Source organism: Trichomycterus rosablanca, chromosome 19, assembly GCF_030014385.1.
Source record: "Trichomycterus rosablanca isolate fTriRos1 chromosome 19, fTriRos1.hap1, whole genome shotgun sequence".
In the NCBI taxonomy this organism is placed as follows: Eukaryota; Metazoa; Chordata; class Actinopteri; order Siluriformes; family Trichomycteridae; genus Trichomycterus; species Trichomycterus rosablanca.
In genome coordinates, this window is record NC_086006.1 from 18,236,451 (window position 1) to 18,380,629 (window position 144,179).

A 144,179-nucleotide genomic window follows, 5' to 3' on the forward strand; every position below is an offset into this window, starting at 1 on the left:
CCCCTTCCCTCATTATGCACCATACAATTCCAAAATAAGCATCTCTCCAAAATCCCATATATGCCTCAATATTAAAATGACTCTCAGACATGTGCAAGTCACCAATGTCATGGTCACTAATGCTCCCTCAAAACATGACATGACTTGCTGATAACACTCTGGATGGTCATTTTTATCTTCAACACCTAGAACTCACCACCCAAAACAAGCTGAAGTGTGGACTCATCTGACCACAGAGCACGTTCCCACTGTCTGTTGCTCCGCATGAGATAAGCTTGGGTTCGGAAAATTGATTTATAGTTTTCCAGACTGCATTTCTTCATGCAGCAGCTGACTGTGGTAAATGACATTTTTTCCAAAGCATTTCTAAGCCCATGTGGCTGTGATTTCTCATGTGATGCTTAAGGACTTAGTGGTTTCCAGCCATGCCCTAAACAGATTGAGATTCTTTGAATCTTTTTACAATATTATGTACAGTACATGGTGAAAGACTATCTCTAAGAAAGATTGGAAGGGATTTGTATATTTCTCCCTCTACGGTGCATAATATCATTAAACGATTCAAGGAATCTGGAGAAATTTCAGTGCATAAAGGCCAAGGGTACAAGCTTAAGCTGAACGCCCTGTAATCTTTGATCCCTCAGATGGCACTGCATCAAGAACCGCCACTCAACATTAGCTGATATAACCACATGGGTGAGGGATTACTTTGGCAAACCTTTGTCAAGCACTACAATACAGAGTTACATGCACAAATGCCACTTAAAACTTTACTGTGCTAAAAAGAAGCCTTATGTTAACCATGTCCAGAGGTGGTGTTGACTTCTCTGGGCTCTGAGGAATGTAGGATGGACCATCACACAGTGAAAACTATTGTATTGTGGTCAGATGAATCAGCATTCCAGGTCTTTTTTGGAAGAAATTGACGCCATGTGCTTGGCAAAGGTCATTTACACTTCTGTGATGCACCATTAATGCAGAAAAATACATTGAGATCTTAGAGCAACATATGCTGCCTTCAAGACGTCATCTTTTCCAGGGACGTCCATGCATTTTTCAGCAAGACAATGCAAAACCACATGCTGCACACATTACAAAGGCATGGCTGCGGAAGAAGAGGGTATGGGTACTGCATGTGTGGAGAATTTTGAAACCAAAAATGTGAAGACCCCATACTGTTGCACACCTTAAGACATGTTTGCAGAAAGAATGGAACAAAATTGCTGAAACTCTTTATCACTTGGTAAGTGTTGTAGGAAGGAGTAGCAACATTACAAAGTGGTAAATGCTTTACTGTCCCAACTTTTTTGGAATGTGTTGCAGGCCTGAAATGCAGGAATGGATGTTTATTAACAAATGGAATAAAGTTGACCAGACAAAGCATGAAATATTTTGGGTTCATCCTGTCTGCAATTAAATAAAAGTCAAAGTAAACGTAAGAAATGCTGTCCCAACTTTTTTACTCAATGTTGTATGTTCAACTAAGTGCTGAAAATGACAGACAGAGCAACAGAAGCGACAGGTTGTTAAAGGACAAAGTAATTATAAAGTAAGCGTTCTGAGAAACAATGTTCCTGCTAGAACGGAAGGCAGTCGATTTTTTGACAAGCGATTATTCTGAAACATGCAGCGCCTGGATGTAAATGCAGTCATTAGGATGATGGAATGTAAAAACGAATCATTTATACATTGTTTTAACACTGATTTATCCTGGTCAGGGTTACAGTGGGTCTGATTCATTGGGCGAAAGACCCAGGAAACACCCAGAATAGGTTGCCAAATCATCACAGGGCAAACACACACACTTTCTCCCAATCTAGTCTAGTATCCAACTGCCTAATTGTGCCACCTCTGCCGTATATCTCCATTCCTGACCAAAAAAGGCCGTAACTAACACACGCCTTTTCCGACATGTGCAGTAGCCAACCACTTCTTATCACCTGCACTAGGTGGGTTTGTAGGGAGAGCCGTATCATGCACGGAGAGCCGCCAGCCAGCAGAGGTCATAATTGCAGCAATTATGAAGAAACCACCTCCTTGTTTCTACACTCACTGTCTATTTTATCAGCTCCACTTACCATATAGAAGCACTTTGTAGTTCTACAATTACTGACTGTAGTCCATCTGTTTCTCTACATACTTTTTAGCCTCCTTTCACCCTGTTCTTCAATGGTCAGGACCCCCACAAGGCCACCACAGAGCAGGTATTATTTAGGTGGTGGATGATTCTCAGCACTGCAGTGACACTGACATGGTGGTGGTGTGTTAGTGTGTGTTGTGCTGGTATGAGTGGATCAGACACAGCAGTGCTGCTGGAGTTTTTAAATACCGTGTCCACTTACTGTCCACTCTATTAGACACTCCTACCTAGTTGGTCCACCTTGTAGATGTAAAGTCAGAGACGATCGCTCATCTATTGCTGCTGTTTGAGTTGGTCATCTTCTAGACCTTCACCAGTGGTCACAGGACGCTGCCCACAGGGAGTTGTTGGCTGGATATTTTTGGTTGGTGGACTATTCTCAGTCCAGCAGTGACAGTGAGGTGTTTAAAAACTCCATCAGCATTGCTGTGTCTTATCCACTCATACCAGCACAACACACACTAACACACCACCACCATGTCATTGTCACTGCAGTGCTGAGAATGACACACCACCTAAATAATACCTGCTCTGTGGTGGTCCTGGGAGAGTCCTGACCAACATGAGGGTGGCAGGAGGCATCCTGCGAGCGCCAGGATAGTAGCAAGCTTGCCCTAGCAAGCTACCATAATTTTTCCTGCAAAGCAGATTAAGAAACTCACTTTAAAATGCTACAAACATCAGCAGTAATTATAATTACTATTTATTTTAAAGCAGCCTAGCAGGATATTATCCGTATTTTTAAACCTTACTTGTAGCTTGTAGGTAGTAAATATAGCTAAAAATGGCAAGAAGAGAAGGAAAACAGTATTTTATTTCATCACCCCAGCAACAGCAGTTAGTTCAAAATAGATATAACAATAGCTGAAAACAGGAAAGTAATCAGTCTTTCCTACATAGTCCTAAAGCTTGGGTGGAAAGGTGGTGACCAAACAATAATGCATCATTTCCACTATTTAATTTAAACCTGAAAATACATCAGGCTGGCGCTGCTGCCCTATTCGCCCACTCTTAAATGCTTTTCTCTCCTTCTAATATCCTGAGCAATCACGAGTGTGTCTGCTCCAGCCTCAATAACAACATTGTCGAACTGCAGCGTTTACAGATTAGACAAAGATAAAGATATACACCGATCAGGCTTAACATTATGACCAACCTCCTAATATTGTGTTGGTCCCCCTTTTGCTGCCAAAACAGCCCTGACCCGTCAAGGCATGGACTCCTCTAGACCCCTAAAGGTGTGCTGTGGTATCTGGCACCAAGATGTCAGCAGCAGATCCTTTAACTCCTGTAAGTTGTGAGGTGGGGCCTCAACGAATCAGACTTGTTTGTCCCGCGCATCCCACAGATGCTCGATTGGATTGATATCTGGGGAATTTGGAGGCCAAGTCCACTCCTCAAACTGGTTGTTGTGCTCCTCAAACCATTCCTGAAGCATCTTTGCTTTGTGGCAGGGAGCATTATCCTACTGAAAGAGTCCACAGCCATCAGGGAATACCGTTTCCATGAAAGGGTGTACATGGTCTGCAACAATGCTTAGGTAGGTGGTACATGTCAAAGTAACATCCACATGGATAGCAGGATCCAAGGTTTCCCAGCAGAACACTGCCCAAAGCATCACACTGCCTTTGCCAGCTTGCCTTCTTCCCATAGTGCATCCCGGTGCCATGTGTTCCCCAGGTAAGCGATGCACACGCACCCGGCCATCCACGTAATGTAAAAGAAAACGTGATTCATCAGACCAGGCCACCTTCTTCCATTGCTCTGTGGTCCAGTTCCGATGCTCACGTGCCTATTGTTTCGGTGGTGGTCAGGGGTCAGCATGGGGAACCCTGACTGACCTAGTCATCTAGCCATCACAATTTGGCCCTTGTCAAACTCGCTCAAATCCTTACACTTGCTCATTTTTCCTGCTTCTAACACATCAACTTTGAGGATAAAATGTTCACTTGCTGCCTAATATATCCCACCCACTAGGAGGTGCCGTGATGAAGAGATAATCAGTGTTATTCACTTCACCTGTCAGTCGTCATAATGTTATGCGTCGTTGGTGTATGTTGGGTATAATAATAATAATTAATAATATTAGACAAAGATAACCCAAGAAACACCGTGCTTTTGAAGTAATATTATTGGTCTATTATTGCTCATCCAGTTGGATTTTTTCTTCTTCTTTTCATGTTTTTCTCAGATTTTTCTTTAATAATCTATTAAAATTACTACTAATAATAGCTATTCTGGTGCTCTGCCAATTTTGTATAGCATTTATGTTTATTCCTAGCTCCTTTAGAGCCTGTAAGTTTGTGATCTGCTCCAAAATCAGCTCCGGTCCATTTCTTTGCTATTAAAATTAAGCTCCTTCATCTTGGTTCAAAGAAAATAGTCAATTTGATTGTGATGTACTTTATAAGATGATATCCATTTGTAAAATGCCTTGTTACTGATAAAAAGGTAAATATATTCAAAAAGGTTAATTAGCTGTTGACCTGTAATGGACCGGAGACCTGTTTTCTACCTTACAACTGGTGAACTTGAACCTGAATAGAATAAAGTGATGGTAAAACACACAATGAATGAATGAATGTATAAATAATTAATTTTTTTCCTGTATTTCCTACTTTTGATTTCAGACTTCCAGTTTTTTGTTCATCATCTGAGCTCTTCTAATTCTGTCAATACCAAGGATGTTGACGTGTAGACTATTCACGTCTATATTCATGACTTCCAACTTCCAGAATATATACTTTGCCCATTCCTGTTTTGAAATCTCTTTTCTTGGTTATCAATCAGGCATCCAAAAGGTCATGCATGCAAGATGTACTCAAAGGAATCCTCTCAGCTCTTCCTCAGCAACAATTTAAGAGCCTTCTAACCTAAGGGTCTCTTGTTAGTCTTATCGATTTTTTTTCTTGGTAATGCACAGAAGTGGTTTATTATTGTGTTCTTCCATGCTGTTAGTTGACGTTTTTCCATTGTCACCTATGGAATCATCCTCTGACATCATCGTAGGTGGTAGGTTTAGTCTGACACCTTTGTGAAGACTCTTCTGCAGTGAGAGATCCTGTCAGGAGATAAAAATCCAGACGATTGGAACACTAAACCTACTGTCAAATACTGTTTTGGTAGTAGTATGCTTTGGTAGTAGTATGCAAAATTCTTTAGCACACCCTCAAAACAAGAGACCGAATGTTGGAAACAACTTTGGGTTACAATGGAAAATGACCCAAAATAACCGACCAGGTGTTACAACTGATTTTGAAATAGCCAAATCAGGTAGTGAATATATAAGAATATATGGACTGTACTAGCACTTTAGTTAATTTTTCTTATTCTATTTGTTTGTATAAACATTTCTAAGACTGTGCTCTCTCTGCAGGTAGAAGGAGGTTGCTGAAAGAGTTAAGAGGATGTTCTTCCAGTCCTCAAGGGGGTGCTGATACCAGCTTATACAGTATTTGACAATATGGTGCACCTGAGCAGTGGTAGTGAAGCAAACCAAGGAATTTTATAGAACAATTTATGAATATTGAACCAACACTTGCCTGGACATGGACTTATTGCAGTGCATGTGTCAAACAACTACTACCAGTTACTCCCACACTGGTTTTTTGGTTGATTAAAGAGTAACCACCATTCTTTGTTTGGGTAAAAGACTTGCTGTGGATTGTATCAGACAACAAAACAAGCAAAAGGAATGCTTCAGTGAAGGCTTCAAGCTTCAAGAGCTTCACCAGTAAGTTTATTTTGTGAATTTTAGAGTGGATTTCTAATGTTGAATGGATGTCAATGGATCTTGGAATACTTCTGTGGATTGTGCACATATGGAAAAGGAACACAAGCTCTGTTTTGGCTTTATGAACCACAAATAACCAAATCACTGTAAACAGTGCTGAGTACCAGACAAAATTGTTTCTACTGGGAAGGACTTGGTGAAGCAGAACGGCTGCCTCTGCCTCTATCTACAGGGTCTACTGGTAAGGGTTTGAATGAAGCAGCAAGGTTAAAAGCGTCCAGAGCTGACAAAATGTCACACATCACAGCACTGATGGTTGACAATGAGTTTGTGGATGAAGTACTTAAGCCAAAGCTTTTTGGTCGGCTGATATGGTCACAGTACAGTGCCAACTGGGCGCTGTTGGCTGGATATTTTTGGTTGGTGGACCATTCTCAGTCCGGCAGTGACAGTGAGGTGTTTATAAACTCTTTCAGCATTGCTGTGTCTTATCCACTCATACCAGCACAACACACAACCATGCTGAGAATGATCCACCACCCAAATAATACCTGCTCTGTGGTGGTCCTGGGAGAGTCCTGACCATTGAAGAACAGCATGAAAGGGGGTTAACAAAGCATGCAGAGAAACAGATGGGCTACCGTATATTGTATGTGGTGTGTAGAAGGGGACTGTGACATGTTTTTGCTGTAAAAAATTTTACAGATTCAGATGAAAGAATGACAGGAAATAATAATAATAATAATTGGACAGAAAAGCAGAGCCATCTTTGGGCATTTTGGGGGATTTATTGTAGTTTTCTTGGCTAAATTATATACAGTATTTAAAATCTAATCCACAACACAATATTGTGTGCAAATGTTAAGAAGTCTGAATCTTTTCTGAATCCATTGTATATTTATTTATTATATTATTCTTATTCTCCATGATGTTACAAATACTGATTCTCTGGACTGACATCACTAACACCAAAGCATAAAGCTTTGCTAAATATGAACCACGTCCATATTCTGTTCATGTTAATTAAATTTTGATTCTTTCTTTAGCATCTGTCATTTATTTTTCAGCAATAACATGTCACAGTCCCGTCCTACAATGTCACACCACATGCATTATATGGCCAACTGTATCGAGCCTGTTTATGTGCCACGCCCCTCTCTCCAGGAGCGCATAGAGAGTGCTGGAGTGTTTTTAGTGTTTGAACCAAACGCCCCTCTCTTTGATTAAGCCCATGCTAATTATCCACAGCTGCACCTCGTTTAAGAGGTAATGCTTAGGGCATTTAAGAGGGAGCTGTGGACCCTGCATTGGGGACTATTTTAGTTTGCCTTGGTCATGTCGGCTCGTTCCTAGCTCATGGCGGTTCCTGCCTGGCTCGTGGCGGTTCGTCGGTTCGTTCCTAGCTCATGGTGGTTCGTTCCTAGCTCATGGTGGTTCGTTCCTAGCTCATGGTGGTTCGTTCCTAGCTCATGGTGGTTCGTTCCTAGCTCATGTTGGTTCGTTCCTAGCTCATGTTGGTTTGGTTCCAAGCTCATACATTGGTTTGCTCAGTTTTGTCAGGATTGTCTTTAGCTCTTTTTGTCCATGTTTAGAAGTCTTGTTTAGTCTTGTTCATGTTTTGTGTTCGTCAATGTTCTTTATTAGCTTAGCTTAGGGATTAGTTGATTAGATATATTTAGCAATTAGTGTGAGTTTAGCTTTAGCTTCATTCATGTGTGTTTAGATTAGCTTTAGCATTTAGATTAGCATTTAGCATAGTTCGTGAGTTTGTGTCTGGTCTTGTGTACCCCTTTGTTTCATCAAGGACATGCCTGTCCCCTCTTGTCTCATCTAGCCATAATACGTTACACCAAAGCACATACACAGCTTATCAAATACAATTAATTATATACAAAATAAAATCTGCTTCCAATTTTGACGCACTCAAATCCGGTGGAAAGCCGTTTTAGAAAAGTAAAGGCTATGTTAAGTGTTATGGACTGTCAGACAAGCTTATAGTCAGTTGTCCTGATACTTTTGGAAATGTAGAATATCATCATATGAGTATACCGTCACACCCCAACCAATATCAGGTGTCCAAACTGTGCCTATATTTAAACCACTCATTTATCTTTGTAATGCTATTTGTTTGTATGAGAACATGATTGTACATGTTTTAGATAAAGACGAGGTCATACATACATAGCTTGTTTATTCCTCCAGAGATACAATTTACCAGTCAAAGCATGTCTCATTTACAAAGCTGCACATCACTAGTGAGTTATTTCAGCGTCCCAAAGGGAACACGGTCAGTAGCTGCAAACCATGTTGTCATTTAGTGTAAAACGTGCTGCTAATTGTCAGTATTAATTTATTTTTTTGCTTAGTCTCTTGCTTAGTCTTTTGCAATGTTCACTAAGCACAAACCCTCCTTCCAGAACGATTGGTACGTTTTGCAAAATGCAATAAAAATAAGAACACACTTCAAAAATTGGATGTTAAAAATTTACCTTTTTGGCCATCGTGTCTGCTAGGGCGGGATGACCGGACTATGTGGGTGGGGTCTTCAAACGCTGTGCAAGGACCCTGGTTAGCAGATAGAGGCACCTGTGCAGAGTGCATGGGCAAAAAGAAGGGATCTGATAGGACTGCGCATGTGTCGGAGGAGGCGTGAGCAGCAATATACCCTCTTCCAATGCAATCAGGGATCCCCCAGCAGCGGAAGACAAATTCACTACGCTAAATTGGGAGAAAATGTATAAATAAATAAATAAATATTACCTTTAGCAGCATCATTGGTATGGACAGTCACCTACATATTTTAGACAATTTTGTACTATTTTATATATTCAACTACTAATTTTAAGTATTTAAAACAAATACAATAGATAATCACTACTGGAGCCACAATCTACTGTACAATCATCTCCTCGTCTTCTTTCAAACATATGTAGACCCTGATGGCAGCCATCCTTTGATCACAGACTAAGAAAAATGAAAGGACCTGTAAACCTCTTGTTGTCTTACCATCTTTCTTTGATCTGAAATTCTTTTATTTGCATCTTCATTCAGGTCAGTGATGTGCAGACATCAGGGGCAGAATCTTAACAGCTTATTATAACTTCCCAGACTTCTTTCTTCAGTGCATGTTACATCAGATGCAAAGCTTTTAAAGAAAACACCTTTTAACTTATTACATGTGTTTTAAGTGTTGGGAGAATGTGTCTCTGTGTGTCTCTGAGTGTTTACTTGTCAATGTATGACTCATGAAATTTCAATGATTTTCAATAATAGAAACACAGTTCAGAAAGACTCAATACATGTCACTGCTGTTTTTGAATTAAATCTAATCATCAGTTTCCTCTCGCATTTATCCCCCCTCATCTAGTTTGTTTATCTGCACAGAAAAGTCTTTTGATACTGACCACTGCAGACTGGGAACACACCACAAGAGCTGCAGTTTTGGAGATGCTCTGACCCAGTCATCTAGCAAACACAATTTGGCCCTTGTCAAACTCGCTCAAATCCTTACACTCGCCCAATTTTCCTGCTTCTAACACATCAACTTTGAGGATAAAATTTTCACATGCTGCCTAATATATCCCACCTACTAACAGGTGCCGTGATGAAGAGATAATCAGCGCTATTCACTTCACCTGTCAGTGGTCATAATGTTATCGGTGTATAGTCAGTGTATACTTTAACTATATACTGTATGAGAACCACCCGCTTGCAAAAAGACACTGGCTAATTTAGAACATTTTAGATTTATTAACACAAGGGTTAGATCACAAGATGTTTCATTTAATAGAATTTTGGTTCCAGTCAGCTCTTTAAACTTCTAACCACACACATGCACATAAAAATTTAAAACACCTATAAGACAATAAGACAACTACCCTATTCACATATCATTCCACATTTGCTTATAAAACAAGTGCTCGATTTATATAATATTGGAAATGCAGCTTTAGGTTTGTTACCCCTTTTCAAGTAGATAATATTTTATTTTTTAATAAACTGGACGAAGAGCCGCTTATGTGGCGCAGCGGTAAAACACGCTAGCACATCAGAGCTGGGATTTCGAATACATCGTATCGAATCTCAGCTCTGCCATCCAGCTGGGCTGGGTGGCTATATAAACATCGATTGGCAGTTGTTTAGAGGGTGGGACAAGCTGGACCGAGGTTCGCCATAACTGGTGCAATTACAACTTGGCTGGCTGATTGATGCCGGGGAATAATGCTGAATAATGCTGATCAGGGTGTGGCTCTCCGTACACAAGGCTGAGCCGCATATGAACTTGCCTCGAGCAGGTGAAAAGAGGCAGTCGGTACTGATCATGTGTCGGAGGGGGCTGCTCCTCAGTCAGCAGTGGAGGATTGTATTGGTAGAGGTGAAGCGTAACGCAATCGGTAATTGGATACGACAAGATTAGGGGGAAAATCTGAGAAAAAGAGGAAATAAATAAATAAACTGGACAAAATTACTGGCAACCTCAACATAATATTTGGTAGATCACCTTTTGGAAATGCTTTATTTTGTCCTGACAATACAATGCACTGTATTCTTGGTCACATCACTACAAGAACTACTGGCACTAGTGTTATATTAAGAAGCCTGTGAAGTACTGGAGATTATGTTAAAAGATGTAAGATAGATAGATATTGGATGGATGGATACTTTATTGACCCCAAAGGAATTAAAGTGAAGAAATGATTAATATGCTGAAAGGATTAAATCTTAAAGAAATTACGGTTGGAACAAGTATATTTGGGGAAGTAAAGTATCAAATACTGCAAAATGTGCTGGTTATGTAAAGACAACAATGGCAATGGGCATGTCGGTCAATTAGCACCATCACCAAGCTATAACTGTTCAGCCAGTAGCCAGTAGAAAGAAAAACACATGGATGAAGATGATGACCACTGAACAAGTTTACAAGATGGCCAGAACAAAAAATGAGCTACTCAATTACATTAAGTTCCCCAAGTTACTTTATTTTGAGCATGTGATGATGCACCCACATGACAGCATTGAAGGTCTTGTATGTAGAAGGTCTTAAGGAAGTCAAGGAAGACCAAGAATAAGCTGGATTGCTGATATCACAATGTGAATTGCATTATCATGGGCTAGTCTGCTTCAAGCAACCATCTGTGCAGCCGACCATGACGTGATGTGTTAGATCCAGGTATATGTCCACATATCCGTTGTAGCAGTATTTATTCCTAAGTATCCTAGTCACATATTTATTGGTCACATGTTTACTAGAAAAACAATGACCTCTGATATACCAGCAGCAGATAGCACTGCGTTTCCTGAAAGCTGCTGAAAAATCCATGAGAACAGAGACTGTAAGCATTTTTGTTGGCCGCATTACTGTAGGTATCAGCAGTTTCACAGAAAAGAACAAACAGTTATTTAAAAGAGTGGTAAAAACAGCAACAATAAACCAACTACACACCAGAGATGTTCACAAGTCACAAAATACGAGTCCGTCTTTAGGCTAGAGTCAGTCAAGTCACAAGTCAATATAATATACACAAAACATATATTGGAAATGTAGCGTAGAAATAAACTAATAATCTGTAAATTCAAATAAAAAACAACAGATTAGTGACTGTATTTTGCCGTTTTACTTAGTGCTTTTACTTTCCTAGTCATAGTGCAAATGAATGTAATTTCCATAACAAGAAGGTTTTAAAAGCTTAAACTGATACGTTTTGTTTTCATTGCAAAACAAAAGCGCGCGATAAATCATGGCACAGCGGCCAAAATCCAAAAAATCATAACCACTGCTTACCTTAGCTTGTGTTCTTCCAGATGCTATTAAATTTATAACCGTGTGTTGTCCCATTAGGAATATAATCCGTTATTTTGTAAATGTGCTTATAATTAAAAACCTCCAAACTTTTCCCGGTTGTGAAGTAAAACACGAACTCGTTAGAAAGCCAATCAAGCGTTTCATTGACACATCATCTGTGTGATGCAAACTGAATAAATGCAAATAACAGCATTTCTTACTAAAAACTTAAATCAGAAGGTCTGATTGGTTCAGAAAGCGCTCTTTCAACCATTAGCGCCAATTCTGTAGGAGCGTTCCATTCAACCCAGTTGTTTCTGTGAAGTGCACTACGTAGGGTATTCCACCATTATAAGTGAGATTCCAAACCAAAGGTAACAAAAATGTTCAAATGAAGTAAACTTCAAACTGTGTAGGGAGTAGGGAGTAGGGAGCGACGCTTCAACACTCCGCCAGAAGCTGGCTGTAACATGTATTCATTGCGTGTGTTGCGGGTTAAGACGACCAGAGCGCTATTAGAGAGCAGAATATTTATAATAATAATAATTATATATGATAACACATGCTGACGCTAGCGACTCTTGTTGTTCACGAGTCATTTTTTGCGAGTCATGAGTCGAGTCTGAGTCATTTGAAGACTCGAGTCCCCATCTCTGCTACACACAGAGCCCAATGTATCCTTAGCAACTCATCTCATCCAGAAAGTAATCTATTTATTTGGCATGACACACAAGAGTGCATCATAACCTAAAATAATAGGCTCATAAGCAGCTTTTCCCACCAGACAATACGTGTAATTACTGCTGATACTCCATAGTGAGACACGCTGTCAGTCAAGCTTTCTACTCCAACACCTCAATCTGCACTGGATTCAGATATATTCAGACCTCTTGACTTTATTCTGCAGTATATTTGATTTAAATTATTTAAATGGAAATAATTGCCAGTTTACACATCAGTCTATGGTAGACTTAATCACCTATAATGTGTCATGCTACCTGCTGATCGTGCTTATCCACTCGACACAGCTTTCTTGCGTATGACCTTGCTTCTGTATCCTGCGACTTCTGATCCTGGATTCCTCTTGTTATGATTCTTTGTGTTATCTCTTATTAAGGTATTGACTCTTTGCCTGGTGTTTCGACTCTTTTGAATCATCTAACTGAAAAAATTACTTCTAAACACATGTTGTAAAATGTAATGAACAAAAATGGAAATTTATTGTGAGGAAAAATGTCCTATGTCCTAATTGCTGGTATTTCCCCCTTTGGCTGACATCGACTGGGAGAAAGTTTTTCCCACATGACCAAAGTAGTGGGCACCCTGACTGGTCTGCGGCTATGCAGCCCCATACGCAACAAACTGTGATGCACTGTGTATTCTGACACCTTCATATCAGAACCAGCATTAACTTCTTCAGCAATTTGTGCTACAGTAGATCGTCTGTTGGATCGGACCACACGGGCCAGCCTTCGCTCCCCACGTGCATCAATGAGCCTTGGCCGCCCATGACCCTGTCGCCGGTTTACCACTGTTCCTTCCTTGGACCACTTTTGATAGATACTGACCACTGCAGACCGGGAACACCCCACAAGAGCTGCAGTTTTGGAGATGCTCTGACCTAGTCGTCTAGCCATCACAATTTGGCCCTTGTCAAACTTGCTCAAATCCTCACATCAACTTTGAGGATCAAATGTTCACCTGCTGCCTAATATATCCCACCCACTAACAGGTGCCGTGATGAGATAATCAGTGTTATTCACTTCACCTGTCATAATGTTATTTCTGGTCAGTGTATTTGGCCCGCAAGGCTATATTTAGTGTATTTGACCCCTAAAGCATGGTGCTGCCACCACTATGTTTCACCAGGGGATGATAGGTGATGTGCAGTGCCTAAACCTAGCCCAAAGAGTTACATGCTTTACATACTGTCATATATCTTTTACTCAACAGTGACTTCTGTCCTGTCACTCTGCTATACAGACCTGATTTATCACTCTACTCATAGTCCAGCTCTCAGCTGTGCATTGTCCACATGGCCAAATTACCAACACCTGCAGCTTATTCCCCATTTAATTGCAGCACTATATATAGCCCTTTGTTTTCCAGGCTCGTGGTGCAGCATTGCACTTTACTGTGTTATTGCGCTGTCTTCTCTTGTTCTGTTCCAACCTAGATTGCTAAATTATCCCTCATTCCGGATCCTTGTATGTAATTATACCAGCATTCTCTCTTGTAGTTTGGTGTTGGGTTCATGTTTGTATTAACCCAGAGGTGTTGGGTTTATGTTTATTTTAAAATAGAGCTGGACCCCATTTGAGTTGTAGACACATTTCATGGACGATTAAACCAAACAGGACAGCAAAAGCTCTGAGTATTTTAATAAATTACAGCATTTTCTGTGCTTAAGCCCAACATTAATTATCTTTTATTATCATTATTAAATGTCATTCCAATAAGTTTTGCTCTAATTAAGTGAACAAGGTTCTTTATTTTTAATTATCTGACCTTGGTTTAAATCATTATATCTTGAGAAAACCACCCCAGTTCTTAAACATCCAGTAATATTTCTTCTCCCAGTTACTCTGCTGACCTTGGTATATACACCGATCAACCATAACATTAAAACCACCTCCTTGTTTCTACATTTAATGTCCATTTTATCAGCTCCACTTACCACATAGGAGCACTTTAAGGTTCTACAATTACTGACTGTAGTCCATCTATTTCTCTACATACTTTTTTAGCCTGCTTTCACCCTGTTCTATTATTTAGGTGGATCATACTCAGCACTGCTGGTGGTGCTGTGTTAGTGTGTGTTGTGCTGGTATGAGTGGATCAGACACAGCAGCGCTGCTGGAGTTCTTAAATACCGTGTCCACTCACTGTCCACTCTATTAGACACTCCTGCCTAGTTGGGCCACCTTGTAGATGTAAAGTCAGAGATCTATTGCTGTTTGAGTTGGTCATCTTCTAGACCTTCATCAGCGGTCACAGGACGCTGCCCACGGGGCGCTGTTGATTGGATATATTTTTGGTTGGTGGACTATTCTCAGTCCGGCAGTGATAGTGAGGTGTTTAAAAACTCCAGCAGCATTGCTGTGTCTTATCCACTCATACGAGCACAACACACACTAACACACCACCACCTTGTCAGTGTCACTGCAGTGCTGAGAATGATCCACCACCTAAATAATACCTGCTCTGTAGTGGTCCTGTGGGGGTCCTGACCATTGAAGAACAGCATGAAAGGGGGCTAACAAAGTATGTAGAGGAACAGATGGACTACAGTCAATAGAGCATGTGTAAGGTCAGGCAGTGACATTGGCCTGAGAAGAAGAGGCTTGCAATAGATGTTCCAATTCATCTTAAATTTGTTCTGTGTTAAGGACAAGAGCAATCTCTATTTTTTTGTTCATCTTCATGTAATGGCAGGAAATGTCTTATTTCTTATGAACTTTTCCATATACTTTACTGCTAGCTTTTTGAGGAATTTATACTGTAAGTGCCTTGCAAGTTTCAAGCAGCTGATTCTTACTTTTGATCCATATATATCTATTTTCTGTTTAATATCCTGAAGCCATCTATAACAATCCAACAATGTCTCTGCAACAGTCAATATTTGTGCACTGGATGGATGAGACACATATTGATTAATTGTTTCAGACAGTTTTTTCCAGGATGTCTGAGATGATTTTTGTTTTATTTTTGTGGACCACTGGTGTGGACTACAAACTGAAGTTAATGATTGACGTCTACAAACTGTTACCAAAGGCTGTTTCAAGGATTTTTATTTTTATTCTATGCCGAACCCTGCCCTGACCGAGGAGATCGAAGCCAACCCATATCCCCTCCGAAACATGAGCAGCAGCCGGATGCATTTTTGCCACCCACACATTGATGAGTTTGGCACCACCTAGCGTTGCATGCGGAGAGACACACCCCAAGGGCACTCTTCCTCATCTCTTGTGCAGGCGCCTCTAATCAGCCGGCAGAGGTCATAATCGCATTCTGACAGAGAGAGACCCACATCCGGTTCTTTGTCCCACCCCCAACTGAGCAACCGGCCAATCGTTGCCCATACAGCCACTCAGCTTTGAACCGGTGAAGCAGAGCTGTATTCGATACTACTGTTAAGGAAAATGTTAATTAATACACATAACAAAAGGTGCATGGTTTGCTCCTACTCCCAGATCCTGTGATGACGTCCAGATCCTATCTTTCAACAATTGCCATACATAACAAAAGACTGTTGCCTGCAATCAAGAGACTTACGAATCCTGTTTCCGCTAGGTTCAAACAGTTCCTCCTCCCCACCTAAGAAACATCTGCTAATGTGTGAACTTTCCCACACAGCAATAAGGGCATTGCCACCATGTATATAAGAAAGACTGTTCCTTTGTTCAGGATTGCACTGCTGAGGTTTCTACATGAAGGCTTGTCAGTGTGATCCTTGTCTGCAGATAAGATTAAAACTCTTTTTCTACTTATAATCCAGTCTTCCAGGTATTGATTAAAAGGGTTCTTTTTCCACCACACTACGTACTCAGAATCCAGCCCTGGGTGCAGCGTGTCTTTTTACCGCTGCACCACCTGAGCGGCTACAACTCTGTATGTTTGTTGGAAATAGAAGGAAACTGAACAACTCATCTGCACATCTATTGCTGCTGTTTGAGTTGGTCATCTTCTAGACCTTCATCAGTGGTCACAGGACGCTGCCCACGGGGCGCTTTTGGATGGATATTTTTGGTTGGTGGACTATTCTCAGTCCAGCAGTGACAGTGAGGTGTTTAAAAACTCCATCAGCATTGCTGTGTCTTATCCAATCATACCAGCACAACACACACTAACACACCACCACCATGTCGGTGTCACTGCAGTGCTGAGAATGACCCACCACCCAAATAATACCTGCTCTGTAGTGGTCCTGGGAGAGTCCTGACCATTGAAGAACAGCATAAAAGTGGGCTACTATCAGTTCTACTATTGTAGAACTACAAAGTGCTTCTACAGTGCCTTGCAAAAGTATTCAGCCCCCTTGAACTTTTCAACCTTTTGGCACATTTCAGGCTTCAAACATAACGATATGAAATTGTAATTTTTTGTGAAGAATCAACAACAAGCGGGACACAATCGTGAAGTGGAACGAAATTTATTGGATATTTTAAACTTTTTTTAGAAATAAAAAACTGAAAAGTGGGGCGTGCAATATTATTCAGCCCCCTTGCGTTAATACTTTGTAGCGCCACCTTTTGCTGCGATTACAGCTGCAAGTCGCTTGGGGTATGTCTCTATTAGTTTTGCACATTGAGATACTGAAATTTTTGCCCATTCTTCCTTGCAAAACAGCTCGAGCTCAGTGAGGTTGGATGGAGAGCGTTTGTGAACAGCAGTTTTCAGCTCTTTCCACAGATTCTCGATGGGATTCAGGTCTGGACTTTGACTTGGCCATTCTAACACCTGGATACGTTTATTTGTGAACCATTCCATTGTAGATTTTGCTTTATGTTTTGGATCATTGTCTTGTTGGAAGATAAATCTCCGTCCCAGTCTCAGGTCTTTTGCAGACTGCAACAGGTTTTCTTCCAGAATGGTCCTGTATTTGGCTCCATCCATCTTCCCATCAATTTTAACCATCTTCCCTGTCCCTGCTGAAGAAAAGCAGGCCCAAACCATGATGCTGCCACCACCATGTTTGACAGTGGGGATGGTGTGTTCAGGGTGATGAGCTGTGTTGCTTTTATGCCAAACATAACGTTTTGCGTTGTGGCCAAAAAGTTCGATTTTGGTTTCATCTGACCAGAGCACCTTCTTCCACATGCTTGGTGTGTCTCCCAGGTGACTTTTTATAGATATCTTTGAGAAATGGCTTTCTTCTTGCCACTCTTCCATAAAGGCCAGATTTGTGCAGTGTACGACTGATTGTTGTCCTATGGACAGATTCTCCCACCTCAGCTGTAGATCTCTGCAGTTCATTCAGAGTGATCATGGGCCTCTTGGCTGCATCTCTGATCAGTCTTCTCCTTGTTTGAGCTGAAAGTTTAGAGGGACGGCCGGGTCTTGGTAGATTTGCAGTGGTCTGATACTCCCTTCATTTCAATATGATCGCTTGCACAGTGCTCCTTGAGATGTTTAAAGCTTGGGAAATCTTTTTGTATCCAAATCCGGCTTTAAACTTCTCCACAACAGTATCTCGGACCTGCCTGGTGTGTTTCTTGGTCTTCATGATGCTCTCTGCGCTTTAAACAGAACTCTGAGACTATCACAGAGCAGGTGCATTTATACGGAGACTTGATTACACACAGGTGGATTCTATTTATCACCATCAGTCATTTAGGTCAACATTGGATCATTCAGAGATCCTCACTGAACTTCTGGAGTGAGTTTGCTGCACTGAAAGTAAAGGGGCTGAATAATATTGCACGCCCCACTTTTCAGGTTTTTTATTTCTAAAAAAAAGTTTAAAATATCCAATAAATTTCGTTCCACTTCACGATTGTGTCCCACTTGTTATTGATTCTTCACAAAAAATTACAATTTCATATCTTTATGTTTAAAGCCTGAAATGTGGCAAAAGGTTGAAAAGTTCAAGGGGGCTGAATACTTTTGCAAGGCACTGTATATGGTAAGTAGACAGACGCTACCTTCGAGGTCTAATAAAACCCCGCTCTGTACCATGCAACCTCCGAGCCTCTAGTCTTGCTTGTCTTGATCCTCCACCCAGGACTCGAGGAAAAAACAGCATCAAGGCTCTTTTCTGTACTTGCACCCAAGTGGTGGAACGAGCTTCCCTTGTCTGTGAGAGATTTAGATGTTTGGTCAGTCTTCAAAAGATGATTAAAAACCCACCTATTTAGTAAGCACCTAAGCTGACATGTATTTGTATTCTTGGACTGTTGTTTACTTAAACTAGAGTAGGGTAATGTTCACTATGGAAGCACTTCTGTAAGTCACTCTGGATAAGAGCGTCTGCTAAATGCCGAAAATGTAAATGTCTCTGGGACCCTAAAGAACGAACCAGTAAAGTCAGTGCCAAAAGAACACAAGGGGTTAAATTTCTCTTACTAGCAGTCGGGACCGACACATAACAGTGTGTTATTCTTTAAAGTTCACCAAGTTGTTCAAAGTAATCCTCTGAGTTTGTTAGATTATACTGAAGGTTACTTTATTTTCTGAAAGACTTGAAAAGAAGACAAGTACGGAATAACTGTTGAAAACGGCATAACAAGACCAATAACTTGTCCTTCTGGACTTTAAACCGCACGCTGGACCTTAAAAACTTTCAAGGTTTACCATGATTACATAAAACACAGAGCAAATGGACTGTCATGATCAAGTCATTTTTGACCTTTACTTTACTTATTTTTTAGCTCTTTATTGGGTTTTATAGGTGAGTTTTATAGCTGCTGTTTTTTACAGTGTATGACCAAAAGTATGTGGACATACTTCTATGTAATGAGTTCAGATGTTGGAGCCAGACCTATTACTAACAGGTATACAATCAGCCATTGTATCAGCCAGTTTACTTCAATGTAATGAGTTCAGGTGTTTAAGCCAGACCTATTACTAACAGGTATACATTTACATTTACTGTTAGAACCAAAGATTTTTTTTTCAAGAAATGAATAAGAGTGTTAGTAAGTAAGCAAGCACAAGTCAGCTTAAGTGCTTAGTAAAGAGGTGGGTTTTTAATCGTCTTTTAAAGACAGCAAGAGACTTAGATGTTCGCACAGACAGAGGAAGTTCGTTCCCCCACTTGGGTGCCAGTACAGAGAAGAGCCTTGATGCTTGTCTTCCCTGAGTCCTGGGTGGAGGATCGAGTCGAGCGAGACTGGTGGCTCGGAGGTTGCGTGGTACAGAGCGGGGTCTGATAAGACTGCGAAGGTAGCTTGGACCTGGTCCATTTTTGGCTTTGTACGTGAGCATCAGTGTTTTAAACTGACTGTGTGCAGCTACAGGAAGCCAGTGAAGAGAACACAGCAGTGGGGTGATGTGGCAGTGTTTATTTAGATTGGTTAAAAACCAGGCGAGCAGCTGCATTTTGAATGAGCTGCAAGGGTTTAATAGTGGACATAGGAGCACCTGCCAGGAGGGAGTTGCAGTAGTCCAACCGTGAGATTACAAGTGGCTGGACAAGAATCTGAGTGGCTTCCATGGAGAGAAATGGCCGAATCTTCTTGATGTTGTAGAGGAGGATATTACATGAACAGAGAAGGTCAGCTGGTTAACCAGGACGACACCAAGGCTTCCTACATTATCAGATGGTCTGATCTGGGAGTCATCACATCAAGAGAGTTGACTAGGTCCTGGGTTGGGGATTGATCTCCAGGAATAAGTAACAGCTCTGTCTTGCCTGGATTGAGTTTTAGATGGGCTGACATCCATTGTGAGTTATCGCGCAGACATGCTGAGATGCGAGCTGAGACTTGTGTGTCTGAAGGAGGTATACAATCAGCCATTGTATCAGCCAGTGTCCCCTACTGTCCCAGCGTTTTCTGATTTGGGGTTGTACAAGAAAAATGACACTATTGACTTAGTTTTCACACATTGTATTCAATTTTCATTCAGTAGCTGCCAATTGGCCATCATTTAAACTGAGGATTAAGTAAAGCCGTTACGATTAAAAGGATTTGATGGTGAGCCACCAGCATGATTAACTCAAAATGCAGGTTTAATCCATCATCAAAAAGCTGGCTCGATAAGATGTAATTTAAGAACTGTACACTTAAGGCAGAACCACACATGGAAAGCTGTATTTTAGTTCCATTAAAGTGATGTCTATGTTTCCCATTTGAGATATGGTAAGATGCATCCAAAATCAATACAAACAATACCAGGTAAGAATGCAGAGCATCAGTTTCCTGGCTGTACGTCTTCCAGTGATAAAGGAAACAGCACTGAATGTTAAATTGCATGGAAGGCTTATTTTATTATATATAAAAAAAACACCAGCCATTTTTATATAATAACATACAGTACTAGGATTATATTGTGGCATATTGTGAATTTTATCAATATATTTTTCTGTCAATAAACCTTCGCAGTCTTACCAGTCTCGCTCGACTCGATCCTCCACCCAGGACTCAAGGAAGACTCCATGTGTGATTTGAACCTTGTTCTTGGAGTTTGGGGTTTAATTGTGGAAGGGTTTGTCTGTACTGAATCACTAAATTGCTTGGATGGTCCTGTGGAACTGCATATATTTTAGGCCAATGTAAAATAATGGGGTTGTTTTTGACACTAATACATTGAAAATAACACAAATATAATATTAAAAACACTGAAATACAATACAATTAAGTTAAATGCAATAAAACCTGCACTTTATCTTTACTTCTTTATTTTTTCCTTATACTTCTTAATCGTGGAGATGCTTGATCTTATAATACCGTATTCTGTTTAGTAAAGGCGCACAGCTTTTTTTATTGCCTATGGCAATAATGGCAGTGCACGAAACTTGATTTATTGTACTAAAACAACAAGCAAGGAATTTTAAACACAAGTTTAAAAGTAAAACAGGAGAAAAATTCAGCTAAACACAGATGCATGCGAATGTTTTCAGAGTGGATTTGACTGTTGTTCCACACAAATGCAGATTTGTCTCATATGTGCACTTTGATGATGTGTTATCGCACCGCTCAAGCCAAGCACTGAACAAAGCACCTGTGCATGGTTACTTTGAAATGAAATGAATAATAAACCAAAAAATATATATATATCTATGTGTGCGTGTGTTTATGTATGTATATATTGTGGTGTTGGCAAGGCGTAAGGAAACGTATCGCCCCTGCTCGTGGGAAAATAGCTCGTGGGAATTACAAGGGTGGGAAAAAAAGGCCAGATATATATATTTAGTCAGCCACTGATTGTGCAAGTTCTCCTACTTAGAAAGATGAGAGAGGTCTGTAATTTTCATCATAGGTACACTTCAACTATGAGAGACAAAATGAGGGAAAAAAATCCAGGAAATCACATTGTAGGATTTTTAAAGAATTTATTTGTAAATTATGGTGGAAAATAAGTATTTGGTCAATAACAAACAAGCAAGATTTCTGGCTCTCACAGACCTGTAACTTCTTCTTTAAGAAGCTCTTCTGTCCTCCACTCGTTACCTGTATTAATGGCACCTGTTTGACCTCGTTATCTGTATAAAAGACACCTGTCCACAGTCTCAAACAGTCAACCATGGCCAAGACCAAAGAGCTGTCGAAGGACACCAGGAGGAAAATTGTAGACCTGCACCAGGCTGGGAAGAGTGAATCTACAATAGGCAAGCAGGTTGGTGTGAATAAATCAACTGTGGGAGCAATTGTAAGAAAATGAAAGACATACAAGACCATTGATAATCTTCCTTGGGGTCAAGATCTCATCCCGTGGGGTCAAAATGATTATGAGAACGGTGAGCAAAAATCCCAGAACTACACAGAGGGACCTGATGAATGACCTGCAGAGAGCTGGGACCAAAGTACAAAGGCTACCATCAGTAACACACTACGCCAAGAGGGACTCAAATCCTGCAGTGCCAGGCGTGTCCCCCTGCTTAAGCCAGTACATGTCCAGGCCCGTCTGAAGTTTGCCAGAGAGCATATGGATGATCCAGAAGAGGATTGGGAGAATATCATGTGGTCAGATGAAACCAAAATGGAACTTTTTGGTAAAAACTCAACTCGTCGTGTTTGGAGGAAGAAGAAAAACCCAAGAACACCATACCTACTGTGAAGCAGGGGGTTGGAAACATCATGCTTTGGGGCTGTTTTTCTGCAAAGGGGACAGGACGACTGATCCGTGTTAAGGGAAGAATGAACGGGGCCATGTATCGTGAGATTTTAAGCCAAAACCTCCTTCCATCAGTGAGAGCATTGAAGATGGAACGTGGCTGGGTCTTCCAGCATGACAATGATCCCAAACACACCGCTCGGGCAACGAAGGAGTGGCTCCGTAAAAAGCATTTCAGGTCCTGGAGTGGCCTAGCCAGTCTCCAGACCTCAACCCCATAGAAAATTTGTGCAGTCCGTGTTGCCCAGCGACAGCGCCAAAACATCACTGCTCTAGAGGAGATCTGCATGGAGGAATGGGCCAAAATACCAGTTACAGTGTGTGCAAACCTGGTGAAGACTTACAGGAAACATTTGGCCTCTGTCATTGCCAACAAAGGTTATGTTACAAAGTATTGAGTTGAACTTCTGTTATTGACCAAATACTTATTTTCCACCATAATTTACAAATAAATTCTTTAAAAATCCTACAATGTGATTTCCTGGATTTTTTTTTCTCATTTTGTCTCTCATAGTTGAAATGTACCTATGATGAAAATTACAGACCTCTCTCATCTTTCTAAGTAGGAGAACTTGCACAATCAGTGGCTGACTAAATACTTTTTGACCCCACTGTATATATACAGTATATATGTATTCTTTTCACAATATCATGAACAGCATAAGGTAAAGTACTAAATTATTTGCAGTCTTGCATTGGAGTGTGTTGCAGAAATCAAATTCTAAATGTGTTTATATTTAAAAAAAAATACAATGAAGGTGATCAGTGGAAACAGTGAAAATCTTATGTTTGTACATTTATCAGTTACAAAAAGGTTCAAGAAAATTGACAAATCACAGATTCTTTTTTTTATTGCATTTTATAAAACGTCCAATTTTAATTTCTAAATGCTTGTGTGTTATATTTCATTTTTTATTAACATAACACATGGCATTTAAAAAAAGTAAAAAAAATCTTCCATTCAAAAAAATAATAAAAAACATTTTATTTCGCCACGTGGGAAAATGCCGTAAAACTTCCCATATTGAATTTACGTTTTTTATGTTCCGAAAATCCTAACAATATATATATATATATATATATATATATATATATACAGTGTATCACAAAAGTGAGTACACCCCTCACATTTCTGCAAATATTTCATTATATCTTTTCATGGGACAACACTATAGACATGAAACTTGGATATAACTTAGAGTAGTCAGTGTACAACTTGTATAGCAGTGTAGATTTACTGTCTTCTGAAAATAACTCAAAACACAGCCATTAATGTCTAAATGGCTGGCAACATAAGTAAGTACACCCCACAGTGAACATGTCCAAATTGTGCCCAAAGTGTCAATATTTTGTGTGACCACCATTATTATCCAGCACTGCCTTAACCCTCCTGGGCATGGAATTCACCACAGCTGCACAGGTTGCTACTGGAATCCTCTTCCACTCCTCCATGATGACATCACAGAGCTGGTGGATGTTAGACACCTTGAACTCCTCCACCTTCCACTTGAGGATGCGCCACAGGTGCTCAATTGGGTTTAGTCCATCACCTTTACCTTCAGCTTCCTCAGCAAGGCAGTTGTCATCTTGGAGGTTGTGTTTGGGGTCGTTATCCTGTTGGAAAACTGCCATGAGGCCCAGTTTTCGAAGGGAGGGGATCATGCTCTGTTTCAGAATGTCACAGTACATGTTGGAATTCATGTTTCCCTCAATGAACTGCAGCTCCCCAGTGCCAGCAACACTCATGCAGCCCAAGACCATGATGCTACCACCACCATGCTTGACTGTAGGCAAGATACAGTTGTCTTGGTACTTCTCACCAGGGCACCGCCACACATGCTGGACACCATCTGAGCCAAACAAGTTTATCTTGGTCTCGTCAGACCACAGGGCATTCCAGTAATCCATGTTCTTGGACTGCTTGTCTTCAGCAAACTGTTTGCGGACTTTCTTGTGCGTCAGCTTCCTTCTGGGATGACGACCATGCAGACCAAGTTGATGCAGTGTGCGGCGTATGGTCTGAGCACTGACAGGCTGACCTCCCACGTCTTCAACCTCTGCAGCAATGCTGGCAGCACTCATGTGGCTATTTTTTAAAGCCAACCTCTGGATATGATGCCGAACACGTGGACTCAACTTCTTTGGTCGACCCTGGCGAAGCCTGTTCCGAGTGGAACCTGTCCTGGAAAACTGCTGTATGACCGTGGCCACCATGCTGTAGCTCAGTTTCAGGGTGTTAGCAATCTTCTTATAGCCCAGGCCATCTTTGTGGAGAGCAACAATTCTATTTCTCACATCCTCAGAGAGTTCTTTGCCATGAGGTGCCATGTTGAATATCCAGTGGCCAGTATGAGAGAATTGTACCCAAAACACCAAATTTAACAGCCCTGCTCCCCATTTACACCTGGGACCTTGACACATGACACCAGGGAGGGACAACGACACATTTGGGCACAATTTGGACATATTCACTGTGGGGTGTACTCACTTATGTTGCCAGCTATTTAGACATTAATGGCTGTGTGTTGAGTTATTTTCAGAAGACAGTAAATCTACACTGCTATACAAGTTGTACACTGACTACTCTAAGTTATATCCAAGTTTCATGTCTATAGTGTTGTCCCATGAAAAGATATAATGAAATATTTGCAGAAATGTAAGGGGTGTACTCACTTTTGTGATACACTGTATATACTGTATATATATATATTGTAGCGTCAGTGGGAGGAGCCGTGGTATCCAGGCTTACCGTCAGCGTGTATCCCAGTGTGGGAGACTGGGTGGCTGCGGTGAGAGCTGGATAGGTAGCTTATATGTTTGTCTGTTGTATGGATGTATGTGTGCATGAATGAGTGTACGTCCTAAACCACTGAGAGATCTGCCAAGGGCAGCTCACTCGAGGTCCCGACGCTCGCCTTCCTGCTCGCCGGCGCCACATTGGTGTCAGAAGTGGGATTGTGATGTCTGGGTGGCTTTGGTGGTTCGGTGGGCCAATATGCCCGATCTGTCTGAGTGCGCTGGCCCCGGGGTTGTTGCGAGGGCATGGAAAGCCAGGTGCAGCAGGGGTGTTGAAACAGCGGCTCGGCAGTGTAATGGGGTGAGGTCCGGACATGGAGCCACCCAGTGGTCGCTGGTGAGTAGGTCACCGGGACGGTTGACCTTTAGGGAGGGGGCTATGTAGCGTCAGTGGGAGGAGCCGTGGTATCCAGGCTTACCGTCAGCGTGTATCCCAGTGTGGGAGACTGGGTGGCTGCGGTGAGAGCTGGATAGGTAGCTTATATGTTTGTCTGTTGTATGGATGTATGTGTGCATGAATGAGTGTACGTCCTAAACCACTGAGAGATCTGCCAAGGGCAGCTCACTCGAGGTCCCGACGCTCGCCTTCCTGCTCGCCGGCGCCACAATATATATATACAGTATGTTCGTGTTTGTTTTAACGTAGAAACATACCTACATAATTAAACTATTTCATTTCAGTTTAGAGCAGCCAGACTTTTTACACCAAATAAAACATACAGACATGTGGAGAACATGCACAACTCAGACAATGTGACAATGTGCTAAGATCAGGATCAAACCCTAGTCTCCAGGAACCATGTTGCTGTGCAGCACCCATGTACCCCAACGTAATACATAAATATCACTTTTAACGGTCCAGTTGCAAACCAACCCCGTTCTCCCTTAAGTTATGGATTGGCATCACGTCTTGTAACTTGCTTTAAGTAATAGTACTTCTTTTGGAAAAAGGTGTACATTTTTATTAATAAGATACATTAATAGGAGAAAAGGTAGTAAATGTAAAGCACAGTGGATGGACATAATATTGCAGTAGATATACTGTGTGTTAGTAAGACGCTAAGGTGATTATTTTCGCTTCATTATGTTGCTATAGCAACACGAGTAAATAAAACAGGTGTGAGGAGCAACTACCTGCACTGTAACTGACTGAATATCACACCGGTAAGATACATAATAATACAGCACAGTGTTAAATATCATATTAAATATCATATTCGCTTTAAACTGTGCAGGGATAACATGCATTATTATGTAGAAGGTGGGGGGCAACAATAATCGACATAATGGTAATGCGTTTCATAGCCAGTGCGCTGTCATGAATATATTACACACACACACACACACACACACACACACACACACACACACACACACAGTGTATTCATTTGTTTTACTAGGATTTTAACGTCGTGTTTTACACACTTTGGTTACATTCATGACAACAGGTAGTTCAAGTTTTAATGTCAAACACAGTCATGAACAATTCTGTATCTCCAATTCACCTCACTGTGGTCACTTAGACACTGGGAGAACATGCAAACTCCACACAGAAAGGACTCATGAGGACTAACTGTATAACTTTTTAGTTATACATTATATAATAATAATAATAAAAATAATAATAATTAAATTAATTCATTTCCATGTGTTTCAGCCACAACAATTGCCAACAGGTCTATTAATTAATTATATAAATACATTTATACTGTATAATCCTATATACAGTAGACCCTTGACTTACGAATTTAATTGATAAATTAATTGGCCAGTGATAGCTTAATGGTTAAGGTACTGGACTAGTAAACAGAAGGTTGCCGGTTCAAGCCCCGACACCACCAAGTTGCCACTGTTGGGTCCCTGAGCAAGGCCCTTAACCCTCAATTGCTCATTGTGTAAGTCGCTTTGGATAAAAGTGTCTGCTAAATGCTGAAAATGTAAAATGTAAATGTAATTGGTTCCGGGGGTGTTTAAGATAAGATAAGATACACATATATTAAAAAGTAGAAAAGTCTTTTTAAGGAAAGTTAACCAAATAATTGCACATTTGTTAAGAACTATTGCACAAGGTACAGTAGGTATTGCACATATTTTAAGAAGTTATTGCACAGAGAATATTATAAACAATGTGAAATTATTGTGATGGTGATTATCTGCGTTTGGGGCAGTGCTGGTTATATAGCCTGACAGCAGTTGTTCTTAAGTCAGAATGTTTATTAGTTAAACCTGCTTTTTCCCATAAGAAATAATGTAAATAGAAATAATCTGTGCCAGACCTCCCAAACCCCCCCTCCTTACCTAACCTTCCTAATGTCTTAAATGGTCTTTTTTGTTATAAATACTAGTATATTTTCTCTTAAATCTTAAATAATAGAATAGACATTCCTGTAATAAACAATAATAAACAACACACAGTAGTACTGTACTGTACATAAAAAACACACACATCACATTTCAGTACAGTACATGTGCTTTACTACACACCATAATACATTTCCTTCTTTTTTTTATAAAATGTATCTAGCAGAAACAACAATTACACTCATATTTCTCTATTATTTTCTTCTTTATTTCAATAGTGTTGTTTTTTGTAGGTGTAATTGCACAAAAGAAAGAATACTTTACTGAGCCGAATTCCTTCTTCTCTCTCACTCACTGTCCCCGCTGTCTGATACACAGTGACATCTGCTGGCAGGAGTAATTATACAACAACGAATGTAATAGACCACTGAAGTCGTGTCGTCATTTTGTAGGCCACGCCATGTTGTTATGCCCATATTTGGTAACCCGGGTCTAAGAGAAATTTTGAATGGGAAATATGAATGGAGATTTACAAAATTGCCTCTCTCGCATCCTGTAGTCATAAAAAATTTTCCAAAGCTGTTACGTTTTGTTTTATGGAGATTCTTCTGTCTATTATCACTGGATCCTCTGAATTATGAAGTCGTTAAAGAGTCAAAATATGAATATTGCTACATGTAAGCTAATGCTACTGCGCACTGAATTGACATCACTAAACTGGAAGCCTCTTAATGTTTTCTTTTTTTTTTCTTTTATAAGCCTCTTAAATAACCGCACGAAGCAGCGCGATTCACCAGTGTAACTGTGGTGTGATATTCACAAGTTTTGGTTGATATTTTTAGTAGCTAGCTACATTAAAGTAGAAAGCGAGGATGGTTGGGTGTTATGCTTTTGGTTGTACTCAACAAACGCGGGCCGCTCTTTCAGTCAATTCGATTGGTGTAGTTCAGTGACGTCTAATTAATGCGCAGTAGCATTAGCTTACGTGTAGCATTATTAGTATTACGACCCTTTAACAACCTCGTAATTCAGAGGATCCAGTGATGTACAGAAGAAAAATGTACACAGGACAAAACGTATAGGGTTCTGAACATGTTTATTTAGCACAGGATGCGTTAGAGTCGATTTTTTGAAAACCCCGTTCAAATTTCCCATAGGAGATCTGAGTTAGACCCGGGTCTCCAAATATGGGCATAACGGGGACTACAGAATGACGCACGACTTCAGTGGTCTATAGATTTTTTTCATTTTCTCAGCTCTGCGCTCTCTCTGCACCTTATTTGGGGACAAAAGAAAAAATGCAAAAATGGCACAAACTGTCTACTGGTGAATGAAAACTTTCTAGATTAGCGGTGCTTAAGGCGGGCTGAGGTGTAGCTATGGCAACAAACAGCAAATTAAAGAAACAGTGGCCACATTTCATGTCAATCATGTTGAACTGTTTGAATGAGGCCCGATCGACTGGTTGATCGCGATCGACGTATTGGGCACCCCTGCATTATGTCATTAATGTAGCCTAGTGTTACTTTAATACTAGAAACATACTAACTGCATAACTCAAGCTACTAGGTTTGATTTTTGTTGGTAATAGATAGAGCCAAACAGAATGTCTGTAATATGACAGTGTGGCACACAATAACATAGTAACATAGTAGCCTAAAACATGCCGATTTACTTTAGAAAAGAGTCCCATTTTATCTAATACATGAGTTAACCACTGAAAATTCTTTCCTATAAAAAGGTGTTTTATGGTGTTATACACTCATTTCTATAAGTAGAAGTACTCTTATTACCATTAAGAACAAATCAACATGTCCTGGGACCTGTGATTTTTTTTTAAATCTTTGATCTGCCTTTGAAATGTGATATCATGTAATAACATGTTGGTGATTGGCTGCTAATATTTATAGAGCCAATGATGCAAAACCTTACTTGTCCCATTGGCTTTACCCTATATATACTCTTCTAAGTATATAAACTGATTACAAGGCGTAAGTACACTTTGGACAGAACGGCAGTACATCGTAGGCATCATACACCCATTTATTTGCTCATAGAATCATGTACTAAGGCAGGTATTGGAAGGTAGGAGGTACCTGCAGTGTCAAAGAGAATTTCAAGCAATTTGCTTTGAAATAGATTAAATGTGATGCACAACATACTCAACAATTAACTGACTCACTTAATTCAAGGAGCAAATTCATTCTTCTGGAAGGTGAGGGAAACTTGCTGGGACCTTCTTGCTGGAAGGTGACAGTGTCACTCAGGTTAGCATGTGGGACTGAAGAACTAATTTAATTTAGAAAGATTACACTGAATATAAGATCAGTGGAAATATTCACAGCTGCCAGCTTTTATCCATTGTTGCAGAGTAAATCAATATTCCTGGTGCATTCCATCAATCTGAGACCAAAGGAACATGCAGTAAGTGGTTATATAATACAACTTAGACCTAGTTCTTTTACAAAATCAGAGGCTTACAAGCATCTCTGGCTGCCGTCCAGCCGGCACTCTATTGTACTAAATAAACTGAGCATAAGAAACTAAAATGAGGTGATGTGTGCAGAAATAGTGTAAACAATTAAAGACATTAAAAAATGCCACTATTAGCAAAAGTATTGGGACACCCCTTATATTTTTTTAATTATACATTATATAATAATAATTATTATTAAATTAATTCATTTCCATGTGTTTCAGCCACAACAATTGCCAACAGGTGTATTATTAGAATTAATTATATAAAGAAAATGATATGCACTAACCTTGCAGCAACAGTTTAGGGAACCTCCTTTCCTGTTCCAGCATGACTGTTTACTTTGGCAAACCTTTGTCAAGCACTACAATACAGAGTTACATGCACAAACGCCACTTACAACCTTACTGTACAAAATAGAAGCCTTGTGTTAACCATGTCCAGAAGCGGCATTGACTTCTCTGGGCTTGGAGGCATCTAGAATGGACCATCACACAGTGGAAACGTGTATTGTGGTCAGATGAATCAGAATAGCTCTTTGTCACAAAAATGCGTGAGAAAATGATTGAAATGTTTAAAAACAATGTACCTCAAAAGAAATTTGGAAGGGATTTGCATATTTCTCCATCTACAGTGCATAATATCATTAAACAATCCAAGGAATCAGAAGGAATTTCAGTGCGTAAAGGCCAAGAGCGCAAGCTTACGCTGAACGCTTGTGATCTTCGATCCCTCAGACGGCACTGCATCAAGAACCGCCACTCAACAATAGCTGATATAACCACATGGGCGAGGGATTACTTGCACTACAATACAGAGTTACAAAAAAGAAGCCTTGCGTTAACCATGTTCAGAAGCGGCGTCGACTTCTCTGGTCTTGGAGGCATCCAGGATGGACCATCACACAGTGGAAACATGTATTGTGGTCAGATGAATCAGAATAGCTCTTTGTCACAAAAATGCGTGAGAAAATGATTGAAGTGTTTAAAAACAATGTACCTCAAAGAAAGATTGGAAGGGATGTGCATATTTCTCCCTACACAGTGCATAATATCATTAAACCAAAAAAGAAGCCTTGTGTTAACCATGTCCAGAAGCAACATCGACTTCTCTGGGCTCTGTGGCATCTAGGATGGACCATCACACAGTGGAAATGTGGTCAAATGAATCAGGATTTCATAATAGCTCTTTTTCACAAAAATGCTTGAAGTAAAAGTTGCCAAAAAATATTTTCACACATGTGGGGTGCCATATACTTAATTATTCACTGACCCGCCTACACCTTGTGGGAATTTATAGCAGTAAATGCATGTATCTGGAAGCACTGTTTGCTTGAATTTATTGTTTTACATGAAATTTTGCATATAAAAATCTTGTTTGGAATTCTGAATAACCTAAGCTTTATTTTTTTCCTTTACAAAGGACAACCTAGAAGTGTTTGGATGGCAGAACATCCAGAAACACAAAAGAAGCCTGAACTGAAGAGGATGTGCCCTCAGCAAAAAGCTCGACACCTGGCTTATGCTGAGCCCTCAAAGGAGGTACAAGCTGGTATAGCGGCGGCCCACCAACGCGCTGTCACTCGTCAGGCTCAGGAGAAAAAGCGGAAACCTATAAAAGCACTGGATTCAAAATTACGACACGAGCTTATAGGCCAATTACAAGCTGCTGAGGCGAGGAATAGGATCCAGCAAAGAAGACAGCAGTATGAAAACCTAAAGGTACAGGTATTTTATCACAAAAAAGTAATGTAGTATAAAAGGTCATAGATGCTTAATGGTTGTGGGCATTCCAGTATAACATCTATACACAGGCAGCAAATTCAGTGGAACCTCCATTTAACAAATTTCGGATTTAACAGACAAAATCTGGAAAACCAAAAGTCCAGTCCGATTGTTTACAATTCCCATTAGAAGCGAACCAAGACCAGTAGTTCAGTAAAGGTCGGCTAGCCGGCGCATGTCTCTCCGTTTACATGAGCGCTAAGCTTTATTTTGTCAGGAGGCTCACTTTGTTCTCGCTTTTTTCTCTGTTTTATGCTTAATCTTTGCTTAGTTATGCACCAGCACAGCTCCAGTAGCCACCAGCAGTTCTTCAGACTTAGAATAATAAGTACTCTGAGTCCCCACCTTGTTTCTACACTCACTGTCCATTTTATCAGCACCATCTACCATATAGAAACACTTTGTAGTTCTACAATTATTGACTGTAGTCCATCTGTTTCTCTGCATGCTTTGTTAGCCCCCTTTCATGCTGTTCTTCAATGCCCAGGACCCCCACAGAGCAGGTATTATTTAGGTGGTGGATGATTCTCAGCACTGCAGTGACACTGACACTGGTGGTGGTGTGTTAGTGTGTGTTGTGCTGGTATAAGTGGATCAGACACAGCAGCGTTGCTGGAGTTTTTAAATACTGTGTCCACTCACTGTCCACTCTATTAGACACTCCTACCAAGTTGGTTCACCTTGTAGATGTAAAGTCAGAGACGATCGCTCATCTATTGCTGCTGTTTGAGTTGGTCATCTTCTAGATCTTCATCAGGGGTCACAGGACGCTGTTGGCTGGATATTTTTGGTTGGTGGACTATTCTCAGTCCAGCAGGGACAATGAGGTGTTTAAAAATTCCAGTAGCGCTGCTGTGTCTGATCCACTCATACCAGCACAACACACACTAACACACCACCACCATGTCCGTGTCAGTGCAGTGCTGAGAATCATCCATTACCTAAATAATACCTGCTCTGTAGTGGTCCTGTGGGGGTCCTGACCATTGAAGAACAGCATGAAAGGGGGCTAACAAAGCATGTAGAGAAACAGATGGACTACAGTCAGTAATTGTAGAATTACAAAGTGCTTCTATATGGTAAGTGGAGCTGATGAAATGTACAGTGTAAAAACAAGGAGATGGTTTTAATGTTATGCCTGACTGGTGTATATTTATACAGTTTCTCCCTTTTCTCCCAATTTAGCGCAGCCAATTAGTCTTCCACTACTGGGGACCCTAATTGTGTCTGGGGAGAGTATATTTGCCTGACACACACTCAGATGCACACACAGTCAATCAACCACTTCTTATAAGGGCAGTTGTAGCCTAGTGGTTAAGATACTGGACTAATCAGTGTGTTGCTGGTTCAAGCCCCACCATTGCCATGTGTAATAGATCAATTATATTAAGGAAATAATACCCTTCAAACTCTGCAGCAACAGTTTAGGGAAGTGCCTTTCCTGTTCCAGCATGACTGTACTCCTTTGCACAAAGCAAGGTCTATAAAGACATGAAGAAAAGCTTGATTTGAAGAAAAGCAAGTGGCTGAAACTCAGCTGAACAGCTTTGGAATTAACTGGAACATCAATTGAAGCTTTCTTGACCAACATCAGTGCCCAGCCATACAACTGCTCTTTTGACTAAATGGACACATATTCCCACAGACATACTCTAAAAGTTTGCAGGGAGCCTTCTGGCTGTATTAAACACGCTTTTATGTACTTCCACAACCCTCAACAATTCTCTGTTGCCTTTAGAACATCTACTCCCTTATCGCATTGATTCCTGGGAAGTTAGTTATTAGCTTGTGCCCCTGAAGGCCTTATCTAATAGGGTAACATAATTATAGAGTTCAGGAGCACTACCTGCCCAAAGGGCTTGCCCAGATTACATTTGGTGTAATTTTTGTGTTGTAACAGCAAAGATCCCAGATTCAGCTGGTTATAAAGGAGCAATATACACCTATCAGACATAACATTAAAACCACCTCCTTGTTTCTACACTCACTGTCCACTATACTGTCCACAGAAAAAATAAATAATTAGAGATCGCTACATCAGCAATGAAAACACTAATTTTTAAGTAAACTCATTTGTGAGTAATACAGTTATTCTATTTTAAATCCTCCCACCCCTTGCCGGTCTGTGAAATTACATCTTATATGAAACCGGTCCGTGGTGCAAAAAAGGTTGGGGGCAGCAGACAAAATTGCCTTCCAGTCTGCTGGGTGGGAAAGACTAGACTGTGTGAGGTGGCGTTATCAATGCTGTGTAAGGACACACACTGGAACACCAGAGCTGGGATCTCGAATCTCGGCTGGGCTGAGCAGCCACATGAACAATGATTGGCCTGTTATTCAGATAGGCATGGGATATTAAGCCGAATAGGGACTCTCTTTTAACTAATGCAATTACGACCTCTGCTGGCTGATTGATGGCGCCTGCACAGAGACGGGAAAAGAGTGCTGTCAGGGTGTGTCTCTCCGTACACAGTGCTGATCCGCATTGCACTCGTCAGAGTGTAGGTGGCAAAATGCATACGGCTGCTGCCCACGTGTCGCAGGGGGCGTGGGTTAGCTTCGTTCTCCTCAATCAGAGTGGGGATCGGCATTGGTGGAGAGGAAGCATGACGCAATCGAGCAATTGGACGCGCAACTGGAGTTTACCAGAACTTCATTGAGAAAGCCACAATTCGTCTGTGGACAAATGAGCCCAAAGTAGAACTATCAACTAAAGCATATCATTGTACCATTTATATAAGACTAAATGAAAAGAAACATAGTCTGTATGGAACATGGTGGAGGTTCACTGATGTTTTGGGGTTGCTTTGGGCACTGGATTTCTTGATTATGAAGAATTCTGGAGCGCAATGAAGGGCCTGATATAATGAAGGGTGTGCTACCCAATATTAGGGACTTCTTTCTTAGCTTTTTGGTTTTGCTCCAATACAAACAAAAGAAATAAACATGTGACGACAAAAGCTTCTGTTATTGTTAATTTCTGAAAGAGGTGCAGGGGTGTCCAAATTGTTCCAATGACTGTAGCTGGAACTTACAGAACCTCAGTGCAGATTGCCGGCAGCAGGATCGGCCACACATGACTTAGCATTTGAGTAAATCTTTAAAGCAATGCACCAGCATAACACCTTGTTTAACACCCAGTTTTGTGTTTTGCAAACTGCCAGGCACAGGAAATTAACTTAATGATTTCGTGCCAGTCCAGTGCACAGAGTGCTATGCGTCTAGAGCTGCTACTGGCAGTGGATAGAAGGAGGATTGTTCAAGACAGCCTAGACCCCCTACAGGTATCTTGCCCTTTGCTGTAGTTAAATAGACTAGATATTTAAATGAGCTTCTGATATAGTTCTAAATATTTACAGAATTTATAAACCCTAAAGGACCTCATGTATATGAACAGACAGCTGACAAATAACAAAACACCAACCTTAAACATTAAAAAAAGAAGCTTTTCTGAAAAGCTAGATTTTAAATAGTCTGTCAGTTGAATGATGCATCAAGGAAACAAAGAAAATAAATGATGGCATATTTTGAGTAATTTTTAATGCCCTGCTACCTGCAGAGGCTGTTTTAAGGCTGAATGTAGGTTCTGTCTTTGGAGAGTAAGAGTGGGAGTGGGTTTATTTATCTTCCTGTATATGTAGGGATTAGTGTGTTGAGTTTATTTAGTGTTCTGTGTCTTATATGGGGTTCAGATCTAGTGCAGATCTAGTGTATATACACTGATCAGCCATAACATTAAAAACTAAACTCACTGTCCATTTTATCAGCTCCACTTACCATATAGAAGCACTTTGTAGTTCTACAATTACTGACTGTAGTCCATCTGTTTCTCTACATACCTTTTAGCCTCCTTTTACCCTGTTCTTAAATGGTCAGGACCCCCACAGGACCACTACAGAGCAGGTATTATTTAGGTGGTGGATCATTCTCAGCACTGCAGTGACACTGACACAGTGGTGGTGTGTTAGTGTGTGTTGTGCTGGTATAAGTGGATCAGACACAGCAGCACTGCTGGAGTTTTTAAATATCGTGTCCACTCACTGTCCACTCTATTAGACACTCCTACCTAGTTGGTCCACTTTGTAGATGTGAGGTCAGAGACGATCGGTCACCTATTGCTGCTGTTTGAGTTGGTCATCTTCTAGACCTTCACCAGTGGTCACAGGACGCTGCCCACAGGGCGCTGTTGGCTGGATATTTTTGGTTGGTGGACTATTCTCAGTCCAGCAGTGACAGTGAGAGACAGTGTTTAAAAACTCCAGCAGCATTTATGTGTCTGATCCACTCATACCAGCACAACACACACTAACACACCACCACCGTGTCAGTGTCACTGCAGTGCTGAGAATGATCCACCACCTAAATAATACCTGCTCTGTGGTGGTTCTGTGGGGGTCCTTACTATTGAAGAACAGGGTGAAAGCAGGTTAAAAAGGTATGTAGAGAAACAGATGGACTACAGTCAGTAATTGTAGAACTACAAAGTGGAACTGATAAAATGCCCACTGTATAATTTTGGTTTAGTGGCAACGACAGCATCCCTTGTTTTCCTCCCAAAATCACTGTGGAATAAAATGCTATTATTTATTAAAGAAGTCAAGTAAAGGGCTTTTTGGGATAAGTCTATTCCACTCTCAGGAAAAATCTTAACAAGCCAGTTCACCTTTGTGTTTTTAGATTATCTTTCATTTTGTTCTTTAGATATTTTACTGTATTTGTCATAATTAATACAATATAATATTAATTAGGCCACCATTACCATGCTTTAATTCTATGTATTGTTTTACAGAGACAGCGAGTGGAGGAAATCATAGAGGACGAAAAGGATTGTACCCTTATCAGAGGATAAATGAGGGCACAACTGAAAACCAATAAATCTCCAATGGCTGAAAAACTGCTGACGTAAAGAAACAACATAATAAATAGATCACTTACTGACTACTTACTACAGTTTGGGCTTTTTTATTGATCGTTTTCAGATATATTTTAACCATTTAAAATGATGGAAATCTTTACCGTTGACAGATTGCATAATCATCGTAAACTATTGCAGTTGCCGGTGTCGACTTAATCACAGCCGCACTAAAAAGTCAGCAAATCTGTCCTGCCTCGCAGTAAAGGAACATAAATGAGTGAACCGAGCGTGCATTAATCACTGAAATGGCCTGCAGCTTTATATTAGAGCGAGTAATTAAGCTCCAAACTCAGCTGAAGGATGCTGTGGACATGCTGAGGTTAAATGTATGATTGAATTATGTAGAATACATGGAGTACTAATTGCTACAGCACTTTATAGTCTTAGCACAATTTAAATATATTCAGCATTCATATTTACGCACCTACTAAACACTGGGCACAAAGTACGAATACACTTTGGGCATGGCACCAATTTCTCACTGTAGCTTTTCTTCAAGAAAGAAAACCATACAAACAGCCTGTAACAAAGAGGTCAGCAAATCCAATATTTAAAGGGCTCCCCCAGCTACATCAAATGAATGCTGATGAGGCGCGGAGACTGCCCAATTAAAGAAAATGCCACTAACAGTCATCTGTGCAACCATGCCCCTCCAGGCCATAATGGCAAATCAAGTGGGCATGATTGTGAAGTTCCATGACACGAACATCCATTCGTGTGAAATAACCATCAAATCCACTCCAAAAGCTCTACATGTATCTGTGTTTAGCTGTATTAACTTCATGTGTGGTGTTTATGCAGCTCAGGGACCTGGACCGTCCCACCTGGGGAAACCCAGGACCTTTTTTGCTGTGAGGCGATCCAGTATTTAAAGGGCTCCCGCAGCTACATTCAATTAATGCTGATGAGGCGCGGAGACTGCCCAATTAAAGAAAATGCCACTAACAGTCATCTGTGCAACCATGCCCCTCCAGGCCATAATGGCAAAGTAAGTGGGCATGATTGTGTAACCCACATCCTCTGCCAATATCTACGGCAAGTGGAGTCCTTATTTTAATGGTATAAAAATTTCTAGCAAGACCTCAAAATGTTTTATACCATTTTTGTATATCACTTAGCCCTTTACCATCAAAAGAACCATGGTTCTTGAACCAGTTCTGTTCAGGTTTCTTCGAACCTTTGGTGTTTTTGTAGAGAACCGACCCGTGTTTCCACCAGTTTTTGGGATCCAAGCCTGCGTCATCAACGGTGGGCGTTACACAACGGAAGTACAGAGTAGTAACATGATGGCGGAGCGTTTAGATTACCGGCGAGCATTTGTGCTGTTGTTACAGATGTTCGTTTTTATGCAAAAAGCATCGTTCCACTATTGGTGATAAGAAGACGTAGACGTGTTTGTCGCAGTTGTTGTTTTCTTTAGTTCATTGACGTGAGAAGCGCTTTGTGCTTCGCTCTCACTGCGACCCTCGGCGTAAATAGCCGATTAGCTCAGCGCTCGACTTGAGTGATAAAACATCACTAAAGTTCCACAATGCAAACATCCATGTGTGTGAAATAACCATCAAATCCAGTCTAAAAGCTACACGTGTCTGCGTTTGGTTGTATTCACTTCACGTGTGGTGTTTATGCAGCTCGGGGTTCTGAATCCGTAACAAGCCTAACGTGGCTTAATGTACTAAAAGTACGACACAGAAACACTAAACTTCTCTCTGTTATTACAGGTTATAAGAGCTCTGTACTGCCCAAATTCATCGGTCATTGTTTTAGTACAACAAGCCACGTTACATTTTATTTTTCACGTTAATCGAGTTTTATAATAAGATACAGGCCTAAACTGCTCAATCATGAATGTCTCACTAAGGTCTTAAGTGAACTTAATACAAACTCAAGTTTGTATTGGACTCAAGGTCCATGGATTATGTATTATTATTAGTATTCTTACATCCAGTTACAAAATATTACAAAAGATAGGACCTTGTTATTTTCTTACACATTTCTGTAATTGTATAGCTCCTACGGACCAGCCTGGGAGCCAAACAACTCTGTGCCAAGATTTATAAAAGAGGGTTCACTAATGGCTTAGGCTGCATGCCATATGAAATTGGAGAACAGTGCTTCTTTCGTCTAAGCTTTATTTTAAACCAGTGTGTTGTTGTGCCTGGTCTCAAAGATTTGGACTGATGTAATAATGATATAATTGCTGTGTTATGAATAGTTCTCTAGCACAGGAATGATAATACAGCATATTGATCAAAAGAACACATAAAAAAATACAAGAATTAAGAAGCTTGAACACCAAAAACACTCAGTTCTCTGGAAACCATGTTGATAAAAATCTGTTGATGAAGATAATAAAGTTGGGAGAGGGGCAAAATAAGATTAAAAGGGCAAAAAAAATCTAGATGCAAGATATAACATTGCGCAAAACATTAAGAGAATCTGGAAAAATCTCAATCTGTGTAGGGCATAGCTGGAAACCACTGCTGAATGAGCATGACCTTGAAGACCTTGTATGGGACACCACCATGCATTTATAATAAATATAATAAATATAGCCAAATGGGCTCGGGAGTACTTCAGAAAGCCATTGTCACTTAACACAGTCCGCTGCTGCATCTAGAGATGCAACCTTAAACTTATACATCAATGCTTTGTAGAAATGCTACAGTTCTCCAGGCCCAAGCTCATCTCAGATGGACCAAAAGACAGTAGGAACATGCTATGGTTAGATGAGTGTAAGTATTAAGTAAAATGTCCAGAGAATGAGAAACAGACCATTCATTAGTGTTTATGGCCTTTGTGCACATACACCGATCAGCCATAACATTAAAACCACCTCCTTGTTTCTACACTCACTGTCCATTTTATCAACACTGTTTCCGCTGTCAAATTGTAATAGGTGGTGAGGACAGGATGTAGAGTGACTCACTGTCAAGATGATTCTGGACAGAATCTAAATAAAGAAATGAACAGAAACCACAAAGTGACAGTCACTGCAACATGACCGGAAATAATTAAAAAGAGGGAAAAACTCAAATTGCTTTAGGCAGGACTCAATATGATGCTGTAGTGCATCAGAAGCGAGAGCGCTACATTAAGACCTTTTGTAAGGCATGAGAAAGCAGATGTGAGTAGATTGAAGCGGGGGGGGGGAGTGAATGCAACTCATGGATCACAGATTCTTTACACAGCCTCAATGCATAAGAATTGTTATTAATTTACTCAAGGGAGCTCTCTAAATAAAAAGGGCGAATGCTGCACCGGCCCTCTGTCTTATCAGCCTAAGTCAAGCACACATACACTGATCAGCCATAACATTAAAACCACCTCCTTGTTTCTACACTCACTGTCCATTTAATCAGCTCCACTTACCATATAGAAGCACTTTGTAGTTCTACAATTACTGACTGTAGTCCATCTGTTTCTCTGCATGCTTTGTTAGCCCCCTTTATGCAGTTCCTCTATGGTCGGGACCCCACCACAGAGCAGGTATTATTTGGGTGGTGGATCATTCTCAGCACTGCAGTGACACTGACATGGTGGTGGTGTGTTAGTGTGTGTTGTTCTGGTATGAGTGGATCAGACACAGCAGCCCACTCACTGTCCACTCTATTAGACACTCCTACCTAGTTGGTCCACCTTGTAGATGTAAAGTCAGAGACAATCGCTCATCTATTGCTGCTGTTTGAGTTGGTCATCTTCTAGACCTTCATCAGTGGTCACAGGACGCTGCCTACGGGGCGCTGTTGGCTGGATATTTTTGGTTGGTGGACTATTCTCAGTCCAGCAGTGACAGTGATGTGTTTAAAAACTCCAGCAGCATTGCTGTGTCTGATCCACTCATACCAGCACGACACACACTAACACACCACCACCATGTCAGTTTCACTGCAGTGCTGAGAATGATCCACCACCCAAATAATACCTGCTCTGTGGTGGAAGAACAGGGTGAAAGCAGGCTAAAAAGGCATGCAGAGAAACAGATGGACTACAGTCAGTAATTGTAGAACTACAAAGTGCTTCTATATGGTAAGTGAAGCTGATAAAATGGACAGTGAGTGTAGAAACATGTTATGGCTGATCGGTGTATGTGTGGTGTATTAGCACTGCTGAGTGCAGTAGCCTTTGGGATATGTAGTTTATTTGAAACACCTACGTGTTGACCACCCCCCATGAAAGGCTCCTGGGTGAGATGGGCTGGAATTGTTTGTCATCGCCATATTACTCCCATGCAACTAAGTATGGGGTCCTGTTTTTTACATAATGAACGTCAAGGAGCCATCTGATGGGGTATGTGGACTCACTGGGGGTTTAAAGCTCCCTGCAAAGGGAGTCTGGCTTAGTGTTCGTTGTGCCAAAGAACAGTAAAACTCAAGGTCTGGAGCTCAAGCACTGTAGCAGAAACCCCCTATAGTGACTCCATATAATACCGTTTGGTGCTGACCAAATGGTGCGGGGTCCTCAGTGGTAGAAAGGAGCTTACTGGCAGGTGGTGCCATTAGGGGGTGGTACATGCTTGTGCTGCAGTCTGGGCCTCGAGCAAGGATCTGCCTGAGCGCCTGCTCATACTGACTCAAAATAACACCCTTATGCTCAATGACTCTTTTAACTTCGTCCAACTCTAAAGAACTCATAACATGCTGAACTTTTCACTTTAGAGTCACTTACCACCAAGATTATTCTGGACCCAAGTCCATTGGATGAATGGAATCAGAACAAAGGAAGCCAACAAAACCCTCAGAAGGACAGTCAATGCAATGGGATGACTAAATAATTCATAAAAGAGAAAAGATTCAAATCACCTAAGGCGGGATTCGATGTGATGCTGTAGCTTGTCAGAAGCAAATATGCTTCAGTGAGAGCTACCTGAAAACCAGGAAAAATGTGAATGTGGTCCCCACTGGTGCTGTTAACCAGTCAGGAGTCTACATATAGACATAACTGGCTATGTTTGAAGGGCCTAATTATATTAAGTGGAGGACAGATTCTATACACAGCTTCGATGCTTCAGATTTATATGCTTCTAATGAAAAAGGCAAATGCTACACTGGTCGTCTACCTTACTAGCTTAAGTCTCAGCACTGCACTGTCCATCCATCCATCTATCTATCTATCGTTCTTTTTTAATGTCATGTTTTACACTTTGGTTACATTTATGACAGGAAACAGTAGTTACTCATTACACAAGGTTCATCAGCTCACACAAGATTATATCGAACACAGTCATGGACAATTTAGTATCTCCAATTCACCTCACTTGCATGTCTTCGGACTGTGGGAGGACCTTCTTGCGGAGGTGACAGCCATTTCGCTGTCATAGACACTATCTGTCTATCTATCTGTCTGTCTGTCTGTCTTTCTACCTATCTGTCTGTCTGTCTATTTGTCTATCTATCTATCTGTCTGTCTGTCTATCTATCTATCTATCTATCTATCTGTCTTTGTCTATTTGTGTCTGTCTGTCTCTGTCTGTCTGTCTGTCTGTCTGTCTATCTATCTAACTATCTATCTGTCTGTCTATCATCTGTCTGTCTGTCTGTCTGTCTATCTATCTATTTGTCTGTCTATCTATCTATCTATCTATCTATCTATCTATCTATCTATCTATCTATCTATCTGGCTGTCTGTCTATTTGTTTGTCTGTCTATCATCTGTCTGTCTGTCTGTCTGTCTGTCTGTCTGTCTGTCTGTCTGTCTGTCTAATGTTTTGGGGAAACATGTATTTCTGGCACATGATGTGCCCCCTAATATCATTCAAGTTTTAATACCACATCTAAGTATGCTAAACTGCTGACCAAGCACTATAACTTATCATCTTCTACGGGCTCTAATGTGTCAGTGAAATCATTTCATTTAATTTCAAGATCAAATTAAACTGGTTTTTATTAGCAACAATTTCCGAGTGACTTTAATCACCACCGCAGTCACCAGTTCTGTATCCAATAGAGCACATTTGGAATGCAGTAAAAGAGGAACGTAAATGGGATCTTGTATTGCAATTATGTCATTATAAACAAAATGTTAATGCTTGTAGAACCTTGTTAAATTGATGCTACAAAGACAATTGGGGCTGATCTGAATATAGAGAGGGGAAAACCTAGTATTACCTAATAAAGTAGCCAGGTACTTAGGCTAGGTTAAAAACCCATATTAAATCTTATAAATGCGCTGATAGACAGTAGTCCATCTGTTTCTCTGCATGCTTTCATGCTGTTCTTCAAGGGTCAGGACTCTCCCTGGACCACCACAGAGCAGGTATTATTTAGGTGGTGGGTCATTCTCAGCACTGCAGTGACACGGACATGGTGGTGGTGTGTTAGTGTGTGTTGTGCTGGTATGAGTGGATAAGACACAGCAATGTTGCTGGAGATTCTAAACACCTCACTGTCACTGCAGGACTGAAAATAGTCCACCAACCAAAAATATCTAGCCAACAGTGCCCCATGGGCAGCGTCCTGTGACCACTGATGAAAGACCAACTCAAACAGCAGCAATAGATGAGCGATCGTCTCTGACTTTACATCTACAAGGTGGACCAACTGGGTAGGAGTGTCTAATAGAGTGGACAGTGAGTGGACACAGTATTTAAACTTACTAACACACCACCACCATGTCAGTGTCACTGCAGTGCTGAGAATGATCCATCACCTAAATAATACCTGCTCTGTGGTGGTCCTGTGGGGGTCCTGACCATTAAATAACAGGGTGAACGTAGGGTAAAAAGTTATGTAGCGAAACAGATGGACTGCAGTAAATAATTGTAGAACTACAAAATGATTCTATATTGTAAGTGGAGCTGATAAAATGGACAGTGAGGGTAGAAACAAGGAGGTGGTTTTAATGTTATGGCTGATCAGTGTATTAGCATAATCTATGTAACCATGGACCTTAACACGTCCCCTTTTGGACCTGTCATTAATCATGTATTTGTAGAACTTGTGTGCTCGTGTAGAAGTGGAGAGAGCTTTACTGACACCAAGTGGCAGTAACACCTATCTCTTGTTTTTGGTTCGTTTTAGGGTGAAATTCATACCTTATATTCCCATATACAGTAATCAAATAAGCACAATATAGAAAACACGTTTTCTTTAGGTACATTATGGTTGGTACTCTTCAGCTGTAGATTTACTAATGTATTTCATGCTCTTCATTCATTCTATTGAATTAAATGAGTTTGATGCCCTGACATGACTTGCATCAGTTGTTTTCAGAAAATGCTCTGGAATATGTGTGGCCCTGACCAGGAAAGTAGATTATAAGCCTATTATAAGTTATTCTTTTGCTGGGTCATTTAGAATTGTGCATAGGTAGTGTCCAGTTTCCGACTAAACACAGTTTGGCTTACACTCCCAGGTGGCTGCATGTGGTTCTTTCATCTATTAGAAAAATGCCAGTAGGTGAGCTGACTACTCTTAATTCTTTGACATAAGTAAGTACTAGGCTTGTTTGTTAGCTCAAGACCCCACCCCAAACCTGACCAGGATAAAGTCCCTTAAGATGAATTAAACCCAGTCTTTACAGGCAGTAAAAATAGGTGATTCACAGCAACACATGCCCTAGGTGAATGGGTTTAACCCTAACCACTTGACATAGTTTGAGGAAAGTTTTACATGTTCTCAAGCTCTGTCTGGAATGGTGGGTGTATTCTTGCATTGCACGTGTTTTAAAATGTTAACATGACCCCTTCTGCCCTTCTGACCAGAATAAAGCAGTAATTGAGAAGATCCAGTGTACGTTCATGCTCGGCTTATTCTTGGTGTTTGGTGCCTCCTGCTGGTTGACAGGGATTTATGTAAAGTAGCTATACACATTAACACAAACTGTACTCAATATTGTAATGTAAATAATAATAATGTAACATGCCAATAATGTAACATAAACATTTTGGTTGTATATATGAGGTATAATATATAATATAAGGTTAGGTGCACGCTAAATTTGCGGGGTTTGGGTGTATGTTCTAAGATTGTTAGATGGTCAACAGTAAGTCAGCCTATGATGTCATAATACAGATGAATCCGCAATTGTTCAGTTGTTGCCATGGTCCTGAGACTCGTTACTTTAGGATACTATACAAATAAGCCCAACTTGGTAAAACACATATGTTATTTGTTCCAGACAGACACAGAAAGTGTTAATAATAGCCTAATATTAGACATTATTTGTTTACTTTTTTTATGTATCTTGTGTAATGAGTAACCACCTGTCCTGTCATGAATGTAAAACGTGATGTTAAAATCCTAAAAAACAACGATTGGCTTGGGAGCCGGAGGCCCTGAGCAGGGACTTCAAAATTTTCGCAACTACGACCTCTACTGGCTGATTGATGGCACCTGCACAGAGTCGAGGGAGAATGTGTTGATCAGGGTGTGGCTCTCCGTACACAAAGCTGATCTACTTTTTTTACCTAAACCAAATGTCCACACTTGGACAGCACTGCATGCTTTTTTGTACATAGCAGGGGTATGATTGTTGTATTATTACGTTTTTATAGTCTTGCTTACTTAGTTCAGAATATGGACATGGAGGGTCTATTGCCAGTGTGTTAGGCTTTTGTGTGTGTGTGTGTGTGTGTGTGTGTGTGTGTCTGAACCCTTCCCATTTTGGGGCTTAACAGAGGAAAGACTGCAAGCCCTAGTCTGAAAACTCAAATGCAGAATGGTCCTGGTTTGCTACTATTACTCAATCACATACTCAATTTGTAACAGGCAGAGGTTTTTCCACAAGGGGGAGCTATAAACACTACAGTTCTCAGTCATTCATTGTCGAGGTCATCCACGTGGACACAGGGAGAACATGCAAACTACACACAGAAAGGACCCTGTCCATCCGGGGAGTCAAACACAGGCCCTTCTTGCTGTGAGGTGGCCGTGCTACCCACGGCACCATTTGCACTATAGTAGGTTTTGTTCGGATTTAGTTACACTGGTGCTTCACATCAAAGGCACAGTGTGTTTTTGTTTAGTTCTTAGCTTCGGTCAGTAAGAGGTCATATTCTATCTGTAGATTTTCTCTAGGTACTCTTTTTTCTTCACATTACGATGAAATTTCAATGAGTGGATCGGCTACTTCAAATTGTTTCCAGGTATGGTTTACTAATGAAGTAATCAAATGGGTCACGTTATACCTACAATGGTTTGGTGCCCTGTTTAAGGCGTGTTCCCATCTGGCCCCCAATGGTAGACTAGTGGTAGTGGCTCTGGACCCAATGTGACCCATCTCAAAATCAAGTGATTAAATATGATAAATGCATGAATATATTATTAACTCCATATTTCTTTTTGGTGTATTTTGTCCCTGGTGTCCTCATATGTAGACAGTTTAGTATTTTTTAACAGGAAGGCTTTCGAAAGCTCCTACAGTACCAGTACAAGTGTGAACTTTTGACTTGGGGAGTTTTTGAGGACAGTTTTTTCCTACCTCCCAAAACATACCAGTAGGTAAGTGAGCAAGTGAGTGAGAGTAGGTGAATGGGTCCATCATGTGAGACATGCTCTCAGCAGTTGAATGAATGAATGATGTACTTTTGACTTACTGTGTTTTGTTTTGTTTTAAATTTAACGAATAACGGGGTGGCAAGATGGCTTAGTGGGTAGCACTGTCGCCTCACAGCGAGAAGGTCCTGGGTTCGATCCCCAGGTGGGGCGGTCCATATGAACTCACCTTGTGCAGGTGAAAAATGCAGTTGGCTACTGCTCAGGTGTCGGAGGGGGCGTGTGTCAGTCTCGCTCTCCTCAGTCAGGAGTGGAGATCAGCATCAGAAAAGAGGAAACATAATGCAATCAGGTATTTGGATACAACTAGATTGGGAAGAAAATGCAAAAAAAAACTGCCACGACTAGAATAGGGGAGAAAAATTGGGGGGGGAAGTGGGGAAAAGTAGATAATAATAGTAATAAAAAAGCTGATCCTCATATGAACTCACCTTGTGCAGGTGAAAAATGCAGTTGGCTACTGCTCAGGTGTCGGAGGGGGCGTGTGTCAGTCTCGCTCTCAGTCAGGAGTGGAGATCAGCATCAGAAAAGATAAAACATAATGCAATCAGGTATTTGGATACAACTAGATTGGGAGGAAAATAAGGTTTGCATGTAATTATTAAGTATATATGATAACTTTGATGAGCTGTGTGTTAGGAAAGACACAACTTTCCATCAGAAATCACAATTTGCAAGGCAGTCCTTCGTCAACCGGTCGAGCAGAACGAGAACGAGTTCGCGCATGCGCACTTCACACTCAGCCTGCCTCCGTAAAGGGTGTCGATTCCGAAGCAGGAACGCTCGAGGAGGACAAAAAAAAGAAGCATACTGTGTTTATACATATAGAAAATAGAAAGCGCAAAAAAAAAACACACGGATGTGCTTCAGAAAACGAAACGGCTACCGCCCTCCAGACCATTTTAATGCCAAAATTGTAAGTATGCTCGTTCGGGCAGGGCTTTTTTTTGTACATAGCGAATCGTTTCAGTTTGGCAGCAGCAGCAGCGGATGGTGGGTTTTCCCGTTTCGAAAAGGGTTCGTGATTTCCTCGAGAACACGGACTGGTACTCGGGTAAAATCCCAATAAAGCGTTGTGCTGTTCTGCCAGTCTGTGCTGCTTTAATGCTCATTAGTGTGAGTACACATTTACTTGTAATGTCTGTTTTACAACCGTGAAAACTAGTGTGCCTATGTGCAGCTGACATTGGATCTGTATCGCTGGATTTCCATTATAACCGCTGCTTAGCAGTGTTTATGGAAATCAGATGTATACTGGTCAACACTAACTTGCCTGTACTGTGTCTTTCATGGTGCTGTTTAAATGTTAGGCTGTCTCACGGTATTCCGTACACTCGGTATACCGCACACTTTTTATATATTAATATTATTATTATTATTATTCACACTAATATTCATTTAAAACCCCTTGTTGGTTCGGGTTTAAATAGTGTTGTTAAACATTTGTTAAACGCTGACATTTACATACTGACACGCTATACGGAACACTGTTATTGGTAACAGAAATCCGTACATGACTTCAAAACCGTACTGCATTAAAAATTCTTCCCTCTTGCTGACTGTACTTTTCATAAATATATTCTAAATATATTCTTTACTTTATTGGCACCAATATAAGTGATATACAAGTAAGTAAAAAGGTCAGCTGTTGGAAGGCTGAAGCGTGTGCGGAGTACTGTTAGTTGTTGAAATAGAGAAATGGTGCTGCATGGGTCGTCGAGTGGACTTTTTTTTTTAACCTAAAGTTTAACGTTACATTTGTCTGTGAACGTTATTTACAGCTATTTTCATTTAAACAAACGAGTAAATAGAATAACCGACAGCACACACTGCAGTGCTGTATGAGGGGAATCTTCCCAATTCAAACATAGGAAGTGTGGGCGTAAAATACTCCGTTTTAATGATATATTTTCGACTTTAAAATGTCTACCTGTAGTTTGTTATCTTTTCCCTCACTGTATTACCGTGTATTTGTATATTTACGCTGCTTATTTTTAGCCTTTCTAGCCTTGTTTTCCGTTTTTTCCTCTTCTCGGTAGATGTACTTTCTCTCCTTGTGGCTCTGGCGTAGTAAAGCGCGCCCCCGCTCCACGCGCGACACCTTTAGGTGAATGAATCGCGAGCGCGCACCGCGTGCTGGACTAGAGAGGAGAGGGGGCGGGGCTGAGTGGCGCGTGGCGGCGCGGAGAGCGCGCGCTGTGAAGAAACTGTGGGTTGGGGGGGGGGGGGGTACACGCAGCGCTCGCGCGCCTCTGACGTAATAGAGAGGACTCCCGAGGTTAAGAAAGATCTATGTGAAGAGAGGATCTATTTCTATTTTAATCTATGGCATTTTACTTCGTGAATCATGGGTATTTTACCATGTTACGGATATTGAGAGAAATGTGTTTACATATACTGTATTGGAATGTGTATTTTTTACAACTGCTTTGTCCTGGTCAGGGTCGTAGTGGCTGAGGCAGCACCCCGGGCAAGGCAGGAATACACAATGGAAAGGCATTAAGAAATGAAACCAACATATTCACTGACTTAGATGTTTTTGGGAGAAAACCCATGCACACATGAAGCGAACTGCGAACCAGAGGCAAGGATCAAACCCAGGTCCCCAGGTCCCATGTTACTGTGCAGCACTAATATTACAAGCTGCACCACCTTGCCTCACTCAAACTGAGATCTGATTGCCATATATTTATATATTATTCAGTTTATAACATTTAACAACCAGTTGTCTTTTTGAAATAATACGCTAAATGGCCAAGTGTATGTAGACAACATCCTATTCCAAAATCATGGACACTTAAATTGAGCCTCCACTCTTTTGTGAAGGCTGTTTACAAGATTTTGGGCTGTGCCTTCAAGAATTTGTGCCCATTTAGTCAAAAGAGCAGATTGGTGTTCTTGAAATGTTGATTATTTGTAATAGCAAGCAAAATGCATAGAAGCATAGTGGTATATGTATATGATTAATGATCAGAAGGTCATGGGTTTGAGCCCCACCACATATGAGTCCTTTTCGACTCAGCCTTGATGACCTCACCTGTTACCAGTTCACCTGCTAATTGTGGAACTTTCCATAATGTTGTAGCCTAACGGTTAAGGTACTGGACTAGTGATCAGAAGGTCGGTTGAATTGCCAGATTGCTGCTGTTGGGCCCTTGGGCAAGGCCCTTACCCTCAATTGCTTTGACTTTAAACTGTCGCTATACTGTAAGTTGCTTTGGATAAAATGTGTCTGCTAAATGCTGAAAATGAAATGATATAACAGTGTTACTTGTTAACCTTTGTCTTATTTTGCCTCTGACATTTTTTGAAATATATATATACAGTGTATCACAAAAGTGAGTACACCCCTCACATTTCTGCAAATATTTGATTATATCTTTTCATGGGACAACACTATAGACATGAAACTTGGATATAACTTAGAGTAGTCAGTGTACAGCTTGTATAGCAGTGTAGATTTACTGTCTTCTGAAAATAACTCAACACACAGCCATTAATGTCTAAATAGCTGGCAACATAAGTGAGTACACCCCACAGTGAACATGTCCAAATTGTGCCCAAATGTGTCGTTGTCCCTCCCTGGTGTCATGTGTCAAGGTCCCAGGTGTAAATGGGGAGCAGGGCTGTTAAATTTGGTGTTTTGGGTACAATTCTCTCATACTGGCCACTGGATATTCAACATGGCACCTCATGGCAAAGAACTCTCTGAGGATGTGAGAAATAGAATTGTTGCTCTCCACAAAGATGGCCTGGGCTATAAGAAGATTACTAACACCCTGAAACTGAGCTACAACATGGTGGCCAAGGTCATACAGCGGTTTTCCAGGACAGGTTCCACTCGGAACAGGCTTCGCCAGGGTCGACCAAAGAAGTTGAGTCCACGTGTTCGGCGTCATATCCAGAGGTTGGCTTTAAAAAATAGACACATGAGTGCTGCCAGCATTGCTGCAGAGGTTGAAGACGTGGGAGGTCAGCCTGTCAGTGCTCAGACCATACGCCGCACACTGCATCAACTCGGTCTGCATGGTCGTCATCCCAGAAGGAAGCTGACGCACAAGAAAGCCCGCAAACAGTTTGCTGAAGACAAGCAGTCCAAGAACATGATTACTGGAATGCCCTGTGGTCTGACGAGACCAAGATAAACTTGTTTGGCTCAGATGGTGTCCAGCATGTGTGGCGGCGCCCTGGTGAGAAGTACCAAGACAACTGTATCTTGCCTACAGTCAAGCATGGTGGTGGTAGCATCATGGTCTTGGGCTGCATGAGTGTTGCTGGCACTGGGGAGCTGCAGTTCATTGAGGGAAACATGAATTCCAACATGTACTGTGACATTCTGAAACAGAGCATGATCCCCTCCCTTCGAAAACTGGGCCTCATGGCAGTTTTCCAACAGGATAACGACCCCAAACACAACCTCCAAGATGACAACTGCCTTGCTGAGGAAGCTGAAGGTAAAGGTGATGGGCTAAACCCAATTGAACACCTGTGGCGCATCCTCAAGTGGAAGGTGGAGGAGTTCAAGGTGTCTAACATCCACCAGCTCCGTGATGTCATCATGGAGGAGTGGAAGAGGATTCCAGTAGCAACCTGTGCAGCTCTGGTGAATTCCATGCCCAGGAGGGTTAAGGCAGTGCTGGATAATAATGGTGGTCACACAAAATATTGACACTTTGGGCACAATTTGGACATGTTCACTGTGGGGTGTACTCACTTATGTTGCCAGCTATTTAGACATTAATGGCTGTGTGTTGAGTTATTTTCAGAAGACAGTAAATCTACACTGCTATACAAGTTGTACACTGACTACTCCAAGTTATATCCAAGTTTTATTTCTATAGTATTGTCACATGAAAAGATATAATAAAATATTTGCAGAAATGTGAGGGGTGTATTCACTTTTGTGATACACTGTATATATATATATATATATATATATATATATATATATATATACAGGGGTTGGACAAAATAACTGAAACACCTGGTTTAAGACCACAATAATGTATTAGTATGGTGTAGGGCCTCCTTTTGCGGCCAATACAGCGTCAATTCGTCTTGGAAATGACATATACAAGTCCTGCACAGTGGTCAGAGGGATTTTAAGCCATTCTTCTTGCAGGATAGTGGCCAGGTCACTACGTGATGCTGGTGGAGGAAAACGTTTCCTGACTCGCTTCTCCAAAACACCCCAAAGTGGCTCAATAATATTTAGATCTGGTGACTGTGCAGGCCATGGGAGATGTTCAACTTCACTTTCATGTTCATCAAACCAATCTTTCACCAGTCTTGCTGTGTGTATTGGTGCATTGTCATCCTGATACACGGCACCGCCATTGGATGCACATGGTCCTCCAGAATGGTTCGGTAGTCCTTGGCAGTGACGCGGCAATCTAGCACAAGTATTGGGCCAAGGGAATGCCATGATATGGCAGCCCAAACCATCACTGATCCACCCCCATGCTTCACTCTGGGCATGCAACAGTCTGGGTGGTACGCTTCTTTGGGGCTTCTCCACACCGTAACTCTCCCGGATGTGGGGAAAACAGTAAAGGTGGACTCATCAGAGAACAATACATGTTTCACATTGTCCACAGCCCAAGATTTGCGCTCCTTGCACCATTGAAACCGACGTTTGGCATTGGCACGAGTGACCAAAGGTTTGGCTATAGCAGCCCGGCCGTGTATATTGACCCTGTGGAGCTCCCGACGGACAGTTCTGGTGGAAACAGGAGAGTTGAGGTGCACATTTAATTCTGCCGTGATTTGGGCAGCCGTGGTTTTATGTTTTTTGGATACAATCCGGGTTAGCACCCAAACATCCCTTTCAGACAGCTTCCTCTTGCGTCCACAGTTAATCCTGTTGGATGTGGTTTGTCCTTCTTGGTGGTATGCTGACATTACCCTGGATACCGTGGCTCTTGATACATCACAAAGACTTGCTGTCTTGGTCACAGATGCGCCAGCAAGACGTGCACCAACAATTTGTCCTCTTTTGAACTCTGGTATGTCACCCATAATGTTGTGTGCATTGCAATATTTTGAGAAAAACTGTGCTCTTACCCTGCTAATTGAACCTTCACACTCTGCTCTTACTGGTGCAATGTGCAATTAATGAAGATTGGCCACCAGACTGGTCCAATTTAGCCATGAAACCTCCCACACTAAAATGACAGGTGTTTCAGTTATTTTGTCCAACCCCTGTATATATATATATATATATATATATATATACTGTATATATATATATATATATACTGTATATATATATATATTTCAAAAAATGTGGGGCTTAAATCAACAACCTTCTGATTACTAGTCCAATACCCTAACCAATGAGCTTCCACTATCCAGATTTTGATGATATTTTTCCTTAAAAAAAACACAATGAGGTTAATTTCAGGTTGTGCTAATAGAGACGTGTAGTAGTACTCGACTAGAGAGCAGCACATCATCGCTAGTGCAGCACTATCCTCTGCTGTTGGCTGGATTACTCAACAGGAGTTTCTGACTGAACAAAAACTAGAGGAAAAATATAGAAAAAAAGCAATGTGACCAGTCACTGGAGCTGAACGTTGAATAAATGATTTCTTTATACAGGCCCGTCAGAGTCCACAAAGGATTATTCTCCCTCTCAGGAGAATGAGCTAGACCTGCAATTAAAGACACGGCATCCGTAGCTGCAGTGTGACATTGCGACAGTGTGCATTTTATAAAATATACTGTTTACAGTGCTTCCTCTTCATCTGTGCTACTCAGTAGTTTGTATTTTTGATAAGGATTTTAACGTCATGTTTTACACTGACAGGAACGGTAGTTACTCATTACACAAGGTTTATCAGTTCACAAGATTATATAAAACACAGTCATGGACAATTTAGTATCTCCAGTTCACCTCACTTGCATGTCTTTGGACTGTAGGAGGAAGCCGGAGCACCCGGAGGAACATGCAAACTCCACACAGAAAGGACCTGGGGAGCGAACCCAGGACCTTGTTGCTGTGAGGCGACAGTGCTACCCACCGAGCCACCGTGCCGCCCCAGTAGTTTGTAACTGAGCAGAATAGAAGAATAGATACCATACATACCGGCTACCAGGGCAGCAGACTAGTGATCGTTAGGTCACTGGTTTAAGCCCCAATTTGAGGCCTATAACCCTCAAATTATTCTACTGTGTTTGATCACAGTAGGGCTACCGTGATTGGTCGACCTAATCGACGCATTTTTTTGCGTCGACGTCAATATTTTAAGTAAAACTATGTTTATAAATAATCCCCCATTTTTCTATCCAATTTGTCTTCCGCTGCTGACAGACACCAGATTTTGCATCCAAGAAGAGCACAGCTCTGCCCACGCCTTCTTTACACGTGTACAGCCCTCCTCTTCTTGTCCGTGCTTCCTGCACGGGTGTCTCTTCTGCCAATCTGGGTCCTTACACAGCGTATGAAGATCCACCCACCCACACATAGTCCGGTCCCCACCCTGCAGATACGGTGGCCAATTAGTATCTGCTGCAGGCACTGCCAATTATGCCTGGGAGTTCAGAAACTCGGTGCTGGTGCGTCAGCGGAATATCCCGCTGCGCCACCTGGGCGCCCCCCTTTTAATTTCTAGTACGTCTCCATTCATATAACCGTTCATATGATTTCCCTCAGCACTACTACTGATTTATAAACATAGTTCAAGCTGTAGCCTAGTGGTTAAGGTACTGGATTAGTAATCACTGGTTCAAGCCTCACAGCTGCCAGGTTTCAGCTGTTGGGCCCTTGAGCAAGGCCCTTAACCCTCAATTGCTCAGACTGTATACTGTAACTGTAATGTAAGTCGCTTTGGATAAAAGCATCTGCTAAATAAATGTAAATGTATGTCGCACGTCTGTATTGTTTCCTTAAGCTTCATAATCGTGGAGATCTTGGAATACCGTATTTCTTAGCGAGTTCAGTTAGGGCGCATTTTTATTTCTATATTGTTTCATTAAGCTTCTTAATCGCGGAGATCTTGGAATACGGTATTTCTTAGCGAGTTCAGTTAGGGCGCATTTTTATTTCTATATTGTTTCATTAAGCTTCTTAATCGCGGAGATCTTGGAATACCGTATTTCTTAGCGAGTTCAGTTAGGGCGCATTCACACACTGCATTGGGCTCACGATTTTTGCGGTTGCCATGGCACTAGCCGTAACGCTTACCACTTTGTTTACATCGCTTAGAATTTGATAAGTTTTAAATGAATGTGTCAAGTAGGTTAGAATCTGGGCTCATTCTGTCTTTACTGTATGTTGGACTTAATGAGACGTGCCCACCTCTAACTATTTTATTTCTGCTATAAGTTTAAGCACTTTGCTTTGTGTACAGAACGCCATAAACACATGTTGCACTTTGTTTAATATGGAACATTTGAGAATTTGATAACATGGACATAAACCCTGCGTACATTTAGCTTTGAGCCATATTATTATGCCATACAGTTTGTTGTTAAAATAAAAGAAGCTTAAATGAGATTCTGAATTAAATATTTTGGAGGAAAATTAATCGTTTAGATTAATCAACTAATCGGTAAATTAGTCTATAGATTAATCGATAGAAAAATAGTCGTTAGTGGCAGCCCTAGATCACAGTTCTAATTTGCTTTGGATACAATGTCGTAACTAAACTTGCTTTGTAAGAACTTAGTGCTGTGCTGTGAAAATTGTGTGTTCCAAATCTGTATTTGCCCCTCACCCAGTTAACCAGTTTTTTTGCTTATTTATCACATTTAATGGGATTTTCCAATTTAATTTAATATAAGATAAAACACACGTAAACACAAAATGCAGCTTTAAAATGATCATTACATTTATTTACAGATATAGATTTACTTAAAATCTATATCACCCATGTGAAAAAGTACTTGCCCCGTCTAAACCTAATACTTGGTTGGGCCACCTTTGGCAATAACAACTGCAATCAAACATCTGGGATAACTTGCGATGAGTCTTTTACATCAGCGGTCCCCAACCTTTTTTGCATCTCAGACCAGTTTCATATAAGATATAATTTCACGGACCGGTTGGGGCGGCAAGATTTAATATACGTAGAATAACTGTACTACTCACAAATGAGCTTTTTTTGCTGCAACAAGACGCTGCTCCCATCTAGGGGTGATTGAAGACAATAACACCCGTTAAAAGTAGTGTTTTCATTGCTGATGTCGCAATCTCAAATTATTTGGTCTTTCTGTGCAGCCAGGTAATAAATGACCCACGGAGCGCTACCGGCCCGGTGGTTGGGGACCACTGTTTTACATCACTTGGGGGGAATTTTGGCCCACTCGTCTTGTCAGAATTGTTTTTATTTGCCTATATTAGATGGTTTTTATCCTGATCAGGATTGCAGTAGTACTTATACTAGGATTAACGTTACTTGCCATGTTCTAGACTTGTTGAGAGAATGGCCATCGATTCTAGCGGTCCATGGTTTTACACTCTGCAAGCCAATGGACTTTACTGTAATTTGATCCCACATTATATTAAATTAATTAGTAAACATTATTATTATTATTATTATTAATATTATTATTATTACATCACAAAAAAACAGTGTTCAATTTTGAAATTAATTATTTAGCTTTATGCCATTGTCCAGACTATAATTCTAGGTAGGGTCTATCATATTTAACAAATTAATCTTTACCATTTCTAATAAATTGTAGGCTATAAAAAACACAGCAATGATGCATTTAATGAACCGTTTTTGTGCTGATTTTGTTTCTGAATGCAGTTTGGAACTCTATAGTGAGTGTCAGTCAAGGACAGATAGATTTTTCCCCCAATTGTCTCCCCTAATCTAGTCGTATCAAATTACCCTGATTGCGTTACGCTTCACCTCTACCGATACTACCCTCCACTGCCGACTGAGGAGCTTGGCAACTGACACGTGTGCAGTACCGACTGCCTCTTTTCACCTGCACGAGTTCATATGCGGATCAGCCTTGTGTACGGAGAGCCACACCCTGAAGTGCACCAGTTATGAGGAACCCTGGTCCGGCTCATCCCGCCCTGAACAACAGCCAATCGTTGTTCACGTGGCCGCCCAGCCCAGCCGGATGGCAGAGCTGAGATTCGATACGATGTATTCAAGATCCCAGCTCTGGTGTGCTAGCGTGTTTTACCCAGGACAGAACTGATTGTCGACAGTCAAACTGTAATAAATAGTGGTGGGGATTGTGGGTAAAATACTCTGTTACATACTATTAATGTTTGATTTCAGTGTTTGCATATTGAGACTGCACTGTTGTCTGATTGATTTTATGCACCTGCCAGCAGTGGCTGTGGCTGAAATATACAAGGCTACTACTTTCTAGCCTAAAGTGGATACCACTGGTAAACTGCTGTGTTATCTGGGTTGAACAGCTTATAGTCTGTAGTGACTAGGGATGTTAATTGTCAACCGATTAACAGCTAACCAGCTAAGTAGCCATGAATCGGTTAATGCCGTCGATTAAAAATGTCGTTTAAATTCATCCCAAGAGCCGAAACTAGGCTTGAACTGAGCGGAGATACAGATCAGTTACACAAATGACCGTTGGAGATCGACTGCTGATTTAACTCACACTCTTTCATGTGCCATTTCTGATACAAATCTATTTGTAGACTGAGCGTCAGTACCAAACCAAACAAATGGAAGCTGTTTGTGTCAGTATGGATTCTGAAGCTGTGGATTTAATTGACTGGTTTTACATAATGATGTCAAAAAGAACCTTTATATACCACTGTGGCATTTTTACTATGTCTTACATATTCTCATCCCTAGCAACTATTATATACACTGATCAGCCATAACATTAAAACCACCTCCTTGTTTCTACACTCCACTTACTATATAGAAGCACTACAATTACTGACTGTAGTCCATCTGTTTCTCTGCATGCTTTGTTAGCCCTCTTTCATGCTGTTCTTCAATGGTCAGGACCCACACAGGACCACTACAGAGCAGGTATTATTTAGGTGGTGGATCATTCTCAGCATTGCAGTGACACTGACATGGTGGTGGTGTGTTAGTGTGTGTTGTGCTGGTATGACTGGATAAGACACAGCAGCACTGCTGGAGTTTTTAAACACCGTGTCCACTCACTGTCCACTCTTAGACACTCCTACCTAGTTGGTCCACCTTGTAGATGTAAAGTCAGAGACGATCGCTCATCTATTGCTGCTGTTTGAGTTGGTCATCTTCTAGACCCTCATCAGTGGTCATAGAACGCTGCCCATGGGGCGTTGTTGGCTGTATTTTTTTGGTTGGTGGAGTATTCTCAGTCCAGCAGTGACAGTGAGGTGTTTAAAACCTCCATCAGTGCTGCTGTGTCTGATCCACTCATACCAGCACAACACACACTAACACACCACCACCATGTCAGTGTCACTGCAGTGCTGAGAATGATCCACCACCTAAATAATACCTACTGAAAGGTATGAAAGGGGGCTAACAAAGCATGCAGAGAAACAGATGGACTACAGTCAGTAATTGTAGAACTACAAAGTGCTTCTATATGGTAAGTGGAGCTGATGAAATGGACAATGTGTGTAGAAACAAGGAGGTGGTTTTATGTTATGCCTGATCGATATATATATATATATATATATATATATATATATTATATTTACAACCAGAAAAGGGGATTTATAATTTATATTTACAGTATATATATATATATATAAATGGGGGCACCGCCTTTCTATACCCCTTTCTTGTGGCTTTTTAGTCACAGTATCGTTCCACCTTCCTTTTTGTTTCGTATAGGTGCAGGGCTACACCTGGAACATCAGTGTCAAGGCGGGACCCACCCCATTAAAGAATCCTGACCTGCTTACTTATCAGAACTCATATGAACACATGAATGAATAAATGAACCACCACTGACTGGACAACTCATTCTGATGTCAATGAGGTTGGTTGAAGTGTGAACCACCAACAGATCAGCCACATGTTGATGTAAGAGAAACAGATCCTTCAGAGGAAGCGTGAGTCACACTGTACTCAGTGCTCATGTCCGTCTCTGCTCATATGTTCTCAAGCATCATGTCGTTTATAATCAAGCTGTGAGCGATCTTTCCTTCCCCTCGCGCGTTTTCGTAACTTTTGTACCTTTTTATTTAAGACGTCGGTGTCACAAGGCCAGTTCCTGCCAGTTTCCTTCATTTTGACAGAGCGGCACACGGGTACCATGTTTTTCCACACTGCATCTTTCTTAACTTCCTCTTATGTCCCTTCTTTTTCTTCTGTCGTCTGTTGCCCGTTTCTGCTTTTCAAGAGCTGAGCTCTCCGTTCTGCTCTCTTCTTCAGACCGCTTAAGAAGAAGTAAAGCAGGAGATTCCTGCCACGACACATTAAGGCATGCTTTCGGATAGTAATAACACTCTGAACTACACTTGTGATCCAACGGTGTGTTAATATTTGGATTTAGATCTGGGACTATGTAAGTATTAACTTGCAATTTTGTGGAATCCACTGTTACCTGGATTATAGCTGTAACTGTTTGTAATTGTGTTGTTTGTAAAATAGAGATAATATTTAATATTGGTCGTGATATATAGGGACTCGAGTTTTTTAAATAAAGATAATATTTAATATTGGTTGTCATGTGTAGGGACTTGAGTTTTTTGTTAAATAAAGATAATATTTAATATTGGTTGTCATGTATAGGGACTTGAGTTTTTTAAAGAAAGATAATATTTAATATTGGTCATCATGTATAGGGACTTGAGTTTTTTAAATAAAGATAATATTTAATATTGGTCGTCATGTATAGGGACTTGAGTTTTTTAAATAAAGATAATATTTAATATTGGTCGTCATGTATAGGGACTTGAGGTTTTTTTTAAATAAAGATAATATTTAATATTGGTCGTGATGTATAGGGACTTCAGTTTTTTTTCAAAGAAAGATAATATTTAATATTGGTCGTCATGTATAGGGACTTGAGTTTTTTGTTAAATAAAGCTAATATTTAATATTGGTTGTCATGTATAGGGACTTGAGTTTTTTAAATAAAGATAATATTTAATATTGGTCGTCATGTATAGGGACTTGAGTTTTTTGTTAAATAAAGATAATATTTAATATTGGTCGTCATGTATAGGGACTTGAGTTTTTTAAATAAAGATAATATTTAATATTGGTCGTCATGTATAGGGACGAGTTTTTTAAATAAAGATAATATTTTATATTGGTCGTCATGTATAGGGACGAGTTTTTTTTTTAAATAAAGATAATATTTAATATTGGTCGTGATATATAGGGACTTGAGTTTTTTTTCAAAGAAAGATAATATTCAATATTGGTCGTGATGTATAGGGACTTGAGTTGTTTTTTCAAATAAAGATAATATTTAATATTGGTCGTCATGTATAGGGACTTGAGTTTTTTTTTAAATAAAGATAATATTTAATATTGGTCGTGATGTATAGGGACTTGAGTTGTTTTTTCAAATAAAGATAATATTTAATATTGGTCGTCATGTATAGGGACTTGAGTTTTTTTTTAAATAAAGATAATATTTAATATTGGTCGTCATATATAGGGACTTGAGTTTTTTAAATAAAGATAATATTTAATATTGGTCGTCATGTATAGGGACTTGAGTTTTTTTTTTAAATAAAGCTAATATTTAATATTGGTTGTCATGTATAGGGACTTGAGTTTTTTTTAAAATAAAGATAATATTTAATATTGGTCGTCATGTATAGGGACTTGAGTTTTTTAAATAAAGATAATATTTAATATTGGTCGTCATGTATAGGGACTTGAGTTTTTTTTTTAAATAAAGATAATATTTAATATTGGTCGTCATGTATAGGGACTTGAGTTTTAAAAAAAATAAAGATAATATTTAATATTGGTCGTCATGTATAGGGACTTGAGTTTTTTAAATAAAGATAATATTTAATATTGGTCGTCATGTATAGGGACTTGAGTTTTTTTTAAAAATAAAGATAATATTTAATATTGGTCGTCATGTATAGGGACTTGAGTTTTTTAAATAAAGATAATATTTAATATTGGTCGTCATGTATAGGGACTTGAGTTTTTTTTTTTTAATAAAGATAATATTTAATATTGGTCGTCATGTATAGGGACTTGAGTTTTTAAAAAAATAAAGATAATATTTAATATTGGTCGTCATGTATAGGGACTTGAGTTTTTTAAATAAAGATAATATTTAATATTGGTCGTCATGTATAGGGACTTGAGTTTTTTAAATAAAGATAATATTTAATATTGGTCGTCATGTATAGGGACTTGAGTTTTTTAAATAAAGATAATATTTAATATTGGTCGTCATGTATAGGGACTTGAGTTTTTTAAATAAAGATAATATTTAATATTGGTCGTCATGTATAGGGACTTAAGTTTTTTAAATAAAGATAATATTTAATATTGGTCGTCATGTATAGGGACTTGAGTTTTTTAAATAAAGATAATATTTAATATTGGTCGTCATGTATAGGGACTTGAGTTTTTTAAATAAAGATAATATTTAATATTGGTCGTCATGTATAGGGACTTGAGTTTTTTTTTTAAATAAAGATAATATTTAATATTGGTCGTCATGTATAGGGACTTAAGTTTGTTTTTGCTTGGAAAGGTTTTTTTTTTTTAATAAAGATGTATGGGGACCTAAGTTCTTTTTCGCTTGGAAAGGTTTTTTTTTCGTAAAATAAAGATAATAAAAATAAAGATAATATTTGGGATTAGTCATTCTGTTTTGCTTGGATTTTTTTTATTTTATTTTTTTATTTTTTTTTATTATTTTTTTTTTCGGAAAATGATGATAATGTTTAAGATTGGTCATGATGTGTAAGGACTTAAGTTCTGGGGTTTTTTTTGGAAAATAAAGATAATATTTAAGATTGGTTGTGATGTATAGGGACTTGAGTTTGGTTTTGCTTGGAAAGGTTTGAGTTTTTTTTTTAGAAAATAAAGATAATATTTAGTATTGGTCGTGATGTATAGGGACTTGAGTTTGGTTTTGCTTGCAAATGTTTCAGGTTTTTTTTAAAGAAAATCACGATAATATTTAATATTGGTCATGATATATAGGGAGTTAAGTTCTTTTTCGCTTGGAAAGTTTTTTTTTGTAAAATAAAGATAATATTTAATATTGGTCATGATGTATAGGGACTTGAGTTTTTTAAATAAAGATAATATTTAATATTGGTCGTGATATATAGGGACTTGAGTTTTTTAAATAATGATAATATCTGAGGTTGGTCATGATGTGTAGGAACTTGTATAAAGATTTGAGTTCTATTTTGCTTAGAAATGGTTATTTTTTATTTATTTATTTTTTTTATTTTTTTTTGGTAAATAAAGATAAAATTTGAGATAAAATTTGGCTGTGATGTGTTCTGTTTTGCTTGAAAAAGGGTTATTTTTTGTTTCATTTAGATTTTTTTTTTTTTAAATAAAGGTAATATTTGGGATTGGTCGTCATGTATAGGGACTTCAGTTCTTTTTTTAGTTTGGAAAGGTTTTTTTTATAAAGATCTATAGGGACTTGTTCTGTTTTGTTTGGAAAGGTTTGTTTTTTTGTTTTCGGAAAATAAAGATAATATTTGAGATTGGTCATAATGTATAGGGACTTAAGTTCTGTTTTGCTTGGAAAGATTTTTTTTCGGAAAATAAAGATGTACACTGATCAGCCATAACATTAAAACCACCTCCTTGTTTCTACACTAACTGTCTATTTTATCAGCTCCACTTACCATATAGAAGCACTTTGTAGTTGTACAATTACTGACTGTAGTTTGAGTTGGTCATCTTCTAGACCTTCATCAGTGGTCACAGGATGCTTTTATTTTGCCAATTAGATTAATCCTTATTGTCATTGTTCAAAACAACGAAAAACCATTTAGCAACTCTGGATTGACAGCAAGTATATGTATCCATTAAGTCACAAGGACACCACAGGGACAGCAGATATAAATAAAGCTGGCAATAAGTACATACGTACAGTATATACAATATATCCCTGACAGTGGGGTTTTTTGGGGTGGTCCTAATGTTTTGGCTTTTCAGTGTGCCAATCCAATTTCCAGAAAAGTTGGGACATTTTGGGTCAGACAGGATTGCAAATCAGTTCAAAAAAGTCTCTTGTTCTAAATGCAAGATATTTCAGATCCGGCACACGATATTGCGCAATCTCAGTTTGAGTCGGTCAGTGCTAGAATCCACTGTAATATGTGTGACCTTTGAGCCCTCAAACACCCTTCTACAGGAAACCATTATGCTACGGTGGTCAAATACAACTTGGTAAAACTGTTGTTACTTTTTGACAGTCTGCCGCTGCATCAAGAAATGTGACCTAGTTGGTATTATGCTATTATACACTCTAGTGTGTGGTTCTCTGGGTGCATTCCAATCACCCCAATAGTTCCCTTATTAGTGTGTAGGGAATACGAAGGCACTGTGTAGGGACCCTGTGGATTGGAATCCAACTTCTGTGACGGACAGACAGACAGACAGACAGACAGACAGACAGACAGATAGATAGATGCCTCTCTTTTGTCTCGTATTACTTGCCCAGTTTTGCCCCATGGCTCCAGATCCATCACAACCCAGTTCAGAATGAAGCAGTTACTAAAATTGAATGAATGGTTTCATGCCAGTCCGTGAACCATGAAATCAGTTTGAATATTGCACAGAAGGGTGCAAGACTGAATGTTACTTCCTGTCTAACAGCAGAGCATGTGGTTACCAGCGTCAGAGCTTCAATCAGAACTTGGTGGCATAACGACTGATAATAATTAACGATTTGCAAGCAAAACAGGATATTTAGAGTTAGCTACTCTTACAGAGAATGTGTGAGTAAATACTTAAGCATGTGTTCTCAGTGATGAACTGGTATCTTGGTCAATGGTGTGCACCCAGTAGGTACTTTCCAGGTAGTGCCATATCCATAACCAGTCTGACCAGGATGAAGTGGTTGTCAAAGATAAACAAATAAATGAACAAATGGATCTTTTTAGTTTAGGGAATTAAAGGAAATGATTGAATATTAACATGTAATACTTTAAGCCAGGGTTCCTCAACCAAGGGTTTTTGTTCAAATTGCAGAGGGTTCAAGAGACTTGAAATACACTATATTGCCAAAAGTATTCGCTCGCCTGCCTTCACACGCATATGAACTTGAGTGACATCCCATTCTCAATCCATAGGGTTTATTATGATGTTGGCCCACTCTTTGCAGCTATAACAGCTTCAACTCTTCTGGGAAGGCTTTCCACAAGGTTTAGGAGTGTGTTTATTCTTCCAGAAGCGCATTTGTGAGGTCAGACACTGATGTTGGACGAGAAGACCCGGCTCGCCCTAATTCGTCCCAAAGGTGTTCTATCGGGTTGAGGTTAGGATTCTGTGCAGACCAGTCAGGTTGTTCCACACCAAACTGGCTCATCCATGTCTTTATGGACCTTGCTTTGTGCACTGGTGCGCAGTCATGTTGGAACAGGAAGGGGCCATCCCCAAACTGTTCCCACGAAGTCGGGAGCATGAAATTGTCCAAAATGTCTCGGTATGCTGAAGCATTAAGAGTTCCTTTCACTGGAACTAAGGGGCCGAGCCCAACTCCTGAAAAACAACCCCACACCATAATCCCAACCAAACTTTACACTTGGCACAATGTAGTCAGACAAGTACCGTTCTCCCAGACTCATCCAACGGATTGCCAGACGGAGAAACGTGATTCGTCACTCCAGAGAACACGTCTCCACTGCTCTAGAGTCCAGTGGCAGCGCGCTTTACACCACTGCATCCGACGCTTTGCATTGCATTGGTGATGTAAAGCTGACCGGTAGCAACACAGAGTCTCAAACCGAGGAGTTCAGAAACTCGGCACTGGTGTGCCAGCTGAACATCCCCCTTAAAGTGTATTTTATTACAATCATACATCTTTTAAGCTCTGACATGGCGGGCCAGATTTGGCCTGCAGGCCTTGAGTTTGACACACGTGCTTTAATTGGTCATTGTATTGACCCAAAGACAATCTTTAATAGAGCGTACGCTGCCTTGGACCCTTCACTCCCAGCAACAGTCTACGCCTGCGCATTTGAAATAAAACTAGTGTACTAATTTCACTAGTGTAATTTCATGACGTGTCAGAGAGCGTTCATGTAGCTCTGTAGAAAGACATCATAAACACCAGCTGCCTCTTGATCGTCTGTTAAAACATTGGAAATGTTATGACTGCGTGCCCAGCTGGATATGAGCTCGGCGACCTTACTAAACAAAGTGTTTAATACACGCACCTTTCAAGTCTTTCGTTTGCCAAAACAAGAATTCTATTTTTGGCATGCATGTATTGTTTTACTGAAACAGTGTAGACTAAACATGTATGAACGTTTAATGCTACGATAGACCAAAACATTCTGGAATTTAACTGAAAAAATTGAGTTACACCACAAACACTAATACATACTAATAATAATACATTCAGTATCACTAATAAACTGGTGCGCAAAACATCTCGTTCACAGTTCTGAGGTATTTTTACCAGTAAAGTAATAAAGTAAGTCATAGCAAGCCGATTTACTCTTTAAAATAAGGTTACTTGCCAAAAAAAGGTAGAAAAGCTGTGCACTAGGGGTAACAAAGCGCCAAAGCAGGACAAGCTTTGTAGCAATACAGCAAACAGGCTTCAAAATTGAATTAATAGCCTTGCAACAATAATGAAATTCGCGTGTGAGGCCAGTCTCGCGCATGGAGAGTTAAACACTGGTCGCCGTGTAACAGACATGGTGGCCAATACCATGAAGTTACATTTGGTCAGTTCCCTTGGTCTCCTTTAGGGGGCAACAGAGAGGGAATTACCTATATTTTCTTTTGTGAAAGGAAGTAGACACAGCATTTTCCTGATGGAAGCTAAAGCGGGCGCCGGAATGTGTAACAGACATGGTGGCGTTTCTCCACTTCTGTACGGGCGTCTCAGGCTACTAACCAGGGTCCTTAGTAAGCGTCGAGGACGCCACTCCCTTGTTTTGGTCCGGTCTTTTCCCAGACAGCAGACTTAGTGGCCAATTCTGCCAGCTAGGGGGTGCTCAGCCGGTAGCAGAGCTGAGATTCCACCTCGGAGAGTTCAGAATCCCAGCGCTGGTGTGCTAGCGGAATCTCCTGCTTTGGCACCTGTGCTACAGAAAAAGAGTAATATAAAACATCATGAAATATAAAACAAATATAGATGCATAGATGTTTAATATTGGCTTCAAAAGTGAGTTGAGGGTCGAATTTTACGCCAAGATTGATAACCGTTGAAGAGGGAGAAATAGTATGACCAGCCAGTGTAATACTGGTTATAGGGGATGACTGGGTCTGGAGTGAGGTGATTGGCTATGTCTGAGGAGGGGGTGAACGAGGACGTTCGTGTCCGGGTTGTGCACCCAGTAATTCCGGCGAAACTTGACCCAACCTGAGCCTGACCAGAATAAATCAGTGGTTAAACATGACAGTGATTGAATATTAACAACAGTATTAATATCTTTGAAAGGAATACTAAAAGTAGGTAAAGATAAAGGGGTTCTGCTGACCTAAAAATTTGGGAACCCTTGATTTAAGCAAACTGTCGTGGTTTTAAGTGGGTAGATCCCGTGTTTATACTTCAGCTCTATGTGAATGCTAACTAAGATGGGAAATACATGCATGAAATTTGTATATTCGTAAAACTTGAGTATTGTTACAATTTTCCGAATGAGCATTATGCACTAACCTCACTTAATCTGCTGCGCTCTCTTTCTCTTTCTTCTGCCTCTATGTGTGTGTGTGTGTGTGTGTTTGTGCCTCTTCACTCTTGCTTTTTCCTGTATGTGTGTGTGTGTATGTGAAGGAGCGGTCCGCAGCCTGTGGGGGGATGACATGCATATGTCCAGGCTTTTAACCACGTTGAGGATTGTAAGACTAGTTGGCTGCCCTCCGCCGAGCCATGATGGACATTCTGGTAACTCTCCGCTCTCTCGCTTTGCCTTACCGCCGCCACCGCCGCCGCTCACTTGGGCTTGTGCGAGGTGTTTATTTAATGGTGTTTGTGATGTGTCCTGTAGTGGTGGGAATGTTGTCAGGAATGCCGTGGGCGATGCCGATGTACATGAACCCGCACCTGATCTTTCACACTTTGAAGTGTGTTTGCACACACTATTTAAGGGCTGCAACAAACGAAGGGGCTTTCCTACTTCCCCACTAACAGGTGCCATGATGAAGTGATGAAGAGAGACCTGTCAGTGGTCATAATATTATGACTGGTCGGTGTAGATCCTCTTTTGATTGAATGGACAGAAATTCCCACAGATGTGTGAAAATCTTGTGAAAGCCATTCCAGAGCAAAGAAGCATATTGTAACTTTAAAGTCGTGGGTTGGGGGGTTCGGGTGCAACTGGCAACTTCATATTAATACCTATAGTTTTGAAATGAGATTACATTTTCAGCATTTAGCAGACGCTTTTATCCACAGCGACTTACATTATACAGTCTAAGCAATTGAGGGTCAAGGGCCTTGCTCGAGGGCCTAACAGTGGCAACCTGGCAGTGGTGGGTTTGAACCAGCAACCTTCTGCTTACTAGCCCAGTACTCTAACCGCTGGGTTACAACTGCCCTGGAGATGTCCAACTGATGCTTATAGTCAGGTGTCCACATACTTTTGGCGATATAGTACAAGTCCATACACATACAGTATGTGTCAAAGTTGAATTTATTTATTTATTCCCCCCCGCCCCTTTTTTCTCCCACTTTAGCGCATCCAATTACCGCCCGTCAATCATCCTCTCACTAATGCTGGTCCCCGCTCCTGATTGGGGAGACACGTGCACAGCAATCGAACATCTTATCACCTACACTTAACGAGTGCAGTGCGGTACAGCGCCGTGTACGGAGAGCCACACCCTCTACCGCACTCCTTTCCCATCTCCGTGCAGGCGCCACCAACCAGCCAGCAGAGGTCGTAATCGCACTAGTCTGAGAGAGAGTCCCCATCCGGCTTAATCCCGCCCCTATCTGAACAACAGGTCAATCATTGTTCATGTGGCCGCTCGGCCTCAGCCGGCGGGCAGAGCCGAGATCCGATACGATGTATTCGAGATCTCGGCTCTGGTGTACAGCGTGTGTTTTTTTGTGCATTTAGGTTATTGAAATAATCTTCTGGGAGTTCATACCTCCCAGTTTGCCAGATTCTTCCGGAAAAGAGCTCATTGCTGAACTTGAACTTAGTTGAAGTTAAACTTACATGTAAGGTCAAAGAAAATGAAGTGATGACAAAGGTACGAGAAGATATGCAATGTTGTCAAGTGCTTAAAAGTGCTTAATACTGAACTTTCACTGCCATCAATGAAAACGTGCCTAAGCTGCTCCATTATTTCTTTATATTTCTTTATATTTATGAGTTTTAGGGCTGCACCTAACGATTATTTTCTTATCGATTAATCTAACGATTTTTTTTTTTCTTTTTTGATTTTTTTTTCTTTTTTTTTTTTTTTTCTCTCGATTAGTCGAAACTTATTTACTGCTTATTTTAAAGGGGTGTATGTGTGCGCTAACATAAAATAATAAAAAACAGAATTCATCTTAATGTTTCAATATTTTCTCTAATCTTCTCTTAACACAATATGCACTTCAGGGCAGTATTCTGCAAAAAAAATACCTGCAGTAATATGTACCTTTACTGTAATGTCAAACATTAAATCTCCCATTATATTAAAGGAAGAGCTTGTAAAATTCAAGTAAAGGAATATACTGTAGAATGCCTTTATTTGTCATATATACAGTGTATCACAAAAGTGAGTACACCCCTCACATTTCTGCAGATATTTAAGTATATCTTTTCATGGGACAACACTGACAAAATGACACTTTGACACAATGAAAAGTAGTCTGTGTGCAGCTTATATAACAGTGTAAATTTACTCTTCCCTCAAAATAACTCAATATACAGCCATTAATGTCTAAACCACCGGCAACAAAAGTGAGTACACCCCTAAGAGACTACACCCCTAAATGTCCAAATTGAGCACTGCTTGTCATTTTCCCTCCAAAATGTCATGTGATTTGTTAGTGTTACTAGGTCTCAGGTGTGCATAGGGAGCAGGTGTGTAGTACAGCTCTCACACTCTCTCATACTGGTCACTGAAAGTTCCAACATGGCACCTCATGGCAAAGAACTCTCTGAGGATCTTAAAAGACGAATTGTTGCGCTACATGAAGATGGCCAAGGCTACAAGAAGATTGCCAACACCCTGAAACTGAGCTGCAGCACAGTGGCCAAGATTATCCAGCGTTTTAAAAGAGCAGGGTCCACTCAGAACAGACCTCGCGTTGGTCGTCCAAAGAAGCTGAGTGCACGTGCTCAGCGTCACATCCAACTGCTGTCTTTGAAAGATAGGTGCAGGAGTGCTGTCAGCATTGCTGCAGAGATTGAAAAGGTGGGGGGTCAGCCTGTCAGTGCTCAGACCATACGCCGCACACTACATCAAATTGGTCTGCATGGCTGTCACCCCAGAAGGAAGCCTCTTCTGAAGTCTCTACACAAGAAAGCCTGCAAACAGTTTGCTGAAGACATGTCAACAAAGGACATGGATTACTGGAACCATGTCCTATGGTCTGATGAGACCAAGATTAATTTGTTTGGTTCAGATGGTCTCAAGCATGTGTGGCGGCAATCAGGTGAGGAGTACAAAGATAAGTGCGTCATGCCTACAGTCAAGCATGGTGGTGGGAATGCCATGGTCTGGGGCTGCATGAGTGCAGCAGGTGTTGGGGAGTTACATTTCATTGAGGGACACATGAACTCCAATATGTACTGTGAAATACTGAAGCAGAGCATGATCCCCTCCCTCCGGAAACTGGGTCGCAGGGCAGTGTTCCAGCATGATAATGACCCCAAACACACCTCTAAGACGACCACTGCTTTACTGAAGAGGCTGAGGGTAAAGGTGATGGACTGGCCAAGCATGTCTCCAGACCTAAACCCAATAGAACATCTTTGGGGCATCCTCAAGCGGAAGGTGGAGGAGCGCAAAGTCTCGAATATCCGCCAGCTCCGTGATGTCGTCATGGAGGAGTGGAAAAGCATTCCAGTGGCAACCTGTGAAGCTCTGGTAAACTCCATGCCCAGGAGAGTTAAGGCAGTTCTGGGAAATAAAGGTGGCCACACAAAATATTGACACTTCAGGAACTTTCACTAAGGGGTGTACTCACTTTTGTTGCCGGTGGTTTAGACATTAATGGCTGTATATTGAGTTATTTTGAGGGAAGAATAAATTTACACTGTTATATAAGCTGCACACAGACTACTTTTCATTGTGTCAAAGTGTCATTTTGTCAGTGTTGTCCCATGAAAAGATATACTTAAATATCTGCAGAAATGTGAGGGGTGTACTCACTTTTGTGATACACTGTACATATACAGATGTACAGTACAACAGGAATTCTTTCTTTGCATATTCCAGCTTGTTTAAAAAGTCCTCCACACTTCTTAGCTTGACCCTTAAAAAGAGAAGCATAAAGCAGATCAGAATTACAATGATGGGGGGCATAATCACTACTGTGTTGTCAGATCAGTCTCATCAGAAAAACACTAGACCTGTGACAGATTTATTTTATTACTGTATGTAACAGCAACTCTTTACCTGAAATGTAGAATCAATGTTCTACTTAAAAACTAGACTTCAAACTTAAATGGTTATAACTGGGAATTACTTCATTCCGGTGTAATATGTAGTTACGGTAATCACTGGTAAACGTATTTTTACATCGACGAAGTGCAAATAAATAAATAAAACGATTTACAGGCTGTAGCGACAGACTGTAATGTTAGTTTAAACTTTTCTCTTCCTCCAACGTGACATTAAACAGAAAAATATAAAACGGGTAAATAACAATCTTACATAACGCCCGGTGCTACATTACGTTGCCGCTACAGCAACGGTGCAGAAATTACTTTCATTGGTAAATTTATTTTACTAACATATTTTACTAACTAACGTTAGCACCGTAGCTCCATGTGTTAATAACACTATTATATAACGCTAGGGGTGGAGAAGTAAATGTAAACAATTATTTTCGTAATCGATTATGTTGGGTGTGTTCGAAAAGCTAGTGTGCTGTCTACATAGGCAGCATTTTACGTCATCCTGTGCGCGCTCCCGAGAAGGAGGCTGTTCGAAATCCTAGATGCCTTAAAATCCACACTTCTGAGGCATCTTATTATTTCAATGTTATTTTGGCTCAAGAACGAGTGAGCATCGGACGCTGCCTTAGTGATCAAGACAATCCCAGCATTCATGGCTGACGGGGCGGAGAAACGAATGGAGTTATTTTCAAACGTAAATAAAATATTACTGATTTTTAACTTGTATAAACTTGTACCGAGTGTTTTTATTTGCAAGTTCGGGCTTGTCAGGAAATGTAACCGTTATCGGTACATGAAGGGAGATGTTATTGACGTTAGCGTGCTGTGCTACCTCAGTTTATTGGTTTTAATGGCGAGATGCTAAATGCTAAACGCGAAATGCTAAACCCGATGGAATCGCTATCTAAGTAGTGCGTTCGAATAACCTGCCTTTTAAGTCACTGACTTATTAGAATCCTCTCTACTAAGTCAGCTGCCTATGTAGACAGCAAGGCAGCTCCCTAGGTTTTCGAACACACCCGTTGATTACGCCGACACGTTGCCCCACCCCTGATGTGTTTTAAAGATTTAAGAGAAAACTGAAGCGGAACACTAATGCCAGGGAGCACAGTGGAACGTACAGCTACAAATCATTTTTGGAGAAAAATTTGGAACAGCAAACAATTGTGGGGTGAAATCAGAGGTAGTCCCATGATTTACGTCCAGCCAGGCATGGCATCTGGATAAAGTTAGAGAAAAGCAAGATTTCGATCTAAAAACAGACAACCAGGCAGACATTCTTCCTCTCTCTCTCTGTGTGTGTGTGTGTGTGTGTGTGTGTGTGTGTGTGTGTGTGTTGGTGGGGGAGGGGGGCTTGGAAGTGTAGAAATGATTAAATCCAGCATACATCTCTCAAACAGTCTGTACAGTTTTCCAAACCTAAACCAGATCTCCTTTTTTATTTCATTTCATTTTCATCAACACTCCGAGTCCAGGAAACACCAATCCATTTCAGCCAGTTACGTCTACGTAAATGCCCGGCTGGCTGATAACACTACTGAGATTCGAACCTGGATCTCAGCCTTGGTGGCTTAGCGTAATGTGCCACCCAAGCATCTACACCAGGTCTCCTTTATGAGTTATTGTGTGCACCATAATTGTGTGCACCAATGGCTAGGCTGTTCAGCCCAGCCATCCCCGCTCAACATAGCCAGTCGTGTCTGTGTAGACGCCCGACTGCCTGATAGCACTGCTGAGATTGCAACCTCGGTTCTCGACGGGAGTACTTACAGTACTATGACAGTTTACAGTCTGAGCATTTGATGGTTAAGGGCCCAACATCAGCAACCTGGCAATACTAGACATATTATTCAACTAACTGTCTAAAATTATTTATTTTTTATTTAACACCAGTGTCTTCTCCGTTTTCAATCCATTTATGATACGAAAGCTCTGGCTGACTTCTAACACCGGTCTAATACTAACATACTGTAAGTAAATAAACAAGCCGGCTTCTTGCTGGTGACACGAAAGGCAGGAGCTTCAAGACATCTTCTTTGTTTATGTGGATGATACCCTGATGAGCCAAAACATTAGGACCCCCCCCCCAAAAGTGTATGGCAATGTGACTTTCATAACAATTCTGCAATTATGATAGAACTTAAATGCAGCACAAATGGACGGCATAAAGACCTGAGTGACTTTTATCAGGGGCCAAATCGTTTTGGTCAGACAACTGGGTTAAGGTATCTCCAGAACAGTAAGAGGTGCTCACAGGCAGCCATGGTGAGTACCCACTGACAGTGATCTGAGGAAGAACAAGCGACAAAGCTCTAACAGGTTGTTGGGAACAAAGACTCATTGATGCCAGAGAACATGAAGGTCACAGTGTCGGGTACTGACTTGCCTAACCAACAGAAGAGCTGTTCAGGCTTCCTTAAACCTTGTTCAGGCTTCTTTAAACATTGGCGCTTTTTAGAGTACCGACCCTCGTTTCCACCAGTTTTTGAGCCTTGGCCGCCCATGACCATGTCGCCGGTTTACCACTTTTGATTGATGGGAACACCCCACAAGAGCTGCAGATTTGGAGACCCAGTCATCTAGCCAACACAATTTGACCCTTGTCAAAATCACCCAAATCCTCATGCTTGTCCATTTTTCCTGCTTTTAACACATCAACTTTGAGGATAGAATGTTCACTTGCTGCCTAATATATCCCACCTACTAACAGGTGCCGTGATGAAAAGATAATCAGTATTTCTTTATATTTCTTTATATTTATAAGTTTTATAAGGCTTAAGGTATCTCCAAAACCACAAGAGGTGCTCACAGGCAGCCAGAGTACCCACCGACAGTGATCTGAGAAAGAACAAGCCACAAACCTCTAACAGGTTGTTGGGAACAAAGACTCATTGATTAAAGAGAACAGAAAGGCCACAGTGACAGGTACTGACCTAGCTTAACCAACAGAAGAGCTAGTGACCTGAACTGCAGGAAGTTTAAATACTGGTGAACGCTTCTGTGTATGGGGCTGTGTAGTTACGGGCACGTCATAGTGTCCATGCTAATACACAAATGACTAGACACAAGAGCATTGGTAGCTCAGCGGTTAAGGTACTGGATTAGTAAGGCAAGGCAAGGCAAGTTTATTTGTATAGCACCTTTCATACACAGTGGCAATTCAAAGTGCTTTACATAAGGAAAAATTAATTAAAAGCATTAAAACATTCCTGAGATCTAGAACCTCAGAAAGACTTCTTGCAAACATTTAGTTACAATTAAGAACATGAAATTCAAACAAGAGAGATAAAAATTAAGAGCATGAAAAATTAAAAGAAAATATTGTAAAATATACCCTACAATTTAAGAAATATGAAATGAAAACAAGAGAGATAAGCAATTAAAACATGAAAACTAAAGGAAAATATAGTAAAATATACCCTACAGTTTAGAGAATATAAAATGAAAACAAGAGAGATACACGTTATTAAGCGCATGAAAAACTAAAAGAAATATGGTAAAATGAGGGTAATAGCAAAAATTTCGAGCTCAATCATAGGCACAAGAAAAAAGAAATGTTTTTAACCTGGATTTAAAGATTTCTACATTTGAGGAACATCTAATATCTCCTGGCAGTCTGTTCCAGTTATATGCAGCCCAACAGCTAAATGCTGCTTCACCATGTTTAGTTTGGACTTTGGGCTCAACTAGCTGACCTGAGTCCATGGATCTAAGAGATCTACTGGGTTTATATTCTCTAAACATTTCTGAGATGTATTCTGTGCCGAACCCATTCAATGATTTATAGACCAGTAGCAGCACTTTAAATTCTATTCTGTAACTAACCGGAAGCCAGTGTAGAGATTTTAGAACTGGAGTGATGTGCTCAGTTCTCTTCGTCTTAGTTAAAACTCTAGCAGCAGCGTTCTGAATGAGCTATAACTGTTTAATGGTCTTTTTGGGAAGTCCAGTTAAGAGACCATTACAATAGTCCACCCTACTGGAGATAAAAGCATGGATCAGCTTCTCTAGGTGTTGTTGGCACACTAGACCCTTGATTTTGGCTATATTTCTAAGATGGTAGAAGGCTGTTTTGGTGATGGTTTTTATATGGCTGGTGAATGTGAGATCTGAGTCTATTAGAACGGCAAGATTTCGGACTTGGTCTTTGGTTTTTAGAGCCCGGGAACTGAGGTGTTCACTGACACTGGTCCTCTTTTCTTTGCTACCAAACACAACAATCTCTGTTTTGTCCTTATTTAACTGTAAAAAATTCTGGCTTATCCAGTTATTGATGTCCTCCAGACACTGACACAGTGAATCTATTGGGCTGTAATCATCTGGTGAGAGAGCCAGATATATCTGTGTGTCATCTGCATAACTATGGTAATCAATGTTGTTAGCCTGTAGCATTTGGCCTAATGGCAGCATATAAAGATTGAACAGAAGAGGTCCGAGAACTGATCCCTGGGGGATTCCACATGTCATAGCCACCCTGTCAGATTCACAGCTGCCAATAGTGACGAAGTAACTCCGGTCTTCTAAATAAGACCTGAACCAATTAAGGACTGTTCCGGAAAGTCCAACACAGTTTTCCAACCTATCCAGCAGTATTCTATGATCTACAGTGTAATCAGAAGGTTGCTGGTTAAAGCCTTGCTGCCACCAAGTCATCGTAGGGCCCCTGAGCAAGGCCCTTAGTTCTTATTTGCTCAAATTGTATTTAGTCATAATTGTAAGTCGCTTTGGATCAAAGCGTCTACTAAATGCCATAAAATGTAAGTGTGCAAAATCTAACTAGACATTACAGCAATAGGATGAGGTCAGCTGGTCTGACAAATACAGTTTATTATCATGTGGGCAGCATGTCTTCAGGATGCATTGAGGGACCTCACAAACATACAGAAGGTGAAGGACTTGCTGGTAGGGACAGTGGTAGCCTAGTGGGTAGAGCTTTGGGCTATCAACCGGAAGATTGGAGGTTCAAATCCAGGCTCTGCTATGCAGCCACTGTTGGGTCCTTGAGCAAAGCCCTTAACCCCGTATGATGGCTGACCCTGCGCTCTGACCCCAGCTTCCAAACAAGCTGGGATATGCGAAGAAAGAATTTCATTGTACTGTACACCTGTATATGTATATATGACAAATAAAGTCATCTTCTAATGTCCTGGTACCAGATTTAGACTTAGAAGTTTAGAGCAGGCATCGTGGGTCGAAGGCATCCTTTGGCTTTTACACCATGCTATGTATCTTTTCACATGACGCAAAGATGATTTAAGCCTTCTATGAATTTCAGTTTAGTGATGCTCCGTACATTGTTTGTTGACACTGGCTCAATCATACCGTTTGTGACTTTTAGCAACTACAGTATGTTGTTCCTGTCCATCCCTGTTAGTGAGCTTCACACTGTGTTTCTATTTTTTGTTTACCACATGTATGTAGCCTCATTAGCTCTTCAGCAGTTTCTCAAAAATGTAATGCCAAAAACAAACAAACAAACAAACAAACAAAAGCTCGTAACCATAATACCAGGCCGTCTGTGATCGTGTAGGATGCGGTTGAGGTAAGCAATGCAGCTTCCACTGTCGTTCTAGTTCTTCTTTTCTCGCTTGCTTGCATAAAGCACAGGAAGTGAGTTTGCTTCCTTGAGGTGAGAATGAAGGCGCTTGAAGCAACTTAAGGTTTTGTCATGCCGTTTGACATTTCCAAACTGCTTTGATTCACTGTGAAACGAGCGTTGCATAATTCGGTTAGCCTCTCACTTTCACACACTTAGAAATTCCGGATTGTCTCGGCGGTTTTGGCTGGGACGGCGACCAGATACAAATATGTTTATACTTTTATATTAATATGAATATATGGTTAGATTTTGATCAGTTGCATCCTGTTTGCTTTAAGCGTTCTTCAGATACACTATATTGCCAAAAGTATTCGCTCGTCTGCCTTCACACGCATATGAACTTAAGTGACATCCCATTCTTAATCCATAATCATAACAGCTTCAACTCTTCTGGGAAGGCTTTCCACAAGGTTTAGGAGTGTGTTTATGGGAATTTTTGACCATTCTTCCAGAAGCGCATTTGTGAGGTCAGACACTGATGTTGGACGAGAAGGCCCGGCTCGCAGTCTCCACTCTAATTCATCCCAAAGGTGTTCTGTCGGGTTGAGGTCAGGACTCTGTGCAGGCCAGTCAAGTTTTTCCACACCAAACTCGCTCATCCATGTCTTTATGGACCTTGCGTTGGTCATGTTGGAACAGGAAGGGGCCATCCCCAAACTGTTCCCACGAAGTTGGGAGCATGAAATTGTCCAAAATCTCTCGGTATGCTGAAGCATTAAGAGTTCCTTTCACTGGAACTAAGGGGCCGAGCCCAACTCCTGAAAAACAACCGCACACCATAATCCCCTATCCACCAAACTTTACACTCGGCACAATGCAGTCAGACAAGTACCGTTCTCCTGGCAACCGCCAAACCCAGACTCTTCCATCGGATTGCCAGACGGAGAAGCGTGATTCGTCACTCCAGAGAACACTAGAGTCCAGTGGCGCTGTGCTTTACACCACTGCATCCGACGCTTTGCATGGCGCTGGGTGATGTAAGGCTCGGATGCAGCTGCTCAGCCATGGAAACCCTGTGGCCATGGAAGTGATTGGAACACCTGAATTCAATGATTTGAATGACAATGGGTGAGTGAATACTTTTGGCAATATAGTGTATGTCCAGAACTCAGTAATATAAATTAACTGGACATAGTTTGGAACTTTCCAAACACAATTTGCACTACACTTTCAGAACATTAACCAAGCCAGTCCAGTTTCTAAGAAGGAACTGTTGGTGGATCTCCACGATCAAACTGTGCCATGGCATAGATCAAGGCAAGGATATCAAGCCATATTTAAGGTTTGGAGTGCACCCAGGTCTACAGTGGCCTCAATTATTTTAAAATGAAAGAACCTGGCATGACTTTGAACCTTCCTAGAGTTGGCTGCTTGGCCAAATTGATCAATGCAAGTGCAAAAGTACCAAATGCCGCAGTTTTAATGTTTTGCAATACTGGAGCACAGTAATACTGGTTTGATCGCAAGGTTTCATCATTTTAAACATGATTTTAAATTTGATTTATAGAGATTATGTGGTGCATCACATCATCACAGTGCATAAGTAGAGTTTTTCCATACAGTTTCCACATTAGAAACACTGGACGTTGGTTTAAGAATATTTGCCTGAACTGGACCTCTCCTGAACTATCCTCCAGGCCACCCAAGGAGGATGGGGGTCCCTGCTGACTGTGGGGCTTTTTCCTTGCCACTGTCGCTCTCGGCTTGCTCAACAGGGGTTTTTTGTCTGGTGGTCCTGGATTCTGTAAAGTTGCTTTGAGACAATGTCCATTGCAAAAAACGCTATATAAATAAATTTGACTTGACTTGACTTGACGTCAGTTCATCACTGGGCATCACACTGTCGCTGACCCATTCACTTAGTTGTTACCTAAAGGTGACTAAGAACAGAAGAGCCTTTGTCAGGGAGGTAATAAGAACCCAACAGTTACTTTCAAAATGCTCCAAAGGCATTTGCAGAGATGAGAAAAGCCACTGTTGAGTAAAAGGCGTATGACAGCTCTCTTAGAGTTTGCTGAATGCTACATGAAGGAAAATATTCTCTGGTCAGATAAGATGAAATGTAAACTCTTTGGGCAGAAAAGCAGGCACTGCACATCACTTGGCGAATCATAGCATCTTGCGATGGGGTTGCTTCGAAGCGGTAGGGAAAAGTAGACTAGCTGTTTTAGTCACCTCAAGGAGGTGAAACTGAGTGAATGGGTGAGTGTGTGATGCCTGTGATGACTTGACGTACAGTTCAGGCGAATATTCCTAACCCTACGTCCAGTGTTACCAGTGTGGAAACTGTACGGACAAAAAAATAGAAAGATTTTGCTTACCAATGTAATCATGTGATGTGCCACATAATCTAAAAAACCTAAAATTTGAAAGTCCAGTAAACCAATAGTACGAATTATCCAGTTTGTACCCATATTACTGTGCTCAATTATTGCAAAACGTTAAAATTGCGGCATTTGGTACTTTTGTTTTCAGAGTAAGGAATGGAATGTGTTGTAATTATTGTGACAGAACTAATACACAAAGCAGAGCATGGTGCTATGGAAAAAGAATGTTCTGGTATCAGTTTCCTGGTGCTGGCACACCATATTTAAAATACACCACCCAGACCGGGTGAGAGGGACTTTTAATGTTTGGATAAACCTTACACTCTCGGTTCTTCATCTATGGTGGCAAGAGAGCCAAACGCCTTTAGCGTTTAGCCACACGTCTGATTTACTTTTGGTTTCTTGTTATTGGATATGCCGTGTTTAAGGTGACACAACCACTTTTCCCTAAATAAATGCAAAGATCGTTTAAAAACGGATAAATAGAAGAAATCAGGTAGAGGGCAAATACTTTTTTATGGCATTGTTGGGTTCTCATCTCCAGTTACTGTCTAGGTGTGACTGGACTTAGAGAGTGAATGTGTGTGTTGTCCTGATGAATTGTCAATAGTTGCAGTTCCAGTCTTTTTTAATACCAGTATAAGAGACCCTACAGGCCGAAGGGCGAAGGTACAAGATGGTAAAGATACAGCAAATAATTTAAATTATATATATATACACTGAGCAGCCATAACATTAAAATCACCTCCTTGTTTCTACACACACTGTCCATTTTATCAGCTCCACTTACCATATAAAAGTACTTTGTAGTTCTACAATTACTGACTGTAGTCTATCTATTTCTCTACATACCTTTTAATCCTGCTTTCCCACCACAGAGCAGGTGTTATTTAGGTGGTGGGTCATTCTCAGCACTGCAGTGACACTGACATGGTGGTGGTGTGTTAGTGTGTGTTGTGCTGGTATGAGTGGATCAAATGCCGTGTCCACTCACTGTCCACTCTATTAGACGCTCCTACCTAGTTGGTCCACCTTGTAGATGTGAAGTCAGAGACGATCGCTCATCTATTGCTGTTGTTTGAGTCGGTCATCTTCTAGACCTTCATCAGTGGTCACAGGACGCTACCCACAGGGTGCTGTTGGCTGGATATTTTTGGTTGGGTGGACTATTCTTAGTCCAGCAGTGACAGTGAGGTGTTTAAAAACTCCATCAGCATTGCTGTGTCTGATCCACTCATACCAGCACAACACACACTAACACACCACCACCATGTCAGTGTCAGTGCAGTGCTGAGAATCATCCACCACCCAAATAATACCTGCTCTGTAGTGGTGCTGTGGGGGTCCTGACCATTGAAGAACAGCATGAAAGCAGGCCAAAAAAACTACAATCAGTAAGTGTAGAACTACAAAGTGCTTCTATATGGTAAGTGGAGCTGATAAAATGGACAGTGAGTGTAGAAACAAGGAGGTGGTCATAATGTTATATATGTATATATTAATTGTTTGTTTGCAAGGAAGGTTTTGAGATGAGCTGATTTTCAGAGTACCCCGTGCACTTCACACACAGGCTCCTGAATGTGCACACTCATGCCAGCTCCCTGTCTCACACACAGAGCTGGATACTGTTAGAGTTGCTGAGTAGAAAAAAAACAAGTAATAAACACAAGTTGCCATGTTGAACTCTCTCCAGATTGCAAATGTCACACCAAGTAAAAGGGAGGGATGCACTGACCACATTGATGCGAGATTTGTCAGCTTTAACTTAAGCCAAAAAAATGGGAAAAAATATTTCTGCACTGTGATAATTTAGCTAAAACCTCCTAAAATGATTAGATGCACTTTAAAAAAAAGTCTTTCCCATTCTTCAAAAAAGTTCAGTGGTGATCTCATACCATGACCTTTGCCTATTTTCTCCCAGCCCTTTGCTTCAAATACATGGTCTCTAGGGTTGGGTAAGAGAGGAACCTGGAACATCACGCTGGCTTGACACATTCAGGGCATGATCACTTCCCCTTTCACTTCAGCTCTTAGCTTAGCAAACACACCTTTCTTAAGAATCTCCTTTAGAAGATCCAGGAATCACCGCACATGCTGCACTTTTTGAAAACTTGCCCGGCTGATGTTGTATAAAAACACTTAAGCTTAACGTGGCTTGTTGTTTGGGCAGTACAGAGCACTTGATAGATAGATAGATGGATGGATGGATTATTTATCCCGAAGGAAATTATTGGTCTCCAGTAGTTTAACAAGCAAAAAAAGAGAAACTAATACAAATTAAGTAAGTAAGTAAATAAGGTGCATTTATACAGCATATGGTATGCAACAGAAAAACAGTATGTGCAAATTATGCATCTGGTACATGTGATAGAAGCAGTAGTGTATCTATTCTTATAAACAATATATACAGATATATAAGAATAACTATAGAAATAAGGATATTACTATAGTTATAAATATATACAATGTAAATATTTATATGGGCTGTCAAACGATTACAATTTTTAATCGCGATTAATCTCAGAATTTCATATAGTTAATCGCGATTAATCGTTTTTTGTTTTTTTGTTTTTTTTTAAAGGAGGTGGTTTTAATGTTATGGCTGATCGGTGTACATACACTAACATACACAAAAACTCATTCACAATCAACACAGTCTTGTTCCCTGGGTTCTGACAACTCATACTAGTGACTATATTACTTGCATCTTTGCACAATATTGCATTGTTTTTGCACCTTATTCTCACCTTATTCTACCTGCTGCTATATAAACCCTACGCTGCTAACTGGATATCAGAATACGTTTTTATTAGAGCTGTCGAAGTTAACGAGATAATAATAACGTTTCCAGTGTTGCCAGATTGGGCGGTTATCTGCCAAATTGGGCGGATTTTGTTGGAAAACAATTTAATGGCATTTAAATAACACTTCTGTTTAAAAGAAAATATTCAGTTTTAAGAAACACCAGCATTGTAGAAGGCTATTAAAAGTAAAGTAAATTTTCAATGCTGATTTGGCTTAATAGTGTCTGTCAGTCTGTATCATATTCTTGAAATGATAAAGTATTGCAAAGGAATATCTTTGAAATTCTTCCTCATAATGTTAAGGTTGCTATATTTTGGTTTTTCACTTGTCAGGGAAAATTAAGAGAGAAAAAAGCTTATTATTATCATGCGTGTTAATATTTATCATTTACGTGATCTGCGTATCACGTTACCACTGTACGTCACTGAGCCGATATGTGTATCAGGTGACCAGCGGGTAACGGCGTGTTATGTTTAAGTGTGATGCTCCAAGTTGTGGATTAAGCAATAAAGACAACTCGTTCTCCACATAACTAGGGTCATTTGTATTTCGTGGTTAAGTACAAAACATAACAATGCGGGTCTTCGTGATGTAATTCTACATGGCACTCACTGCCTGTATAGGTGAATTTTTCCTGTATAGAATTTGCGTTAACGACACTATTTTTTTTAATCGCGTTAAATTGAGATCGCGTTAATGCGTTATTATATATACATAATCTACACACTCCGCCATCATGTTACTACTCTGTACTTTCGTTATGTAACGCTCAAAGTTGATGACGCTGGAAATGCGGGTCAGTTCTCAACAAAACACCAAGGTTCGATGAAACCTGAACAGAACCGGTTCAAGAACCAGGGTTCTTTTGGTCGAAAAGCGCTATCAGTTCAAGTTGGGGCCTATAATCTTTTTAGATGCTGATGTTGAGGTGCTCCATTACAAATCCATAGGAGGTGCACTTCTGCACCCCAGCCCGTATAAAAAAGCAAAGAAAAGTTACAAGTATATACATAAATGTTTTGTAAATGACCTAGTCCTATTGTAATGCTGTCTTTGTGAGTGTAGAATTAAATCGTTCCCAGCTGTTCCAGAATATAAGAACATGCGTTTAGCAGGTGGGGCACAACTGAGGAATTTTAGCTTAGAGTTGACATTGATCCATTCATTCATTTTCTGTTCATGTGGGTCATAGAAAGGTAGAAAACACCCTACCTACCAATCCATCACAGGCAAACACACACACATAGGGCAGATTAGTAGCTCAGGTTAACCTGACTGCATGTGTTTGGACTGTGGGAGAAAACCAGAGCTCCCAGAAGAAAACCCACACAGACTAGACACTAGAAAGGATCCAGACCACTTCACCTGGGAATCGAACCCAGGACCTTCTTGTTGTGAGGTGACAGTGCAGCCTTTTAAAGGATATATCCAGCCAACATGCATGCTACACAATAATAGCTCCTTCTGGGTATCCAGGCTAGTGGTTTGTCTGCCCCTGCTGTACTGCTTGACTGTTGTGCTGTAGCCTAGTGGGTAGAGCTTTGGGCTATCAATTGAAAGGTTGAGAGTTTGAATCCCAGCTCTGTCATGCAGCCACTGTTGGGCCCTTGAGCAAGGCCGTACAATGGCTGACCCTGCACTCTGACCCCAGCATCTGTATATGTATATATGACTAATAAAGTCATTCTATTCTATAATGATGAATAATTTTACTGTAGTAAGGGTGGCATGATGGCTCGGTGAGTAGCACTGTCTGGTTGCTTCTCACAGCAAGAAGGTCCTGGATTCGATTCCCAGGTGGAGCTATATAATTTCCTTATGTGATGGACTGGCAACCTGTCCTAACTTTTGCCCAGTGAATCGTACTCACACAACCTGAGTAGGACAAAGCAGTGGTAAAACACACAATGAATGAATGAATAATATAGTAAGCAGTGGGTGTGGCAGTTTCCACATACTTCTGTCCATATAGTGTACACAGCAGTGGTGACCTGCTGCACATACACATCTTTTGCAGCTGTCCTCTGATTGTCTTATCTTACGTGCACGTATCGTTCAGTTTGGTCTGCTGAGTGGCAGAAAGAGGAAGAGACGGTGCTGACTCACTAGGTTTCACACACCCTTGTGCTGCTTACAACATCAGCTCGGTTACAACACTTCCTTTCTGTCTCTGCTGCAGAGTGTACACAGTTAGATCAAATCTCTGTCGCTCAGTCGGGGTCGAATCTGTCCTGAGTTTGTCTGAGTGACCTGATTTCTTTCTGCTTCAGTTGGTGTTATAAGCTAACTCATCTGTCGTTTACAATAGTTTCAAGTTTACCGGGGTTTTCTACTGCTATTTAATGTGGATGAGGCGTACTAATATTGCATACTTGGAACACTTATGTTTCATGTCACTGAACGTACTAAGTAAACACAAACTGCTTTTTAAAAAAAATAAAATATTTTTTTCACTTATTTAAAGAAAAAATACTGTTCATCCTCATCTGTAAAATAGTAATTGCCATTTTAGCTACTAAGTCAACCAGTAACCCAAATTCAACTGACGCTTAGGTTCATTTTCACCAGCCACACCCATCAGCGATTACTGCCAGATTTGTCGAATCTAAACATCACTTAAATAGAACCTGTAGGGCAGCGTGAAGCAGGCTAGAAGGTCTCAAAAAGCAGCACATGATGCCACGTTCCAAAAAGATTCAACCACAGTGGTAGCCATTACTCACAACTGGACAAAGCTTGGAACCTTGGTGAACCTTCCCAGGTCACAAAAGAACCCAGATGTACATCTAACAAATGTACACATTCCATAATAAAAAGGACACTGGGTAAAATGGAATCCATTGGAGAGCTGCAAGACACAAACCACTGCTGAACAAAAAGAACACAATGACCTGTCTAGATAATCCCAATTATCTTGGGATCATCTGTGGACTGATGAGTCAAGTTGGAGCTTTTTGGAAGACATCGGGCGTAAAGCTAACACCATACCAACCGTACCGTATTCATGCCTTGTTCATGGTGATAGTGTGATGGTCATGGGGCTAAATTGTCATAATGAATAAAACCATGAATATTGCTCACTTCTATACAATTCTAAAAGAGAGTGTCCATCCAGTAGTTCATGACTTCAGCTGGGTTATGCAGCAGGACAAAGATTCTGGAGTGGCTGAGTCAAAGAGATTGAACTTCACTGGGATGCTGTGGCAAGAAGTGGGCCAAACTTTTTCCACAGTGATGTAAAAGATGATGTAAAAATGCAGCTGTTATTCCCAAAGGTGGCTTGACCAGTTATTGTAAGATTTGGGAGGTGGGGGCAGTTACTTTTTCACATATATGATACAGGTATTGAATACAGAATTGGCGCCCTGTCCAGGGTATTCATGCCTTGTGTCCAGTGTTTCTTGGTGAAACTTAATTATTATTATTAATAACATTATTATTATTATTATCAGTAACATTATTGTTACTATTATTATCAATAACATTATTATTTTTATTGTCAATTACATTATTATTATTATCAATAACATTATTATTATTATCAATAACATTATTGTTATTATTATTATCAGTAACATTATTATTATTTTTATTGTCAATAACATTATTATTATTATCAATAACATTATTATTATCAATAACATTATTGCTATTATTATTATCAATAACATTAATGTTATTTTTATTGTTAATAACATTATTATTATTATTATCAATAACATTATTATTATTAATAACATTATTATTATTAATAACATTATTATTATTATCAATAACATTATTATTATTTTTATTGTCAATAACATTATTATTATTATCGATAACTATTATTATTATTATTAATAATAATAACATTATTATCATTATCGATAACATTATTATTATTATTATCAATAACATTATTATTATTGTCAATAACATTATTATTGTTATTATTGTCAATAACATTATAATTTTTATTATTATTATTATTAATAACATTATTATTATTATTATCAATAACATTATTATTATTATTATCAATAACATTATTATTATTATTATTATTATATGTCGTCTGATTGCCACAATAATTCTGATATACTAAAAGTTGTGTAGAATGCATGTATGTGTGTGATTGTGTGTGTGTGTGTGTGTGTGTGTGTTTGTGTATGTGCACTGGTATGAATGTCAGGTGCAGCAGTGTTGTTGGGATTTTTAAATGTAAATGTTAAAATAATAAAAATAATAATAACAATAATAACATAAATAATAATAATTATTATTATATGCTGTCTGATTGCCAAAACGATTCTGATATACTAAAAGTTGTGTAGAATGCATCTATATGTGTGTGTGTGTGTGTGTGTGTGTGTGTGTGTGTGTTTCTGCTGGCTGAGAGGTACTGTAATCTGATTCTGTTATGCCCTGCTGATCTAAGTGTGAGATTATGGAGGAATAATCACATAGAATAATTCTCAAATGAGTGTTTAATTGGTTAAAGCCCCCGGGTAATTTATATTGCTCTCTGTCTGCCTCTCTCTCTCTCTCTCTCTCTCTCTCTCTCTCTCTGCTGTATTTATCTCATACAAGAATCTGCTTTCGTTTTTTTCTGTTGATGTGTTGTGTCAAGTAATGCAGCAGTTAGGGTTGCCAGTGCTTGACCGACTCCCTCCTAACAGGATTGGGGTAAGGCTCAATAAGATTAAGTGGACTGAGCTGCAATTGTGGCCATCCAAAACCCTTAGGCCGAAAGCACATTCCTCTACACACATGTTGAACACTTGTTAAATTTTATCTTTGACACCAACCTTAAATCCTAGTCGTTTAGCTTTTAGTCACTTTAGTTAAACACATTGAACTTGTGTCTAGGCTTTGTGTGATTTATTAATATTGAATTACTTATGCTGCATATTGCTTCAAGACAACAAAGGCCTGATGTTAGGACCATCCCTGGCTGTATTTCATCATAGTGGGAACATCACACCAGTTAAAAAAGTAAAGCATCTGTAGATCTGTAAAATATATTTAAAAATAAGATTAAAAAACTTGGCATAGGTGGCACAGCGGTAAAAACACACGCTAGAACACCAGAGCTGGGATCTCGAATACATCGTATCGAGTCTCAGCTTTGCCTACTGTCTGGGCTGAGCGGCCACATGAACAGCGATTGGCCTGTTGTTCAGATAGGGGTGGGATATTAAAGCCGGATAGGGACTCTCCCATGACTGATGCTACTACGACCTCTGTGAGTGCTGTCAGGGTGTGTCTCTCAGTGCTGATCCGCATTGCACTCGTCAAAGTGTAGGTGACAAAATGCATACGGCTGCTGCCCACGTGTCGCAGGGGGCATGGGTTAGCTTCGTTCTCCTCAATCAGAGTGGGGATCGGCATCGGTGGAGAGGAAGCATGACGCAATCAGGCAATTGGACATGCTAAAGTCAGGAGAAAAAAGGAGAGAATGCATAAACAAAACAATATACATATATACTGTATATATACTGTATATACAGTGTATCACAAAAGTGAGTACACCCCTCACATTTCTGCAGATATTTAAGTATATCTTTTCATGGGACAACACTGACAAAATGACACTTTGACACAATGAAAAGTAGTCTGTGTGCAGCTTATATAACAGTGTAAATTTATTCTTCCCTCAAAATAACTCAATATACAGCCATTAATGTCTAAACCACTGGCAACAAAAGTGAGTACACCCCTTAGTGAAAGTTCCTGAAGTGTCAATATTTTGTGTGGCCACCATTATTTCCCAGAACTGCCTTAACTCTCCTGGGCATGGAGTTTACCAGAGCTTCACAGGTTGCCACTGGAATGCTTTTCCACTCCTCCATGACGACATCACGGAGCTGGCGGATATTCGAGACTTTGCGCTCCTCCACCTTCCGCTTGAGGATGCCCCAAAGATGTTCTATTGGGTTTAGGTCTGGAGACATGCTTGGCCAGTCCATCACCTTTACCCTCAGCCTCTTCAATAAAGCAGTGGTCGTCTTAGAGGTGTGTTTGGGGTCATTATCATGCTGGAACACTGCCCTGCGACCCAGTTTCCGGAGGGAGGGGATCATGCTCTGCTTCAGTATTTCACAGTACATATTGGAGTTCATGTGTCCCTCAATGAAATGTAACTCCCCAACACCTGCTGCACTCATGCAGCCCCAGACCATGGCATTCCCACCACCATGCTTGACTGTAGGCATGACACACTTATCTTTGTACTCCTCACCTGATTGCCGCCACGCATGCTTGAGACCATCTGAACCAAACAAATTAATCTTGGTCTCATCAGACCATAGGACATGGTTCCAGTAATCCATGTCCTTTGTTGACATGTCTTCAGCAAACTGTTTGCGGGCTTTCTTGTGTAGAGACTTCAGAAGAGGCTTCCTTCTGGGGTGACAGCCATGCAGACCAATTTGATGTAGTGTGCGGCGTATGGTCTGAGCACTGACAGGCTGACCCCCCACCTTTTCAATCTCTACAGCAATGCTGACAGCACTCCTGCGCCTATCTTTCAAAGACAGCAGTTGGATGTGACGCTGAGCACGTGCACTCAGCTTCTTTGGACGACCAACGCGAGGTCTTTTCTGAGTGGACCCTGCTCTTTTAAAACGCTGGATTATCTTGGTCACTGTGCTGCAGCTCAGCTCAGTGTTGGCCATCTTCATGTAGCGCAACAATTCGTCTTTTAAGATCCTCAGAGAGTTCTTTGCCATGAGGTGCCATGTTGGAACTTTCAGTGACCAGTATGAGAGAGTGTGAGAGCTGTACTACTAAATTGAACACACCTGCTCCCTATGCACACCTGAGACCTAGTAACACTAACAAATCACATGACATTTTGGAGGGAAAATGACAAGCAGTGTTCAATTTGGACATTTAGGGGTGTAGTCTCTTAGGGGTGTACTCACTTTTGTTGCCGGTGGTTTAGACATTAATGGCTGTATATTGAGTTATTTTGAGGGAAGAATAAATTTACACTGTTATATAAGCTGCACACAGACTACTTTTCATTGTGTCAAAGTGTCATTTTGTCAGTGTTGTTCCATGAAAAGATATACTTAAATATCTGCAGAAATGTGAGGGGTGTACTCACTTTTGTGATACACTGTATATATAAAACGAGGGATCTTCAAAAAGTTTCCGCACTTTTATATTTTGGTTGGAAACAGTGAGGACGGGAGGAGTAGTAATCGGTCGTGTCTAAGAGACTGAGAGAGAGCTTATACAGTGCCTTGCAAAAGTATTCGGCCCCCTTGAACTTTTCAACCTTTTGCCACATTTCAGGCTTCAAACATAACGATATGAAATTGCAATTTTTTGTGAAGAATCAACAACAAGTGGGACACAATCGTGAAGTGGAACGAAATTTATTGGATATTTTAAACTTTTTTTAGAAATAAAAAACTGAAAAGTGGGGCGTGCAATATTATTCGGCCCCCTTGCGTTAATACTTTGTAGCGCCACCTTTTGCTGCGATTACAGCTGCAAGTCGCTTGGGGTATGTCTCTATCAGTTTTGCACATCAAGAGACAGAAATTTTTGCCCATTCTTCCTTGCAAAACAGCTCGAGCTCAGTGAGGTTGGATGGAGAGCGTTTGTGAACAGCAGTTTTCAGCTCTTTCCACAGATTCTCGATGGGATTCAGGTCTGGACTTTGACTTGGCCATTCTAACACCTGGATACGTTTATTTGTGAACCATTCCATTGTAGATTTTGCTTTATGTTTTGGTTCATTGTCCTGTTGGAAGATAAATCTCCGTCCCAGTCTCAGGTCTTTTGCAGACTGCAACAGGTTTTCTTCCAGAATGGTCCTGTATTTGGCTCCATCCATCTTCCCATCTATCTTCCCATTTATACGGAGACTTGATTACACACAGGTGGATTCTATTTATCACCATCAGTCATTTAGGTCAACATTGGATCATTCAGAGATCCTCACTGAACTTCTGGAGTGAGTTTGCTGCACTGAAAGTAAAGGGGCTGAATAATATTGCACGCCCCACTTTTTAGTTTTTTATTTCTAAAAAAAGTTTAAAATATCCAATAAATTTCGTTCCACTTCACGATTGTGTCCCACTTGTTGTTGATTCTTCACAAAAAATTACAATTTCATATCGTTATGTTTGAAGCCTGAAATGTGGCAAAAGGTTGAAAAGTTCAAGGGGGCCGAATACTTTTGCAAGGCACTGTAGTCCGGATTTAGCGCCATTTGATTTCCACTTTTTTGGACCGCTCAAAGAAGCTTTAAGGGGTAAAAGATTTTCATGTGATGATGATGTAAAAGCAGCGGCGCATCAGTGGCTACACGCTCAACCACAAAAAATTTTTTGCTGATGGCATAAAAAAGTTGGTATTATGCAGGACAAAATGCATCAAAAGTTGACTATGTAGAAAAGTTGATGCCATTTGTTTGTGAAATTCTTAATAAATAGAGTTTTAAAAGTGCTGAAACTTTTTGAAGATGACTTTTTATCATAGTGGGAACATCACACCAGTTAGATCTGTCAAATATATAAAAAAATATGAATAAAAAAGGTGGCTTAGTGGTTTGTTATGCTAGAATGGGAGGATTGAACTTAGGTACACATACATTTCTAAAGAGGGCGCTTGGGTGCCAGCCTGCCAAGAAGCCTAGCCATTGGGTAGGGAAGGGCATCTTGCATAGAAACTGTGCCAAATCGGGCATGGGGGAACAGAATGAAAGCTGTGGCGACCCATATATACGGGAGCATCCGACAGAATAAAAAAAACGCATAAAGTAATCAGAAGGTTGCTGGTTCAAGCCCCATGACTGTCAGGTTGCTGCTGTTGGACCCTTGAGCAAGGTCTTTAACCCTCAGTTGCTTAGACTGTATACTGTCACAGCTGCTAAATGCGGAAAATGTGAATGTAAGGTACTGGACTAGTAATCAGAAGGTTGCTGGTTCAAGCCCCACCACTGCCAGGTTGCTGCTGTTGGGACCTTGAGCAAGGTCTTTTACCCTCAATTGCTTAGACTGTATACTGTCAAAGCTGCTAAATGCCGAAAATGTGAATGTAAGGTACTGGACTAGTAATCAGAAGGTTGCTGGTTCAAGCCCCACCACTGTCAGGTTGCTGCTGTTGGGACCTTGAGCAAGGTCTTTTACCCTCAATTGCTTAGACTGTATACTGTCACAGCTGCTTAATGCCGTAAATGTGAATGTAAGGTACTGGACTAGTAATCAGAAGGTTGCTGGTTCAAGCCCTACCACTGTGAGTTTGCTGCTGTTGGACCCTTGAGCAAGGTCTTTAACCCTCAATTGCTTAGACTGTATACTGTCACAGTACTATAAGTCGCTTTGGATGAAAGCGTCTGCTAAATGCTTACTGCTGAAAATGTAAATGTAAAGGAGTCGCTTGGGTGGCACAATTACGCCAGCCCACTACCGCTGAGATTCAAGCCTAGCTATTGGGAGGTGCCAGCCCCAAGTCTGGAAGGGCATCCTGCATAGAAACTGTGCCAAATCAGGCATGGGGGACCAGAATGATATGCTGTGGCGACCCATATAAACAGGAGCATCCGACAGAGGATAAAAAACACAACTTAAAAAATCAAAACAAGCTGTTATTATTAGACTTGACTTAAAATCTGCTTTTATCATTAGAAATACTTAATCGCTAAATTTGACATGGAGAGCAAACGATATCTGACAGTCTGCCATGGAATTCGGCCAAGATTTCATCTGCATCGTGTCATACAGGGTAACATAGTAATCTAATACAGCACAGTCCATTACTGTTTTTAGCACGGCGAAAAAAAGTCTGCTAATATAAGTCGAGACAAGATCCTCCGGGAAGAGAGGGGGGCGGGTATGGAACTCGAGCGCGGGGGGGAAAACACCAGGGAAAAACAACACATCTTTTTTCCTCTATTTACTTTACCAGTGTGTGTGAAGCGTATGGTGTTTCTCTTCGATCGCGCCTCACGCTTGCATAACTCACACGTACGCTCACCTCTCGTACCGAGATTAAACATAGACCCGCACCTTTTGATCCCAGCGGCAGAAAATAGACCCAGCGCCGCCCGAAAAACAAAAGAAGAGTGCACACGAGGAGGGATAAAGGGCTGCCAAGAGCTAAAAATATCCTCGGTCAGCGTCCACGGCTGAAACTAGATTATGTCATGCTGAGAAGCCCACGGAGGGGGGAGGCTAGGAAAGAAACTCCGAAACAAAAGTCTGCACTCTCTCAGAAACTCTTCAGTCAACACACGTTTTTTTCTGCTTGTTAGGCTTGTATTCATGCAGGCTGTTTTTCGGATAATGCCCCTGTCGTGCCCCTGTTCACCTCTCCCTCCCTGTAGAAGAGCATTTTCTTCCAGAAGTTGTATTAGATCTTCTTTTTATATATATTTATATATATTTTGCACGTTCAATTGCCCGATTGCATCATGCTTCCTCTCCACCAATGCCGATCCCTGCTCTGATTGAGGAGAACGAAGCTAACCCACTCCCCCTCCGACACGTAGGCAGCAGCTGTATGCATCTTGTCACTCACACTTGACGAGTGCTAATGTGGATCAACACCTGGTACAGAGCCGCTCAGGTGGTGCAGCGATAAAAACACACACTGCAATCGTGTCGAATCCCAGCTCTGCCTTGCCGGCTGAGGCTGAGCGGCCACATGAACAACGATTGGCCTGTTGTTCAGATGGGCGGGACTAAGCCGGATATGGGACTCTCTCTCTGTCAGACTGGTGCAATTATGACCTCTCCTGGCTGATTAGAGGCGCCTACACAGAGATGAGGAAAGAGTGCGTTTAGGGTGTGTCTCTCCGTACACAACGCTAGGTGGCACAACACTCGTCAATGTGTGGGTGATAAGACGCATACGGTTTGCTGCCCACGTGTCGGAGGGGGCGTGGGTTAGCTTCGATCTCCTCGGTCAGAGCAGGGATCGGCATAGGCGGAGAGGAAGGGGTACAAGGGGTAAAAAAGGGGTAGTTGATGGACTGGTTGTCTGCTCGTTTATTGCCAGCTTGTTCTCAGGCGCTTGTCATACTGTGGATGTTTCTGTCTTACATTTGTTAGTTTGTTTCCATTATTTTGGCCACCACCATTATTTTCCTATTCCTCTTTTATGTTTGTGGCTTTTAGCCATAACATTGTTCTACCTTGCTTAAGCATAATGGAAATCGGGGTCATTTTCAGTTCTTGTAGGTGTAGGGCTACACCTACGCCATATTAATTGATATTTTGAAATAAAAGAATAAACATTTGACTGTTTTCTACCCAAAGGACTCTGGTTCTTGAACCGGTTTTGTTCAGCCTTCTTCGAACCTTGGTGCTTTTTAAGAGAGCCAGCCCACGTTTCCACCAGTTTCTTATTTTACACTTAATTTTTCACCATTAGTTGTAGTTGCGAAAACAAAACGATGTATACTGACAAATAGATAGATAGACAGACAGACAGACAGACAGACAGACAGATAGATAGATAAACAGACAGATAGACAGACAGATAGTTGGACAGACAGATAGACAAATATATATATATATATAAACATAAATAGACAGATAGATAGACTGACAGATAAATAGACAGACATACAGATAGACATATAAATAGACATACAGACAGACAGACAGATAGATAGATAGAGACATACAGTATATATATACTGTATATATATATGTCTATCTGTATGTCTGTCTGTCAATCTATCTGTCTGTTTATATATCTATCTATCTATCTATCTATCTATCTGTTTTTCTGTCCATCTATCTATCTATCTATCTATCTATCTATCTATCTATCTATCTATATATCTATCTGTCTGTTTATATACAGGTCCTTCTCAAAAAATTTGCATATTGTGATAAAGTTCATTATTTTCCATAATGTAATGATAAAAATTTAACTTTCATATATTTTAGATTAATTGCACACCAACTGAAATATTTCAGGTCTTTTATTGTTTTAATACTGATGATTTTGGCATACAGCTCATGAAAACCCAAAATTCCTATCTCAAAAAATTAGCATATCATGAAAAGGTTCTCTAAACGAGCTATTAACCTAATCATCTGAATCAACGAATTAACTCTAAACACCTGCAAAAGATTCCTGAGGCTTTTAAAAACTCCCAGCCTGGTTCATTACTCAAAACTGCAATCATGGGTAAGACTGCCGACCTGACTGCTGTCCAGAAGGCCATCATTGACACCCTCAAGCAAGAGGGTAAGACACAGAAAGAAATTTCTGAACGAATAGGCTGTTCCCAGAGTGCTGTATCAAGGCACCTCAGTGGGAAGTCTGTGGGAAGGAAAAAGTGTGGCAGAAAACGCTGCACAACGAGAAGAGGTGACCGGACCCTGAGGAAGATTGTGGAGAAGGGCCGATTCCAGACCTTGGGGGACCTGCGGAAGCAGTGGACTGAGTCTGGAGTAGAAACATCCAGAGCCACCGTGCACAGGCGTGTGCAGGAAATGGGCTACAGGTGCCGCATTCCCCAGGTCAAGCCACTTTTGAACCAGAAACAGCAGCACTGGACTGTTGCTCAGTGGTCCAAAGTACTGTTTTCGGATTAAAGCAAATTTTGCATGTCATTCGGAAATCAAGGTGCCAGAGTCTGGAGGAAGACTGGGGAGAAGGAAATGCCAAAATGCCTGAAGTCCAGTGTCAAGTACCCACAGTCAGTGATGGTCTGGGGTGCCATGTCAGCTGCTGGTGTTGGTCCACTGTGTTTTATCAAGGGCAGGGTCAATGCAGCTAGCTATCAGGAGATTTTGGAGCACTTCATGCTTCCATCTGCTGAAAAGCTTTATGGAGATGAAGATTTCATTTTTCAGCACGACCTGGCACCTGCTCACAGTGCCAAAACCACTGGTGAATGGTTTACTGACCATGGTATTACTGTGCTCAATTGGCCTGCCAACTCTCCTGACCTGAACCCCATAGAGAATCTGTGGGATATTGTGAAGAGAAAGTTGAGAGACACAAGACCCAACACTCTGGATGAGCTTAAGGCCGCTATCGAAGCATCCTGGGCCTCCATAACACCTCAGCAGTGCCACAGGCTGATTGCCTCCATGCCACGCCGCATTGAAGCAGTCATTTCTGCAAAAGGATTCCCGACCAAGTATTGAGTGCATAACTGAACATAATTATTTGAAGGTTGACTTTTTTTGTATTAAAAACACTTTTCTTTTATTGGTCGGATGAAATATGCTAATTTTTTGAGATAGGAATTTTGGGTTTTCATGAGCTGTATGCCAAAATCATCAGTATTAAAACAATAAAAGACCTGAAATATTTCAGTTGGTGTGCAATGAATCTAAAATATATAAAAGTTTAATTTTTATCATTACATTATGGAAAATAATGAACTTTATCACAATATGCTAATTTTTTGAGAAGGACCTGTATATATATATATATATATACAGTGTATCACAAAAGTGAGTACACCCCTCACATTTCTGCAAATATTTTATTATATCTTTTCATGGGACAACACTATAGACATGAAACTTGGATATAACTTAGAGTAGTCAGTGTACAACTTGTATAGCAGTGTGGATTTACTGTCTTCTGAAAATAACTCAACACACAGCCATTAATGTCTAAATAGCTGGCAACATAAGTGAGTACACCCCACAGTGAACATGTCCAAATTGTGCCCAAAGTGTCAATATTTTGTGTGACCACCATTATTATCCAGCACTGCCTTAACCCTCCTGGGCATGGAATTCACCAGAGCTGCACAGGTTGCTACTGGAATCCTCTTCCACTCCTCCATGATGACATCACGGAGCTGGTGGATGTTAGACACCTTGAACTCCTCCACCTTCCACTTGAGGATGCGCCACAGGTGCTCAATTGGGTTTAGTCCATCACCTTTACCTTCAGCTTCCTCAGCAAGGCAGTTGTCATCTTGGAGGTTGTGTTTGGGGTCGTTATCCTGTTGGAAAACTGCCATGAGGCCCAGTTTTCGAAGGGAGGGGATCATGCTCTGTTTCAGAATGTCACAGTACATGTTGGAATTCATGTTTCCCTCAACAAACTGCAGCTCCCCAGTGCCAGCAACACTCATGCAGCCCAAGACCATGATGCTACCACCACCATGCTTGACTGTAGGCAAGATACAGTTGTCTTGGTACTTCTCACCAGGGCGCCGCCACACATGCTGGACACCATCTGAGCCAAACAAGTTTATCTTGGTCTCGTCAGACCACAGGGCATTCCAGTAATCCATGTTCTTGGACTGCTTGTCTTCAGCAAACTGTTTGCGGGCTTTCTTGTGCGTCAGCTTCCTTCTGGGATGACGACCATGCAGACCGAGTTGATGCAGTGTGCGGCGTATGGTCTGAGCACTGACAGGCTGACCTCCCACATCTTCAACCTCTGCAGCAATGCTGGCAGCACTCATGTGTCTATTTTTTAAAGCCAACCTCTGGATATGACGCCGAACACGTGGACTCAACTTCTTTGGTCGACCCTGGCGAAGCCTGTTCCGAGTGGAACCTGTCCTGGAAAACCGCTGTATGACCTTGGCCACCATGCTGTAGCTCAGTTTCAGGGTGTTAGCAATCTTCTTATAGCCCAGGCCATCTTTGTGGAGAGCAACAATTCTATTTCTCACATCCTCAGAGAGTTCTTTGCCATGAGGTGCCATGTTGAATATCCAGTGGCCAGTATGAGAGAATTGTACCCAAAACACCAAATTTAACAGCCCTGCTCCCCATTTACACCTGGAACCTTGACACATGACACCAGGGAGGGACAACGACACATTTGGGCACAATTTGGACATGTTCACTGTGGGGTGTACTCACTTATGTTGCCAGCTATTTAGACATTAATGGCTGTGTGTTGAGTTATTTTCAGAAGACAGTAAATCTACACTGCTATACAAGCTGTACACTGACTACTCTAAGTTATATCCAAGTTTCATGTCTATAGTGTTGTCCCATGAAAAGATATAATGAAATATTTGCAGAAATGTGAGGGGTGTACTCACTTTTGTGATACACTGTATATATACTGTATATATATATATAAACAGATAGATAGATAGATGGACAGACAGATAGATAAACAGACAGACAGATAGATAGACAGACAGACAGATATATAAACAGAACGATAGATAGACAGATATAAACAGACAGATAGATAGACAGATATATAAAGACAGATAGATAGATAGATAGATAGATAGATAGATAGATAGATAGATAGATAGATAGATAGATAAAGATAGATAGATAGACAGATATATAAACAGACAGACAGACAGACAGACAGACAGACAGACAGATAGATAGACAGATATATAAACAGACAGACAGACAGACAGACAGACAGATATATAAACAGACAGACAGACAGACAGATAGATAGATAGATAGATAGATAGATAGATAGATAGATAGATAGATAGATAGATAGATAGATAGACAGACAGATAGATAGATAGATAGATAGATAGATAGACAGACAGACAGACAGACAGACAGACAGACAGACAGACAGATATATAAACAGACAGACAGACAGACAGATAGACAGATAGATAGATTGTATCTGTATTTTACCGTATTTTATTGTATTTTTATCGTTTTTCGTTTTCATCTTTTTACACACCTTGTGGATCTATTTCTTTTATGTTACTTTTGATACTTTTATTTGTGCTTTTGATACTTTTTGTTCTTTCTACTGTACATCGCGTCTGCGGCCGGTGGTGAACGGTGGATGAGTTTTCCTGGGATCGGCACGATGTTGAACTATTCCGTTGACCAGCTGAGGAAGTTCAACAACTGCACTACTCCATCGTGTATTTCAGTCATCAAACAGCTTGGACTCCTTCGCCGGCCTCGTTATATTCACAGGGGCTCCCGGAGAAAGCTTGTTTATCTTCGAAACGGTAACGCTATTCCATCCTTCTGGTCAGCCGTGCGCACTGTCGCTCCGCAAACACGTCATCAGAGCGCTGCTGCCTTGCACACCAGTAGCGGTGTAGTCTCCATGACAACGCTGTCCACGGAGTGGGATGGGAAACGCGGAGTGGACTTAGCAAATCTCCGTTCTCTTCCTCGTTCCTCACAGCCAACTACACAACAATACCACTTGAAAATGGCATTGCTTAATGTTCGTTCACTCAACACAAAAAGTACTGTACTCAGTGAATTTATATCTGACAGTGAACTAGACTTTTTCTGTCTCACTGAAACTTGGCATAAACCCTTGGATTATTTTACGTTAAATCAGACCACGCCAATGGGATACTCGTATATTGATGAACCTCGTATGGAAGGGCGAGGTGGTGGTGTTGCTGCAGTCTATAGGGATGATATTAAAATAACCACTTTGTCTTTTCCTGCTGCTCTTTCTTTTGAACACCTGGCTTTCAAGTTGTCAGGGCCTACTCCTCTGGTCACTGCTGTAGTTTATCGTCCGCCAAAGCCAAACGCTTCCTTTCTCTCTGATTTTTCAGATTTTTTAACCCAGCTTAGTGCCCTCTCATCCTCTGTACTGCTTATGGGTGATTTTAACATCCATATTGATGACAACAACTGTAAATTTGCCAGGGAATTTTTGGAATTGTTACAGTGTTTTAATTTCACACAACATATACATTTTCCAACTCATAAAAAAGGTCATACTCTTGACCTTGTCTGCTCTACTGGTGTCCTAGTTCATCAGCCGTCCAGCCATGACCTTACTGTCTCTGATCATTTGACAATCATCATGGACATTGAGGTCACTAGGCCCATCACTAGAGCTAAACGTAAAATATCCTTCAGGAATCTTCAATATATCTCTCCCTCTGCTTTCTCAGATTCTCTTGTTAAAAAGATGTCTGTCTGTCCTGTACTGTCTAGTAATTCATCTGACCTTGTCGATTACTATAATGACATACTCGCCTCATGTCTTGATGAGCTGGCTCCTTTGAGAACCAAATTTGTTTCATTTAGTCATTCCGCACCATGGTACACAATTGAGCTTCACCAAATGAAATCCCGTAAACGCCAGCTTGAAAGACTTTATAAGAAAACCGGTCTAACAGTACATTATCAGATTTATTCTGATTATCTTCAACATTACAAAGACGCTCTTACGGCAGCCCGATCCACTTACTATTCCGAACTCATACATGCTGGATCAACAAATCCTAAGACTCTCTTTTCCACAATAAATAAACTTCTCAAACCAGTTGACAATACTACCAATTCCTTTACAGTTGACAAGTGTAACTCTTACCTCTCATTTTTTCAAACAAAAGTTGAGAATATCCACAATTTTCTGACAGTTTCCCCTGTCATCTCTGTTTCTCCGCCTATCTCATCTCAATTTATTACCCAGCCTCTGTCTCAGTTCTCACCTGTGTCTCTTTTGGACCTATCTGAGATCTTAACAGGGATGCGAAGCTCCACTTGTGTTTTGGATCCTGCTCCATCAAAACTTGTTAAGGGTTGTTTTCCAGTTATCTCATCACTTATCACAGAGATAATCAATTCCTCTCTTAGTTCTGGCTCAGTCCCTCAATCACTCAAATTGGCTGCTGTTACTCCCATACTTAAAAAACCTGGACTTGACTCTAACATTATGAGTAACTTTCGGCCCATTTCCAATCTTCCATTTCTGTCGAAAATACTGGAACGTGTTGTTGCCTCACAGCTCAAAGATCACCTAAATTCCAATAATCTATTTGAATCATTTCAGTCTGGTTTCCGCCCCCAGCACAGCACTGAGTCAGCCCTCCTCAAAGTCACAAATGACCTTCTTCTTTCCTCAGACTCTGGACAAATTAATATTCTCGTCCTCCTTGATCTTACTGCAGCTTTTGACACCATTAATCACTCCATTCTTCTGTCCCGCCTTGAATCCTCTGTCAACATCACTGGTACTGCCCTTTTGTGGTTAAGGTCATATCTCATAAACAGACAACAGTTTGTTAATATCAACAATTGTAGTTCTGCCATTGCTCCACTGTCCCAAGGCGTTCCCCAAGGCTCAGTGTTAGGTCCCCTTTTGTTTATTCTTTATATGCTCCCCCTTGGTGACATCATACGTCGGCATGGTTTACATTTCCACTGCTATGCTGATGATATTCAGCTTTACATCTCCTCCAAATCCATTAATACTGAACTTCACTCCACTCTGACAAATTGCATCACTGAAATGAAATTGTGGATGAAAGCTAATTTCCTCAAATTAAACTGTGAAAAATCAGATATGATCATCGTAGGTCCTACAACCCTGGCAAAAACCACAAAAAATTTTCAAATTACCATTGATAATGACACTTTGTCTCCGTCTTCTAACATCCGAAATCTTGGTGTAATTTTTGATAGCAACCTCTCTTTTGACCGCCATGTAAATCACATCACCAAAACTGCTTTCTTTCATCTAAAAAACATAGCACGTCTACGTCCATCACTCTCCTTTTCTGCCGCCGAAACCTTGATTCATGCTTTTATTACATCCAGAATTGATTATTGCAATAGCATCCTTTATGGTACATCTAACAAAATCCTAAAAAAACTTCAGTATATCCAGAATTCAGCTGCTCGCCTCCTTACTCATACTCGCTCCCGTGATCATATTACACCTGTTCTACAAAAACTTCATTGGCTTCCCGTTGCTCAACGCATTCAATTCAAAATTCTTCTATTCACTCACAAAGCTCTCCATAATCAGGCCCCATCCTACCTCACCGACCTGCTCCATCAGCACATTCCCTCCCGTAGCCTTCGCTCTTCTGAGGCTAACCTACTGTCCATACCCTCTAGGACCAAGCACCGGACCTGGGGTGACAGGGCCTTTTCCATAGCTGCTCCATCTTTATGGAATGCTCTCCCCAAACACCTACGAGATTGTCCTGACCTGTCCAAATTCAAGTCACTTCTCAAAACTCATCTATTCAGAGTGGCATTTAACTTGTAACAACACAAAATAAATGCTTTTATTTTTGCTATTCTTTTTAATAGTTTTTATACTTAGATCACGACAGAAATGTGAAGTCCTAGATCCTAAAACTTGTAAAGTTTTCAGTTTCCTGATTGCATGTAAATCTGTCCTGTTTCTGTCTAATTTTAAGAAATTGTTCTATATTTGTTGTTCTCTCTCATAATTTAGCTAATTTTTAATGAACTGTCTTACGCTGCTCTCTTTGTTTTTATTTTAATTATTCTTGATGTTGATGTACTATTTTGATTTTGTACTATGATTTGTATGGTGTATGTACGTATTTGTTTTGATTATTTGTCTTATGTAAAGCGTCTTTGAGTATCTTGAAAAGCGCTATATAAATAAAATGTATTATTATTATTATTATAGATAGATAGATAGATAGATAGATAGATAGATAGATAGATAGACAGACAGACAGACAGACAGACAGACAGACAGATAGATAGACAGATATATAAACAGACAGATAGTTAGATAGATAGATAGATAGATAGATAGATAGATAGATAGATAGATAGATAGACAGACAGACAGACAGACAGACAGACAGACAGACAGACAGACAGACAGACAGATAGATAAATTCCATGCACACAGTTTTTTTTTTACCCTTGCTAACCCTTAATGCTCCTTGCTAATGCTCATATTTTACCCAATCATGATTGCATCAACTGTTTACCTCTGGGAATTATCAGAACAGGTGTTTTGGTGTTTTTCATTATTCCATAAACTTTTAGTCCCTTCACTTCATAGTGTTGCATCAGTCCAAACTTTAATATAGAATTGAGATGTTTATAATTGAATAATAACTACTAACGGCTAATATTGAGTTGTTATAGAAACAGGTTTCGTTTATAGACAGAGTTTTTGTTAAATTCTATATTCATAAAGCACACACGCAGAGAGCCCACAGGGTGAAATGCCAACTTCCTTCCACTATCACACACACTTCCTCTCGCCGTTCTAGCTCTCGGCTGTACAGTCTTGATGATGAGTACGTTATCTGTTTGTTATCCTCGGCTACAGAGGGTTGTTTTTGCAATTCAAGGGTTGTTGACTTGGCCACAGGCTACAGTATGAGATCTCTGTACTATTACAAAGCGGAGTGTGTTTGATTCTATAGAGATCGTCTGGTTGTCTGCATATGTCTGTTTATGATGATCTGGTCATTAAGGAATAAAGAGCTTTTGTTTTGAACCACACACGAGCACATGCACTGTATCCTCGGTGTGAACTTGTATCTCTGGGGGGGAGGGGGGGGGTATTAGAACCCTTCTATTTGGGACAGCTGGACCAAATGTATTTAGCAGAGGCTTTTTGGCAAATTAAAAATAACTCGAAAGCTGAGAAGTGCTGTGCCGGGAGGGAGCCGCTACATTCTCGCATCATCACTCTGTAGTCTCCTCTCCACTGTGGCAAGTCCACAAGTGGTTACCTTGTATTACTGTGTTGTTCTGTTTTGGTGTAGAGCACAAAAACAACAAGTAAATGCTTCTTGTAGACTTCATAGTGGTCATAGTGGTCAAACCTGATATGTAGTCCAGCAATAAAATGAACTTATTGTGCTTTCTTATGTTGGAATTAGCTAGTCCAAATGGGGACGTTGCACATTGTGAGAGTCTTTAGGACACACCTGGGTGTTGTACGGCCCCCGGGCCACATCCAGCCCATCGCGACCTAACCAGGATAAAACTGGATAACACTGATCAGCCATAACATTAAAACCACCTCCTTGTTTCTACACTAACTGCCCATTTTATCAGCTCCACTTACCATATAGAAGCACTTTGTAGTTCTACAATTACTGACTGTAGTCCATCTGTTTCTCTACATACTTTTTAGCCTGCTTTCACCCTGTTCTTCAATGGTCAGGACCCCCACAGGACCCCCACAGAGCAGGTATTATTTAGGTGGTAGATCATTCTCAGCACTGCACTGACAATGACATGGTGGTGGTGTGTTAGTGTGTGTTGTGCTGGTATGAGTGGATCAGACACAGCAGCGCTGCTGGAGTTTTTAAATACCGTGTCCACTCACAGTCCACTCTATTAGACACTCCTACCTAGTTGGTCCACCTTGTAGATGTAAAGTCAGAAACGATCGCTCATCTATTTCTGCTGTTTGAGTTGGTCATCTTCTAGACCTTCATCAGTGGTCACAGGACGCTGCCCATGGGGCGCTGTTGGCTGGACGTTTTTGGTTGATGGACTATTCTCAGTCCTGCAGTGACAGTGAGGTGTCTTATAACTCCAGCAGCGCTGCTGTGTCTGATCCACTCATACCAGTACAACACACACTAACACACCACCACCATGTCAGTGTCAGTGCAGTGCTGAGAATGATCCACCACCCAAATAATACCTGCTCTGTAGTGGTCCTGTGGGGGTCCTGACCATTGAAGAACAGCATGAAAGGGGGCATGATGCGATTTTCACGGCTGTGAATTAGGTAGGGCCTTAATCATAACAAACAAACATATAACATAATACCACATTTGTTCTATCTTTGGTGGTAAAATATTTTAATGCATTTATATTGTAAGTAATTACTCGCATAAGATCTGAGTTTCTTTGTGTTTACACCTTAATCTCACATAGAGAATGCTTCACATGCCTCAAACTTGGCAACCCTGGAATAAAACTTTACTAAAATTAAAGTAACACTAACATTTACCCAAGTTCTCCCGAGTATGATTTTGGCTACACTACCACACAAGATTAAGTAAAATACTCTAACATTTGCCAGAATCAGCAGGTTGTAAAACAACCTGAGAGTGTGTGTGTGTGTGTGTGTGTGTGTGTGTGTGTGTGGGTGTGTGTGGGTGCTAGTGTGGGGGTAGATGTGTAGCTGCTAAGACCTATCTCCTCATGGCACATTCACATGATGCATCATGCCGTCTGGTTCATTTCCTTTCCTTGGCTCTTGCTCCGAGTTTATATTTATGGGCAGATTTATTGATTGCGCTGTTACTGTTTTCTTTTCAGACGCTCCTACTGGCCAGATAAAACTTGCATTAGATGATAGACTAGATCACTTACTGTTTGATATTTATGCTCGTAAAGACTTTTTTGTAGTAGTTGTAGTGCTCTCTATTAATCCTTTTATTCATAAATCCATAAGTTCATATATCCGTCGCTGCATCTATTAACCGTCTATTTATCTGTACATTGATCTATCTCTATCTATCTTTATGTCCATAATCCATCTGCTCATCTATCTATCTATCTATCTATCTATCTATCTATCTATCTATCTATCTATCTATCTATCTATCTATCTATCTATCTATCTATCTATCTATCTATCTATCCATCTATCCATCCATCCATCCATCCATCCATCCATCCATCCATCCATCTATCCATCCATCCATCTATCTATCTATTTATCTACATTTACATTTTCAGCATTTAGCAGACGCCTTTATCCAAAGCAACATTACATTACAGTTACAGTATACAGTCTGAGCAATTAAGGGTTAAGGGCCTTGCTCAAGGGCCCAACAGGGCTTGAACCAGCAACCTTTGGATTACTAGTCCTGTGCCTTAACCACTAGGCTATCTATCTATCCATCCATCCATATATCCATATATTTATCCATCCATTCATCCATCCATCTATCCATCTATTTATCCATCCATCAATCCATCCATCCATCTATCTATCCATCCATATATCCATCCATCCATCCATTTATTCATCCATCCATCTATTCATTCATCCATCCATCCATCCATCTATTTATCCATCCATCCATCCATCAATTCATCCATCCATCTATTTATCCATCAGTCCATCCATTCATCCATCGATCCATTTATTTATCCATCCATCCATCCATCCATCCATCTATTTATCCATCAGTCCATCCATTTATCCATCCATCCATCTATTTATCCATCCATATATCCATCCATCCATCTATCCATCTATTTATCCATCCATCTATTTATCCATCAGTCCATCCATTCATCCATCCATCCATTTATTTATCCATCCATCCATCCATCAATCCATCCATCCATCCATCTATTTATCCATCAGTCCATCCATTCATCCATCCATCCATCTATTTATCCATTCATATATCCATCCATCCATCTATCCATCTATTTATCCATCTATCCATCCATCCATCCATCCATCTATCTATCCAACTCATCCAAATATCCCTCAATCTATCTATATCTTTGTTCACTAATCCATTCACCTACACACACACACACACACACACACACACACACACACACATATATATATATATTATCCCACCATCTACCCATTCATCTAACAATTTATCTATACATCTATTTATCTATCCATCCATCCAACTATCCATCAGTCTGTCTATGGACTTATGGGTCTGTGTGAAAACCTAGTGAGCTCTCTACATTGATGCATTATACGTCATCATCCTATGCGCTCCCAAGAAAAAGCCTGTCTAAATTCTTAGATACCTTAAAATGCTGTCTACTAAGGTGCCTTATTTTGAAGCTGTAAAATGACTGAATAACGAGGGAGCACCCTATTCCTCCTTAGCGGTGAAGGCAATTCCAGTATTCTGTGCAGCACAACTTTTCTCACAAAAAGTTTACATTTGCATACAGGTGAACAATTGTAATGAATTTGCAAATTCTGGCTTGTCAGTGACAATTTAACCGTTTTTGGTACATGGAGGGAGCTGTTAGCTGGGGTTCTAGCGGGTTGTGCTTGTGGGAAGTGGTTCTCAACCTTTTTTTTTCTTCCTAGACCCCCGTGTTCATGAGATGTTTCTGAGACCCCTTTTAAGCCAGTATTTTTCCTTTACAGTGGATTTGCTTTTGTAGTAATGCGATTGCTTTAAAACAGCTTTTAATGTCACAGTTGCATTTTTATTGATGTTTTGATTGCTTGGGTGCATGTAAATGTATGATGTGTGTATATGTTGTTTCAGGCAGTTGATGTATATGAATCGTTGCGTGTGTGAGAATGCAGGGTACAAACATCTGAGTCTACTTAAACATAGTGATTCATTTATTAAAGGCAGTTTTTCATACACTGCTGCATGTGAATATGTGTGTTTGTTCAGGTTTTTTACTATTTGTGTCTCAGTACACAGGCCCTGTCCCAGCAGAGCGCGAGTCTCCGATGGCCCGGAGCGAGATGTCCCCGAGCCGGGCGCAGCACTCGCCTCCCACTCAGAGACCCAACGCCTGCTGCTTCTGCTGGTGCTGCTGCTGTAGCTGCTCTTGGTATGACCAATACATGCTTTTTACTCTCTTACTCCTAACAGGGACATTTCTGCCCGGTGTGTGTGTGTGTGTGTGGTGCATTTTGTTATTAGAACCCCCAGCAGAAAACACTGGCATTTCACAAATAGTGCCTATTTATGTTTGAATGAATCTAAGATTTGACCCAACATTGACTTTGTACACGCACACACACACACACACACACACACACACACACACACACTCACAAGGTAGTCCGGTGAATGCAAGTTTAATCCCCAATAATACCCGAGCCCTTTAAGAATCTCTACATTAAAGTGATCATGCTGTAGTTTTGGGAATCGTTTGTATTTTTGCGATTCAAATTCCAATTCTGATTCTTATAATTGATTCCCTGATTCGATTCCAAAATGGTTAAAGATAAAATGTGTAGTTATTTATTCAGGGTGGCGCAGTGGGATATTCCGGCTCCACGGTTCGAATCTCAGCTTTGCTACTGGTCCTCTGGGTGCCCTCTAGCGGGCACAATTGGCAGTGCCTGAAGCAGACAAAACTGCCCATCAAGTATCAAGTCTGCCGAACTAATAAGTGTGTTGGGTCTTCCATGCTGTGTAAGGACTCTGCTTAGCAGCCCGAGGTGGCTGTACAGAAGTGGATGAGCCTCGTGTGTGAAGCCATCGAGGCATGGGTGGAAAAGCAGGGGTCAAGGACTGCTGGCATCCCCAGCACCCTACACAGCTATAGACCTAGGTTTTAAAGTTCTAGTAATATACACCGATCAACCTTCTTGTTTCTACACTCACTGTGCATTTTATCAGCTCCACTTACCATATAGAAGCACTTTGTAGTTCTACAATTACTGACTGTAGTCCATCTGTTTCTCTGCATGCTTTGTTAGCCCCCTTTCATGCTGTTCTTCAATGGTCAGGACTCTCCCAGGACCACTACAGAGTAGGTGGATCATTCTCAGCACTGCAGTGACACTGACATGGTGGTGGTGTGTTAGTATGTGTTGTGCTGGTATGAGTGGATCAGACACAGCAGCACTGCTGGAGTTTTTAAACACCTCACTGTCACTGCTGAAGATGACCAACTCAAACAGCAGCAATAGATGAGCGATCGTCTCTGACTTTACGTCTACAAGGTGGACCAACTAGGTAGGAGTGTCTAATAGAGTCGACAGTGAGTGGACACGGTATTTAAAAACTCCAGCAGCGCCGCTGTGTCCGCTCCTTTCATACCAGCACAACACACACGAACACACCACCACCATGTCAGTGTCACTGCAGTGCTGAGAATGATCCACCACCTAAATAATTCCTACTCTGTGGTGGTCCTGTGAGGGTCCTGACCATTGTAGAACAGGGTAAAAGCAGGTTAAAAAAGTATGTAGAGAAATAGATGGACTACAGTCAGTAATTGTAGAACTACAAAGTGCTTCTATATGGTAAGTGGAGCTGATAAAATGGACACATAACATAGTCACATAATGGGCAGGTGCATATATCCTCCTCGGACACATCGGCATCCCCAACAGTGGAAAGAGTAATTGGCTACGATAAATCAGAAGAAAAAGGGAGAAAATGCATAAATAAATATAAAAAATGGATTCTTATTTTCCTGTGTGCTTGTTTTCAGTAGCGTTTACTCACCGTGTACTGTGAGCCTGAAGACCAAGTGTAATTAGGATTGCTCTCCTTTCACTAACAGCTCAGTGGGATATGGGTGCATATTTAGTGTCCCACACCTCACACAATCTCTCTCTCTCTCTTCTTTCTCACACACACTTTGTTAGCCACTCGGGAGTGCTTCTCCAGCCTAATAATGGAGCTCCTCCACAGCTGCTCCTGACAGGCCTCTCATAAACGATAGCATAAAGCTGCAACTTGGAAGATCTAGCACCGGCGACGACCCACACACGTCCGTGTTAGTTTTGACCACAGAGCGGTGTTAGCAGCACGTGGCCGTAAGCTAAAGACCGGCCTGAGGTTTTGAGGTCAAACCTGCTAACTCATTGTCGCTCTGTGGCCAGTCTCTGTGGTCTGAAGTGGATTTGAGGAAACTGATCAGCACTTAAAAGTGTACTTAAATTGATACTACAGCAGCATTAGTTGTATTTCATTTCCACTGGTCAAAAAACTTGCTACAAATGAAATTGATTATTTCAATACAATAACAAATTAAAAAAATTAATTTAGCATTAATTTAAATTTGTGTAAATCTTATTAGTCTAATTTTTAGCCTAATTATAACCCTTCAAATAATTTGCTGCTCACAGTTCTCTTGCCAATATTAATGTTTCTTTATTCATATTATGCCTACAATAATAATAATATTAATTATAATAATAAGAGCGACAAGAACAATAATAATAGCAATAATAATAATAATAGCAATAATAACAGCAATAATAATAACAATAATAATAGCAATAATAATAATAATAACAATAATAATAGTAATAATAATAATAATAGCAATAATAACAATAACAATAATAATAATAACAATAATAATATCAATAATAATAGCAATAATAATAATAATAATAGTAATAATAATACTAATAACAATAATAATAGCAATAATATTAATGATAACAATAATAATAACAATAATAATAGCAATAATAATTATCATAATAATAACAATAATAATAGCAATAATAGTAACAGCAATAATAATAATAATAATAATAGCAATAATAACAATAATAATAGCAATAATAATAATAATAGCAATAATAATAATAGCAATAACAATAATAATAGCAATAATAATAATAATAGCAATAATAACAACAATAATAATAATAATAGCAATAATAACAACAATAATAATAATGGCAATAACAACAACAACAATAATAATAGCAATAATAATAAAAGCAACAATAATAATAATAGCAATAATAATAATGTTAATAATAGTAATAATAGCAATAATAATAATGTTAATAATAATAGCAATAATAATTATGATAATGATAATATTATTACTAATAATAATAACAATTCATTAATAGCCCACACTATCCAATAACAATAATATTATTATTATTAATAATATTAATAATAGCAATACCAATCAAAATAATAATGTTAATAATAATAATAATGATAAAAAATAATAATAACAATGACAATAGCAATAATAATAATATTAATAATAATAACAATAATAATAATACCATTAGCAATAATAATAATATTAATAATAATAACAATAATAATAATACCAATTGCAATAATAATATGAAGTATGAAAATAATAATAACAATAGCAATATTATTATTATTATTAATTATTATTATTATTTTATTATTAATATTATTAATGTATTTAAGCAAGCCAATATAAATGTATTTATTTATTAGAGAAAGAACCCAGACCGCTCCACCTGGAAATCGAACCCAGGACCTTCTTGCTGTGAGACGACAGTGCTACCCACTGAGCCACCCTCCAATATAAATAGTATTATTTATTAGTTAATATAACAACTTCAATTCATCGTGAATTCTATGGTCCTAATGTATGAGAGCCACTGATCTAGTGAACGGGTATACCTGAAACCCTACACGCTCATTACACTCATTAGTGTCTCCTTGATCTATGTTCAAGTTTCTAGTAAAAAATGCTAATATAGTCAAATGTGGAGGATGACTAACAAATCTCACCCAAGTGTAGTGTCTGGTGTGCTTTTACAGGCCAGCTTGTGCATTGGTTTGATTACTGTTCAAGTTTCTAATACAAAATAATGGTAATATGGTCACTCAAATCTCACACAAAAACTGTAAGATGTACAGTCCCTAAAACATATCACCAAACAGCATGACTTTACCAGTCTGTGACCTTATCTCTACGTCAATTTCCAGATGTCTTATGTAGCATCGGCTCTGGCCCCTGCAGGGTCCCACTCACTGAGAAATGAGACTTTTTTTAAAGATAGAACTCTATAGTCTTTGTGGTGTTGTTTTGTTCTTCAAGCCAGTGCTGCAGTGCTACACATCTACGTATGTGTGATAAATTGCATGTGTATGTGTGTATCATGCTGGTAAGTTGTGTTGGGAGTGTTTGACGCTTCACATCACGTGTGTACATGTGTATGTCGTTGTGCTGTGTGCTGTGCTGTGTGTGTGGCCAGGCCAAGCTGGTTCGGGCACAACTGTTATTGCTCAATGCCATTTTACCACCTTCCAGTCTCACTGTTAGGAGAGAAGATGAGAGCCGTCGTAGGATGAAAGTCCAGGATACTAAGCTGGAGACCATACCAAACTGTGAAGCTTGGTGAGAACACATACAAAAAAGAATACACACAAGTTCGAGAATTCTTCAAAAAGTTTCCGCACTTTTTTTTAACTCTATTTATTAGGAATTTTAATAGCAAATGACATCACTTTTCTACATAGTCACCATACTTTGTGATGCATTTTTCCCAGCGTCGCACCAACTGTTTAATGCCATCAGCGAAAAAATTTTTTAGTTGAGTGCGTAGCCACTGATGCATCACATGGAAATCTTCTTCCCCTTAAAGCTTCCTTAAGTGGCGGAAACTTTTTGAAGATCCCTCGTATATATAATAGGGAGAGCCAATTTTTGCAGCCATACAAAGCTTTAAACTTCACTTACAAAAGTACATGGAACAGTAGTCTGAGCGCAAAGTTGTCAGGGTGGTCAGGTAGTATTCAGGAACCATCAAAAAGCAGGTCTGCCATAGATTAACAGCTGCTGGAATCTGGGGGACACTGTCTACATTTAAGCAAGCTTTACACCGCCATAGGTCAGGTATGTCCAAACTACAGCTCGCGAGCAATTTGCAGGCCGCTAGCATTTTTGAAACGGCTCATGAGGTATGGGACTGGTCTAAGTGCCTGCACTAATAAAGGGGGGTGAGTCCACATAGAGCATAGCATGACTGTCTGTACACGTTCTCTCTCTGTGTGGGAATCCAACACTTGCAGGTGAAAAGAAGCGGCTGAAGAGCACTCCAGCACTACAGCACTCCATGGCCAGAACAGAGTTAGCTTAAGCGGCAGCAGAGTAACAATTAAAAATTGGAAAAAGCTAGATTGGATGTAAACTGTTCGATAAGCTAGTGAGCTGCCTTGCTGCCTACTAAGGCAGCTGCCTAAGTAAAAAGGATTCTAATGAGACATCCAACTTATAATTACGACAATCACGTCACCACAGTTTTAGCTTACTGAGCTAACACACTAAGCCTCAGGCCAGTCAACAATGGGCTGAATGGCCTGACAACCCGCTAGCATGCCAGCTAACATCTCCCCCTGTGTACCGAAAACAGTTCAACTGTCACTGACAAGCTCGAAAGTTGTGCCGCATTGAATGATGGGATTCCCACTGTTTAGAGAGCATCAGATGCTCCCTCGTTATTCAGTAAGATTATCGCTTTGAAATAAGGCACCTTAGTAGGCAGCATTATAAGGTATTTAAGAGTGTTAGGATTCACTGATCTTAATTAAGTGAATAATAAAATGCTTTTTTTTTTTCTTCTGATGTTTCAGCACCAAACCGACGGTGGAGGAGATTAAACAGTGGGCTCAGTCTTTCGATAAGCTGATGAAGAACCCTGCAGGGAGAAACGTGTTCCGGGAGTTTTTACGGACGGAGTACAGCGAGGAGAACATGCTTTTCTGGCTGGCCTGTGAGGATCTGAAGCAAGAGATGAACAAAAGTGTAATCGAGGAGAAGGCGCGTGGGATCTATGAAGACTACATCTCTATACTTTCACCTAAAGAGGTAATGATGATGATGATGGTGATAGATTTGTTATATAGACTCTGTGATCCATGTTCAGTGCAGCTTATAGTGCTTTAACAACAAATACCTAAAAGCAGGAGCATTCATTCATTCATGCGTCACCCTAAACAGTTAGCTATGGTTAGGGGAGGTGAGAGAATACCGGGGTACGTTGTGGAATCACATGGGTAGAGCATGTAAACTTACATCATTTTAAAAACAGTGAGTGTATTTCCGTTCATCCAATAATCCAACTGCTACAATAAATCAGATTTGAATTTTTAAATGGTTAATGTTCGCTGTAGTCCTAAATAGACTACTGTAGCGGTCATTGATTGCTCACTCGGTAAGGTAGTTGAGATTCAAGAGCATGGACTCCTCTAGACCCCTAAAGGTGTGCTGTGGTATCTGGCACCAAGATGTTAGCAGCAGATCCTTTAACTCCTCTAAGTTCTGAGGTGGGGCCTCCATGGATCGGACTTGTTTGTCCAGCACATCCCACAGATGCTCCATTGGATTGAGATCTGGGGAATCTGAAGGCCAACTCAACACCTCAAACTGGTTGTTGTGCTCCTCAAACCTTTCCTGAATCATTATTGCTTTGTGGCAGGGCGCATTATACTGCTGAAAGAGACCACAGCTATCAGGGAATACCGTTTCCATGAAAGGATGTACATGGTCTGCAACAATGCTTAGGTAGGTGGTACGTGTCAAAGTAACATCCACATGGATGGCAGGACCCAAGGTTTCCAGAACACTGCCTCCATTGGCTTGCCTTCTTCCCATAGTGCATCCTGGTGTCATGTGTTCCCCAGGTAAGCGACGCACACGCACCCGGCCATCCACGTGATGTAAAAGAAAACGTGATTCATCAGACCGGGCCACCTTCTTCCATTGCTCCGTGGTCCAGTTTCGATGCTCAAGCGCCCATTGTTGGCCCTTTCGGCAGTGGACAGGGGTCAGCATGGGATCTGCGGCTATGCAGCCCCACACGCAACAAACTGTGATGCACTGTGTATTCTGACACCTTTCTATCAGAACCAGCATTAACTTCTTCAGCAATTTGAGCTACAGTAGCTCATCTGTTGGATCAGACCACACGGGCCAGCCTTCGCTACCCACGTGCATCAATGAGCCTTGGCTGCCCATGACCCTGTCGCCGGTTTACCACTGTTCCTTCCTTGGACCACTTTTGATAGATACTGACCACTGCAGACCGGGAACACCCCACAAGAGCTGCAGTCGTCTAGCCATCACAATTTGGCCCTTGTCAAACTCGCTCAAATCCTTACGTTTGCCCATTTTTCCTGCTTCTAACACATCAACTTTAAGGATAAAATGTTCACTTGCTGCCTAATATATCCCACCTACTAACAGGTGCCGTGATGAAGAGATAATCAGTGCTATTCACTTTATGATAGATAGATAGATAGATAGATAGATAGATAGATAGATAGATAGATAGATAGATAGATAGATAGATAGATAGATAGATAGATAGATCTAGAAGATCAAGAAGGAAGGCTGGTCAGATGACTTCCATTGTTTCCAGCTCAAGCAGCCAATCACATGTGAATAAATGGCAGCAAGATGCAACTACATGACGATACACCTCGCAACATTACCTGCTGGTAATGTCCTGCTACCAGATACCACAAGACTTCTTGATATCTCTTGAGGATTTCATGTCTCGGCAGGTCAGAGCTGTTTTGACAGCATATTGGGCGAGTTGTTTGCACTGTGTTTGAATTGCTTGTTTTTTGGTTTTTTTTTGGTTCTAGAGCATTTGTTTAGATTTAGATTATGATTGGTTTATTTTCTGGGAATTGTGTACACTGTTCTTTGTAGAAAAAAAAAGTATATTAGTCCATGTGTTGCCAGTTACTGTGGGTGTTGAAGAAAGATTATTCAGTTTGTATTTAATGCATAGATTAAAAAATGCAGTCACACACTTGGTGATGAAGAACATGGCGTTCTTTCAGATGTTACCTAACCCTCCACAGCCATCTGTCTGTCTAACAGCTCACTCTATCTATAGTTCAGCATGCTTCTCCTTCAATGATCTTTAATTATCACCTTTTCTTGTTCTTTTGAGAACTTATTACACAAACACATTTACCTGGGAATTTATTAGGAATAGGTTTTGTTTGAACGCACAAGTGCACAACAACACTACTCACCAATGATGGAAAATCACTGAGATATAAGAGCATATAGGAGCACTTTGTAGTTCTACAATTACTGACTGTAGTCCATCTGTTTCTCTGCATGCTTTGTTAGCCCCTTTTCATGCTGTTTTTCAATGGTCAGGACTCTCACAGGACCACTACAGAGCAGGTATTATTTAGGTGGTGAGTCATTCTCAGCACTGCAGTGACACTGACATGGTGGTGGTGTGTTAGTGTGTGTGACACCTCACTGTCACTGCTGGACTGAGAATAGTCCACCAACCAAAAACATCCAGCCAACAGCGCCCCGTGGGCAGCGTCCTGTGACCACTGATGAAGGTCTAGAAGATGACCAACTCAAACAGCAGCAATAGATGAGCGATCGTCTCTGACTTTACATCTACAAGGTGGACCAACTAGTTAGGAGTGTCTAATAGAGTGGACAGTGAGTGGACACACGCTAACTCACCACCACCATGTCAGTGTCACTGCAGTGCTGAGAATGATCCACCACCTAAATAATACCTGCTGTGTGGTGGTCCTGACCATCAGGACTACAGTCAGTAATTGTAGAACTAACTTGTTTTCAAACTTGTTTATTCCTCTTTTTTGGGTTGTAGCCTAGTGGTTAAGGTACTGGACAAGTAATCAGAAGGTTGCCAGTTCAAGACTCACCTCTGCCAGGTTGCAACTGTTGGGCCCTTGAGCAAGGCCCTTAACAGCTCAATAGCTTGGATTGTATACTGTCACAACTGTAAGTCGCTTTGGATGAAAGCGTCTGTTAAAGTGGTTAAGGTAAAGGGTTAGTAATCGGTTGCCAGGTTGCCCTCAATTGCTTACAACATATTAGGTCACAATTTGGACAAAGCGTCTGCTAAATCCCAAAAATGTAAATGCAAATGATTCAGACCCCCCCTAATCCCCCTGTAATTCGAACCATGTGTTTGGTTTATCTGTGCTGGCTCAGTACATTCCAGAATGGTGCATGCCAGAAAATTTGTGACTACAACTAATATCTCTTTCGCTTAGTACAACATTCAGTAGAGTCTACCGGATATCATAAATTGTGATCCCTTTGGCCTCCCGTGAAGTGCTCTATAAATAGGCTGTACTGTTTTAAGAGAGGTAGGATTGTGGACTGATTTAGGAGTAGAGGAAACTCTAGAGTCAGAGTTCGTTTGGATTGGCGCCCTGAACCAGGGTATTCCCGCCTTGTGAACCCTAGCCTGGATAAACTGGTTGACGGAAATGAATATATATATATACATACATACACTGATCAGCCATAACATTAAAACCACCTCCTTGTTTCTACACTCACTGTCCATTTTATCAGCTCCACTTACCATATAGAAGCACTTTGTAGTTCTACAATTACTGACTGTAGTCCATCTGTTTCTCTACATGCTTTTTTACCTGCTTTCACCCTGTTCTTCAATGGTCAGGACCCCCCACAGGACCACCACAGAGCAGTTATTATTTGGGTGGTGGATGATTCTCAGCACTGCAGTGACACTGACATTGTGGTGGTGTGTTAGTGTGTGGTGTGCTGGTATGAGTGGATCAGACACAGCAGTGCTGCTGGAGTTTTTAAATACCGTGTCCACTCACTGTCCACTCTATTAGACACCCCTCCTAGTTGGTCCACCTTGTCAGAAGCGATCGCTCATCTATTGCTGCTGTTTGAGTTGTTCATCTTCTAGACCTTCATCAGTGGTTACAGGACGCTGCCCATGGGGCGCTGTTGGCTGGATATTTTTGATTGGTGGACTATTCTCAGTCCAGCAGTGACAGTGAGGTGTTTAAAAATTCCAGCAGCGGTGCTGTGTCTAATCCACTCATACCAGCACAACACACACTGGGTGTGTTCGAAAAGCTAGTGTGCTCTCTACATAGGCAGCATTTTACGTCATCCTGTGCGCGCTCCCGAGAAGGAGGCTGTTCGAAATCCTAGATGCCTTAAAATCCACACTTCTGAGGCATCTTATTATTTCAATGTTATTTTGGCTCAAGAACGAGTGAGCATCGGACGCTGCCTTAGTGATCAAGACAATCCCAGCATTCATGGCTGACGGGGCGGAGAAACGAATGGAGTTATTTTCAAACGTAAATAAAATATTACTGATTTTTAACTTGTATAAACTTGTACCGAGTGTTTTTATTTGCAAGAAATGTAACCGTTATCGGTACATGAAGGGAGATGTTATATTGACGTTAGCGTGCTGTGCTACCTCAGTTTATTGGTTTTAATGGCGAGATGCTAAATGCTAAACGCGAAATGCTAAACCCGATGGAATCGCTATCTAAGTAGTGCGTTCGAATAACCTGACTTATAAGTCACTGACTTATTAGAATCCTCTCTACTAAGTCAGCTGCCTATGTAGACAGTAAGACAGCAAGGGAGCTCCCTAGGTTTTCGAACACACACACTGCAGTGCTGAGAATGATTCACCACCTAAATAATACCTACTCTGTAGTGGGCCTTTGGGGGTCCTGACCATTGAAGAACAGGGTGAAAGCAGGCTAAAAAAGTATGTAGAGAAATAGATGGACGACAGTCAGTAATTGTAGAATTACAAAGTGCTTCTATATAGTAAGTGGAGCTGGTTTTAATGTTATGGCTGATCATTCTTTTTCTGTTTCTCTGTCTCCACCAGGTAAGTTTGGATTCCCGAGTGAGAGAGGTGATCAACAGGAAGATGCAGGACCCCACCCCACTCACATTCGATGACGCCCAGCTGCAGATCTACACGCTCATGCACAGAGACTCGTATCCACGCTTTCTCAACTCGTCCATCTACAAATCACTGGTGCAGGGGGGCTCGCGCTCCTCCTCCGAGTCCTAGACCTAGATCTCTTCATCCCTCGACCCTTCCATCGCACAACCACTAAAGGAGAAAGTCTGCCTGCTTTTTTTCAGCGCAATCCGAGCCCTCCTGACAGAGTCGGATCAGGATTTTTTTTGTATTTACCGCTCTGTTGTATGCGGTCTCGGAAGGCAAGACCTGCACAGACCGCAACTGGAAGACACGGGACCGAAGAAGAAGTCTTTCTGTCTCTTGATGGCTCGTCGTTTTGATAGTTGACGATGACGCTACAACTACTGATCTACGCCGGTCTCCTTTCTTTGCCTTCGTTAATCGGTACACGCGTACGAATGCCAGATAGATTTGTTTTCCGATGTCGCAGGTTGACAAAAGACGTAAGAGCCTCTGCAATAAAATACACTGGAGTCGACTTTCTCCGCTCCGCTCCGCACCCAACCGGTTTACCTTTTACCCATGATGACCTGTCCACTGTCTCTCCTCTCTGAGATGGGCTCTCTGAGGTGATGCCTAGAATATGGGTCGGTTCAGAGGAGGGGCTGAAAGTTCCCCAGGTGCAAAAAAAAAGAGAAAAAAACAAGAGAAAACTTATAATAAATATTTTAAAATGATAACAGGTTCTATCTACTATTAGGAATAACAGATGAATAGATTTAGACATGATGAAAAACAGAGTGGGGAAAAAATGTCTAGGTCGTACTCAGACTGGTCACTTAAAATGCATTTTAAATTTGGTATTGTTCATGTTATTTATTTTTTCGTGTACGTTCGAAGTAAAACCTGGTACGGATGCCGCAAACTGAACAAGGTCATGAATGCTTCATTATGTGTGACTGTGTGTGTGTAAGTAAGTAGTTAAGTAAGTAAGTAAGCAAACCTCGGCCTCTCTGGCACAACTCTCTGTTTGCAGGATGGCAAAGCATGATGGCTCACGACCCCAAACAGAGACGCTTTCTCTTAAATGATGCACGACTGAGGTCCAAGTGTCCATTTAGTGACTGAATTTTTCAGTATTGTAAGCGCTTGGCAGAAACAAGTTCTAATTCATGACTGTAGATGTGAAGCACCTTGTGTTTAGGTACTGAATCCACAACCTTATGGGTGAGTGGTCAGGCGTCTAGGTACAGACGATTGGCTGTGTCTGATGGGATGGCCGAGGCCCTGCAATGAACAGACCTCCTGTCTTGGACCCGCCAGACCCTTTAAAAGATAAAGTACTGGGAAGAAAATGACATATCCACAACCTTAAGTGTATTTTATCATATAAAAGCCTCAGATTTCCTCCCATTTTCTCCCAGTGTAGCGTAGGTTCATCCATACAGTTAGTATTGTATCACAAAATAAGGGTGTAACAATGCACACATGAACATTTTTACTAATATTTGCAATACATTGTGAGCTGTAAATTAAATAAATTAATAAATTAATTAGGTTACCATCTTTGCCCCCTTGGATTTGCATTTCAAGTTATGTCAACTAATATTTGGGTCAGCTGTTTTACCCCCAAACCTTTTCTATGTTTTCAGACTGAAAAAAGTGAGATTTTAACTCACTGTCACTGTTTATACTTAATCACATTTGCCTTTGAAACAATTAGAGATAATTCCCATAATACCACAAGCAATCGTTTGCTCTTTCTTAGCCAGCTTGCTTGCTGCTTGTCTGATAGCTGTAGCTGTTTCCAAAATACAATTCCTACTGTTAAACGAATCTCTGAGGTGCCGCTCAGGTGGCGCAGCGGTAAAAAGTACATCGTATCGAATCCAGCTCTGCCTTACCGGTTCGAGGCTGAGTGGCTGTATGGACAACGACTGGCCGGTTGCTCAGTTGGGGGGCGGGACAAAGAACCGGAGGTGAGTCTCTCTCTGTCAGAATGCAATTTACGACCTCTGCCGGCTGATTAGAGGCGCCTGCACAGAGATGAGGAAGAGTGCCCTTAGGGTGTGTCTCGCCGCATGCAACGCTAGGTGGCGCCACACTCATCAATGTGTGGGTGGCAAAAATGTATCCCATGTTTCGGAGGGGATATGGGTTAGCTTTGATCTCCTCGGTCAGGGCAGGGTTCTGCATAGACAGAGAGGGAGCACGATGCAAATTCAACAATTGGATGCGCTAAATGGGGAGAAAAAGGGGGAGGGGGGGGACAAAAAACCCTGAATCTCTGAGAATATTACAGCGAAATTTCAGGACTGCAATACTGAAATCCCAACTTCTAACAAGCTTACACTGTTAAACAGCAGAATGCTATTAGCGGAATGCTATTAGGAGTAGCGGGAGTTTCAAAATACTGAATTATTATAATACATCTGTAATATCAGTTGTCTGAACGACCTGTTCAGGGGCTAAATATTTTAAAATATTCAACATGCACATTCTTGGTTCAGATTGATTGGCAGTTTGTGATGCTAGTTAGCACAGCATTTTAATCCAAGTTGTATTGAACGTATCAGCAGTTCCACGTTCCCTACAAATAGGGAAATTAATTCCAATCACCGTAACACTGCTCCACGCATTTCTGCCTGTCTCAAAGTCCCATTTACGGCCGCTCAGGTGGAAACCAGAGCTGGGATCTCGAATACATCGTATCGAATCTCAGCTCTGCCTGCCGGCTAAGGCTGAGCGGCCACATGAACAACGATTGGCCTGCTGTTCAGATATGGGCGGGACTAAGCCGGATGGGGTCTCTCTCTCTCATGACTGGCGCAATTACGACCTCTGATGGCTGATTGATGGCGCCTGCACAGAGACGAGGAAAGAGTGAGCTCATCAGGGTGTGTCTTTTCGTGAGCTGCACTGCACTTGTCAAGTGTAGGTGACAAGATGCATACGGCTGCTGCCCGTGTCGGAGGGGGCAAGGGTTAGCTTCGTTCTCCTCAATCAGAGTTGGCTTTAGTGGAGAGGAACTATGACGCAATCGGGCAATTGGACGCACTAAAGTCGTGTCATGTACAGTTACCAAACGTATAACTAGTCTTATTCTAGGTTCAGATTGACAGCAGCGCAGTACAAAATCCTTTAATTCTACTTTTAATCACACCGTTTTATTATTATTTATTTCAATCATCGTGACACCGCCCCACACGTTGCCTGTCTCGAAGTCCCATTTACAATTTCATCTTGAGAATAGAGCTGAAATTAACGTATGCTGGTGCTAACACTGTGAGCTTGTGTACCTCCTGTACCCTTTGTGTCTGTACATTTCAAAATGTGAATCTGACAGACAACCGCTGCTGTCGTGTGCATGTGTGTGTTTGTGTATCTGTGTTGATTCTCACTAGAATTGGAAAATTGGCAAATCTAAATAAGTCAAATTTCATTATGGCACTGATCCAAACACTGTTGTTGTTTTTTAGCTGTTTTTGTGTATATACATTATATACATTTCTACCTGACTGATATATAGATATACTGTACATATAGATATGTTTCAGTATTGTTTCTTACACACGATCATTGACTTCCCCTTGTTGTCTTAGGGCTCTACTAAATTCACAGGAAATTTGATTGATTTCACAGACCTCGTTTTTTTAAAATCACAGATTTCACAGATTTTTTAACTTAAGTGCCACATTTCATGGCAGTCATTACATTTCACTCATAAATAATGCTACAATACACAGCACAGCCTACTTTAATTGTTGAATGTAAACCTAAAACATCCAGGAATGGTTTCAAATACAGAAATACTCGTCCGTGTTTTGACACCCCCCTCTGCGTCCACTGAATTGGTTGTGAGTTTTCCAAACTCAGTTACCCGAGTCGTGTTTTTAGCTGCTTTACACTTTGACATCTTGGACATTTTGACTGAGCGATTGCTGAAAAAGTGGAATCCCCAGCAGTGGATTGAAGATGCTAAAATTGGGAGAAAAAGGGGGTACAATGCATTTAAAGAATACTCAGAAATGCTCTCTGTCGGGTGCGTACTCTGACACACGTATGGCTGTGTGTCTGTAAGGGGCGGGACAGTGCTTGCACAGGGTTTTCCTCATAACTGCAGCAATCGTGACCTGCTGGTTGATTGATGGTGTCTGCACAATAAGATAATGGCTCTCTGTTTGCAAAACTGATCCCCATATGAACTCGCCTTATGTAGGTGAATAGATGTGCAGGTTTCTGCTTAGAACACAGTTTAAAGTTTAAGAAGATGTACAGTTCACATTAATTTTGCTTTCCTTCTTATGCTTGTGTGAAATGAAGTTAATGTTTGGGAAGTCAATGTGGGTGCGTTAAAAACATGACTGCTTTCTGTGCTCGAGCCAAACTGAGCTCATCTTTCACTCGTTTCATATTAAAAGCGCATCTACAGTACAATCAGGGACTCTAGGGAAGCATCAGGGAAGGGTGTGGAATTTACAGGCCTTATTTATAAGGAAATTTATCAGAAATACATTCACGTGCATAACTGTTTGTGGGCATCAGTGATAAAAATGCTCTAAATGCTGATTGGCTTTACTATGTAATTGATAGAGGAACTGAAAACAGGACATTGTGTTTAAAGGTTATAGTCATCCAGTATGAATCCACAATGCATATAGGGGAAGTTAGCCTTTACTGCAGCTTATTGGGTGTCGCAACCTGCAGTTGTAGCCTGGAAACATTCTCTTCTTTAGGACCCGGTCACTTTAGGTCAATCAGGACATAAATTTGTAGTGTTTTTAATAGTGTTTTCAACTTCCAGTGAGCAAGTTCACAAAAAAGCACCTCTGATAGCACTGCTCAACCAAAATAACTTTGGTTCTTGAACCGGTTCCGTTCAGGTTTCTTCAAAACTGGATGCTTTTTAGAGAACCGGCTTGTTTTTGGGAGCCAAGGATGCGTCATATGGTGACAGTGGTAGCCTAGTGGGTAGAGCTTTGGGCTATCAATTAAAAGGTTGAGAGTTTGAATCCCTGTTGGGTGCATGAGCAAAAAAAATATCATAGTACTGTACACGTGTATATGTATATATGACATATAAAGGCATTCTATCAACAGGGGGCGTTGCGCAATGGGAGTATGCAAGTTCGCAGTTTGGGACCTCTTTTTTTTTAGTGGAAACATGCTGAACCAGTTTAAAATCAAATTCTCGAACCAGAACAGAGGTATGGACAGTTGCATAGTTGACCCAAAGGATGAAAGCATTTACTATTGTAGTGTACTGACTGATATTTATTACCATATTACTCAACCTGACTACAAATTATTTAACAAAAATGGAACGACTTTGTTTCAAAATCAATCAGGTCTCTAATCAGGTGCTGACCACCGCCCCGATTGAGGAGAGCGACCTGACACGTGTGCAGTAGCACACCTGCACGAGGCGAGTTCATATGCCAATCAGCCCTGTCCACACCCTGATCAGCATTATTCCTCTACTCTGTGCAGACGCCATCAACCAACCAGCAGAGGTCGTAATTGCTTCAGTTATGAGGTCCCCATCCGACTCCCTAATCCTGTATGAACAACAGCCAAACGTTGTTCATATAGCCGCCCAGCCCGATGGCAGAGCCGAGACTCGATACGATGTATTCGAAATCCCAGCTCTGGTGTGCTAGCGTATTTTACTGCTGTGCCACCTGAGCAGCTGGGTTTTTTTTGTTGTTTATTGGAGTCAGACTTGCTTAGCTCAGCAACACAGACCGGCCAATGTGTACAATTTTGGGTAAGAGCAAGCCCAGGATGTTAAATTGCATTTCTTAGGCCTGGAAATCCGGCAGAAATGTCCATATTACAATTCATGGCTGAATTGCAAACCAAACCGCAATGACAGACCGTTGACTATGGCCATTTATTGGCCAAGTAACATTAACAAAGTGAAATTTGGTGCTGCTCAGGTGGCGCAGCGGTAAAACACGCTAGCATACCAGAGCCTTTGGTTTGAAACTCAGCTCTGCCATCCTGCTACACGAACAATGATTGGCTGTTGTTCATACAGGGTGGGAGCCGGAGCCGGGACTGATGCAATTACGACCTCTGCACAGAGTCGAGGAATTATGTGTTGATCAGGGTGTGGCTCTCCGTACACAAAGCTGATCCACACATGAACTCGCCTCGTGCAGGTGAAAAGATGCAGTCGGCTACTGCACACGTTTTGGAGGGGGCGTGTGAAAGTCTCGCTCTCCTCTGTCAGGACTGAAGATCAGCATCGGTAGAGAGGAAGCGTAATGCAATCGGGTGATTGGATACGACTAGATTGGGAGGAACATTTCTGGTACATCTGGGTCTTAACAGGCGTAGACGAGCATAAATCGAGGCTGAATACACACTTTATAAACAGGTATATATCTCTTTAGTCCAGCTCCAGCTGCGATTGGTCGACGCATGGTTGTGTCGCGTTCCTTTTCGTGCGAGTGTGTTTTATTTTTCCTATTTTATTTAATGCATTCTCTCCAAATTTAGCGTAGTCAGTTTGTCTTCCGCTGCTGGGGATCTCTGATTGCAGACGAAGTGGGTATATTGCTGCTCACGCCTCCTCCGACCCACGCACAACCCTTAGCAGAACCCTCTCTATCCGCTAATCAGGGTCCTTACACAGCGTTTGAAGTCCCCACCCACATAGTCCGGTCATCCCGCCCTAGCAGAAACGTCTGCTGCAGGCACTGCCAATTATACCAGCTAGATGGTGCCCAGCCGACCAGTGCCAACGCCAAGTTACGAACCGAGGAGTTCAGATCTCGGCGCTGGTGTGCTAGTGGAATATCCCGATGCAGCAATTGGTGCCTGAATTAGGGCGGATCTTTCATGCTCACCTTCAAGACTTTCAATAATACATAACAAGAAATGTAAATATCAATTAAATATAGAATATACAGATTTATATATATTAAAAAAGAATGGTTAAACATAGTTCTATTTAGAATTATTAGAGTAAAGGTTTGCTTAGCCAGACAGGATTTTTCTACCCTGCTGTGGTACAAAAGACTTTATTTTCGAAAATGAACCACCAGTTGTGCATGACGATGTGTACAATTTAGTACATCATATAAATATAAATAAATATATATACACATGTATGTAATTTAGTATTGTTTTTAATTTCCAGTAGGAAGTGACCAGTCTAAGGTATGTGTGCAAGTTGGGTGATTGTGTGTATGTATGTATGTACAGTGCCTTGCAAAAGTATTCAGCCCCCTTGAACTTTTCAACCTTTTGCCACATTTCAGGCTTCAAACATAACGATATGAAATTGTAATTTTTTGTGAAGAATCAACAACAAGTGGGACACAATCGTGAAGTGGAACGAAATTTATTGGATATTTTAAACTTTTTTTTAGAAATAAAAAACTAAAAAGTGGGGCGTGCAATATTATTCAGCCCCTTTACTTTCAGTGCAGCAAACTCACTCCAGAAGTTCAGTGAGGATCTCTGAATGATCCAATGTTGACCTAAATGACTGATGGTGATAAATAGAATCCACCTGTGTGTAATCAAGTCTCCGTATAAATGCACCTGCTCTGTGATAGTCTCAGAGTTCTGTTTAAAGCGCAGAGAGCATCATGAAGACCAAGGAACACACCAGGCAGGTCCGAGATACTGTTGTGGAGAAGTTTAAAGCCGGATTTGGATACAAAAAGATTTCCCAAGCTTTAAACATCTCAAGGAGCACTGTGCAAGCGATCATATTGAAATGGAAGGAGTATCAGACCACTGCAAATCTAAGACCCGGCCGTCCCTCTAAACTTTCAGCTCAAACAAGGAGAAGACTGATCAGAGATGCAGCCAAGAGGCCCATGATCACTCTGAATGAACTGCAGAGATCTACAGCTGAGGTGGGAGACTCTGTCCATAGGACACAATCAGTCGTACACTGCACAAATCTGGCCTTTATGGAAGAGTGGCAAGAAGAAAGCCATTTCTCAAAGATATCTATAAAAAGTCACCTGGGAGACACACCAAACATGTGGAAGAAGGTGCTCTGGTCAGATGAAACCAAAATCGAACTTTTTGGCCACAATGCAAAACGTTATGTTTGGCATAAAAGCAACACAGCTCATCACCCTGAACACACCATCCCCACTGTCAAACATGGTGGTGGCAGCATCATGGTTTGGGCCTGCTTTTCTTCAGCAGGGACAGGGAAGATGGTTAAAATTGATGGGAAGATGGATGGAGCCAAATACAGGACCATTCTGGAAGAAAACCTGTTGCAGTCTGCAAAAGACCTGAGACTGGGACGGAGATTTATCTTCCAACAAGACAATGATCCAAAACATAAAGCAAAATCTACAATGGAATGGTTCACAAATAAACGTATCCAGGTGTTAGAATGGCCAAGTCAAAGTCCAGACCTGAATTCCATCGAGAATCTGTGGAAAGAGCTGAAAACTGCTGTTCACAAACGCTCTCCATCCAACCTCACTGAGCTCGAGCTGTTTTGCAAGGAAGAATGGGCAAAAATTTCTGTCTCTCGATGTGCAAAACTGATAGAGACATACCCCAAGCGACTTGCAGCTGTAATCGCAGCAAAAGGTGGCGCTACAAAGTATTAACGCAAGGGGGCTGAATAATATTGCACGCCCCACTTTTCAGTTTTTTATTTCTAAAAAAAGTTTAAAATATCCAATAAATTTCGTTCCACTTCACGATTGTGTCCCACTTGTTGTTGATTCTTCACAAAAAATTACAATTTCATATCGTTATGTTTGAAGCCTGAAATGTGGCAAAAGGTTGAAAAGTTCAAGGGGGCTGAATACTTTTGCAAGGCACTGTATGTATGAACAGTTGCTGAACAGTTTTGGTGTTAGTCCGGCCTTCGTCATGATGATTTTATCTCTTAGATATAAACAGGTGTATTAAACAGACCGACCCCCTGCATCACACGTCACAGAACGGCTAGTGGGCAGTATTTGAACAGAGGGGAGGACTCTTGAATCGTAGGCTTGCTTATGTTTACATACATTTCTGTAGGTGCCAAATTAGCCTAGCCTTCTTACGGACTGAACGTGTGACTGTAAAAATTGTGCGTACGTGACGACGCTCTTACAATAATTACCCCCTGCGTACATAACGATGTAGATCTGCCTCATTTTTCATCAAACCCTGTCTTTTCTTTCTGTTTTATCCATATGAATAATCCGTGTGTCATCACCGGTCGAAAATCGGGAACTAAAAAGGCGCTGTAAGGGTGTACCTCTGATTGTCCGGCCTCCGTGCCTCACGTTTACTCATTCGTTCCATGTCACAGAGACACCTGTTCCACACTCATGGACTTCTAAGACAATTATTTATTGACATTAGCATTATATTTTATAAAAGTATGTGTATGGACGATAACACTTTAAACTTAGAAATCTGCAGCCATTATTTTGGGAGCTTTGTGTACCCCCCTTAGTGATGCACCCTATTCAGTCTTTTTTTTTTTTTTCTTGGGAACAGGGAGGGGGGTTGAATTCAGCTGGCATTGATTTCTGATTCCCAACACCAACCAAGGCCAGATCATCATGCTATTAGAAGATGACTTCATCCAGAAGACATCAGTATTTGTTCCTCGACTTAAAGGGTTGCATTTTTTAATGTTTTTATTTTCCCTCTTTTTTAAAAGAAGATATGAAGATGATGGAAATAAAAAAATTTTGTGTTAATATTCAAATGTTTCTTGTTTACATTTTTATTACTTAACATAATTAACACTGGAATCTAATATTAATGCTACTGATAAGTAGGGCTTGGATCGCAGATATCGATTTCTACACTCACTGTCCATTTTATCAGCTCCACTTACCATTTGGAAGCACTTTGTAGTTCTACAATTACTGACTGTAGTCTATCTGTTTCTCTGCATGCTTTGTTAGCCCCCTTTCATTCTGTTCTTCAATGGTCAGGACTCTCCCAGGACCACCACAGAATAGGTATTATTTGGGTGGTGGATCATTCTCAGCACTGCAGTGACACTGACATGGTGGTGGTGTGTTAGTGTGTGTTGTGCTGGTATGAGTGGATCAGACACAGCAGCGCTGATGAAGTTTTTAAACACCTTACTGTCACTGCTGGACTGAGAATAGTCCACCAACCAAAAATATATCCAGACAACAGCGCCCAGTGGGCAGTGTCATGTGACCACTGATGAAGGTCTCAAAGATGACCAACTCAAACAGCAGCAATAGATGAGCGATCGTCTCTGACTTTACATCTACAAGGTGGACCAGCTAGGTAGGAGTGGACAGTGAGTGGACATGGTATTTAAAAACACCAGCAGCACTGCTGTATTTGATCCACTCAAACCAGCACAACACACACTAACGCACCACCACCATGTCAGTGTCACTGCATTGCTCAGAATGATCCACCATCTAAATTATACCTGCTCTGTGGTGGTCCTGTGGGGGTCCTGACCATTGAAGAATCGGGTGAAAGCAGGTTAAAAAGGTATGTAGAGAAACAGATGGACTACAGTCAGTAAGTGGAGCTGATAAAATAGACAGTGAGTGTAGAAACAAGGAGGTTGTTTTAATGTTATGGCTGATCAGTGTATTGTATTGTAGATTAAACTATAAAATGAGAATCAATCATGTTCTATTCATCAGTGCATTGTTTAAAGCTAAATTCTCCACTTTCACATGCCAAACAAGCCCTGTCACGTTTAGGCAGGGTTCAGAACAAGGGATCATTATTAATCTATCACCCTCACTCAGGGGAAAGGAAGGGAAGGGGGTGGGTGGGCTGAGTGAAACAGAGGTGATATATATATGAAAAAGTAATACCCACTTTCTGATTACAGAAATGCAGAGTGCTGTTATTGTATATTTATCCCACTGGATATTTTTAACATAGTTACAGTATTTCATCGAAAGTATGTGAACACCTGACTATACGCTTGTTGGACAACCCATCCAATCATTATAGCTAAAACTGCCTGCATTAACCAGTAGGAATTTGTGCCCATTTAGTTAAATTAAACACTTAAGTAACACTCACACTAACCGCTTATCCAGTTAGGGTTGCGGGGCTTTTCAATGGGCGCAAGGCACACAGTAACACCGTGGATGGGGCGCCAGGCCATCGCAGGGCAGACACACACACATTCACCTATAGGGCAATTCAGTGTCTCCAATTAGCCTGACTGCATGTTTTTGGACTGTGGGAGGAAACCCACACAGACACGGGGAGAACATGCAAACCCCACACAGAAAGGACCCGGACCGCCCCGCCTGGGGATCGAACCCAGGACCTCCTTGCTGTGAGGCGACAGTGCTACCCACCAAGCCACCGTGCCACCCACTTACGTTCAACAGACCTGGTGAAACTGGTATTTCAATTCATACCCTGTACTCAGTAGGTTTAAGATTAGAGCTCTGTGCAGGTTATTGGTGCTCCTCTGTACCAACTGAACTTGTGCACAAGATCACAGTCATGCTGGAACAGGAAAGGACCTTCCCCAAATTGTTACACAAAGTTGGAAGCATATAATTATTAATAATTATGCTATATAATTAATTTTGTACAGCAGTTAGTATAAGCTTTGGACAGTCATATTCATTCATTGTCTGTTTTACCACTGCTTTATCTTATCTAGGGTCATGGTGGGTATGGGCGGCACGGTGGCTAAGTAGGTAGCACTGTTGCCTCACAGCAAGAAGGTCCTGGGTTCTATCCCCAGGTGGGGCGGTCCGGGTCCTTTCTGTGCGGAGTTTGTTCTCCCCGTGTCCGCGTGGGTTTCCTCCGGGTGCTCCGGTTTCCTCCAACAGTCCAGAAAACATACAGCCAGGCTAATTGGAGACACTGAATTGTCCTATAGGTACGTAGTCGCTAGGATGCATAAACCAGTGCATTGTAGTGCCGGTCCCAAGCCCGGATAAATAGGGAGGGTTGTGTCAGGAAGGGCATCCGGCGTAAAAACTGTGCCAAATCAATAATAGAGAGGGTCATGGTGGGTACAATTAACTGGGTAAAAGGCAGGAAACACCCCAACACACATAATAAGGGCAAAAACACCTGGGAATCGAACCCAGGGCCTTCTTGCTATGAGGTGACAGTGCTACCCACCGAACCAACGTGCCACCTCAGACACATTCTACTTGACAGTGTCAGTTTAGTTCTTGTCCTGCTGGAACACATGACTACATTCAAAGAAATTCAGGTATTTACACTTTCTGAAATGGGTCAGTTCCACTGGCAGCAGAAAAGACACAGAGCATAATACAAACACCATGACATTTGACAGCAGGTACAGTGTTGTTAGGATTAAATGATTATTTTTCCTTCAACCACACTGTGGTTATTGTGGCTAAATCTCTCTATTGTAAAATAAAATAAAATAAATACATATATATATTAGGGCTGTCGTTAACTGCGTTAATTAACACGATTAACGCGTTAAAAACTTACTCGCGATTAAAAAAAATTAATCGAGATAAAAAATTTTCATCGAACTATTTTTATTGAGGTGTGTTTGTGCCACGTAAATATGTGTTTTTGTTTTAATTTGCGCCGCTTTCACACAGTAACATTGTGTTTATACTGTATAATGATAACACCGGTCTTTTCCAGTTTTTGTCGTGAGTTACAAATTACTCGAGCTGCTGCTGCTACATACAGCGAAATATCGGGTATTTTAAATAAGCATTTTTGTTTTCAAAAAGTGTGAGAAATCATCACTAGACAAAATTACAGTTATTAATTGACGCTTTAATATAATCTTTGGTCAAATCCGCATGTGTCTCGTCGGGCGTCTGAGCGCACGGATACGCGTTACAGTTTAAATGATCTCAGACTTGATTACCTAACTTTATTTCAGATTAATTTGGATGGAAAGCACATGAACTGTACACGGAACATTACACACACTGGTGTTAAATGGATCACAATGGACTGTATAAACGCTGTAACATAGTTAACAATATTAACAATTAACAATAGTTATACGTGTTGCACAGGGGCGTAACTACAGGGGGGGGGGGGGGGGGGGGGGGGTAAGGTTTCAGGTGCACTGGGCATGGGAGGGGGGAGGGGGGTCCTCCATGACATGAACTCAACCACTCACCTTACTGCCACCCCCCCCCCCCCCCCCCTGTGTAATATAGTGTAATATTTAGTGTAAAATATTACACTATTTTTGTTAAGCAAAATTAAAATAACTAAAACATTGTGCATTAAAAATCTATTTATCTTGATTAAATATTTTACTCGCGTGACAGCCCTAATATACTGTATGTATATACTGTATATATACTGTATATACATATATATATATAATCAAAAAGCCTTGAGTACATTACTGAGTAAATGAATTAATAATTTATTTTAAATTTATAATTAAGGAATTCAGGTTTATTAAACGTATTAGCAGATATGCTTGTTTGTTCATGAAGACTTTCTCATCACACTCTCACTACACAAGCCCTGATGTGACACCATGAGCATCCCGCCGCTAATCATTTCCCACACAAACGAGTCCTGACACGATTTACTCTCGGTCGAGGTAACTAAGCAGTTTTATAACAGATCTTTGGGAATTACAGCTGGGGCCGCGGCCAAACTCTTCCCGCCAGCTGTGCCTTCTGAGAGTTCAGCCAACTGTGTTTGAGCCAGCCGATTAAGTTTAACATGAGGAGACGATCATGATAGCACAAGCTTCATGAGACACTGTACATAAGATCAAAGGTGAATTAATGCCACATCCAAAATTCTACAGACGCCTTAATAGTAAAGCAGTAGGGATGTAATGATTCACCACAATACAGTTAATAACCGATTCAAAAATTCCACAATTTAGATCGATTTCACATGTATAAAGAATCGATATTCACTTTAAACAGCAGGGCACTGGTGCTATACACCTCACCTGGTTGACGTCACTGGCGCTATACGCCTGGTTGCCAAATTCGGGGTTAATTCAAAATTGTTTTGCATACCTACCTCAGGAGTAAAAGGGCATTCATTATTTAGATAAATAAAAGATAATCACAAATACAGTGTTTTATTGTTTTTAAGAGAAATAATAAAAGGAAACCTTTAGTTTTAAAAAAATCTTATCGTGAACCCAGTATCGTGAATCGCATTGCATCGCATCGTGGGTAGAGTGTATCGTTACATCCCTATAAAGCAGTTATAAGCATATTTTTACTTTTTATTCATTCGTTGTATGTTTTACCACAGCTTTCTTCTATTCAGGGTCACCCGTGGGTACAGTTCACTGGGCAAAAGGTAGGAAACACCCTGGACAGGTCGCAGTCCATCACAGGGCCAACACACTCATACCTCAGGGCAATTTTGGTATCTCCAATTAACCTGGAGCTCCAGATGGGGGAGAACATGCTAATTTCACACAAAAAGGATTTTAACGTCATGTTTTACACTTTGGTTACATTCATGACAGGAACGGTAGTTACTCATTACACAAGGTTCATCAGTTCACAAGTTTAATGTCAAACACAGTCATGGACAATTTTGTATCTCCAACTGCATGTCTTTGGACTGTGGGAGGAACCCGGAGCTCCAGATAGGGGGAGAACATGCAAATTTCACACATAAAGGACCCAGACCACTTTACCTGGGAATTGTTTATTTATTTATTAGGATTTTAACGTCATGTTTTACACACTTTGGTTACATTCATGACAGGAACGGTAGTTACTCGTTACGTTAACGTCAAACATAGTCATGGGCTATTTTGTATCTTTAATTCACCTCACTTGCATGTCTTTGGACTGTGGGAGGAAAACTGAGCTCCCGGAGGAAACCCACACAGACACGGGGAGAACATGCAAACTCCACACAGATCCCCACCTGGGGATCGAACCCAGGACCTTCTTGCTACTTGGGAATTGAAACTTGAACCAAGGACCTTCTTGCTGTGAGGTAACGGTGCTACCCACCGAGCCACCAAAATTCAAACTTGAGCTCAAAATCTTCCTTTTCTGCTCTTTAAGGATAAAAATTATTTTTAAAGTGCATTAACACTAGCTTTTTAATACTATTCTCTCTATATAATATGAACTTAATTTAATTTATTTGACAGTAAAGTAAACCTGTTGCTACCCAAATTAGCATTAGCTTCTCAGTTGCAGACTGATTTGAATGAATATAAAAGCAAAATTGATACCAATAATGGTAAGAAAAGATTTTTTTATATATACAGTGTATCACAAAAGTGAGTACACCCCTCACATTTCTGCAGATATTTAAGTATATCTTTTCATGGGACAACACTGACAAAATGACACTTTGACACAATGAAAAGTAGTCTGTGTGCAGCTTATATAACAGTGTAAATTTATTCTTCCCTCAAAATAACTCAATATACAGCCATTAATCTCTAAACCACCGGCAACAAAAGTGAGTACACCCCTTAGTGAAAGTTCCTGAAGTGTCAATATTTTGTGTGGCCACCATTATTTCCCAGAACTGCCTTAACTCTCCTGAGCATGGAGTTTACCAGAGCTTCACAGGTTGCCACTGGAATGCTTTTCCACTCCTCCATGACGACATCACGGAGCTGGCGGATATTCGAGACTTTGCGCTCCCCCACCTTCCGCTTGAGGATGCCCCAAAGATGTTCTATTGGGTTTAGGTCTGGAGACATGCTTGGCCAGTCCATCACCTTTACCCTCAGCCTCTTCAATAAAGCAGTGGTCGTCTTAGAGGTGTGTTTGGGGTCATTATCATGCTGGAACACTGCCCTGCGACCAGTTTCCGGAGGGAGGGGATCATGCTCTGCTTCAGTATTTCACAGTACATATTGGAGTTTATGTGTCCCTCAATGAAATGTAACTCCCCAACACCTGCTGCACTCATGCAGCCCCAGACCATGGCATTCCCACCACCATGCTTGACTGTAGGCATGACACACTTATCTTTGTACTCCTCACCTGATTGCCGCCACACATGCTTGAGACCATCTGAACCAAACAAATTAATCTTGGTCTCATCAGACCATAGGACATGGTTCCAGTAATCCATGTCCTTTGTTGATATGTCTTCAGCAAACTGTTTGCGGGCTTTCTTGTGTAGAGACTTCAGAAGAGGCTTCCTTCTGGGGTGACAGCCATGCAGACCAATTTGATGTAGTGTGCGGCGTATGGTCTGAGCACTGACAGGCTGACCCCCCACCTTTTCAATCTCTGCAGCAATGCTGACAGTACTCCTGCGCCTATCTTTCAAAGACAGCAGTTGGATGTGACGCTGAGCATGTGCACTCAGCTTCTTTGGACGACCAACGCGAGGTCTGTTCTGAGTGGACCCTGCTCTTTTAAAACGCTGGATGATCTTGGCCACTGTGCTGCAGCTCAGTTTCAGGGTGTTGGCAATCTTCTTGTAGCCTTGGCCATCTTCATGTAGCGCAACAATTCGTCTTTTAAGATCCTCAGAGAGTTCTTTGCCATGAGGTGCCATGTTGGAACTTTCAGTGACCAGTATGAGAGAGTGTGAGAGCTGTACTACTAAATTGAACACACCTGCTCCCTATGCACACCTGAGACCTAGTAACACTAACAAATCACATGACATTTTGGAGGGAAAATGACAAGCAGTGTTCAATTTGGACATTTAGGGGTGTAGTCTCTTAGGGGTGTACTCACTTTTGTTGCCGGTGGTTTGGACATTATTGGCTGTATATTGAGTTATTTTGAGGGAAGAATAAATTTACACTGTTATATAAGCTGCACACAGACTACTTTTCATTGTGTCAAAGTGTCATTTTGTCAGTGTTGTCCCATGAAAAGATATACTTAAATATCTGCAGAAATGTGAGGGGTGTACTCACTTTTGTGATACACTGTATATTGTGGCTGTGATGTGCTTGAAAGTTTATTTTTCTTTACTACAATGTAAGAAATATTATGTTTGGGTCATGTTATGTTTCTAGCTTGTGCTACTTGTGAGAAGTGTAGCTAGCGGGTGCAGCCACTGTAAATAACCGTCGTAAAGCAGCACTGTGCAGTTAAATAGGACAGACAATCGTTAAGGACTACATTTATTTAAGTGATTTAAAGTGCTGCTCTAAAACCTACATGGAGTTGCCAGGAGTCAAGACTATTATTGGTAAATATTACTAGTTACTACTAGAAAATACTGCTAGTTATACCTCGTTTGTTTAGTTTTGAGTGTAAGTGATGCGCAATTGAATAACTGCAGCAGTGTTGCCAACTCCTCAGTAAGGAAAGTTGCTATTGGCTGTCCTAAAAGTCGCTAAAAGTCGCTAAATGACGTCATCGCCTAATTTGCATATGGTCCATTTGCATGTAATTGACGCTGTACAATAGAGGAATAACATCGTAGGAGAGACAAAAAGTGGGTAAAAAACACCCTAAATATGTTTAGAACTACAAATGAACGTTCTTCTGTTGATTCGTGGTTTGTTTTTGTTTTTTAAAGACAACACAGAGCTACTCTGGGCAGGGTTGCCAGATTGCGACAGTAATTTTCAGCCAAAATCCATGAAAAAACGCCCAAAACACAGGATAAGCAGATGATGTTTAGCATTTCACAAATAATAAACCAGTTAAACCACCATGACGTACAAATTAATATCTTAAAATGTACAGATCAGTAATTATACATTATAAAGGACAAATTATTTTTGCGTGCGTGTCTTTGAAGTAGCCTACCAAGTTTGTAAAATGCATTATTTATGATAGGACACACAACCCTTTGCAAGTAAATAACAATAAACTTGCAAGCAATGAAAGTTTAACCTCTCGTACATATGAGAGGTTATATGTACGAGCAAGGACGGATTAAGGATAGTCTGCCCCCCCCCTCCCCTCCTCCAAAAACATAAATAAATTAATACATTAAACAACCTGTCAATAACTAACCCTAACACAACAGGGGCTCTCATAACCAGGGCCCTCTAAAAATATGCCCCCCTCTTTCCTAGGACCCCTAATAGCCAGAAGTCGAAGTCAGAGCAGTGCCACAACGCCTCATCCATTTTCATAAGGGGCCCAAAAGCATGGCTAGGGCCCCCAAAAGCATGGCTAGGGCCCAAAAGCATGGCTAGGGGCCCCAAAAGCATGGCTAAGGCCCCCAAGAGGCCCTGGGATCAAAGTCCCTAATAGTCAGAGGATCCTTAAAATGGAGGGCCCTCAAAAATAAAAATATATTGTATCATAAATGTTGATAGGCATCGCAAAATGTTTTGGGCCAGGGTCCCCCCGGGGCCCCCTGGGCGCTGGCCCCACTGGCCCGGTCAGTAATCCAGCCATGTGTACGAGACTTGCTTACCTTCATATTCAACTCAAATCACTTGTCTAACATATGAATCACTGTTTCCATGGGCGTGGAAACAGTGTCTTGGACTGGATGGGGGTTGGATGTGGTGGGAGAAGGTAGACCTATTTATATTCCACCTGCTTTAGAAAGCAATAGTTTTTTTATTTACATTTTAAGCCACCAAAATGATTACAAACCAGCCCAAAATTTGTCCACCTGCCAAAGTGTGTTTTTCCTTGTTAATTTCCAACAAAATCCGCCCATTTTGGTGGAAAACCGCCCAATCTGGCAACACCGACTGTGATACTGACCGCCCGTGAGTGCTTTGGGACGGCGGAGGGGCTCACGGCAGAACCCGCTGCTCGTTGAGGACAGTAACCGCAGAACAATGTGTTTTCACGTTCGAGTCTCCAAAAGTCTCCAATAATACCAGAAAAAGTCTCTATTTTTCTACAAAAATATGGGAAAATTAAAGTTATAACTTGTACACAAACGTTCCTTATGGAAGCTTTACATTACATCTTGTAAATTACAGTGGGACCAGATTGCCACCATTTTCATTAATGAGTGCATTTAGTTTGGGGTTTCGTTTTGATGCATGGGCCGCAGTAAAAACAACAGACAAAAATGTATACACCAATCAGCCATAACATCAAAATGCCTCCTTGTTTCTTTACTCATTGTCCATTTTATCAGCTCCACTTACTATATAGAAGCACTCTAGTTCTACAATTACTGACTGTAGTCCATCTATTTCTCTGCATACTTTTTAGCCCCCTTTCATGCTGTTCTTAAATGGTCAGGACCCCCACAGAGCAGGTATTATTTGGGTGGTGGATGATTCTCAGCACTGCAGTGACACTGACATGGTGCTGGTGTGTTAGTGTGTGTCGTGCTGGTATGAGTGGATCAGACACAGCAGCGCTGCTGGAGTTTTTAAAAACCATGTCCACTCACTGTCCACTCTAGTTGGTCCACCTTGTAAATGTAAAAAAAAGTCAGAGACGATCGCTCATCTATTGCTGCTGTTTGAGTTGGTCATCTTCTAGACCTTCATCAGTGGTCACAGGACGCTGCCCACGGGGCGCTGTTGGCTGGATATTTTTGGTTGGTGGACTATTCTCAGTCCAGCAGTGACAGTGAGGTGTTTAAAAACTCAAGCAGTGCTGCTGTGACTTATCCACTCATATCATTCATATCAATCAAAATCACAACACACACTAACACACCACCACCATGTCAGTGTCACTGCAGTGCTGAGAATGATCCACCACCCAAATAATACCTGCTCTGTGGTGGTCCTGGGAGAGTCCTGACCATTGAAGAACAGCATGCAAGGGGGCTAACAAAGCATGCAAAGAAACAGATGGACTACAATCAGTAATTTGTAGCTGATAAAATGGACAGTGAGTGTAGAAACAAGGTGGTTTTAATGTTATGGCTGATCGGTGTATATTCGAGTAGTGAAAAAATACAGAGAGCATAACATGTTCCATTGCAAGTATTAAAGCTCTGTGTAGGAATCTGCTCCTGTCTTGTGAAAAAAAAAGAAACAAGACATGTAGTAACAGATTTACTAATTGGCATTATCTAATAAAGCTGGTTTAGAGAAGTCTAAACCAGTTAGTATTCACAGACACTGCATTTCCAGCTGTTTTAGAGGAGTTCTCCTATCTTTACATCTGTCAGGTGTGCCCAAACGTTTGACTAGTAGCACAGATTACAGTAAGGGTTTAAGTTGACCTGTTTGGAAAGGATTTATTTATTAAATGTATTAATTCACCAATCACACCGACACAAACAAACTCTGCATTTCTTCGATTTAATGAGACCGATGAGGTCCACAAAATCCATACATGAAAAATTGAAGCAATCAAAGTCACTTTTCTAACCGTCTGCGTAAGGAATGCTAAACAGAACATTCAAGTGCTACAATACTTTACAATTCTTTAACCCTCTGGAAAAGAAGATTACACATTTTTTAAACAAGGAAAAAAAATAATAATAATAAAAAAAAAAAAAATAAGACATGCTTTATCCAAAAGGCCACCTATAGATGATCAGTACCTTCTGATTTCTAGTGAAGTCAGCTGACAAAATATACATTTCTATTTCTCATGATTACAGCTGTTCGTACATCAACATCAGTCGACTGGAAATTCATAGTTCGTTGATTGAAGTTAGTGGAAAATCATTTACATCTACAAAGAACACTCCAAATAAAGTGTTAGCTGAAATCAAAACAAATGCATAGTAGGAATATGCACATCTACGATACACTTTCACACATCGTAATCCATCAGCAGAATTTATACAAATCTTAAAGCGCAAAAAAGGCACAAAGTGCTTCAATTGGGGCAAAAGCGATAATGAGTAAGCTAAAGCTCGAAGGCTTAGTACATACCCAGCACATAAAGGTGAAAAAAAATTATATAAAATAATTTACATCGAATCTTTTGCCCACATATATAGCAATATGCACGCTAAATATATTACAAAGCTGTGAAATGAGTATAAAATGTATTGTTTAATAAACTCACAATGTCACTTTATTACATGAAGAATCCAGATGTTTAACAAAACTAAAAAAGGAGAAAAAAGAGAAGAAAGTTATAATGTCAGTCATAGCAAGTCTTTATCAGTAAATGTTAATGTAAATAAGCTAGTTATTATTATTAGAATTAAGTATTATGGTCCACATATTGTTTTTTTCCTGACCTCAGGTGAACACCAATGTGCAAACACTAATCTATTCATTACACCCTATAACATGAGGACTTTTTTTGTCTAACCCTACTTTTTTTTGCCTCTTGTTGCCCCGAATTGCTGTCGCACATCACAAAAGTGGTCATGGGTTCATCAGCACTGTGCTGTGCCACCTATGATTTGATCCTACTAGAAAAGCCTAATTTACACCCCAGACTGAACTTTGACCTGCTATTCACACTAGCTATTTATTTAAAGGTGTTACCATACGTTCAGACCGGCAGCAAAGTTTGTTTGTTTGTTTATTTATCAGGATTTAACGTCATGTTTTACACTTTGGTTACATTCATGACAGGAAACGGTAGTCACTCATTACACAAAGTTCATCAGTTCACAGGGTTATATATTAAACACAGTCGTGGACAATCTAGTATCGCCAATTCACCTGATATGCATGTCTTTGGACTGTGGGAGGAAACCGGAGCTCTCCGAAGGAAACCCACACAGACACGGGGAGAACATGCAAACTCCGCACGGAATGGACCTGGACCGGGATCGAACCCAGGACCTTCTTGCTGTGAGGCGACAGTGCTACCCACTTAGCCACCGTGCCGCCCATGTTATAGGATATTCATTAATAGATTAGTGTCTGCACATTGGTGTTGACCTGAGGTCAGGAAAAAAAAAAAGCCATAACAATGAGGAACTTGGCAACCACAAAATATCTGGTCAGTTTAAAATATCCTCCGTGTTTACTATTATGTAAAGAAATGTATCTACTTTTATTTTGCATTATCTGAACTATTTGATTGATTAAAATTGATGATTGACACATTTTTTGCCCAATAAATATGAAATAGGAATCGTACTGTTCTGTTGTAGAGTAGCCACATAGTGGCACTATTGTTCACTGTAATCTAACTACAGGAATGTATAAAAACTGTACAGATTTTAATGATCAACTAGTTTCTACCAAAACTAGAGACTTGAAATGTACATACTGAGGAATAATTATTCCTGTAGTTAGATTACAGTGCACAATAGCGCCACTGTGTGGCTACAACAGAACAGTACAAGTACTATTCCTATTTCATTCATAACTTCTGTTAGGGTGGACCTACATTAACTACATTGCTTAGTAATGCAATGGTAGGTCTGTTTTTATTTGTTTGTTTATAACCCAATAGTGAAGTGGCTTAAAAAAAAAAATTTACATTGGCGCTCAGGTGGCACAGCAGTCTAATGCACTAGCATAGACCCACTAAGACCCAGCTTCGAGTCTCGGCTGTGGTACAGACACAACTGACAGTGTCTGAGGAAAGACTGGGCAGGAATTTACCTGCTTGGTGTGACGACAGCAGCATCTAAAGTCAGGTTATTTCTTTCTTTATTATTTAGTAGGATTTTAGCTGCATGTTTTACACACTTATGTGCTGGAGGAAATCGGAGCTCCCCGAGGAAACCCACACAGACACGGGGAGAACGTGCAAACTCCACACAGACAGGACCCGGACCCGCTCCACCTGGGAATACAACCCAGGACCCTCCTTGCTGTGAGGAGACAGTGCTACCCACCGAGCCACCGAGTCAGGTTAAGGCACCAGAATGGGCAGAGCATAAGGCGGCATTGACATGATGAGCATTTTGTTCAATGCAAGGTATCACTTACATTTACACTGTTTAGCGGACGCTTTTAAATAAGTGACTTGCAATTATGACTGAATACAGTTTATTAACAGCAATTGAGGGTTAAGGGCCTTGCTCAGGGGGCCAACGGTGGCAAACATGTACCGAATCGATTGGCAAAGAGACTAGGGTTATTTTATTCACCAGTTATAGGAAACCACAACTTTGGAAGCCAGAACAACACACACACTGATTTATAACTGTATAATTTTGTTGTGGGTAAAAAAAAAAAAAAAAGTGTTTTATGTCCATTTGTCTAATAATTAGCTAGATATTAACCCCCCCATCCCGAAAAACACACACACACACACACACACACACACACTATTTTACAGTCTTAGCCTTTTGCAACGTGCATGCATTGTAAAGTGTAACTGTATTCGGAGGCTCTCTTACCTTCCACCGGTTGCCACACAAGTTACACAACACAAAAGTGGTCATGGGTTCATCAGCACTGCGAGTCTGGACCTGTGCAACACATAAACGCAAGTTACCTCAGCTTTTTTAGGAGAACTGAAAGCTCTCACACAGATACATTATATACACAAACACTCCCAGTCATTACAACCAAAGAATTCAATGCAAGCACTGGCGTATCAGATTCGATGCCTGTGCAGGCCTGTCCTCGTAAGAATTATAGTCAGTAGGCTTGGTGGTTTACTGATAGAATTTGACATTTATAGGGTCCGTAAAATTTGCAAGATGCAGAACATGGATGGAGGAGTCGATTTCAGAATCTTTAGTGTCATGATTCACATAGGAAACTATTTTTAGTGAGTCATTATACATCAAATATTTTTGTTGATTTTTGTTAATGGTTTTTTTTTGTTTACTTGTTGATTTTAATTTCTAGAGTACTAATCCGAGCACTGAAGAACTCTGGGGGGACTTACAATTATTAGTGAACACAATCTAATCAACTGAAGGTTAGGAGCCTTGCTCAAGGGCCCAACAATGGCAACTGGCTATGTTACGCACTAAATCCTGAGGCCACTATCCTGACCACTAAGCTACCAGTGTACATGTCTACCTGTTTAACTGGCGTATAAATATAAGGTGACACAAAGGCCTAATCGCCCTAATCATTTATCAACAAGTGGAAATAAGATCATATACTAAAACATTTTAATGTTTTACCACTGCATTATCTCGGTCAGGGTCCCAGTGGGTCCAGCTTCCCTGGAATTACTAGGCACAATGACAATGTGGTAACACACCCCAAACAGGACGTCAATCTACTGTGTGGCCTCGACCATCCCCCAGCACACAGCCAATCATGTCTGCATGCAGACGCCCTACTGGTCGATAGCACTGCTGGGGATTTGAAAATCCCAGCTGTATTGGGTTTGTGTAATTTACCGCTGCATCACTCAAGCAAGACTATAACCAGAGGCATAGGGTCTGTCCGAAAACCTAGTGAGCTCTCTACATAGACAGCATTTCGAATCATCCTACGAAGGCTGTCTAAATTCTTAAATGCCCTAAAATGCTGCCTAGTGAGGTACTTTATTTCAAAGCTATAAGCTGACTGAATGATAAGGGACCATCCGATGCTTTCTCAGAGGTGTCGCATGTGTGGATGCAAATTCGGGCTTGTCAGTGACAAGTTAAACATTTTCGGTACACAGAGAGAGAGGTTAGCTGGTTAACTAACCGTGTTAGCAAAGCCGCTCAGGTGGCGCAGCGGTAAAAACACACGCTGCAACCAGAGCTGGATCTCGAATATGTCGTATCGAATCTCAGCTTTGCCTTGCCGGCTGAAGGGCCACATGAACGATTGGCCGGTTGTTCAGGGGCTAAGCCGGATATGGATCTCTCTCTGTCAGACTGGTGCAATTACGACCTCTGCTGGCTGATTAGAGGCGCCTACACAGAGATGAGGAAAGAGCACTCCTAGGGTGTGTCTCTCCGTACACAACGCTAGGTGGCACAACACTCGTCAATGTGTGGGTGATACGATGCATACGGCTTGCTGCCCACGTGTCGGAGGGGGCGTGGGTTAGCTTCGATCTCCTCGGTCAGAGGCAGAGAGGAAGCATGATGCAATTGGACGCGCTAAAGAGGGAGGGAAAAGGGAAAAAAAAAAAAAAACTAAGTGTGTTAGCTCAGTAAGCAAAACTGTGGTGATGTAATCGCCATAATCACTAAGTAGTGCATCCGAATAATCTCCCTTATGAGTTCGATGTCTGATTAGAATCCTCTCTACTAAGTAGTCATGACGGTCATGACCGTGCATACGTAGAACTCCTATTTGAAACCGTACCAGTTGTAATAACATGGTTGTAAAGGTAGGGAGGGAGAGGGTACCTGCGTGTAGGTGCAGCTCTTGCCCTTGCACTTTCCACAGACGAACATGTCGGTCTCGGTGCCGCCTACTTTAGAGAGTTGGTGCTCGCGGATGGATTCTTTGGTCAGAGCCTTCCTCATCTCTTTTAGCTCGGCACTTGCCATTTCCTTCGAGCAACCGACACACACATGGCAACAATGGGATACATTTGATAACTGATATAAACTAAAGGTCCTGATGGGTGTGTTGCATTTCGGACCCCCAACACTCACCTCTGCGGTCATGGTGGCAATGCTATTGGGGCTGATGTTACCACACAGGACATTTCGGCGCAGGTCCGGGTTCTTTTGATCTTTCAGGTTGGAAATGCGACTTCTCAGCCTTGACTTATACTTCATATCGGTGGATTTGTACTCCTTGAAGATGCGTGAAAAGAGTTAAGAAAGCACTCAACTGCTGTTATTAGGGCTGTCAAACGATTAAAAATTTTAATCGCGATTAATCTCAGAATTTCATATAGTTAATCGCGATTAATCGCATTAAATAAAATCTGTGTAAATGTTATAGAAAACAAGGTTTTTTTAAGTGAAATGTTACCATTAAAATGGTGAACACATTTTATGCTAAATGTACTTATATTAAAAACTGCTGGGACAAGAGAAAACTGTAAGGGAGTTTTATTCACTCACATACTAGGCAGTAATACTATCCAGCAGAGACCCTTCACTTCGTATAAATGTCAGATTGTAGGTTAGAATTTCTCCATCAGCAAACATTGTAGATCAGCGGTGCTTTAGGTGGGATAAGGCATAGTTATTGTAACAGACTTTTCTGTGCTTGTATCGTGACAATGGTTTGCTGGACGTTTCTACACGAAGTGAGTGTGTTTTGACCCTTTGGGGCTTCCATAGTTCATGGACTAGCATGCTTGACTCCGGTATTCAGTGCCGTAACAGATTAAGTTAATAAAGTGTTTTGCTCCCGACAACTTGTGAATATACCGTGTATTTATTTCTTTATTATGCAAGTGCATCCCTACGACGCTCAGTTATATTATTTTAACAAACCGCAAATGAACAACGGTGGCAAGTCCGACATTAAAACGTTGGTTCTACCAGTCAAGTCTCAACATGAACTAGAATTTGCGTTAACGGCACTATTTTTTTTAATCGCGTTAAATTGAGATTGCGTTAATGCGTTATTATCGCGTTAACTTCGACAGCCCTAATATATATATATACAGTGTATCACAAAAGTGAGTACACCCCTCACATTTCTGCAAATATTTCATTATATCTTTTCATGGGACAACACTATAGACATGAAACTTGGATGTAACTAAGAGTAGTCAGTGTACAGCTTGTATAGCAGTGTAGATTTACTGTCTTCTGAAAATAACTCAACACACAGCCATTAATGTCTAAATGGCTGGCAACATAAGTGAGTACACCCCACAGTGAACATGTCCAAATTGTGCCCAAAGTGTCAATATTTTGTGTGACCACCATTATTATCCAGCACTTCCTTAACCCTCCTGGGCATGGGATTCACCAGAGCTGCACAGGTGCTACTGGAATCCTCTTCCACTCCTCCATGATGACATCACGGAGCTGGTGGATGTTAGACACCTTGAACTCCTCCACCTTCCACTTGAGGATGCGCCACAGGTGCTCAATTGGGTTTAGTCCATCACCTTTACCTTCAGCTTCCTCAGCAAGGCAGTTGTCATCTTGGAGGTTGTGTTTGGGGTCGTTATCCTGTTGGAAAACTGCCATGAGGCCCAGTTTTCGAAGGGAGGGGATCATGCTCTGTTTCAGAATGTCACAGTACATGTTGGAATTCATGTTTCCCTCAATGAACTGCAGCTCCCCAGTGCCAGCAACACTCATGCAGCCCAAGACCATGATGCTACCACCACCATGCTTGACTGTAGGCAAGATACAGTTGTCTTGGTACTTCTCACCAGGGCGCCGCCACACATGCTGGACACCATCTGAGCCAAACAAGTTTATCTTGGTCTCGTCAGACCACAGGGCATTCCAGTAATCCATGTTCTTGGACTGCTTGTTTTCAGCAAACTGTTTGCGGGCTTTCTTGTGCGTCAGCTTCCTTCTGGGATGACGACCATGCAGACCGAGTTGATGCAGTGTGCGGCGTATGGTCTGAGCACTGACAGGCTGACCTCCCACGTGTTCAACCTCTGCAGCAATGCTGGCAGCACTCATGTGTCTATTTTTTAAAGCCAACCTCTGGATATGACGCCGAACACGTGGACTCAACTTCTTTGGTCGACCCTGGCGAAGCCTGTTCCGAGTGGAACCTGTCCTGGAAAACCGCTGTATGACCTTGGCCACCATGCTGTAGCTCAGTTTCAGGGTGTTAGCAATCTTCTTATAGCCCAGGCCATCTTTGTGGAGAGCAACAATTCTATTTCTCACATCCTCAGAGAGTTCTTTGCCATGAGGTGCCATGTTGAATATCCAGTGGCCAGTATGAGAGAATTGTACCCAAAACACCAAATTTAACAGCCCTGCTCCCCATTTACACCTGGGACCTTGACACATGACACCAGGGAAGGACAACGACACATTTGGGCATTTCACTGTGGGGTGTACTCACTTATGTTGCAGCTATTTAGACATTAATGGCTGTGTGTTGAGTTATTTTCAGAAGACAGTAAATCTACACTGCTATACAAGTTGTACACTGACTACTCTAAGTTATATCCAAGTTTCATGTCTATAGTGTTGTCCCATGAAAAGATATAATGAAATATTTGCAGAAATGTTAGGGGTGTACTCACTTTTGTGATACACTGTATGTATATATACACACACATACACACCAATCAGGCATGACATTAAAACCACCTCGTTTCTACACTCAATGTCCATTTTATTAGCTCCACTTACCATATAGAAGCACTTTGTAGTTCTACAATTACTGACTGTAGTCCATCTGCTTTCACCCTGTTCTTTAATGGTCAGGACCCCCACAGGACCACCACAGAGCAGGTATTATTTAGGTCGTGGATGATTCTCAGCACTGCAGTGACACTGACATGGTGGTGGTGTGTTAGTGTGTGTTGTGCTGGTATGAGTGGATCAGACACAGCAGCGCTGCTGGAGTTTTTAAATACCGTGTCCACGCACTGTCCACTCTATTAGACACTCCTACCTAGTTGGTCCACCTTGTAGATGTGAAGTCAGAGACGATCGCTCATCTATTGCTGCTGTTTGAGTTGGTCATCTTCTAGACCTTCATCAGTGGTCACAGGACGCTGCCCACGGGGCGCTGTTGGCTGAATATTTTTGGTTGGTGGACTATAGTCCAGCACCAGTGAGTCAATCCACTCATACCGGGTTGCAAGTACGCTGTGCGCGTTTGGCTGCCGCTTTGCTCCGGAGTTTTTTATTTAATTTATTTTAGTTACCTTACTAGTTAGTTTTAAATATTTTATTTTGGTATTGTTTTAGTTTTAATATTAGTTGTCGCTGCTACTGTAAAATTGCAAGATCTGCTCTGGATAATTGTTACTGTCGGCTTGCTGTCTGCTGCGCTACTAATGCTACACATAGACTGATTTCAGCCTAACACGAGCTCTCCCATTTCGCATTCCACCTGGCATTGACCTGCTCCAAACGAGTAAGTTTCTACTCCCTCGTATGTTGTAGAGTTAATGCGTTTGGTACGTCTTGGTAAGTGGATGAGAACTACTTTATCATGATGTATTCTCGTGGTTGTGATTTGTAGGCTAACGTGGTGATTTATAATGTGGCTGTGTGTCAGTAGTGTATTAGAATGAGCGTTAGTAAAGTGCTTGCTGTTGTAACTGTTGTCTGGTTGCTGATGTCTATCAGTGAAACTCATCACTGTTTTAACTGTGACACCAAGGCTTCTCAGTCATTT

General features: G+C 40.9%; 3 protein-coding genes across 10 annotated transcripts in view; 2 read left to right on the forward strand and 1 right to left on the reverse strand.

Moving 5' to 3' along the window:
- Positions 1 to 26,296: 26,296 nt before the first annotated feature.
- LOC134333657 (protein LKAAEAR1-like) lies at positions 26,297 to 36,733 on the forward strand. Its single transcript, XM_063015762.1, has 4 exons — positions 26,297 to 26,391; positions 31,427 to 31,725; positions 34,953 to 35,072; positions 36,578 to 36,733. The coding sequence occupies exons 2-4, from the start codon at positions 31,447 to 31,449 to the stop codon at positions 36,635 to 36,637; spliced, it is 459 nt and encodes a 152-aa protein (XP_062871832.1). The 5' UTR covers positions 26,297 to 26,391; positions 31,427 to 31,446; the 3' UTR covers positions 36,638 to 36,733.
- Positions 36,734 to 46,959: 10,226 nt separating this feature from the next.
- Positions 46,960 to 116,764, forward strand: rgs19 (regulator of G protein signaling 19). Of its 3 annotated transcripts, none has more exons than XM_063015759.1 (6): positions 46,960 to 47,113; positions 66,043 to 66,153; positions 104,594 to 104,733; positions 108,925 to 108,999; positions 110,235 to 110,469; positions 115,295 to 116,764. In XM_063015759.1, the coding sequence occupies exons 2-6, from the start codon at positions 66,139 to 66,141 to the stop codon at positions 115,481 to 115,483; spliced, it is 654 nt and encodes a 217-aa protein (XP_062871829.1). In that variant the 5' UTR covers positions 46,960 to 47,113; positions 66,043 to 66,138; the 3' UTR covers positions 115,484 to 116,764. The 3 variants fall into 3 exon arrangements, with proteins under 3 accessions (XP_062871829.1, XP_062871830.1, XP_062871831.1); XM_063015760.1 differs by lacking the exon at positions 46,960 to 47,113 and adding an exon at positions 58,507 to 58,644; XM_063015761.1 differs by lacking the exons at positions 46,960 to 47,113; positions 66,043 to 66,153 and adding an exon at positions 58,507 to 58,644.
- An 18,630-nt stretch (positions 116,765 to 135,394) lies between these two features.
- tcea2 (transcription elongation factor A (SII), 2) overlaps positions 135,395 to 144,179 on the reverse strand; it is an 18,578-nt gene continuing 9,793 nt past the window's right edge. For 5 of the 6 annotated variants that reach the window (XM_063015145.1, XM_063015148.1, XM_063015150.1 and 2 more), the window contains 4 exons: positions 140,543 to 140,697; positions 140,291 to 140,437; positions 138,380 to 138,451; positions 135,395 to 136,173 (listed from right to left, as the gene is read on the reverse strand). In XM_063015145.1, the coding sequence (XP_062871215.1) occupies positions 136,165 to 136,173; positions 138,380 to 138,451; positions 140,291 to 140,437; positions 140,543 to 140,697 (383 nt within the window). In that variant the 3' untranslated portion in view covers positions 135,395 to 136,164. The remainder of the gene's footprint in view (positions 136,174 to 138,379; positions 138,452 to 140,290; positions 140,438 to 140,542; positions 140,698 to 144,179) is intronic. The other variant, XM_063015147.1, reaches the window with a different exon arrangement.

What these genes read in the sequence shown, in the direction of transcription:
- rgs19 (XM_063015759.1), top strand. An exon ending in TGCTGCTGTAGCTGCTCTTG is followed by an intron (nt 104,734 to 108,924) that starts GTATGACCAATA and finishes TCTCACTGTTAG; the next exon opens with GAGAGAAGATGAGAGCCGTC. An exon ending in CTATACTTTCACCTAAAGAG is followed by an intron (nt 110,470 to 115,294) that starts GTAATGATGATG and finishes TGTCTCCACCAG; the next exon opens with GTAAGTTTGGATTCCCGAGT.
- LOC134333657 (XM_063015762.1), top strand. Translation starts at nt 31,447, where the DNA reads ATGGCAGAACATCCAGAAACACAAAAGAAGCCTGAACTGAAGAGGATG. An exon ending in AGCAGTATGAAAACCTAAAG is followed by an intron (nt 31,726 to 34,952) that starts GTACAGGTATTT and finishes GCAAACTGCCAG; the next exon opens with GCACAGGAAATTAACTTAAT. An exon ending in ACAGCCTAGACCCCCTACAG is followed by an intron (nt 35,073 to 36,577) that starts GTATCTTGCCCT and finishes ATTGTTTTACAG; the next exon opens with AGACAGCGAGTGGAGGAAAT.